At 41.9% G+C, this 106,976-nt stretch overlaps 2 protein-coding genes across 5 annotated transcripts; one reads left to right on the top strand and one right to left on the bottom strand.

Moving 5' to 3' along the window:
- Window positions 1-661: 661 nt before the first annotated feature.
- On the bottom strand, window positions 662-30,956 carry HERC4 (HECT and RLD domain containing E3 ubiquitin protein ligase 4). Of its 4 annotated transcripts, none has more exons than XM_030951181.1 (26): window positions 30,822-30,956; window positions 29,850-29,997; window positions 28,349-28,638; window positions 25,537-25,696; window positions 24,414-24,490; window positions 22,204-22,425; window positions 20,175-20,266; window positions 18,857-18,987; window positions 18,016-18,176; window positions 17,577-17,653; window positions 15,407-15,531; window positions 14,816-14,875; window positions 14,224-14,335; window positions 13,704-13,893; window positions 12,534-12,706; window positions 11,469-11,585; window positions 10,450-10,473; window positions 9,855-9,953; window positions 8,530-8,697; window positions 8,290-8,433; window positions 7,259-7,425; window positions 6,394-6,460; window positions 6,100-6,182; window positions 3,566-3,749; window positions 2,923-3,025; window positions 662-2,030 (listed from the first exon to the last, which is right to left on the bottom strand). In XM_030951181.1, the coding sequence occupies exons 3-26, from the start codon at window positions 28,572-28,574 to the stop codon at window positions 1,822-1,824; spliced, it is 3,171 nt and encodes a 1,056-aa protein (XP_030807041.1). In that variant the 5' UTR covers window positions 28,575-28,638; window positions 29,850-29,997; window positions 30,822-30,956; the 3' UTR covers window positions 662-1,821. The 4 variants fall into 4 exon arrangements, with proteins under 4 accessions (XP_030807041.1, XP_030807042.1, XP_030807043.1 ...); XM_030951182.1 differs by having other exon boundaries at window positions 29,900-29,997; XM_030951183.1 differs by having other exon boundaries at window positions 29,966-29,997.
- Window positions 30,957-52,074: 21,118 nt separating this feature from the next.
- Window positions 52,075-106,702, top strand: MYPN (myopalladin). Its single transcript, XM_030951106.1, has 20 exons — window positions 52,075-52,361; window positions 60,382-61,317; window positions 69,188-69,363; window positions 70,838-70,889; window positions 72,901-73,048; window positions 74,908-74,979; window positions 75,215-75,356; window positions 75,930-75,953; window positions 77,948-78,064; window positions 78,487-78,853; window positions 80,881-81,435; window positions 84,132-84,276; window positions 95,196-95,417; window positions 95,848-95,997; window positions 96,817-96,896; window positions 97,389-97,515; window positions 99,745-99,952; window positions 100,664-100,829; window positions 103,037-103,170; window positions 106,510-106,702. Exons 2-20 carry the CDS (start codon window positions 60,383-60,385, stop codon window positions 106,677-106,679), a joined length of 3,990 nt encoding a protein of 1,329 aa, XP_030806966.1. The 5' UTR covers window positions 52,075-52,361; window position 60,382; the 3' UTR covers window positions 106,680-106,702.
- Window positions 106,703-106,976: the final 274 nt, after the last annotated feature.

Here is a 106,976-nt window from a genome sequence, read left to right as displayed (position 1 = left end):
ACTTCATGTGCACAACTGCACATAAAGCCCTTCTTTCTGAGTAAACACCAACTCTGTGCATCACAGGAAACAAGACTCCCATGGGGAAAACCAGCACTTGGACATGCAATAATACACAGGGGAGACAGGAAGAAGATAATTTTACATTAGCCACTTCCTAGCTTTTGAATATCTACCCTTGCAATCTTGGTGTTTCACAATAAAAAATGGTGGTTTAGTGTTACCTGGTAAAATGACTGCATAATACCTTTTTTTCCTCTTTCTTTTCTCCTTTTCTTTTTCCATGCACAATAAGATTAAGCTGCTTTTGTTGGTTCCTTGTCTTTTGCAAGAGGGAGGATTTCCGAGCCAGGTAACAAATGTTGGAAAAGATGGAATATGGGCTGCATACAAAGAAATTACTAAGAGGTTACACTGTGTGAGAAAGCTGTAAAAAACACTGTTAAGGAAAATTTAACTGTACTGACCTTTTTTTTTGTATTATATCAATATATACTGCCAGCACAGAAACTGGATGTTATACAGTTTATTGCAATGACTGCATTTCCCTGCTTTTCCTAGTTGTACTCTCCAATTTAATGCACTGGAAGTTCCTCTCCAGCTGAAGAACTCTGCTTGCTGCAAGCATCCGTACACATCAACCAACAAAGGTTTTCATTCAAGTCTTTTATTATAGCTTGAATTTTTTCACTGCATTTAAAAATCTAAAAAAAATAAATATTTGTTTCACAGCTGCAAGTCACATATGCATTAACACCACAAAATCTGGAATTTAACCAGAGAAGGAAAAGTCAAATCCAAAAGTGTCCAGCTAAGCACAATCGTCTCAGGGCAATTATACTAAAAATAAAATCTTAAGAAAAAAGGGAGAGGGGTGTTAAAGGTTATTTCAAATGCATTTATCTGAAAAAAAGTGAAAATTCTATTAGAAACCATAAACTACGCTTTCAGCATTTAAAAATAAACGTTTTAACCTCTTGACAGCACCAACTGGCTGGTGCACCTTTTTCTTTTCAGCTGTATTCTCGACACACAACTGCAGAGGTTTCAAATCATAAATTAACCTCTTTTATAACTGTGTCCACTTAATTACAGAATCAGTCCTTAAAAAGAAAACAGTGTCTCAAGTCAGCTTGTCCATCCACATGTTAAAAGTGCCATTGGATGCGGTTTTGTATCGGCACTAAGTGACTGCTTCATGGATTGTACATTGTGAAGATGAATGTCTCTTGAACAATCACTTTCATTATTAAGGTTCTTAAAACAAACCAGAAAAATAGATATCTTCAGAAATCAGAGTAATCACTTTTTTTTTTTGTTAAAAGCCATAAAATAAGCTCATATTCAATTACAAGCAATAGAAACCATACTGGTATTGGAACAGAACTATTTTATCACAAAAATTTATTATTTACAAAATGAAAAGTTACCAAGTGAATTTATCAGGGAAGAAGTTAAATGTTCTTACTAAGTGATCTGAAAAACTGAAGCAAGTCTCTCATGCACTCACACGCCAAATTGTTTGCATAAGGTGAAATGTTAATTCTTGCTAGTGAAACTTGACTCCCATTCACAATACTCTCATTTTTATTGTAAGATGGCAAAATCCACATGGCTCTGTACAGGAAGGTATGTATTAAGACAGCTCCTCAGTTTTGGAAATGATTTTTTTGGCTCTCATGTATATCCATACCACTGAACATTTTTTGCAAATAATCAGTTATATTATCAACTGCATCACTTAATCCACTGAATTTACCACCACAAGAAAGACACGAAAACTCAATGATCCCACGGTACACGGAACTTTCATTTCTCAAGTTATACTAAACTGAAACCTTCATAGTGGTCTATAGCCTGGATCAACTTAGATTTCAGGGTTTCTTTATCAGTGTATTTTGGAAGATCAAGAAGATTAAAGCAAGTGTGAGCTACGGGCAGGTAATCTTCTCCCCCTCCCGTTGGCTGGATGACCAGTTTCAGACACTTCATCCCAAGGATTGGAATCCGATCGCTGCCTGTCAGAAACACTGCCAAGAAAAAACAGAGGCTTGTAATTGGAGCTAGCTGAAGACTCTCTGTGTCACATATGCTGCTCTAATCACTGCTGGCCTTCTGTAATCATTCCAGCAATGGCCAGCTTTTCACACCAACATTCTGTGAAGTCTGGAAAACAGGGAATAATGACTTCACCCTGTCTCTACTTTCTACATCTGAGCTCATAACTGTAATTCAACAAGTGATCCATAAAGGAAAGTATTTCATTTCAGCATACGAAACCAAACAGTCCTTAAAATACGATAAAGTTTTTCATGCAACAGAACCTTCTAACTTAAAATCTACTGGCTGTATCTTTACTGATAATTTCCAAGAATCTCGTAAACACAGAATGTGTTAGTTTGTTCAGTAAGTAATTTATCTGAATTGGAAACTAATCTGTGATCTATTCTAAGCAAATCCTCACTCACAGCAAGCTTTACTTTATCATCTGTACATTACCACTTACATCAGCACCCTGACAGATTTACAATCAGTTCCTACTCCAAATTTCCATCTCTGTGCAGTGAAAAACCTGGAGGATGGGGGCTATATGTCAAAGCACAGGAAAAGATATCCTAGTTACCAAATAAATGTCACCAGCAGATTAGATTGTTGGTGTTTTGGGGGGTTGGCTTTTCTTTTTTTAATGCTGCTCTGAGCCACTGTGATCTGTAACTACCCATCACCCAGAATGACTCGGGACACCCCCAAGAAAATGAGCGAAAAGCTCACAATCAATTTTTTCTATCATGATTTTTTCCCCAAATAGTTAATCACATTATTACAGACAAATACTTACAGCTGCCCTCTTACAGCAAGAGCCTGAAATCCCAGTGATCCTGTTCAGTTAGAAACTTCTGTGAAATGATTTCAAATACTTACACAAAAACTGTTTTTTCTTCTCCAAAGACAACTCGTGAAAAACCTCCCAGAATATTTTAATTGTAGGATGGTCTGCCCAGTATTCTCCTTTGTATTCTGTATTCTAAAATGAGCAGGAAATGAGGTTATTGCTTGCTCACAGAACAGTTGGACAAGCTGACACTGCAGCAGAATGAATGCAGTTTGTGTACAGGCACACAGCAAGTGACACACTACTGCTTTCCATTTTTCTTCAGCTGCTCAGTCTGAATTCAATACAGGGACAGATGCCTGTACTGCAAAGCATTTTCAATCCCAAAGAGACCAAGTCTCACTGAGCTCTGACAATCGAGAATATTTACTTTTAATAACTCTGTGCAATCACTTCACTTTCTCATGTCTAATATGAAAGACTGTATAGCTGCCTCAAGGTTCTGTGGATTTTTCTGCCTCTCCTCAAAGGCTGATCTCCTTCAGAAATTCGATGGAAAAAGTTAAAGCAGGAAGGTAAATAATATTTCAGGATCTCCATTCACTGATGTTTTAAGGTCTCAATAAATAACAGGAATCAAGTTAATTAAAACAGAGCTCAAGAGGACACCTAGCTGCCTTTGCACCCTGAAATTAGAATGATACAAAAGCAAAAGCTAACTATGGTTCTTACCTTCTCCAGCTCCTTCCAGTCATAATTTGTGTTCCCAATCACCATTGCCTGCAGCTCACTGGGCTGGAAGAGCTGAAGAACTTTACCTCCACACACTTTGTGGAAGCCTTCGTGGAATGCACTGTATAAGGAAGCCACAGATCTATTGAAGATGTAATCCACATATGCATCTACAAAATCTTGCCTGTACAAAGAGAAAGAAATAATTATGTTAAGGAAATAAAGAGGAATTAGTACAGGTCATCCTTCTACCAGTAAACCAGTGGCCATTTCTGTACAGAACAGAGCACAGACAATGAAGCAACAAGGAGCCCAATACATTGTATTGTCTGCTTTATGTTACAACCACAGTGAAGATAAAATGGCACATGAATGTATTTCCCCAGCACACCCCAGAGGCATTCTGCAACAGAAAAGCAGGAACATTTAATGTTATATACTTCAGGCACTACAAACACCTCCCTTATTTGTGTGCATTGCAGTGAACTGGACTCACTGGCAACAAGCTGAAAGGCCTGAATTCCAGGGAGTGTCTTGAAAGCTACTAATCAAACTCACTGCTCTATTTTTTTAAATTAAAAAGATTACCATATTTGCACTAAAAATGCAAATCAACTTCAAAAGGACATTTGAGTCTTGCACAGTAAAAAGACCAGTGCCAAGGAGCTGGGATACTGAGAAACAGATGGCCTGTTATCTGTGCTTGGTACAAGGAGTTCTCAGATCCTGCTGGAAACATCTCCAGCAGCACTTAAGGAAGATCTAAAACTTCTTGGTGTGATACAGCATTTATGGTAATTTCTGAAATCAATGCCAGTGCACACTGTTTAGTTTCTGCACTGGCAGTGACCTCAGCTGCACATTACAGCCATCCCACCAACACATGTTCATGTGCAAAGAGAGAATGCATTTCAACACCACCCCCAGTCCTTGAGTAATATCACCAGCAGTTTACAGAATCACAGAAACACATTTAGATGATGTGTTTATTGAAGCTGCTGCACTGAAAACGCTGGAGATGACCAAAGTGGTGATCCACACTCCTCCCCTTCAGCACTCCATGAGATCTCCTCGTTACCCATGCAGGGCAGGTAACTTGTGTAACACTAACAGTGCAAGGCTGCTCCAGGGAAAAGTCACAGTTTATAAAGTAATTTATGTTATAAAATTAACTGAAGCATCAGGGAACATTTAGAGCTTGGGAAAGAGGAATTCTTCATTACTGCAAGACAATGTGTGGTAACAATGCAGCAGGCATTCCATAGGCACCTTGAAGCCTTTCCCATAATTCAATTTTACAGTCACTCAGTGACAGAACATCAAACCTACACCAGAGGACTGCAAAGCTACAGTGTTTCCCATGTGCAGTCAGTTCTCATGGACTGTGCTCTTTCCATTCAATTCTCCCTTTAGCCTGGGAGAAGTACAAGCACAGAGAACTCACAAAGATTAAAGAACAGACTGGAAAATTCTGCAAAAAGGGGACAAAAGCACCAGCAGGTATGTTCTGCCTATCCTCCAGGAGCAGAAAGGGAACAAAGGGCAGGAAAGGCTGTTTTTATAAATAAAAGTTACAGAATCACTGACCAAGGAAAAAACCCCTCCTGTCACTCCTCTTCTGACAACAACACTGGATTAACTTATTTAAGGTTATCTGCTCTACAAAGAGAAGACTTCACTGCAATCATACTCATGTGTGAATGAGGAGTTGTAATAATGGCCCTTAAGTCAGAGTTCTCATCATTACTCACTGAATTTCAGTGATATTCAGCTTCCTGCAGTGGGGCCTAAAGAGTTCAGCTTTTTATTTTCTCACATCCTACACTGCATTAGTGCACAACTCTGAACTCCATACACACAGTGTTAGTTAACTCCCTTCACATTTATTTAGACAAAACAATCCCTCTGGGCCTGTGACCCAAAGACAGCCTCAGGCCCCAAAAAGCACAAACAGCAGTGAACTGCAGGGCAGCAAACTGGGGGAACATGACTTCATTACCTGAGGCTGGAACTGGAGCACTAACCCCTGATGTGCAAACAGACCAAACTGCTATCTGCCTGAAAAACTGGTGACCACTGTCCAGCTTGGCAGCCTCTGGAAGGCTTCTGGCCGTCCAGGGTGTAACTACTGAAGGCCTTCAATAAACAGCCACATCAGTAACTTTGTCTAGCCTCTGTCCTAGGCAGGCACTCCAAGGCATCAGCAGCACCTCAAACATTTTTAATCTTATAAAATGCCTATGACTGGGCTTGAAGGGGACCTCTAAAGATCTAGTCCAACCTCCTGCCATGGGCAGGGACCAGAATTGGCCCAAGCCCTGTCCAGCCCAGCCCTGAGCACCCCCAGGGATGGGGCACAGCCTGTCTGTGTCAATGCAGGACAGCTCTTGCAGCAGCACAGCAGAGAAGAGCTTGGGAAAACAGCCAAAGCAGGTTTGCCTCCAAGAGCAGTGTCAGAGCTCAGCAAAGGGAATTTACAGCAGCCCAGGAACCCTCCCAAGGCAGCCAGCAACACTGCAACCCACAGAACTCACCTATTTTGTTTGACTACAGGAATGTCAGCACCTTTAGGAACAAGCTCCTTAATTTCTGTTGTACCAAAATTTTCCACAGTGATCTATTTGAAACAAAGAAAAACAGTGCAAGTCTTATTTACTGCATAAATACTTCTTCCCACCACTTAGTTAAAGCAACATGAATGGCAGACACAGGAGCTAAACCTCATGGGAATCAGCTGCTGATGCTTTTGTTCAAACACTCCATCAGAGGCAATTAAAATAGATGGTGTGAGCTTGCAAGACATATTTCAAACACTACATAAAACTTACAGTAAAATTAAGACAAAATGCTTCTTCTATGTCATCCTCTGGATAGTCCAGTAGCTGTTGCATTCCCCTGCAAAATAAGTTACAAAATACTTGCACCAGGGGAAAGAAAAATGGATTTATTTTCCTGAAGTGTTCCTTATGCTTTGATAATTCAAATTTAAGGAGTATCTTTCTACTGTTATTTCATTCATTATCTTACTGACTTGCACCTTGTGTAGTGCTGGGAAATTCCAAGCAATCATTTCCTTCTGGTATCCCATGGGGTGAAGAGAGAACATTCCTGTCCTAAGACTTCAGCTAAGGGGTTCCCAAAGCAGAGGCAGTTGGGACTTAAAAACCCCTGACTGGCTCTTCCACTGACACCTCTGATTTCTCCTTGAATCTATGAAAACCTTGGCATCCACAACACAAAGGCAACCAAGCATCCTTCTCTGTTCATTTGAGCCTCCTACCTGCCAGTCAGTCCTATGCAAACCCCTGGTCAAAAGGAAATATTTAGCATGTATTTGTTCCTGAAATAAGCAAAAGTATTTTCTTGATGGATTTAATTTAGGACTGAAACTATGTTCACACTTAGGCTTATAAAATTAGTGGCTAAAGCTCAAGGGGTTTGAATTTCAAGGGGTTTTTTCCCCGCCCTAAAATTCCTGTAGGATCATAAAGCAGAAGAGACAATCACTAACACCAAGCACTGAGACACAGGTGTTTACAACAGCAGGTGTCACATGTACCAAATGACACAGTGGCTACAATTTACTCTGAGCTGTTTACCCAGTGACTGTGGAAAGGAAATGTAATGTTCTTAGAGGAAAATGCTGATTTCAAAATTAATTTCTACCAACACCTGTTCTTCTTTCTTGCTTACCTGCCAACATCTGGCATCAATTCTTTTAAGTCATCCAGGGATGGTTTCTTATTCAATAGCTTTTTGTACAAAGCCAGAGGGAAATGAAGGTCTACAATAGTAAAATTATATATTGCTAGCCCACAGACAACACCAATCAAATGAAACAAGTCACTGTCTTCAAAGGTCTAAGAACAGAAAACAGACAAAATGGTTTAAAATAAAGAAGTTATTTTAACCTTGCAGAGTGCAGGAAGAAACGTACAGTACAGTATAATCTGAGTGAATTTAATTCGTATTTTCTTTAAATATGTATGTATCTGTAAGTACCAAGGAAAACAGAATAAAGTTTAACCAGCTGAGACTGAAATCCAGGGGAACAGAATCCTTTCTACCTAAAATTAAAAAGGCTGAGCTGCAACATATCCTGTGTTACAGGGGACCCATACTGCACTAAGGTTCTGGCTTTGTCACTGAGTTCCTATTGCACCACTCAGTGGTTTAAGATGTCAATTTTTAAAAAAAATTATTTTGGGGGGCAAGAGGGAAGAGTTCACTATTGAAACCCTCAGAATTAATTACCAAGGCTTTAAACACACCTCTGGGAATGGAAATATTCAGGTATTTGGGATCCAGCCACCCCAGTCAGTGTCCTTTGAAAGATGACTCAAAAGTCAGGGATCAAACCTTCCAAGAAAGTACAACCCCACGAGCACCCATCACCCACAAATGCAACTGCACACAGGGAGCCCTGTTCAACAGGCCACCCCCAGAATTTGTCTCTGCACCTGGATTTCCTGATTCTGCCCTTGGAATCAGCTTGTTCTGGCTACTTCTTCCTAAAACCCTGGCAGGCTTGGGGACAACCACCAAGGAGTAAACAAGGAATGGGGGAAGTTTTGATCTAACAATGGCCAAAGAAATTAAACTTTTTTTGAGAACACTTGCTTCAGCTCCTACTCTTGGCATAAAACCACCACAAATTACAATGTTCATATATTATTAATATAAATCCTGTAAGTTAAAATGACTGAATATAGATCACAGCCTACCTTATCAGAGAACCAGATCAGCCTGGACTCCTCGTAATACCTGAACATTCCATATTTGGGATCTAGCAACTCCCTCATGATGAGCAAAAAAAATTCTTTGCGAACGCCGCCAGCATCGACAGCTTCCTCCCCTACAAAAATGACCTGAAACACACAACTCAGTGAGCACTGAACTGCACACAGAGTGTCCAAAGATGTGCAAACCCATCCTCCAGCACTCTGAGCAGTGTCCTGTGATACCTTGAGGGGTTTCTTGTAGTCCACGTTCTTTGTTTTCCTGAGCACCTCCACAGCGTCCCCCACAATGTTGTCCCTCCGCACCATCACTATCAGGCAGGGGTTGACAGACTCAAACACTGGCAGGAAGAGAGAAGACAAATTCTGCCTGTGGGCCTGATCCACAGCCATCTGCAGGAAAACAAAGTGAAAAACTCCTGTCAGTATCACCAGGCCAGCAGAAGTGCACATGGGAATAACTACTGAATTTGCCCAAGTTTTCTTTGCATTCCTTTTATCTCAGGAAATATTTGATTTCAGGAAATATTTTTCCTTTACCCATTGCTTTCAGGGAAGTGTAAGAACTCAGGTTTTAACATTCCAGTCAAAATACCTTGAATAACAAAAGGAAGCAAAAGGATCCTGCATTTCATCTAATGAAGAGTAAGCTGTTTAATATAAATCTGGCATGAAACCACACATACATTAAAAACTAATTCACAGCATGAAAAACAATTCACTTAACTTGCATGATAATTTCTGTATTAAAATTGTTTGAAAAAGAAAATGCTGTTGCAAATATTCTGAATATAATAGAGAACTCTTGAGAGTTTATGTGTTTTAATACTATTTAATATTGTTAATAGAAACATTTAATGTGAACATTTCCCTGAATCCATCAAATGTTGGTTACTGACTGTGCACATCCATTTTTAAAGGCACATAAAGGACATGTATTATTAATTAAGAGCAAGGTTGTATTTTCCTACACAAGCCCATTACTTGAGCATGATTTCCATCATCTGGTTATTTTCAGACTCAGATCAATGACCCAGGTAATATTCCAAGTCTGCTCATATGGGAGGTGGGGTTGTTCCCTGGTTGTGGGAGGTGCCTGGGGTTTTATGTTTGTTTGTTTGGGTTGTGGGTTTGGGGTTTTTCATTGCTGCTTGGGGGTTTTGTACCTATACTATGGGTTGATAACACATTAAAAAACCATCTCACTACTGAAAGGAAAAGAAGTTCCTTGGAAATGTATGGCAAGTACAAAACAGTCGAATTTCAATGTGATCCCAACCCCACTGCTCTCTATTGTGTGCGTACGCTGAGATTAAAACTAGATCCTTGATTTTTATAGGGGAGAAATTACACAGAGTTAAAAAACCCACCACAAAAAGCCAACAACAAAAAACACAAAAAAAACCCCAACAAAAACCCACAAACAAACAACCAAAAAACCCCAAAACAACACCACCAACCAGCCAAACCAAAAAAAACAACAGGAACCCCCAGGGTCCCCAACTCAGGGAAAAAATAATGAATCTGAACCATTAAAAACAGTCTCCTACCTGCATCTGTATGATTGCATCTGTTTGCAAGAGAGTTGTCTTTGCCTGGGCATCAAATACAAATGGGTATGTGCAAATTATAACAGGGATCTCTGTTAACTGCAATGAGAAGAACCATGTCATAGCTCAGCTTATTCAAAAGCCACAATCCTGGTTAAAAAAACCTTTACAGCAACACTCATTTAACAGATTTATTTTACTGGAAAGAGAACTCAACCCTGACTTAATATCAATGCAGAACCAAAGCATCTTAGGAGCATTAAGTAGATTTTAAATTGTTTAGTACTTCAGCCATAAACAAACAAAAAAACCCCAACAAAAGTCAGTCAAGCCAGGCACAAACGACACTCTCACTTAGCATTTTCATTTCAGAACTGTTATTGCAGCTAGTGGGTACAGGAGTAGCCCTTTTTTCCAACTGCTGTTCCAAATTTGCAATACATACAATTACATATTTTTGCATCACAAAGATTTTTTTCAGATTACAGCCATGGCTAATTTGAAGCTTTACTCCCAACAGAACACAGCAGACAATCCTTAACATTTCTGATTTCCTTACATTCTTCAAAAGAAATCAGATTGCATCCAATCTTACCTCAGTTAATCCATGGTTGACATCCTATGACAGCATTTGCACAAAGGTAGCAACAATTAAGATGAAAAAGCAGCATTAGTGTCTGCATTAATTACTCATCTCTGATGTAGAATTTAATAAATATTTATTTACTGCTTCCCCCCAAGAGAAGGTTTACTGAGAAATAAACATTAACCATAAACATTCTAATTTGTTTATTAAATACAAGCTTGTCTTTCAACACCCTGCTTATCAGTCTTTAAAACCAGGGCTGTTGACGTACTATGTTTGCTTGGATGCACAAAATTACACACCTAAAATGTTTACTTCCACACATTAATTTATGGCATCTGCTGGTACTGTTGCAAAATAATAAAATGTGGGTGGCTAGAGAAAACTTATTAAATTACTTACAATATTCTTTCAAAGCTAAAGTCAAGGAACCGTGCAAAAACCTATCCAAGTCACTAATTCTCTGCACAGTCATTAATTTGCTCCCACTTATCACTCTTCTGTTTACAGATGCAGGAATTAATTATCTCAGTTGTAGCTGCCAAGCTCAAAGTAGAAAATTCCATCAGTTATCTGCCCCTGCAGCTCCTGCTGCACTCATTACCCAAGACAGCTGCAGCTTGCTCACTGACTGGACCTGTCTAATATGGCAATTCAGATTATTCTGGATGTTTTCCTGCTGTGGATTCTTACATTCCCAACGTTTTTGACATAGCAAGTCTTCAGTGACAGCATTCTGAATCACTTTTTAACTGACAGGTTCAAATACTGAGCAGTGTCAGTCCTAAGAATGACACCCCAGGAGAAAAACACCTTCTTAACAATTCCTCCTTAGCCAGTACCTGATATGAATCTGCTCAGCACTGCTCATCTCTGAAGATATTAATATGAAAAAAAAATTTAAAAAAAATTAAGAAAAAAATCCCCAGGCTTAGAGAATCTACGGATTTCTTTAAAGGGATAAAACAAACACAAAACATGGGAGGAAAACACCCACAAAAACTCAAATAAAAATCAACACAACTTACCATTCCCAATACCTGCTGCTGGAACCAGTTGGCATAGTCATTTCTGATATCTATCAAATCTTGTATCTCATGAATGTAAAATCTGTCATACTGTATAACTTGTCCTCTTTCATTTACCTAAGGAAGTGCAAGTTATTTTTTTATTAGTTTTCAAAGGGATATTTTTCCATGTTTTTCAAGCATTTCATACATCAGCCACAGATACCCAGCTACCAAAAAAATTCTAGAAAAACAACAGTGCCTACAAGAAAGCAAAAAACAATGTTAAAAACATGGATACATGGACTATTCAAACTTCCACCAAAGAGTGAAGGAAAATACAATTAACTGCCCTACAGTTATTGCATCACAGGGCTGCCACTCTGAAACATCGTGTGACCTCAGAGGAACAGTGATAACGCACATATTCATGTGCACTAGGGAATAAATACCTGTTCCTGTATTCACACAGGTTTCAGAGCTATGATTCAATAACTCTAGTCTTAGTTATAGTATGGACACTATTACCTGTGAGCAGAGGAACAGTTTCCATCTAAAAACAATAAGCTTAAAAAAAGAGAGATGTGGGAAAAGTAACTTTATACGGAGGCTTGTCTCTACAGTACAATTTTAATCCAGAAGCATCCACATTTTCCTAATACACACGTCTTTTCCCAAGGACTGCTAACTGGCAAAGCAGCAAGATAGTTATAAAGATCCTGCCTTTATACTCAGATAATCTAAGCCTATTTTTCACAAAAAAATCCCCCTCCAAACCACCAGATACTCAATCTGCAAAACACCCCAGAGCTGTCACCCCTTCTCCCCCCCCCTCACTTTAATCCATACAGAAGCAAATGACTGGGTAACTCTGTGTTCCCAAAAAACAGTTAATTCCATCATCATGTCAGACTGGAACGCAGAATCCCAATGATTCATGGGTCCAGATGAAGAACTACAGATATTTCTGTGGATGCAATTCTGATCTTTCACACTGATCAGTAACTTAGCTTCTACCAACTGCCCAGCACAGAGATGCTGACAAAGCCAAGCAGCCCAGGCACTGTTCAGAAACACCAAACATACTCTGTGCAGTATTTCCAGGACTCTGAAGGCTGTGTGGAGGAAATTGGTGAGTATTCTTCTGTCAGAAGGGGGAAGGCCCATCTTGCACACCTTCAAAAGGTGCACTACGACATCCTTGTAGAGTTCCACTATCTTCAGGAACAAGGGAGGTTCAAGTACAGACCACCAATTTTCTGTCAACACATGGTGAATACATAAATTTAGTACTTGTCACTGCCACACTACGTTATGTTATCTTCTTAAGAAACATGTTTGGCTAGAAAGCATAAGCATCAGTTACTGCAGACTCTGAAAAAAAAAGTTGCGGCACAACAAATGTGCTATTGTTACACATCAAATCTAAGTCCCCTGAAGTCTGTTCATCCAGACAGTGCCACAGTGTAACATTTGGTAAGAAAAGATGGCTCAAAACCTGAAATCTTAAGGGAACAGTAGTGAGAGCAATAGAAAATTATGGAAAAGGATCTAGAGCTCAAAAAACTGTCAGTTTGCTTTTCTTTTCTCTCACACCAAAAACTACTGAAAAAACCAAACTGAGATTACATGGCAAAGCGTAACTGAGGAAAATGAAAGTACCCTCTCAAAAAGAAATCAATTAATAGCAAAATATTCTGAAAACAGTTCTTTAAGCTGAATTTCTTTAAGCTGAGTACAACAAGAAAGGGTAAAGAAGTAGAGTTAAAAAACAGAGTTATTCTCAGCTGCATATTTGGAGACCACATCTTGGCACCAGCAAGAGAAGATCAACTGCCTCAGAAGCTCAGAACAGGTGCTGTAGTCACAACCAAGACAATTTAACATCTGCTCTGCAACACTTCTGTAAATTGCTTAGAGCTTGTTAGCTGTCTGACCACATAATTTTCACTTTAAAGAGCAAAGACACATATCAATTACACTGAACTACATAGCTTAATTCCTCCCAAATGGCATCAGTCCAAAAACTACAATAGCAGATGAATTCACAGGGATGGCCTGTTAACTCACCCTGAAGCAACAGAATAAGTGTTTTCTTACACCAAGCAATGTTAAGCCTTAACTTTCTCACTGGGGAATTGTAGGGAACTGTAAATACACAGCAGGTGCTGCCAAGGCCAGGTCTTCACTGATGGGATTTCTGTACATTTTCATCTGCAGATCCTTAGTTTTAAGAGTAAAAATTCAGTTTCTTACCAAGAACTTTCAGAGGAGCCTTTTCTAGGTTCAGAAGAGCTGCTCCAAAAGGAATAGCTAACGTGGTGAAATTGTTTTCATCACTCATCAGTGGGCACTCTGGTAGAGTGAGATACAGCCTCAAAGCTTCAACATCTGGTAAGGAGCTGGTCAGTTTGGGAATAAGGTTCTTTTCCAAACTAGCTGCCACCTGCAGCACATCAGAAAATTCTGTTTATTTTAATACAATTGAGATTTTAAACAAGTCCCCATGTATATGAAAACTAATCTAGAAAACAATAATTAAGAGCTTCAGTGAAAACTATTATACATTTAGACAATGACAGTAAATATTCAAATAGAATATGCTGATGTATCACCTAATTGTCACAACAAAACACAGTTTCACACATTTGCAGTCAATACATTATTGAGTAAATAAATCTATTTACAGGGCTGGACCAAGCATAACAGTAATATTTCTGGAGAGCTGTAACCCAGAAAGATAACCCCAAATGTAAAGAAAACACACAGCACAAACCTGTTGTGATATCTGAGCGTGCTCAGGCTGGATGAGTTTGTGGAAGAGTAGTCTAGCAGCATTCATGTCAACCCCTGAGAATCTAGCGCTGGTTTTGTAATGATCGTCATTGCTGCACGAAGGGAAAAACCCAGAAAGACTCAATCCTGTGTTCTCAGCAACCCAAGACTTTAACCCCTTGACTTTTAGACCTACTGACTAAGGATTTAAAATGTATCAGACTTCCATGTTTTATATGACCTTAGAAACAACTAAGAAACAACCAGAAAAAAATCTCCTCTAACCACAAGAAAATCACACAAAAGGACTTGGATGTGAACCAGCCCACGCAAGGAACTGCCCTGGAATTACCAACAACCCAGGGGTGACAGATGTGATGAGCTCTGCTGGCTTACATGGCAGCAACCACGACAGCCTGGAGCCACTCTCACTACAAAACACAGGGCAGGAAAGCAGGAGCTTCCACGGAGGGTATCAGAGCACCAATGAGGCAGGAAACCCTGGAAAGGTGTCCCAGGGACACAAGGGACACCAGGATTTGCCAGCACTAATGCTGCCCACAGGAACACCAGGTAAAAACCCACGCACTTACCTCAGTGCCAAAAAGCTCCCATTCAGGCACCCAGCAGAGGAGAACGTTCCATCAATTTCACTGAAATTAGTCACATGAAATGTTACATTAGGTTTTCTTTTTAAAAATTAGCATTTGCAATAAATAAAAACCCCTGTATTTAATCCCTAATGAATTAGATTGTGTAAAGGATGGGACTCTGACTCAAATGTGACTAAACAATTCTAGATTAAACTTCCATTCAAGACTCAGCACTTAGGACAGCTCAAATCACAGCCAGTCTTGCATTCAATTGCTTTGCATACTCTTTTATTAAAATAGAAGCAATAATCTTTGAGTTGTTCTCATATTCCTTTAGATGTATTGCTATTTTTCAATGTGCAATTAGATACTTAATTTCATCTTGTATAATCATCTAAACTGGAGCAGAGATGACACAGTCTCAAGGATCTAAACTACTCAACAAGCACGACAAGGAAAGCACAGCAAGAGCTCTGCACGTCCCAAAATCAGTAGTTACAAACAGCTCTGCTCTGTATGCCCAAAGCCCCACTAATGCTCAGTTCAGAAGCAGAATCACCAAAGACCACTCCTGTCCCTTACATCACTTACTTAGCTATCTCTACAGGAAGTCTTCCAGATGGGAAACTCAGCAATCTTTGAATAAATGTTTCATTCACAGTCCAGATCTGCTTCCAAAGGTCAGGATTCCTAAAATCATCTGGTGGCACCATGTTCTAAATAAATTGTAAAGAAAGCATAAAGAATCAGGCACACAAAATTGATTTCCAGAAAAATCAGCTCTCTGGTTGAGCTGTCTTAGCTGACAATTTGCCTACCCAGCCTACTGCAGTGGAATACTCTGTGTTTAACAGCTCTGCACGCCCTGTGAAAGCAGAGCATGCCCTAAACCCATCTCCATTAGGTGTTAATTCACACACCTTGCTAAATGGCAACTCCCTACACATCACTTGTCTCAGGGATGAACACTAACTGAGCTTCAGATGTGAGCAGCAAGCATCTCCCCTGCAGCCACCAGGAGCCACTTAGCTCCCTGCCAAGCTGTGAGCACACAGGAAAGGAGCCATTCCATTTTCCAGACAGATGTTCTTCCACCCCACTTCCACCAGGCTCCTCTGAGAATGATCATGCTTCTGTGAACATGCCCTGCCTCATCAGAGGAGCTGCATTTGGAAGTGCTGCTCATAGTGGAATTCATTTTCTAACAGCTGTAATAGTAAAGAGGAGGAGAAGCAAGATCATTGTTTTCAGTAGGAGCACAGGTTCAAAAAGAGATGGCAAATAGCACCAAAACCAAGATAAAACTATCAAGAGAAAACATTCCTCCCGAGGATGCCATCTGACAACACTGAGCTGACTCAGTGTGACAGTGACTATCTGCTGCCAAAAATCAGCACTTCTGATCCCATCCCACAGCATCAGCTTGAGGAACACTTCTGCCATTTCCCTTCCACCCAGCCAAAGAAAACAACCTGGGGAACTGAGCAGCCCAAAAACTGACCTGAGGAAATGGATTTTGGCTGGGCCCCTTAACTGGCAGGGACACACAACCCCCAGGGGTGCAGCACACACAGAACTAAGGAAGGATTCAACACAAATTACCAAACCAAAGAGTACTAAAGGGATACTTCTGCAGCATCACAGTTCATCTATTGCTAATACCTTCTGTACAGAACAAGTCACAATAACTGCATTCATACAGTCTCCAGTTCACCTCAATTAGTCACTCAGAAACTACTCCAGTAATTATGCAAATTGCACATAAAGTTATTAAGGAAGCTTTAATAGACAAGTTTTGAATCTCTATTATAAGCAATTTTCCAGTTTACACCTGCTAAGCAAGTTTCTCTCAAATATAGCAATGGTTAAAACTCTATCAGAATTTAGACAGAGAGCCCAACAAGCCAATCCTAGAAAAACTGCTGATTCTGTACATCTAGAACAGGCTGTGAGCACAAAGCACTGCTGCAAGTCTGACCTGTACTCAGATTTTCTTCATAAACATGCTTCCCCACTAAAATCCATTTTCCCTTGTGTCCAAATTAGTTTTCACCCTACATACTCAACTCTTGATGCTTCAATAATCCCCATGGTCTAATATCTGCTGAGCTGTACTGGAAACAGTCCCATGAATCTTCACCTTGTTTTTATTTTATCTCCCAACTCATCCCCCGATAGCATTTTCCTTCCATCACACTTCCACTTTGCCACTTTTACTGTAGAGTCCTTCTAGACTCTTTTAGGTACTAGGATTTAAACAGATCAATGCTTGTTACTTTAAAATGTAAGCTTTAAGACTATGATAAAACTGACACAACAAACTATGTCACCAGCAGTAATTTTTAGCAAAAAGTTCCATTTGTTTCCTTACCACTGTGGTACTTTAAAATGGCTACAGACCAGAAGACACCAAAGCTGCTGCTGTGGAGGAGGCATGAGGAGGACAGGGCAAGGAGCAAAGAGCTCAAATATTCAATCAATTCTTCCCTTATGACATGAAAAGAAGTGCATTCATCCATCAAGAAAAAAGCTCATGCCAAAAAAGTCTCAATCTCACATGACTTCTGACAGCTAACACACACTAAGGGATCCAAGTCCTCCAGCTGCTACCATGACTTGGTGCCTTTTGCTTCCACACTGCTCCAACAAACTTTACAATACAGTCACATGCACCTTCAACATCAAAATAGTTTAAATGCACCCAAAAAACTAAAATCCAACTTTCACAAGATTTGGAACTAAATTACACTTAATTTGTTACCTGTGGATAAAAGAAGTGCGCAAAACTTTGGTCCCCACCAGAGAAAATTCTCTTTACACAGTAGCACTCCTCACTGTCTGCAATAGGAATAAAAAACAGGCCACTGTGAAAACGTGAAATTGAAAATGATTAAGATACTGCAATCAACACTGGGTTACAGAAAGGTTCCCTTGGGGTAGAGCCTTGATACAACACACTGACACACCAGTTAATGACACAATGGTCAAGACCATCTTTCTCTGAGGTAAGTTCTAGGACTAGTGCTACCAGAGGCCCCCCCACCAGCCACAGGCATGCAATTCCTACAGCAGGAACCCAGAGCACAATCAAACTGTTTGGGAAAAATTATTACAATCCATAATCAGTTTAAATCTCAAGAATTTTAAGCCACTACAAAGGAACAGGCAACCAAGCAGTAAATGCATCAGCTGGTGCTTACCTGTGCTCATTGGGCACTGAGTACTGAAGGGAATCCAGTTTCCTCTCACTGTGAAGGGACTTTTCCTGTTACTGGTGGTCCCTGTACCCAGCTGCCCATTGCCTCCCAGTCCAAAAGAGTAAATTCTTCCAGAGGAAGGGACAAACGCAGTGGTGTGCTGCCTAGGGCAAAGAGAATTCAGTAACACAAACCTAAGCACTGGAACAAGCTTTGTGCAGGCCTGGCCAGGACTTGTGCTAAGCAGTGTGTGAAAGGTCCTGTCCTGCCCAACACCCACTGCTCTCCTGCAATGCCATGCCACTGGCAATGTTCCATTTACCCTCCAACAGGCAATCCTCCTTTTTTATGGAAAGGTTCCCAGAATGGAGCTGCCAGTGCTTAGCCCCTGTCTGACCTTTAGAGCATATCAGAAATGAGTGTCTGGAGACTGCCTGCACCTCCCTTCCCTTCCCATCCTGCTCAACTCCAGATTCCCCCTCTCCTATCACAGGCCTGTAAAGAACCAGCTGGGAATTTGTGTAAACTATTTTGTACTTTCCCAAACACACTTGTTCCTCAACAGGAAATGAAGTGACAGTAACAAACTCTCACACCTCACACTACTGTTCACACTGCCAGTTTAGAAAATCACAGCCTCTCAAATAGACAACTTCCTTTAGCTCTTCTATGAATGCTTTTAGAATCCCCAAAACATCACTAAATATCTTTTGTCAGGGGTCATTTTGTCTTCCCTGACCACAAAGGCTAAGAAAACCCCCACTTCATATTGCAATAGATAAAAAGTTTTATACAAAACAGGTTATGAGTAAGAGTCACAGGGTTAGCACAGAATAGACCTTACCTGCCACAGGTGATTTGTGTGACAACACTTCCCATAAGCTCAAAAACTTTCCTGGGATTTATCTCATGGCCAGTAGAGTTATGACCCAGCTGACCATAGCCTCCAGCTCCAAATGTAAAAACCCCACCTTCCTAAACAAATAAATTTTTTACATTAATATGATCATGTACCTCAGAACAAGAAACTTCACAGAAACAGGGGTTTAATAAAACTTTTCTGGTGATTTTGGCATTGCAGGGAAAGGACAGAAAATACACAGGGCACAACAGGGTCCTGAGACACAGAAGAATTGCAAGTTAACTGGAGTTATTAAAACATGGCACAGCTATGAAATATTATCTTACTTGTGTTAAATCAGACTCATCTAATTAACTTATTATCATACAACAGTCCTACCATTAACTTGTGTCATTTACAGATCCTAATCCTCATTTTCCCTCTTTCCCAGTTTTCTTGATGAACTCTACCCGTGCACAAACTCCCTCTATTGAAAGTATACTTCAGCTTTGAAACTCTGAATACAAATGTTGAAATGATTAGCCAACAGGAAGCTGCCCTGCTCAGCAGATGATCCACAGTGTGGCTGAAACAGCCACAGTATCTGAAAGCATAAGAAACCAGAAATTTCAACATTGTTGTAAGGCAAGTAATTTTTTAAGAGTTTTTGATTAATCAAGAAATTACCAACACCTTTAATGTTTAAACCAAAAACATTTTCAGAAGTTGTACACCTTACCTCACAACAACTTTGAAACTTGCCATTTTCAGATGCTTTGAAATTGTGACTCTGTTTCTTTCACCTCTATCTGCATCAGCCAGGCCCTCAGCTGGAAACCATCACCAGAACTGCAGCACCCACTGAGGAAACCCAGCAGCCTGACACTGAGTCAGGACAGCAAACAGTGCCAGGCTCTTCTGAGCTTCAGGAGGACTTGGAGAATGCTCACACACACAAACACACACAGCACTGCCCACAAAAGGTGTGAGAGCCCCTGGCTCTGCAGGGACAGTGGAGCCATGTACATGGGTGGCAATCTCTACAAGCATTCACAGTACATTCAGTACCTCAACCCAGCCCATCAGCTTTAAAGTAAGTTTGGAGTTAACCTCTATGCATGAAAAAGGAAAATAATGCAAGATTTCTTGTATTTGGTAATTTTTTTCAAATATTTAACCATTCTTCCATTCTTTCCTCAACTTAACCCCATAAATTTACAAGAAAATTTATTTAGAATTTAGTTTATTATTTCCTGTTCAGGTAGCATCTTCTCCTGGAAATATTAAAAAATTGGAGCATAAACATATCTAAGTTCTGTACCTTTGTAAGGGCAGCTGTATGATCTTCTCCACAACATATATGAACAACCTTCTGACTTCTCAGGGACTTCAGCAGTGTAGGAACATACCTGTCTGAAAGTTTTAATAGAGAAAGGTCACTTATTTTGACAATAAAAAGCAAAAACCAAATAGTTTTTCTTGTTTATTCTAATTTGGTTCTAGCCAAGCAAGCAGGTCAAATTTGTTAACACAATCACCATGACTGAGTTTATGGATCCTGGAGATGGAAGTGTTATTACAGAATAAAACAGGGACTATGACACTGAGAAACTTTGTGGCCCATGCCCTCATTTTCACTAGCACAGGATCATGTGTCAATACACAGACAACTACATATGGAACATTACATTAGACCTGGCACTGGTCATGAGAAAAGAAGATAAATTATCATTGTTTCTGTGTTTAAATGAATTGTTTATGTATTTCATGTTTTTAAAATGTTCCTGTAAGTTGGTATTGATACCTTTTCCTTAGTCCTAAAAATGGAGAACCAGACCCAGCTAAGGGATAAGGGGTTTTTACCTCAGTGTTTAATTAGGGTCCTTACTGGTGCTCCACCTGGCCAAGGTGGGATGTGCTGCAATGCACACACATGACAGGCCCCCTATGCCATTTACAGACCTTACAAATGAGCATATCTACCAAGGATGCCCCAATGGGAGGCCTGGATGAATGCTGTGATATTGCCCCATCTGTGGAATTCTACCCTGCATGGGCCAAATCTCTATTTTGCAGGGCTTGTTTTAGAGGGGACCTTGGTTTCCCAAGACAGTGTGGGGTTTTCTGGCCTCCTGCTACAAGGCCTCCTGGCCTGATAGAATCCCAGGACTACGCCAAGTTATCAGGCCTAAGGAATGCTAAGAATACTGAGGACACATAGAAGGTAGATTAAAAAAAAAAAAAAAAATCATCTTGGCATCAGTGTCAGTCTGGCTTCTTTGGAAAGTGTATTTATACAGAGTTTAATGTTAGTGACTGCATGACAGAACGGGGCACTGAACAAACAGGAAGCAAACATAACTTCCCTCCATCACTAGGACAAGTCAACTTTGTCAACTTTGCACAAAGGCAATTCTTTAAAATGTCAGTGCTAATGTCTCAAAACCTGTCAGGCATGCTAACATGTCTGCAAGAAACCCTATGAAGCACTGAGAAGTGATGCTACATAAAAACCTAGGTTACACACATTCCAAGGACTATGTAGGAGCAACTGAAGTCTCCCATGATTTCTGAAAAGTAATTGTAATTTTCTTATTACATGAATGTGACAATTTTTAAGGCATTCAGATGAGTATTTTATTTACAACCCATTTTCCCCATTTTAAATGGTGTTGACAACAATGAATCAGTAAGAAAATGTGAATTCATGACACCATCTATAGATTATCCACTACTAAACTGTGTATTAGAGGACCCTGACAGCAAACTGCCATCTTGGAGCCCTGTGAGCACATACTGTGCATGTAACACAATTCAACCAAAAAAGAAATAATTTTTTGTCTAATCTAACCACTTGCTAAAAATGACTGAAGGTCATCCACTTAGCAGAGGAAATTTTGGAAATGGTTAGCCAAAAATTGTGAATGATTATCAAAAGTGGCCTGAGAAAGGAATGTAAAAGTAAATGGCAGTAAAATATGAAGATGGCCTAATTGTGACTACTAAGGACAGCCAATTAGTTGTGATAGATTACTGCTTTTGCCAAGCAGTTTCATCCACATACAATTCAGTTCAAACTGTAACTACTGCACAGTATTTCAGTTCAATCCCATTCAGGGACAGGCAAAGAATACAAGTGAAGCAGGCAAGAGCTCCAACATACCACTGTCAGCATTCCCCCGACACCGAGGAAACACCTCTGTGCCTGCTCTGTGCCATCCCACGTGGCACTGGCACACTCCAGCAGCACTGCCCAAGGTTTGCTGTGTCTGCTCCTCTCCAGGAACACTGCTCTCCTCAGATCCACCCAAACCCTTCAGCACAAACCCCCCGAGGCAATGCTTCCTTACCAGTATCATCATTAACACCCAGCTGCCCAAATTTGTTGCGTCCCCATCCAAAGATGGCTCCAGAAAGAGTCAGTACAAAACTGTGAGCTCCTCCTGCTGCAATCTGTGCAAAAGGGATTCCCAGCAGAGATTTAATCATTTGTGGTGAGGTCTGTTTGTTATACTCATAACCTAAGCCCAGCTGGCCATATTTGTTTTGTCCCCAGGAAAACACTTCACTTCCTGTTTGAAGGAAAAAATAAACAACCAAGAAATACAATTAATATAGTTTAATAATACAATGTTTATCCACTGTAAGAAAAGCTAAAAGTTAGACTGTCACTCTTCAAAAACTTTTGAGTTTGAAAATGCATACATATTACTGACTTCTGAAGCTGAGCATTCTTGAGTAATTTGCAGGCATTCAACTCAAGCACTTAATCAGACTGGAAGTATTCAAATCACATTCAAACCCCTCCAAACCGCTCTTAACATTCCTGTTCCAACAGCGCCAGATCTACTGAGCTTGGCTATTACAAAGCAAGGCGCTGCTCCATGGCAAGTTCCTCTCCTGCACAGATGTTTATGCAGACATCTGCTGAAGCTGCAGCCTGGACATGGAAAATTTTCCTACTTCCAATCAAAAACCTCATTTAAGGTTTTCTAAGGTAAGACACGTAAATTTTGACAGACAATTTAAGAGATGCACATTTTTAAATACTGTCTTCATTACATGATCACTGAAGCACAAGGTTTATAATGTCATTTGATAATTTACAAAGAAAAAAAAACATTTTAAAGAATGACAATCAAAGACCTATTGATGTTAAGATAAATAAAATATTCTCTTGAACAACCAATGTTTTGCCAAGGTATTTACTATCCTAAAGATCAACACCCAAACACAAAATAATTTACTTCTGCTGACGTGACATGTTTTCAAGAGCAATGTTACCTTCAAAATGCTTTCTATGTCTCTCCCATCTCCACCTTTCCAGTAAGAGTTTTATCAAGATGGGGAAACAATGGAACCCATCCCCTGGAGCAATGGTCTCAGATTTTATTTATTGATATTAACAACTAAACCCAAAACGCCCTACAGTGCACGTGAAGAACAGAAACAGAGCTGCAAACCCACGACCTGGCAATAAAACAGTGATGCTGTACTTGAAGCCTGTAACTATTTAAAACACTGAGCGAATTTCAAATCACAAATTCCTGTGGCATTCTTGCACCTTTGACCAACAGAACACTGGACAACACAACTCTGCTGCAGATCTTAACTCAGGCAAAGGGTTACTCCTAAAGCTCTGTCTGCCCTGAAACAAAGGCATTCCCCTGGGTTATAATGATAATTACACCTGGGAATACATAATGGCACAGGAAATGCTCAACATGAGCCCATGAAAAGTCACATACAGAACCCAGGCACATATAATTAGTATAAACTACTGGATTTGAAGAAAAAAAAAATCATTCAGAGTACAATGAACAGCTGCCTCCCCACAGTTATTTGGTTCATATTTTAAACACACATTGTGAAGAAACAATGACAAACTACAAACTTTCTGGAATTTTGTTCTGAGGTGGGAAGTTCCCATTAACCCTTTCCAGCAGCCGCTTCTTCCAAGTGGAAGTTTTGGCCACAACTCTCCTGTCTCATGATGAGCCAAGCAACAAGCAAATTTAAATTCATTTTTGTTTCTGGAGAGCTGCACTAACCAGACATGCAGTACAAGTGAGTGTGTGCTCACAGCCCCAGCAGGAATTTGAAGACAGGTATTCAAACTGTCAAAAGGTGGCCTGTATGTGACATGGCATTTTAACTATGGAAGCACCAAAAACCAGAGGCTTTGCCATAATAAAGCACACAAGGAAGTCAACTCCTGCCAGCCTCAGTAACTTGAGGTTACAGGTTAAAACAGACCAGTGTGAAAGACTTGGGACCAAGAAAAAGAAACAAAATAAAAAGGAAATCATGTGAAAGCCAGATGATGAGAAAAAACCAACACACACACCCCCTGAAGAAATAAAAGCACAACTCAACATCCATTTGTACATTTGTTTTTCAAATTCAAGCTTCCATCATTCAATTACACAGCCCCTACCAACCTGAAATCCCATCTGTGCTAAGTGGTAGCATGTTTAATAAAAAAAAATAAAATATATCTTGAAAACCTTTGAAGTCCCTGGTACAAAATTACACAAAACTCCAGGAGGATTTGGCTTACCTTTTGAGAGAGCTAGTGAGTGATAATAACCACAAGCAACTTGGACAATCTGGATCTCTGATAAACTTTTAATATTTCTATTGGAGTAAGAAAACAGAGAAATAATTAAGTTACAATTAAGCTTTATTTCACAGTATGAAATAAAGGGTAATATACAAAATGTGAATCCTTTTTAGTGAAGTATACTAAACATCCCAACTTTAATTAGACGCTAATTAGTAAAATCTGAAGACAAAACTGCTGTTCTTCTAAACCTTCTAAGGTCAGGTTCTGCCTTATTTTCAAATAGATCAAGTCTGTAAAAGTCCATAATGAAGAATTAGGGAGGTTCACCTGCTGGGAAGGTGATCTCACACAGGTGAATGGAGGAATGAATACAGAATACAAGAAGAACCTCATTCTTACTTTCCAGTTTCAAAAATTCAGTTTATAGACCTAATACATGCCGCACAATATTCTAAGGAAGTTGCAAATACATGCACATGTGCACTAAAACTAATAATGCTTTCCACTTGGGATGAGAAAAAAGTTTCTAAGGGCCTGTGGCTTTTAAATTGGATGAAGATAGAACAATTTTTAATATTATAGTCATGAATTACTAAGGTTCAAAGGAATTGTCACTTTTGTGTGTGGACTTCAGGTAGCTGGAATGCTTATGGCATTCTGAAAACAACCCTGGCCAACATGAATTGGTTTAACTAGAAGGTGTATTATTCAATCACAGCTGAACAGCTTTGGGGTGAAAACTGAAGTACAAAGATAGGACAGCAAATGCACCTTCTTCAAATTGAAAGTTTAACTACTTCTCTTTAACTTCTCTTAAATGGCATTCATACTCTTTAAAATACCCATCCTATGTGTCATCGTTAGGGGAGGACTACTAAAAAACCAACAAACAAAACACCCCAAAAAGCAACAAACCAAACCAAGCACACCTGTAACACATTTCTCACAGGACTTTCTGGGAAAGGAAACTGTCCACACACAGCTTTCAAGTGTCATAGCTAATATACATTTTCTATATTTATATGGCTTTACCTGTAACAACAGAATAGCTTAACCAATGTGATTTAAGCACATTATTTAAAAAAAAAAAGGCAACTTATTAAGTGCTATTTTTAACCTGGGCACTCTGACGCATTCCTCTGTTCCTGGCAAGCCAAGCTGTCCATCAGTAGCCAGACCCCAAGCGTATACCTGACCTTTGTCATTTAATGCAAGAGTGTGGGCTTCTCCACATGACACAGCTACAATATTTTGGGCATCCAGTGCACCAACATGCTCTAAAAAAAGGAATAAATAAAATTAGTTGGTTAAAAAAAAAGGCTAGTAACAAGCTAGGCTTGCTCCAAACAGTTTACACAGTACTAAGACATCAACTAAGCACATAAGTTCTGCTGCAACACCCTTTATTTAAAATTATAAACATGCAATTCCAGGAGAAATGAGTTAAATTTGACACCTTGAAGTAACCAAGTGATGACTGTTTCTGGAGCAATGCACAAAGTGCACAAAACCTGCACCTCGATCCTAACGGATCCTTCTAATCCTGCCATCTGAAAATGAGTGCAGGAACTCAATTAGCAGTAAGGTCAAATAGATTATTGTCAAATGACTACACATGTAGACATTAGGTAAGGGGAAAACATTCCACCACAGCAAATTAAATTCACCTATTCATTATTAAGAAAGAGCCTGCAAAACAAGGCAGGGCAAATTACAGACTAAAGCTACTGATTTTGCAATGAGCTACACAATGTCTTCTTTATAATGCAAAATACTGTAGAAACAGATCCTAAAGAGTAATTTTTCTAGACATACAGTGACACCTCTGAAAAGCACACACTAAAATATCTCTGATTTTTTTCCAGTAGCCTGCACCAATGCATTTGGAAACACTCAAAGCCTGGTTTTGGGTTTATGATTTGTGATCAGAATAACATTTCAATTCCAGCAATAAGCAGAGCAATATCATCAGGGCCTGTTGTTAAGGTTGGAATTTTTAATAGTTCCCTTAAATAAGGGACTGCTTGGACATTTTACTCCCAGTTTTCAAATACAAATTCTATTCCAGCCTAAGAATGGCACAGCACTGGAAAAGCCTGTGTATTGTCAATGTGATGGGCACTCTAAAGACAACCCAGCCCAAGTCAGCTTCACAACAGTAGCTCACATTATCTGCAGCACGACAGGCACTCAGCTTCCAAAATAAACTAACACGGGCAGCAGATATAAGTTCTTTCTTATTACATCCAGCTGGTCTGACTAAAGAGGTTACCAGCCCAATTCACCCATCAGAGCCTCCCACAGCTCTGCCAGTGGGAGAGGCCATGGAAGCACTCCCCAGCTCGGGCACCAGCACACAGATTAGCTCAGGCAATCTCCCCCAGCTGCTGAACCAGCCAGCCTGACTGCCTAAAATGGATTAGGGAACAGACATGCAGTGCCCATGGCAAGCAGAGCTCTAGAAGGAGGAAAGAAGAAAGGCAGTGGGACAAGGAGGTAGCAAAGACACACAGTCAGCGACAAAATTATCTTCAGTTAGCAGAAACACATTTAAAAGAGAGCATCCACCTATCTATAAAGATACCAAGCCTCTTTGGGCTGTGCAGCTGAAGTCATCCCAATGCTCTGACTTCATACAACACTCAGCAGAAATATCAGTAACCTCTGGGTGAAAGGAAGATTAGGGAGGACATTACAATCCTCATGTGTCTGAGCATGTTAAAAAAAAATAGAGTAGGTCCATTACATATGAAAGGTCATGCAAATTAAATGTCAGATATTTTCATTGTAACCTTTAGACTAAAAGACAATTCGGCAAAATTTTCAAAGTGGGCAAGAAGCATCAGAGTAAGTTTGACATGCTGAGCTTCTCTTCATGAAGCAGATGTGTGCACAGGATTAAAGTTTACCAGTTTTAATATCCACATACTGTTTCCCAATAGAAGTCCACATTAGTTAAAAAAAAAAATCAAGAAAATCTTTAATTGGCACGAAAACTGAAACTCTGTGTAAAGGAGAATTACTAAAATACCCCATGACACCTCATTTCCATTTGAAAAATTTGTGGCAAATATTGAGCCAAGCAAGTTGTGAAAGTGCTCTAGGAATGATCAGAACCAAGTCTCAGTAAACCTTTCCAGTCTGCTGTCTGTGAGCAGAGTGAGCAGCACTGTTCCTGGCTCTCAGCACCAGCTATGACTCACATGCAAGCTCTGAAGGGAGCCCATGTGCACACTCCTCTGCAGTCCCTGCAAGATGTTTACCCAGTTCTGCTCCAGAACTGCACTAGGAGGGAGCAGAAACACACACCAAACACAGGTGGGAAGAAAAAAAAAGCCCAAAGAAGTGTTACACAGCATCCTTTAGGCTTTTCCACATCCTCTCCCCGTAGTGCTGCTTATGCTGCTAAGTCTTTCATCAAAAGTTTTATTTTTAGTTCTTACAAAAAGAGAACATTGCTTCAATCAGACCTGCTGTACACCACGTATTAGACAATTAAAAACTGCATGTTTCTCTGCACTGATACGCCAAATACTCATTTTCACCATATTCCAACAGCCAAACCCATACACACAGACAACACCAACCCATGGATTGCAGCAGGTCAGCTCCCCTTGAGAGTAAAAACAGCCACTGAGTCTCCCACAGCCATGCTTGAAACCAAAACTAGTGGCAGTGTCCAGCTGCACAGCATGCAAAACCATGGGGGCACTGCCATGTTTCACAGCTGTTTGTTTCCAGCTGTCACAAGAACCCACCCCAGCAAAGCAATGCTTTCCCAGTCAAAAAGATGTTCATTCTTGGAAGAACTGCTGTGCATGAGTCTGCCCCATGCAGACACCGGCAATCTTGGCTTTGATGAAGCACAAAAACGAAAGCCACACCCACCACCCCACAGAATCCCCACAATTCACCACTTCTACACTTACCAGGTCTTTTCCTGGCTTTGTCATGCCCTAGTTGTCCCAGATCATTGCATCCACATGTATAAACTGTTCCATCATCCAGGACAAAAACAGTGTGTCTCAGTCCACATCCTACATCTCTGACCCTTTTATTTAGGAAAAAGTCACTTTTTCTGGGCTCTAAAACAATCTCTTCATCAATTCCACCCAATCCAAGCTGTCCAAAAGATGCATTGCCCCAGCACAACATGTTTACACTTCTTTTTATCAGAGATCTTCCAACTTCACTTTTCTAGAATATTCCTTCTGTGTAGCTGTTGAGAAAAAAGGAAAATGTACATTTTTCAGTATTGTCCCCAACATTTACATTACTTTCTACACAGCATGTAGTCCATGAGCTCACTTTCTCTATACCAATGTATTCAAACCCTGAATTTAAGAGTGTGATTTGCTTTCTTGGGACAAGATTTCCATTAACTCTGCAGTAAAATGCTTTCTTTCCCATTTCAGATACAACTTTTAAGACGTGCGTGCAGGTCACTGGTTTTGCATAACTTTGTTTCAAAAACTTAAAATATCATTCTTTGTAAAACTTTTTAAATCCCTAATCCAAATTTATACAAACTTGCAGTTGCAACCAATTCCAGCCAGTGAAAACGACTTCAAATGTCTTCCCAGGGGACAGTACAGGCTACTTTCTTTACTCGAGGAGTTGCATGACTCCAGCAAGGACTGTGTATGGCCTCAAGATCATCACCAAAAACAACACTTGACTCACAGCTTGGAAAAAAATGGTCAGCTCTGATCAATCCAGTTATGCAACACAAAGTACAATACGCTGTGTCAGTCATTGCATTTAAACAACTAGGAGCCAACCAAACTCACAATTTAAAAGAAAATAAATAGCTGAAACTCAAGTCCCCAGTCTTGCACTGCAATCAACACCAGCTACAGCTTCAGTTACTCAGCAGTAGCAGGAGGCCACGTGCACAGGCTCCCCCAAGCAAGTCCACACCCCTAATCCCTAAATTACAATTATCAGTATTTGTGCTGACAGACTCTGTACCTTTTTGGAAAGGATTCAAAGCTGCCCTTCTCTTTCGTTTGCAGTAGTGCATACAACAAAAAATCGGCGACAATGTTTTCACTACTACTTACACCACGTTTCCACAATAGCAAGTTTCCCTGCATTTTCAGAGCAATTTAAAAGTCAATGTAATCTAATGAGAAATTACTATAAATTTTCATCTGTGACCATTATTCAGAAGACATTCTGCAGGGTCATAACGTGTATAAACTACCTAAATCCCAAACTGCTTGGAGAAGCAAGCCAGCACTTAACATCTAAGCGTTACGTACACCAAAGGGCAGAATTCTTGCCAGCACAACAGGATAAACTATTTTTCTCTGCAAAAGACAAAATGCAATAAACAAGACACTTATTTTTGTGACCACATAAAAACCCCAAAAGCAATACCGAACGAAAAAAAGCCAAAGAGCTTAAAATATATTGCATTCTGTTTACCTATCTCAGGAGGTGAGGCATGATCAAATATTTCCCTAGCTATATCCTACCACATTCAGAAGGGGACATCGAAATGACGACGTCTTCAGTTAAGCCATAGCTACGCAACAGCACACCTCACACATCTGGAGCGGTGACTTGCTTCAACCTGCAACACAAGAAATCAGGAAAGATGTATCACTATAGTTCTTCGAGATTTCTATAGTCAAAATTCAGTATTGTCCCCAACATTTACATTCCTTTCTATATCTCCATCTTTTTATCTCCATCTCCGGCAGGGAAAAAAAATAAGAAAAGTTCTCCTTTCTGTTGAACTATATATGTATTTCCACGGAAGGCGGGGTTGTTTTGTTTTGCATCATTTAAGAGCCAGTAGCCAAAGTTCTGTACTTTGATCTCAAACCACGGCACTCTTCCACCCCTGTGCGTGGTCACCAGAGCCAACTGGCGCGGTCAGCGCCTGGGTACCCCCGCTCGTGGCGGCGCTGCCCGGCGCTGGCACCGGCCCGCCCGGGGCAGCCCCGCACTCGCCGCGGGCGGGCGGCCGGGAAGCGCCTGGACGCTTCGCGCGGGCTGCGGCGGCTGCCGGAGCGCTGGCGGGCGCTCAGGCCGTGCCCGTGAGGGGACCCCGCCCGGCCCGGCGCTCGCCGCGGCCCCGCGTTCCCCCGGCGGGGCTCGGCTCCCCGGGCCCGCCGCGCTGAGCCGCGGAGGGAGCGGCGGGCGCGGCCCGTCAGCGGAGAGGGGCGGCGGCCGGACCCCTCCGCGCCCCGCGGCCCGAACGCGGCGCCGCCCGGCCCGGTCCCAACCGCCCCGGGCCGCACCTGCCCCGCGGCGCCGCCGCCCGGCCCGCCCCGCTCCCGCGTCCCGCCGTGGGGCCCCGCGGCCCGAGCGCGGCCCCGGCCACTTTCCCGTCCGCCCCGCGGGGCCCGAGGGCGGCAGCGCCCGGCTCCGCCAAGGCCCGGCGGGACTCACCGGCGGTAGCGAAGCGCTCCGCTGCCCTCCGCAGCCCGCCCACCGCAGGCGCTCGCCGGCCACGGCCGGGGCGTGAGCAGCGTGAGCAGCCCCGGGCGCGGTGACAGGGCCCGGCCGCCGCTGCCGCGCAGGCGCCGGCTCGGCGGGCGGGACCGCAGCGCCCGCTCCACCGCCCGCCTCCCGCCGGCCCGGCCGCGTGGTCGGGGGCGGGGACGCGGCGCGGAGCCGTCACCGGGGCTCGGCCGGGCTCCGATAGGGACGTTGCGCTCGGAGGCACCGCGTGGTTCGGTTCCCGCCGTTGGGCTGTGAGGAGGCGGGGCGAGGAGCTGACAGCAGCAGTGAGGCGCGGAGCCCCGGAGGGACGCTCTCCTCCTGCCCGTGTGCTCGGGGAGCGCGGGGCTGGCGCGGAGCTCGGCTCTTCCCTCCGGTGGGGACCGAAGCTGTGCGCGTTCTTGGCACGGGAACACGTGTGAGCGCGAAAACACAGAGCCGCCGTTGTGTTACATCGCAGGTTTTAAACTGAGAATTAAAAAACTGGAGTGGGTTCTGGGGCAGATAGTTCCGTCAGGAGAGGTCTTCGTACGGCGGGTTTCGTCTGCCTTGCAGAATTCTTCAGACACATGGGCGCGTGTTGCTGTTCCTTATTCCTGATCTGCGGAAGCCTCTCCTTGATCTCTGAGGGCACGAAAGGAATGAGATCAGTGAGTGGGAAGGAACTGGATCCGCCGGGGGGATGCAGGAACAAACTGTTCTCCACACTCCAATTACGCGTCATTAACTGCGGGAGCGCGCAGCGGTTCCCGCGGGTGATCGGCGCTGGGAGCGCCGGCCCTGCCCGGCCTCCTGCTCTGCGCGGCTTTCGGGCTCTGCCCTGCCCCTCCCGCAGAAAGAAATGCCGCTTTCGCAGTTTGCCGGTCTGCTTACAAGCTTCTCTCAGCGTCCATGCCCAAGATGGGCACAGCAAAACGTTTTTTCTCAGTGAACGCCTATCTCTAGTGGAGCCGCTAAAGGAGAAGTTTACACGCCAGACACATTTCTTAACTTTTTATTTTATTGTTTTTTCCCCTGGTATTATGCTTGGTACTGGGAGGAAAATCCATTGCAATTTATGTAATTGGACCGGGTTGGTAATCCAAATGAGATTTCCTTATTTAGCAGCCTCTTTACAGAAGGATCCACCTTTATGTAGGTCGGGAAGTGAAAAAAGGCCAGGACCAGGCACATGTCACAGCAAGTGATTTTGCAAACTGTGTGTGAGGAAAGTTCTGTGCTTGGTGTCCTTCTGCCCTTTTGTAAAACGGAAATCATTTCACAAAATCCCAATCAATGGGATGTCTTGGTCCAGCCGTTAAACACTCTTGTATATGTAAATAGGTAAGATTGTACAGGACTCCTCAGGATTTGTGGTTGTAGATTTATCAGGAAAGAGCCAAACCAGAAATATGAAATTCATACCTAGGGAAAATGAGATTGCTGCATAGCTGACACAAGCTAAATGATGCAGCACTTTTCAGGGCAACAAATGCCCAGTTTTGCTATTTAAAGGAGAAATGTGAGTGATTTGCCATTCTGCATCGAAGACTGAAGGTTAGCAAGAGCTGTGACACAGCGCAAATGGAGGAAAACATTTCATTTGTTATCTTCTAAACTTTCTTTTTCCTTTATTTGTGAGCCCAACGGAGTAGTAACTGTGAATAACTACACTGTGAAATGGATTTTAAATATTGGCATTCATTGTGCAATGTGTCCTCTGACCAGCATGTGGGGATATGCCCAAGTACTTGAAGAGAACATTATATGCCCACTACAATTTTATACAAGGAAAAGTCACTTGGTAAAAATGGCTTAACACATTAAATAAAAATATATAAAGCACGAAACAACATACAGTGTTGCACAAATCCAACTTTCTTCTGCAATAGATATAGCTATTTTATTTTAAAGAATTATATTAATCCTAACATCAGATTACTGTAAATTGAATAATTCAGGTGTGTCTTCAAATAAAGTGCACGCCATATTTTTATTCCACTGATCATTTATCTTAGCAAATTTGCTTTTTTGTGCCCGAGAAGCCATATCCTAAGTACCATGCCTTAGTACCTGATGGGATGCCCTTCCTGGGGCTGAAGGCACCAGGCAGTGGGGGGAGAGGATGTGTGCTGTGCTGCCACAGCCCTGCCTGGGCTCCCTGGCACTCAGTACAAGGCTCCCTGGCACTCAGTACAAGGCTCCCTGCACCACCAGCACTGAACCTGCCCCTGTGGGGCTCTGCAGTGCTCAGGGGAGCTGCGGGGTGCTGGCACCGCAGAATTCCCACTGTCCCTTCTAGTACCTGCAAAAAACCCTCAGAGATGCAAAGTCCAGTGAAAGCAAGAAATGTAAATCTGCTTAACTCCAGGGAAGGAATTTATTTCCTTGTAACTGCCTTTGCCCTGAGGGTTTCCTATTACCATTGCACAGTCTTGTTATTGATGGTCACAACAAGCAGGAAACTATTTTCAGTTCCCCTGCCATTATTAAAATAGCAATGCTTGGCTACTGCCTGGTGATAGCTGTCAGCGCAATTGTGGTTTTTAAATTGTACCCCAGTTAATCCCCCACTGAGATAATACAAAAATGAGAAAAGAATCCTATCTAGGGTTAACTAATATGTCCTTTATGCTCAATTACTAGAAAACATCTTTCCGTTAATATACATGTTTTTGAAGGCTACAGTATTATGGCATAAAACTTTCTGTGTAGTTAGTAACAGAGACAGACTCTGCTCTCTGCCTCCATTTTCTCCTGGCAACAGCCAGGACATACTTTATAAACTTCAGTTTGGATTTCAAACCCCTTTGCTTTATACTTTGATGTGTCACAGACTACAGAAAATACAAATGGGTGTTCAGAACAGCTGATAACATGAAATTCGAGATGTCAGCATTTTGCTGTGAGAAATTACCCACCTTTGTGTGAAGCCTTTGTGTAGAATATTCTTGATTAAGACAAAGAAAAGGCTTTAAAATGCAAATAGGCTTACAAACAAGGGATGGTCAGACCCTTTTATGCCATTTCAGTTTTACATTTCATCCTTAGATTCTTCACAGTGTCCATGCAGAGAGCTCACATACACAGAGGATGTGTTTTATATGCTCTGCCACTTCATAGCTCAGTGTGTTGTAGTTCTCTCTCTGCCCACCCTGCTCACAAACAGTTCTGGTTAGCTCAAATGCAAATGTGCTTACCAGTAAGACCAATCATTTATTAATTGATGGCAACATGCTGAAACAAACAGAACAGTTTTTTACCTGTTTGTGAACATAAATCACTATAAAAACACTAAACTGGTGACATTGTAAGTTCTGTGGTTAACTCAAGGCAAATGATAAAGGGAGCTGGTTAAGGGAAAACTGAGGAGACACCTTCAAATTAAGCATAACCAAAAACCTTCAACCCCTCCACTCCCCTCAGGCCACAAACTATAGCTGAAATAGCCAAAGGAAAGCTATTCATAGGATCATGAATGCAAAGAAGATGAAAAAGCAGTGAAGGGTGAGGATGAGCCCTGGACATGAAGTCTATAATGAAGGAAACAAGCTGACCTTTGTGTTAGGGATGAAGCCCTTGCATTCACAAACCCTTGTGTGGATCCAGTGTCCCCAGGCCCACAGAAGCTGGCACTGAGTGACTCCCCTGTGCCCTGGCACTATGGCAGCAGCCACACAAGTGCTCAGGCACCTGCAGGCTGGGGCTGAAGATGCTGAACATTTTTGAGCATCCTACACAGAGTGTTGGAAGTGCAGCCCCTTCCCACATGTGGCATATTTTCTTCCTATTGCAGTGATGTTTCACACTATTACATGTATTTTTCTATAAAAAGATCAGCAGGCCAGGTGCTAACTGAGCACGAAAATTCCCATGTAATCTTTTGAGCTTTTTTGGTTTAAGAGATGGATGCTGAGACACCAGTTCCCATATCATTAAACTGGGTTTTGGTCAGGCCAAAAGTGACCTTTGATTTTTAAGATGCAATCCTTCAGGAACACAATATCAATAATTGAGCGGGCTGTGCCCTGCAGAGACCGATTTGGTAACAGGCTGAACCTCAGCTTATAAAATAGCTGCAAGTGGTGCCACATGCTGCTGGTTCTGACATGACACTGTGTCTTTGCAAGGCAGCATGATGAAGCACCCTAAAATTAGCCTTCTTACTATTTCGTAAAGAGCAGGCAGCAAGGTAGCAGCCTGCCCTGAGGAGAACAAAGAGCACAAGAGAGGACCAGAACTGAGGCTCACACACAGCCTGGTCACAACACTTCATGGTGAGCACCCTTGGCTTCTTTGCAAATTTCCATGTGAGATTGTTTGGGGTAATGTCTTATCCCAAGCACAGGCTGACCTGGTTGTGAAGAAAGAAAGGTGCTGGTGTAAACAGAGGTGGGGAGGAGGGACCTGTGCTCTCAGGGGGATTGGGATTCAGCAGAAGGGAAAACTAACTGTGAAAATTACATGGATGGTCTCTTTTAGGGGTGTGGTGGGAGCTGGCATTAAATTCACAAAACTAAGTTTGTTGTTGCTGGAATATAACTGGGAGTGGAAGAAAAAAATGGGCTGATATGAAAATCAGAAACAGCATGATAGAGTCCCTGTCTATTGAGCCAGACTGATTTTGTCCTGATACTCCTTTCTACCTCTACCCCACTTACTGCATGTTAAAGTCCTTCGCTTTACAAGGAGTAAGATTTGAGAGAAAAAAAAATCCACCTTCCAGGCAGTAGGAATATAGGGGTGTTGGAAGGAAGGGAAGTAGGAAGGTAGATGTGTTAGTGTACAGGAACAAAAACAGTGGAGGAAAAGATCCCAGACCAGATTAACGCTTGCCATGGGGAGAGAAAAGAAACATTTGAATATCAGAGGGCACAAGCACATGCCATGGCAGGGGTGTGAGCACTGGCTGCTGGCAGGGAAGGGGGCACAGCACACTCTCTGGGAAGCAGAGACCCCCCCAGCAGCTGGGTGGGACAGCCTGTGGCCCTGTGCCTCAACAATTGTCAGTGCATGCTGTTTTCTCTATTCCTGTGGTAGCACTCTGCAAAGAATAGCTGGGAAGAAAATAACACTGGGGCATAAACTGTGCCTGGTGCATCCAAACTCCATACAGCTGTTTCTGCTATTAGTTATCACTCAGAAATATGGGACTATTTTGCAACACAGGTATTTTTGTTCAGTAAAGATGATTGGACAGTACTCTGCAGCTTTTATAATTTAATTCAGGACTATATTTATGATTTCACATATATTACCAAAACCCAGAGAGGCATGATTCTATAATTTCTCTTTTGTGCTGTTAGCAACCAACAAATATTTGGTGAAGCAAGGACTGAAATGTGTCAAAGTGGGAGTGAATCTATGACATTTGTATCAAATACAGTATAGGATTTCTCTGTTCATAAAGGGGATTAAATATTCACAGTGGTCAAAGAGTCTTGGACAGATGGAGAACTAAATTCTCTTGCAGATGTTCTTAAGGAGCTCCACAGAAATTGTATGTGAGCAGAGTTTGGAGTCTTTGAAGGACTGTAACTCTTAATTTGCTACAATTTAAGTCTCAACCTTGGCATTAGAATAAAAACAATTTTGGAGATAGAAAGAGAGGTGTATGAGCTGAGCAAATCCTCATAACTGTCTGAAAAAATGGAAACACTGCTGCTTCCTACACACAATTCCTATGTAGAGAAACCCAGTGACTCCTCATGTTCCCAGAGGTCTCCTAAGTCAATATTTACTTTATTTAGGAAGAAAAATTGCCACAAATTAGTAATCTTTTGTTTCTGTTTACTGACACTGGAGTGGTGCAAAGCGCTGCCAATTTTGTGGTTGATTTTTAGTATGAGTGATTTGGATGCTCCTGTTTCACTGCAGAAGACTTTGGGTCAATGTTTTTGGGATAATGTTTCTTTGTTTATTTGGTCTACCAGCACAGAACAAACTGCTTCCATTTAGAACTTCAGGCTTGCAAGGAGAAGCCAAAGCAACTGAATATCTTTTGGAAGCAGAAACAGTAGAGCAGCCACTTGTGCCAAGCCTCCATTGCATTTAGCTGTGCCTTTTTCTTGGGCAGGGAAGGAGGTAGCAGTGATTCATCACCCATGTCTGCCTGATGAAGGCTTTCTTGTCATTCATGTCAGCAAGTCACCAGCACACCACTAAATATGATCACTGGTCCCAGTCAGGAATTATCATTTCAGGGCACTGGTTGCTCCCCATTTTACACATACATACTTACTTTCATAGAAAATAGTACAGAGATCTTTTCAGCTCCTGGGCAAGGTTCTAGAGCAGCAAAATTACTCCTAGAATACACAGAATGAATTTGAGAAGAGTCCTAGAGCTCAGGACCCTGGAGATGTAGGTGAGATTGTTCCTGAGACTGTCTCAGGAAAAGACAGAGTATCCAGCTGGCACAGCAGCTTCTGTTCACCCCGTGGCCCAGTGGAGACATCCAAAACCAGACAGATTTCAGGAGAGCCAGCTTGAACCACCAATCTCCTCAGAAAACAGTTACACATCATATTTTAGCCAATAGACTTGTAAAAAAATACTGTGTCCAAATGTGATATAACCTCTGCAAATACAAACAATTCTATACAAACACTATAAGGTTCTTTTAGCTTGTAGCAAACTCAGCCAGGCAAAATGGCTTTTTAACAGACAGTATCAATGTTACAAATTAAATTCCTTTGATTGTAATTTCTTTTATTTTTTTTATAAAATGAAGGAAAGGAATGCTTATTTCTCTCATGAACAAGTGGTTGCTTTGTAGCAAGCAGTGTTAAGATTAAAAATCACTTTTCTGAGAGGCAAATGATGTGGTCTTTATCATTTTCCCTGACCTCTTGTTCAAGTTTGAGTTTCTAAATAGTTCATCACCATTTTAAACCTGTTTGTGTTGTCTTCTGTGTTTATAATAACCATAAGCATTAAAATAGTCTGTTCATAACTATAATAGTCCTGCAGAATTATAATAGGCAGGAACCTAGAAATGTTCCATTTATAGCCATTACAAACACTTGTAATTTCCAGTGTGTTGTATCAGCAATGACCCCTCAAGAATCCTGTATTTGAGATTAAAGTGTCTGGACATTTTCAAATCAAATTTATGAACACTGTTATCTTTTGGCAAAGTTTTAGTTTAGGATAGTTAATAACAACACATATAGTTTTAAAATCTTCATTTTTGAAACTTCCCACACCAGTAGTTTTACAGCTAATTTTGACTGGATACAGAACTATTTGCCCAAGTAACAACAAAACAGATGCTGTTATTATAATGATTTCTGATGTTTTCTTAAAAACCCACAGCAAGTTAAAAGAAATACCATTTGACAAGTGGAATTAAATGGATTTTAAAATATAATTTAACTATACATATTTTGAAGTTAAATTTAAAAGCTCAAGGATTATCAAATAAATTTATGTTTTCAGCTGTATTTCAAGAAACTTAAAATTTTTTAAAATTAATTTTTGATAAAGATTCAAATAGCATGCTTGACATATATTGATCAACATAAAGAGAATAAAGCTAGAGACTAGTAATATATTCCTCATCAAATATTTTCTGATGGAAACCTTTGGCTTCCTCAAATCCTGCATCTTAGGATTTAGACCAGAGACATCTTCGCATCTCTGCAAAAGATCCCAAGGTTTTCTCTTGTGCCACAGAAAGAGACAGCAAGTATTTCAGGATCAGGAAGCATTCAGCATGTGTGGAGTTTCTTTCCTTGGTTTTCCAAGCCCAGGACACCATTCTCTTGGGAGCCCTGCTATCCCTCCTGAGTACTTCCAATGGCACAACTGCAAGGGTGGGAGCACACAAAGTCACTACAGCTGCTCTCAGAGTGCTCTTTTGGGAGTCAGATTGTCCATTGGCCCTTGGATTTTCAACTTTATTGTCTTGATTACAGCTGGGAAAACTCTGGAAGTTCTCCCTGGCGAGTCCCTTCTCTTCACGTGCCCCAGCCACTCAAAGCCATCCTTTCATTTTCCCTGCTTCCCTTTGCTCCAAGTCAAACCCTGAGACAGGTTTGTTATTTGTCTGTGGAAGTCAATGGTTAAAGTAGCTGAGTCTGGATGGTTTGATATCCCAGCTCAGAAGCTCAGAGCCCACAGCTGAGTGTGTCAGTGGAACGCCAGGTTTATGCTCCTTGCATGCCACATGAACTCTGTGCAGCACTGCAGGAGAGCAGCAGGTCTGCTCCCCTCCACTCCAGCCCCACTTGCACTTCCCCGTTCCCTCCAACACTTCAAATCCTATTCAGCAGCAAAATGCACAACAAATCCACTCCACACAGGAGGAATAGCTTTCATACCCACAGGTTATAAACATTGTGATTGAGACTTTCTGAACTCTGTGCCTTCAAAATGAGTATTGTCATTTTGAAAAAATGGTGAGTAAAGATTTAGGTGACTGCCTCCAGTCATTTTAACATCAAACTCTTGGCCAATATGAAGGTAAACACCTCAAATGGGAATATACAAGTAGATCTACACAGGCAAGTCCTTAGAATTTCAACAAAAATGTAATAAAATTTAAAGCTTACCTTTAAACTATTTAATGAAAATATAGTGTTGGTCTTCATGTCCTTTGACTTTCCAAAATAGTAAATATTTCTTCATAAAATAGAGGTTTTCTTGATTTACCATGTTGTTCTGATTCAACTTTAGGAGCATTACATCTAAAATCTAGTTCAAATGTTGAATTTCCACGCCCCACATCACCAATTAAGCATGGCAGAAAGGTTTTGTTGTGCTTTAAAAGGCGTTTGCTAATCAGATTAAATGAAAAGCACTTACCATATTTGCATTTTCTTTCTAAGTATCACAATTTGAAGTCTTCCAGTGTTCTTCCTTTACTAAAGCAAAACGTGAGACATTTAAAAAGGGATTTCCAAAGGCATCCTAGCCAGAAAGAGAATTCCTTTCTATAACTGGTGGCATAGCACAAGGCATTAATATATATCACTGATGTACCCGTTGATCTAAACTTGGCTTGTTATATGCATGGTTTATCAGATCACAATGTATTTTAAATCCTGTGATAGATCTTTTGACTCCTTCTGTTGAGTAAATAATGTCTTGACTTTTTGGTATGAAATTAGATGGTTCTGGAGACTCAACTGAGTAAGCAGAACCACTGGCCTGGGAACGTATTCAGTGATATTTCTGATTGCAAGGTGACTTACTTGAAATAAATTAGAGGTCTTATTTAAGGTCCTAAAAGAAAAGGCATAGCCTCCTTTCTTTTACTTATTCTCACTCTTTCTCTGTCTTACATATTTGTGAAGAAGTCACTTTTGGCACAGCCAACCATCTGCTTGGCTAGTTGGAATGGCCAGTACCTCACACTGTTGTTGCTCTGAGGGAATTTTCTGGGTCATGATCGTGTAAGAGAGCTTACCTTACCTGAATGCCATTTGTTCTTCAGCTAAACACAATGGTTCTCATACTGATGGTGTTTCCTAAGCTGGTACTAAGAATCCTTTAATTCTCCTCTCTGTTGCTTCTGAAAGTTTGCATGTGTTTTGACAAGAAAGATCTTTTTTTAAAATGAAATCTATCAAATCTGCCAGTAGAGTTGGATCCCTAAACCCCCCTGGTGTTCTGAAGCTTCATCAGTATCTGTGGATAACATTTTGCAATGCATCGTCATCCACATTTTTACAGTTTACGTTATAATGCGAGTCAGTTTAGTGCCCCAATGCGACATTTAAAGCGGGGAGGTGACTCAGTGGCCCGAGGGAAGGCGTTCCAGACAGAGGAGGCAGCGCAGGGCCAGAGCCAGAGCCACCGGGAGGGGCCGGGAACCGATCTGGGCTGGGCACAGAAAGGTGACACTGCAGCTCCAGCCGTGTAATGGGAGTCACTGTGGGGATGTTATAAATAAGAAGCTTGACTAGGCCAATATTCAAGCAGCAATCAATTTATTAATTAATATGGTAAAGTAAGAGCAATACAGCGCTGGGTACAGCGGGGGAAGTTTTCCCTCCAACTGCACACCGATAGTTGAGGCTTACAGGTATTTATAGGGGTACTCATCAGCTTTCCCAGCAGTTTCTATTCCAATTTTTACTCATCAGCAGTTTCTAGTCCTAATTTTTATGTCACAATTCTATACACTATTGTGATTTAGTTTTTCTCAGGATGTATCCCAAAAGGAGTATCCCCAGGTGGTGGTGGTCCGGTTTCTGAAAGAAGACAGACGAATCCCATCTGGTGCAGTCCAGCTCCCCAGATGTGGGTCCACCTTTTAATTGCAAGGACTATAAATCTCATAACAGTGATGTCCAGCTTCCCTTGGTCAAAACTATAAACCCTTGAGTTGATGTTCATCTTCCTTTCTCAAGCTGCTTTTCTCTGTTTTGTTGAGGTGTGAGATAAACATGTTTCCTTTTTATACATTCCAAAGCTATAGTTTCAAAGATGCAAGCAATATTCTAAAATTATACTTCAAAAGGTTATTATTGCAAAACTCTGTTATTGCAAACAAAGGATAGGTTCAGAGGCCTTCTTCCATGCTTTACTTGCCTCAGTTATTTATTAGAATTCGTGTTTATAACTGTCCCATGGTCAGTTTCCACACATATCACAATCACAAATACACATTGCCTGTACGCACCTGACACGAAACACAGCTTGGTATTTCACAGGGATCATACCCTGGCTGTGTTTTCCTGTCAAAATGACCCCGTTTTAATTCGAAGGAGGAACATTTTCGAAGCCCTAGGGGTCGTGCCAAGGCTTTCCCCTTGCCAGCGCGGGGAGAGCCGGCGGTGGCTGCGCCCGGAGCGCTCAGCAGCGCCAGCCCGGATTGCCCGGCACCACGGGCCGCTCCTGACTCCTGGGCTGGCACGGGGACTGCCACGCTTTCCTGCTGCCCCCGTGTGTCCGTGAGAGCGGATATAACCGGGCTTGCCCAGCTCTGTCCCCTTCCCTCAGCTCACCCTGCTGCACCTGTACTACCATACACCGCACACAGGCTCTCCTGTCCATGGAGTTTGCTCCTGTCCCCTTCCCTCAGCTCACCCTGCCCTACACCACACACTGGCTCTCCTGTCCATGGAGTTTGCTCCTGTCACATTTTAGCGAACTGGTATCACACCATGCTCTCCTGCCCCCTAAGCCACCCGTTTCTATGCAATCCACCTAACCAAGCTCTTCTCTCCAGCCAGCTCTTCTGGCCACCTCACTGAACAATCATGTTGCTGCTCTCCAGGCTGTTCATCTGAGGTCTGCCTAGCTGAGGTGATCCCATGAGCGCAGGTTCAGAGATGAGCTGGCTGTCATGCCGCTACTGATAAACACTGAAACTCTCATCTGAATGTGCCTGCAATGCAAGAGGTCTCAAGAAATTATTTTTAAAATGTAGACTGTCCATGAATGCTCTCTCCTTATTTTCATCTACCAACAATTTTTAACACGTTCTAATTAGGGGTGTATCTTGTGAAGTACAGTTGTGACAATTGAGTTATTGCAGGTTTTTTCCTATTAAACATCTGATAGAGCTGGTATTTTCTACAGTTTAGCTTGTCTATAACAGGTTGAAAACACCAGCCATTCTCATTCTAGGTTTGGGTTCTGCAAAATCCTGGGGGTCCTGATCTACAGTGCCACACTGGCAGCCTCAGCCTCCCGCCACCTGCCCGGCCCTCTGGGGTTAATTTGCTGTGGCCTCAGGGCTTCTATCACAGACCAAACAACACTGGAGAGACACTATGCCTAAGTAGAAAAGACACACTGAAGATACCTATATTTTATATATAGGGTTCTTAGTTCAGACAGAAGTCAAGATTCTTTGAGTTTCTTTGACTCATTACCATGCAACTCGCATTAATCAGGTTTCCACAAATAATTGCCACACTTTGTTTTGTTCTTTTATGTTAAAACCACTTGCAAATAGACTCTCAGTAGCCTCTCTGTTCTTTCAGGATTTGGGAATTTCTTTGCAAGGAGCCTGGGTTAAATTCTGCTCTCTTTTCTAGATGTATGGAGTAATTTAAGTGATAAGAATAAGCAGTGAACTGTAAATCTCTGTTTGACCAAATGTGTAATTGGAAATAGAGACTGTGGTTACAAAACATGCCTCCCTGGACTGACTCTTAATCCACTTTTAAAAATACAATTCACAACATGTTGTTGTGTTAATCTCAACCCCAAGTCAAAAGCATTCATGCTGCTGTCTCTGCACAAAGTAAGTGGTTAACAAAGGCAGACACTGCAGATGTCATATCTACTTAATATCAACTTAATATCAACCACAGAAACAGCTACCAGGAGAAAAAAAAATCAAAGTTTTCTACAAGTAGAAAGTAACACAAGAAGTCCAAATAATCAAAATATAAATATATAATGTGGCTTTCACTGTAGCAATATTGCTGTATTTCCTTTTCCTTTAGATTTAGTTAAGCAGGTACTGCCACTCTGTACCAGCCACTCTGACCATGTGTTCAGTTGGTATGAATTATGGATATGAATTTATTATTATTACATGTTTTGGAGATGTATGTTCTAAAGAAGGGGAAAACAAACAGAAACTGATGGGCCTGTGTTTGGCTTAGTGCCCTCTCTTACACTGAATCCCAGGGAAATCCCAAGTCCAGTGGTGTGTCAGCTCAGAGAGGTGTTCACACCTGTGCCAGCATCAGGCTGAGGCAGGGCCAGCTGGAGACCTGAAACAACACAGACTATGAGCCTTGTCTGCTACACCAGGGTCCCATCAAAAACAAGAGAAGGGAAGACATGCAAGATAAGAAATGAAGTGATGAAGTAAAAGAAGATAGGGAAGGAGAGGGGCCATAGGAGGAAGGCAAATCTCACACATTGCAAAGTGTCCCAAATGAGGTGAAGACACCAGAACTGGAATTATCAGATCCCTTCTCTGGACTCTTTGGTCTAATCATGCCTTGTAACAGGGACAGTGAAATCCTATAGTGTCAAAATGGATCCCACAGTCTCTGGCGATGCTGGGAGCAGTAGCCCTGACTGTAAATCTCACACTTCAATCAAGCTGGTGGTTTGGCACCAGTGTCAAATCCAGCTTCCTCCTGCTTCACTTGCCCAAAGAAAGTCATGGATGGAAGAGCACATACACAGTAATCAAACCCAGCTTCTGGTTATTAGTTTTAATCATTGTTTTCTATCTTGTGTTTCTCTCAATTACCAGACATTGAATCGTACAGATAGGAGCCCTCATTAGTTTTATCTCAATTTCTAACTTATTTTTAAAACCAATCTGATATGAGAGGTTGCATCCAGCTTTTGCCTTTTGGGCAACAGCCAGTCTCTGTATGCTGGTATTTGCTGAGTGCTCTATGAATCACTGAGGCCTGAGGGTGCTGACCGTGGGAGGAAGGCTGGTGTGAGCCAAACTCTGCACCCAGACCTGGTGCAGAGCCCTGCCAGGGGATCTGCTCAGCCACATGAGCCTGTCCAGGGAGAGAGCATGCATGATCTATTGGAACCATAAGGGAGAACTATCCACTTTAAAATCTGAATGCTAGCAGCTTGCCAAATGTTGGTTAAATTACCAACATTAAAACAAAAGTAATTTCCCTTAGAAAAGGAAGAATGTAGGAGAAGCTAAGGAAATATTAACTGTACAGGAACAGTGAAATGCCTGTGAACACTTTTTGCTAACTCTTTTGTATCCCAGGCATTTTTGAAAGGCTGATATTTATAACATAGCATTGTACAATGGCTAATAACAGACAAGAAAAAATATAATAATTTAAAATAAGGACATGGTGTTCTCCATGTTTTTATACAGGGAGTCTGCCTTAAAGAACCTGATGATCTTACAACTGAGTAGAAGCTTTTTACAAGAAAAGGGATATTACAAATCACCTTTTACAATTGCCACCCATAACATCAATTACTTCATGTTCTGGAGATTATCTATCTTTATAACATTTTCCAGCTGTACCTTGTCTACTGCAACAAAGCAAACTACTGGTATATTTTAACCTATTGAATAATTTTGCAAAGCAAATAGATGGAACATTGGGGTACAAGAGATTGTGGTTCTGTGTGGATGACTGCAGGATTGCTTTCATTACTGTAGTTATAACTTTCTGGAAAAGTCTGACTCCTCTCCTATTGATGACAATGACTGAACAAACTCTGATTTCATTGGAAACAGCGTCAGGCCCCATAAATCACAAATACATTTCATCTAAATAATGAATGACACTGAAAATTCTCTGGTAACACTTGGGCAATCCTCAGATGAGGTGAGGATTGAAGCTGCCCTGTGCAATGATAAAGTCTGGTTTGGGCTGGGTGCAAAAGAAATAGGCACTCAAGGAATTTCTAACATCATTATTTGTACTTTCCATACAAAAGAGGTACCATTTCTATCATCCTTCTAATATGTCTCCACTTCTAAAATTAGAATCCAAATTAGGATTACACAATACCTGGCAGACTCATGGTAAGAGATGTGCTGCATAGTGATATGAATAGAAAATACCCAACTCATCTTGCACAAGGTTTGTAAATCACTTGAAATAGCTCTTCCAGGAACATCCAGAAATTTGCCATTAACACTTTTCTTACCAAAGGAACAATGGCCTCATGATAGTTTATTAAAGTCTATAAAAGAGAAATAGGGTTTGCCACTGCTGTTCAGATTGCCCAGCCTCTAACTGTAGTTATTAAAGCAGCAACAGTCACTGCTGCTTCAAGAAAAGCCATGGCTGCTCTTGCCCAAAGCTGCACAGGTAGGGAGCAATTAATTCACTGCCCCTGGAACAACCTCTTCCAGCAAAAGGCCAAGTGAACATTCGTCCTTGCCCAGCAGAATGGTCACAGCCTAAGACCTGCCATTAACAGAATAGTATTCATTTCAGCCTAATATCTAGAAAATCAAGAATTTTCCATTCATAATAAATCCATAGGTTGACAAATACAGTTGGATAATCCTACTGGGGAATAACAGCCCACCAGCCATGTACAAAGTTCCATTTTAAATTCACTTCTTATGAGTCTTGTTCGAGCTTGTGAAGGTAGTTTGGGCTTTGACAGCCAAGATCTGGAGAGAAATAGTGCTCAGTAATTTATTGTAGGACACTATGCCTCATTCTTCTGCCAGCCAGCAAAGACAAAGGGACATAAAGCTGGAGGTCATCATACTTTAAAGTGCTTTTTTTAGTGCTCAGTAGGCAAAAGCCTGATTTCATTTTCATTCTATAAATGCAGACAGAGGAGCCACAGTATTTTCATGGGCTTTAGACTGTCACTTACAAACAAGTGAATCTGAAATTCTCTGGTGTTGCTCTATCAAAATGCCAGCTCTGCAAGACCTGGCACATTGTGTAGGCTCCAACTTTTTGTGGTTCCTGGAATTTTTGGCCTTGTACCATCTGCTGTTACAATGGTCTGTCTGCCACAGCAAAGGCTCATATCTTTTTGTGGTTTCTCAATGCTGTACTTTCTACATAACCCTAAGCTTATTTACTGCTCAGATTATTCAATGATTTTGCAATTCTAGCATCTTAAACTCTGTCTTGAAGTGGAAGTTTTTTGCTTTTTTTGGTCAGCTTGAATTATTTTGCTTATCATGCACAAACAGCACACCAACAGCAAGACTCCATGGTAAATAATTGCATCTCAGCAGAACTCCCCATAGATTTACAATTATTACCAGACACATCAAACTTCATTTTCAGGCTGCAGACTTTGTAGCCTAAACATCTACAGACACTGTCCAAACCACAGCAGCATGGGGTACAGTATCATCAGGCAGCTCCTGCAGCACTGTATGGCTCACATCTACTGTTACAGATACTATAAAGAATATCTTAGATCTCTATTTCAAATATAAAGTTACATCACACACCACCCAACCCATAAAATGCCTCACCTGTGCCCAAAAGGAGGGCTGGCTTCACTACACAACCTTTCCCTATCTTCACCACAAACTCATGCTCTAAGGTATTCTGCCAATAGAATTTGTGCTGGTTTCTGCTGGGGTACAGTTAAGGTGTGTTCCACAGTAGCTGTGCTTTGGATTTGTGCTGGAAGCAGTGCTGGTAGCACAGGGATGTGTTGGGTGTTGGTAGCACAGGGATGTTTTGGGTGCTGGTAGCACAGGGATGTGTTGGGTGTTGGTAGCACAGGATGTTTTGGGTTTTGGCAGCACAGGGATGTTTTGGGTGTTGGTAGCACAGGGATGTTTTGGGTGTTGGTAGCACAGGGATGTTTTGGGTGCTGGTAGCACAGGGATGTTTTGGGTGTTGGTAGCACAGGGATGTTTTGGGTGTTGGTAGCACAGGGATGTTTTGGGTGCTGGTAGCACAGGGATGTTTTGGGTGTTGGTAGCACAGGGATGTTTTGGGTGTTGGTAGCACAGGGATGTTTTGGGTGTTGGTAGCACAGGGATGTTTTGGGTGTTGGTAGCACAGGGATGTTTTGGGTGGTTTTTTGGGTTTGGCAGGGATGTTTTGGGTGTTGGTAGCACAGGATGTTTTGGGTGCTTAGCACAGGGATGTTTTGGGTGTTGGTAGCCCGGATGTTTTGGGTGTTGGTAGCACAGGGATGGGATGTTTTTTTTGGGTGTTGGTAGCACAGGGATGTTTTGGGTGTTGGTAGCACAGGGATGTTTTGGGTGTTGGTAGCACAGGGATGTTTTGGGTGGGATGTTTTGGGTGTTGGTAGCACAGGGATTTTTAGCAAGGGGTTTTTGTTGTAGCACAGGATGTTTTGGGTGTTGTGTGTTGGTACAAGGTAAAGGTGTTTGGGTTTGTAGCATTTTTGTGTTGAGCACAGATGTTTTGGGTGTTGGTAGCACAGGGATGTTTTGGGTGTTGGTAGCACAGGGATGTTTTGGGTGTTGGTAGCACAGGGATGTTTTTGTTCACACAGGATTTTTAGCACAGTTGTTGGGTGTTGGTAGCACAGGGATGTTTTTGGTGTTGGTAGAAGTGTTGGTTTAAAATCATCAGCACAGATGTTTTGGGTGTTGGCAGCACAGGGATGTGTTTGGGTGTTGGTAGCACAGGGATGTTTTGGGCATTGCTAAGCAGAGCTCACACAGAGCCAAGGCCTCCTCTGGCCCTCACCCAGCCCCACCAGAGAGGGGCTGGGAGGGGACAGAGCCAGGACAGCTGAGCCCAAGTGACCCAAGGGATTTCCCAGCCCATGTGGGGCCATGCTCAGCACACTGAGCTGGGGCAGGAGAAGAAGGAAGGAAAGGAGGACATTCAGGGTGATGGAGTTTGTCCTCCCCAGTCACTGTCACACGTGATGGGGCCCTGCTCTCCTGGGCATGGGTGAACACCTGCCCAGCCATGGGAAGTGGGGAATGAAATAGGAATAGGCAGATCCATCAGGCCAATGAATGGGTCTGAGGCTGGTCTCAGTGGAAAAGTTTGGGGGTTTTTGACCATGGGAAGATCTACTCAACAGCTGGTCTACTCTGACACCTGACTGGGTGCACCAGTCAGAGTGGGAAAGGTGCTCTAGCACAGGAGCTAGTGGGCTCATTGACAGAGCTTTCAACCAGCTAGGGAGAGGCAAAGGCACATACCCAGGCTCAGCAGCACTGAGGGATGGGATGCTGTGCCAAAAGTGGAGGAAATGAGCACTTGCAGATCCCTCAATCTGCTTCACAAGGTGTTGGCTACAAAGTACCACACCCAAGATGTTTCTACACTAATGCCCACAGTACCAGGAGCAAACAGGAGCAGCTCCAGGCTTTGGCCCAGTCCCAGAGCTTGACATCATTGTATGGGTGAAACCTGGTGTGATGAGTCTTGTGCCCGGAATTCCCTGTTGGATGGTTACAGCTCTTCAGGTGGGAGTGGCAGGGCAGAAGAGGCACTGTATGGAATAGAAGGGTCGGAATGCATGGAGCTCACAGCTGGCAAGGGCACAGCTGAGAGCCTCTGGATAAAACTGAGAGGCAAACAAGTAACAGAGATGTCATGGTGGGAGTCTCCTGTAGACCTCCTATGCAGGACAGTGACACTGACAAACTTTCCTTTGAGCATCTAAGGGACGCTTCCAAATCAACTGCCTGGGTCCTTACGGGGACTTCGACTTGCCAGAAATTAAGTGGTACAACCTGGGCCAGAAAATTCCTAAAAAATCCCGGATGACAACTTTATGGAACATGTCCTAAGGGAGCTGACTTGGAAAGATCCCCTCATTGACCTGCTGCTTGTCAACAGAGTGGATCTTGTGAGCAAAGTGGGGATTGGGGCTGTCTTGGCCACAGTGACCATGAAGTGATTGAGTTTAAAATCTCTGTTGACAGGAGGAAAAGTGCCAGCAGAACTCCAGCCCTAGGCATGAGGAGAGCAGATTCAGGCTGTTCGGGGAGTTAGAGAGCACGGTCCCCTGGGAATATATTTGTGCAGGCGCTGGGGTCGAGCAGTGCTGGTCGCTTTTCAAACATCCCCTCCAAAGTGCACAGGAGCAGCAGCTCCCAAATTCTGGAGGCTAGGCTGGTGAGGCAGAAGGCCAGCTTGGCTGAACAGGAATCATGTCTCAGAAATAAGGCAAAAAAGCAAAGTGTATGCCCAGTGGAAGCAAGGCCAGGAGACATGGGCAGAATACAGATATGTTGCTTGCAGCTGTAGGGATAAAATTCATGAGGCCAAAGCTCAACTAGAGATGAAGCTGACAGAACTCTAGGGGACAATAAAAAGGAATTTTTTTCAAATATAATAATGGCAGGAGGCAGTGTAGAAATAACACCAGCCATTCCAGGATGAGGATGGTCACCTCACAATCTGGGACACGGACAAGGCAGGGCTGTTTAACACATTCATTGCCTCTGTCTTCATCATGGATGATGGGCCAAGGGGGTCTCAGTGCCTTGAGCTGGAGGACCATGACTGAGAGAATGATCAATTCCCAGCTGACCCTGAAACTGTGCAGGATCTGCTGCTCCAGTTGGATCCCTACAAATCCATGGGACCTGATGGGCCCCATCCAAGAATCCACAAAGAACTGATGATGTCATCTCAAAGCCTCTCTCTCCGATTTATGAGCTGTGTTGGGAATCCCAGGTAACTGGAAGCTGGCAAATGTTGTCCCAGTTTTCAAGAAGGGCAAGAAAGAGGACCCTGGAAATTAAACCTGTCAGTGTCACTTTAGTGCCTGGCAGTGTCATGGAGAAGATATTCTGGGAGGCATTGAAAACACCTGAAAGAATGCAATCGTTGGTCACAGCCAGCACAGCTTCATGAGAGAGAAGTCCTGCTCATCAAATCTGATTTCCTTTTAGGACAAGGTAGCCCACCAAGCTGATCAAGGGAAGCCTGTTGATGTAATCTTTCTGGATTTCAATAAATCTGAATCTGAAATTTTGCTACTGTCTCTTCCAGGATCCTTCTGGACAAAACGTCCATCCTACAAACACATTATGGGATGGGTGAACAACCGGCTCATGGGTCTGGTGCAAAGGGTGACAGGGAATGGGGTGGACATCAGACTGGTGACCTGTCACTAGTGGGGTTCCATAGGGCTCCATCCTCAGCCCTTATGAAGATGTTCTTCAACATCTTCATAAATGACTTGGACACAGGACTGGAAGGGATACTGAGCAAGGCCACAGATGATACCAAGCTGGGAGAGGCTGCTGACTCTGTTGAAGGCAGGGAGACCTTGCAGAGAGACCTCGACAGATTAGAGGACTGTGCAATCATCAACCATATGGAGTTCAACAGGGAAAGTGCTGCATTCTGCACCTGGGACAGGACAACCATCTTTCCTCTGTGGTGGCCAGTGACAGGACCTGGGTGAATAGCCTGAAGCTGTGCCAGGGGAGGTTTAGGGTGGATTTTAGAAAAAGGTTCTTGTCCCAGAGGGTGGCTAGGCACTGGAACAGGATTCCCAGGGAAATGGGCAGAGCCTCAAGCCTGACAGACCTCAAGGAAGGTTTGGACAATGCTATCAGGCACATGACTCTTAGGGATGGTCCTGAGCAGGATCAGGAGTTGGACTTGATGATCTTTATGGGTCCCTTCCAACTCAGCTTACTTGGTGATTCTATGTGAAATCCTTGCTTTTATTTGCTTGTGTGCACAACTTTTGTTTCATTTATTAAACTGCCTTTATCTGAGTCCATAAGTTCCCTCACTTTAACTCTTCTGATTCTCTCCCCTCCTGCCAGGGGTTGGGGGTGAGCCCCTGTGTGGGCCTTTGTTACCAGCTGGGGTTAAACCACGACAGTGATTTACAAAAAGTAGAAAAATAGAAAAGTATCTGCAATGCATCAGGAAGTTTTACATGAAAGAAATGCCTTTCCCTCTGACTTTCCATACTGTTACAACTCATAAAATAACATTCTGAAGAACTACATTCCACAGGTGAACTCCTTTTGTAGCACAGGTGCTCACTTGATAATGTTTTGAGAGTTCTGGGAGAAGGTCAAGAAGCCAGTTCTTACATCATTAGCTATGAAAAGGCTTATATATCAAATCCCCATCATAAATGCATAATATTTTAGTAATCTTTTAAAATCAGAATTGCAAAAAGCATTTTTAATAAAATATCAACAATTGAGCAGCATGATGAACTGTTTAAAATTACTTTTTGTTGCTCATGTGTAGGAAGAGTAGAAATGAAAATCTCATCTCTGTGTTTGCCACGTGGTGTTGTAGGTTCTGGCCAGTCAAGGTTTTAAGCAATGAAATTCTCTATAGTAACAGGGTTTCTCTGTGTACTGCTTCAAGTGTGTTGAAGTTATCCCACCTATGTTTCTTTCTCAGTTTTATTTAGAGCTTAGTTTCAATTGCCTCTTTGAATTGCTTTCCCTCCAACAGCCCATTTCTGTGCATTCAGTAACAGATGTAGAAGTTCTAGCCCTTTGAGGATCTGTAGTTATGGGTCATCCTGAAGGATTTCTGCACTGTTCACTGTGTTTATTAAACTGAACACTCCACAGAAGTCAGGAATATTTTACTATTTAAATAACACGTTTGCTAAGTTTGCCTTTGGAGCTGCAAAATGTTTATGTTGTTACCAGCTGATGGGTTTCCCTGTGACTGAAACCTTCGAGTTCTGATGGAAACGTAACGAAAGAGCGATAACGAGTAATCTGAAAAGGCTCAAGTGTACAGCAGCTGCCAAGAGTGATCCAATGCCACTCCAGAGGCTCTTGGATGAATCAGCAAAACCCACATATGCATCTATAGGGCTGTTGTGTGAGTGAGGAGAAGGCAGTGGGTGCCCAAGGTGCTGTGGGAGCAGCGGATTCCCTGTCCAATGAGGTGGAATGCTCCGCGGGCACATGGTTCACGCTGCTCAAAATAACTTGGGACCTGCACACTGACAAATGCTGCTGCTCCGGTGGTGACAGGTTGTCCAGCTCCTCACAGCCATCCTCACAATAACCAAGGTTAACTTCCCTCGCTGGATGGACTCCTAACTCTTTCTGTTCCTGAGGACTTGGAGAATCCCCTCGCTTCCTTAACTTTACCCTCGCACTTCTGGATAACTCTCAGCGCAACTCACTGCCACGCTGGGCAGCAACATCTGGAGGAATTAAAAAAGGTAATCCCTCAATTTCAGATTGGTCTGCATTTTGATTTTGCAGAGTGCAGCAGAAGGGTTTGATAAGTATGTGTATTTGAATGCTAATTGCAGCTGGTAAGGCATATACAGGGAACAAATACGTTTTTAAACCGACGTAGATTATGCTGAGGTATGTGCATTGCAGGGAAAGAGAAACTGTGTTCTGCAGCATTGTAAAGGACCTGAATAGCATTGGTGGGGTTCTCAAAATCCCTCGGAGCCAGTCTGACTCCTCTGAGGAGTCAACAAGATTCTAATGACCTGAAAAGTTCCTTGCCGGGACTCTTTCCTCTTCCCGCTCATCTTCCCTTCGTGGAATAACGGAGGAGTGAAATATATCCATTCTTGTATTCAGCCTTAAACCAAGCTGCCATCATCTGGGAGTCCTTCTTAAGCAAAATCAAGCCTAATTTAATGTGACCCCCATAGTTAAATGCTTTCTATTTATTTAATTATTTGTTCTGTCATGTAAAATGACCCCCGTGGCTATATTTAGTGCAGGGAGATCTGCTCTCTGGATTAATGTACACAACAGCTGCAGAAACAGTCCTGCTAGAAGGGCATAGCTCTCACCCTTGAGCTCACTATCTCCTTTGCTCTCTTTCTCTCTCTCAGAAAAGTATTTGACTGTCAGTAGCAAATGTTTGGCCCAATATATTGCAACATTAAGCAGTAATCAGAAGCCCATGTTAAGTTACCAAATAATGCATCAACAATTGACAAGAGAACAGAGTAGCTCCTGAGCATAAGTTAACAGAACATTATAGAAATCAAGCTAAAGACACTGATTACTTCATCAGCAGTTTTGTTTTGGTTGTGAGGTTTACATTTATGAAGATGCTCTAGAATTTAAGAATGAAAACAAAATCAGCAAGTGTTAATGGAACAATTTCATAAACTTCAGCTCTGCTCTTCTCCCTCTCCTACACCTCCTGAAGGTTCCTAAGGTCAGGACATTTCTTTGGTTTTGTCTGTCTTTAATTTTTTTTACTTTCAGAAACAGCTAACAAAATTAAACAGCAATAGCGTGGTAGTTCCTGTAGCTGAGCAGAACAATATTTACATATCAAAGAATATTTATGGTCAATTCAGGAGATAGGTCTTGTACATGGCAGAGTACCCAGCACAAAGGGGAACTGTGATCTGTGCTGGTTTTTATTCCTGTGCATTCTTTAGAGATTTTACAGCAGATCTTGCTGTGGTAGGAATCTTTTTCTATCCACAGCTGATACCAATTAGTAGTCAAGACATATTTGCACATAAACACAACATTAAGATAATTTGTCAAAAATGTACACAGTACCATAAAGGTAATTGGGCAATGCAACCTCAATTGTAATCTAAACCACAGGGTGAGGGGGGAAAGAAAAAAAATCAGTTTACTTTTCTGTTTAAAACTTAACTGGATTCGTGCTTGTTTTCATAAACAAGAATGGGCAAATTATTCCTGTAGAATATAAACCTCATTTAAACATTGCAGTTTGAAAATATGATTAAAATATGAAGGCGTTTATGTTACAATGTTCTTAGAGGAGACTGTTGAAAAAATGTAAAAAGGAACAGTGGATAGAAAGAAACATAGTGAGACTGTGAGACAAGAAAGGCACAACTGAAAAACCTGAGGAGAAAAACACAATCCAGACTTCTTTTGTGTCTAATTTAACACTGAAGTTCCCTTTTCCACCGGGAACCTGTATTTGTAGGAATCTGAATCTCATTTTAAAACCAACCAGCCCATGGATTTGAAACGTCCAGCCAAAGAGATGTGCAAATGCCACGTGGTTCCACAGCCCTGCTTTTTCAGTGTGCACAGGCTGGCGGGGCTGCAGCCCCTGGCACTGGTGTCACTCACACCCAGGGGACAACAGAGACTTCTGCTCAGCCCTTTGGGTTGTGCAAATTCCCATGGCAGTGCCAGTGCAGGGCTGTGGTGTGCCAGTCCAGGCTGAGCCCGTGCAGTGCCTGTGAGCACTGGGGGCTAAGCTGGAGTTCAGTCCCGAGCTGAAATCCTCAGCCACGTGCAGGTGTGGAATTCTGCTCCCACACACTGCCAGCAGGACCACAGACATGGCTCAGTTTGGATCATTTGGCACACAATCCATGAAAATAGATTTGCAGTCTAGCAGAGTGGTGTGTGTGTGTTTGAACCAGGATAAATGAATATTTATCCTGTTATATTTTCATTGAGGACTTCCATATGTACATTCAGCATCAACTTGTGGATCTCTGCTGCAACTCTCTTGGCCTTGCATATAAACTTTCTGATATGGGCAATCCTTGAAGGAAAGAGGACTATACACATGACTTGAATCAATAAAACTTGTCCTACGTTGAGAGCACTTGAAGCTCCCTCAGAACTCATCCTGATATCTGAGGCCTGGCTGCACAGGGCATTGGGAGAGGAGGATGGAGAACCATCCCAGGCAGGCCTCAAAGACAGCCATCACCTGTCTTCCTGCTAAACTTTTAATTTAAAAATCAGCTGCACATGTAATAGTTTCAATGAGATGTTGTTTCTTCAAGATATTGTTTGCCTTGCAGTTCAAGGAGATTCACTGGGGAGGAAATGGGAACCTGGCACATGAGATAAAGGGTCTCAGTTCTCATTTTGAGAACTACTAAGGGACAATATTAATTATGAAATAAGGAAGATCTTTTGTGATCAGAGTGAAAAATTGAAGGTCTTTTCATTATATGAGAGTACAAAGGAAATGTTGACCAAGTTAGAGAGCTCTTAATGTGCTTTTCCCTTGAAGCAGAGTTGAGTATTTCCTGCTGCTCAGGGTGTCTAATGCTGTACAGTGAGGTCATGGGCCAGGGCATGACTCCAAGTGCACACAGGGCTCCTGCAGGGTCTGCTGCATAATTTGGAGAGAGGGTTTATCCCATCCCATTTCTGAGGGATTTTGTTTCCATGAGAAGTTGTTACACTCCTGAGCCTGGAGATTCCCATTTTCCATATTTAATTACATTATTGAAACTGGGAGTTTGGTTATGTGACTCAGTGCAGGGAATGGAAACCAAAGCCACTGAAGTGTCTGAAACAGAGAAGTAAAGCACCCTCTTGCACACAGCTTTCTAAACACCATTTAAAAATATCCCACACCCACGCCCCCAAACACACAACCTCAGTCCTCCACCCCAGCCCAAGCTTTCCTGTGTCTGGAGCCTCAGCCTGTCTTGCAGCAGCCACAGCTTGTCAACAGGCAGCACAGAAAGGGTGACAATGGCAACTGCTAAGTGAGAATTCCTGCAAGCCCAGAGAATGTGCCGGTGATCCTCCAGTGTCTGCAGGCACAGCACTTGTGTCAGCTCTTACCTTGTTTTTCACAGCTGCAGTCATACAGCTGCAACACCCCCAGAAATGTTAAGCTCTCTGTAGATAAATGCAATTTATGTGCAATTAAATTAACAATGAAGCAGACAGAGCCTCGAATATTTGCTAGATTTCCCCCTTTGCACACTGAGGGGCTGGGCATGCAGAGTGCTGCTGTGTGAAGGGCACAAAGGTGTCTCTGTGCAGAGCAGAAGCAGGAGCAGGAGTTTGTGTGCTTGCTGCTCTGCTGCTGGGCTTTCACACAAAGGCACTCCCAACAGAAGGAATGGAGCTTGAAAAGCTAAGACAGGAACAGCCAAAATTTCTCCTTTTAACTTCTGAAAGACCAAGAAGATGTTCCAATGCTTTTTGCATCAAATCTGCTAATTCATAACTTGTTTATTCTGATAGAGAGAAGGAGAGTTTGAAAAATTATCTTTAGGGCATCAAGCATTAGAAGCTGCTGTCACCAAATAAAATGGAGATATATCAGATATATCTGGGATTCCCTTAAGCTTGCTGAGATTTCACTAGTGCTATTTCTGTAGGAAAAACTCAGATTCTTTCAGTGGTGACTCAGGGATGAGTCTAAGAAAACTCAAACAAGAAGAAATGAAAGTATTTGGTGCCACACTATGCAAAACCCCTGTGGTACACATTTCCTCCCTTCCATGTCAGGATTTTCAGGTCAAGCCACTGCCAAAACAAACTGTGGAAACTTATTCTACCTTTGTGAATATTTAATCCTAAAGATCCCTTGGCTAATAAGAGAACATTGCCATAAGCAGAGGCTCCTGGAAACTCAAAGCTTGTTCAATTAGTTGCCTAATGGAAACTGAATTAGCAGAGTGAAGAAATCCCTGGAGTCAGTTTTGTTCATGGCATCCTCTGGTGCCTTTCAGGATAGCAGGAGCCCAAGGTCACTGCAGTTGGTGTCCCAGAAAGCCAAAGATGCCCTCGTGCTGTGCTTTGGTGCTGGAGCTAATGAGCCAGTCAAGAGTGGAGAACTGCAGGCTGCTGGTGGCAGTCACCCCATTCCCCTCTAAATAAAACCAGTTTAGGGACATTACTTGCAACCAGCAATGCAATTCCTGCCCTTGATACAGGTTCATGATGGCACTTTTCCAGTCAGCAGAATCACTGGTGCTTTCATTGCCACTACAGATTGCTGCCTACTGTGTTCTTGCTGGTTTGTCCTTCTTCCTGCCTGCTCCACACAGTTATGTGCACTTATCTGCTCAGCAGAGACATCTGCAATTACAATGCAGTTAGCACAGCTCTTTGAAAAAGCCCACAACAAACTGGACATCTCTCAAGGCACAAGCAAGACAGAATTAATAACCATACTGGGATTGCCCAGTTGCCTCACAGCAACACTCACTGGAACTTAACATTTTCCATTCAATTAAAAATATAAAATAATTCCACAGATTTTAAAACTTCAGTAGACAAGCACTGCCTCAAAGTGCTACATTTGACTAGAACCCAACGACTTCATTACTAAAAATAGAATAAAAAGTCATCTTCTACAAAAGCTGAAAATAGAGAAGAGTTAGATATAAAATTCTGACCCTGGATGCGCTCTAAAGAAAAGTGATGGCCCTCTAAGTAATAAGAATTTGGCATTAGGTTCATTCTCATTAATATCTTGCTTCCCAACTCTAGAAGGAGAACTCTGCTCCCTTCTGCCTCTTCTGCTCCAATGGGCAGAAGGAAGGAAGTTGTGGCAGGTCCTTTGCTGGGGAACTGTTTGTTTTCTTCCCTTTGCTATCAGACAGTGGTTTCCTCACTGGGGTTTTCCAAGCTAGAATTATAAAATTATTTTGCCTAAATACATCTAAGCACATCTTTGAGAGTACCTCCTTGCGTTGCAGTAATACTCCTTAAGCAAATTAGCAGAAATCATCTTTCAATTCATATTTCAATGCTTTTGATTCATCAAAAGATGAAGAGAAGACTTGCAAGAACAAAGTGTCAAATATTCCCAGAATGAAGTCTCACATAACCATACTGAACACACAGGTGCTTTACTGTGGTTTCCTGCAGAAAAGCTACACTGTGATTAACAGCCTCTGTTGAAACAGACACAGCACTATGCAGCAGCACTTATGTCTGTGCAACAGGGGCAAAGGAAACCCTGAACACTCTCAGTCAGACAATTTTCATATACTCTTTAGACAAAACCATTAAAGGAGCTCTTCAAGTTCATTTGACTCCAGGTTTTGATCGCACTATTCCTTCCCTCCTTAGAGCATCCAGTGTCCACTAAAGAGCTGCATCCTCTTTTTTCATCTCTGATGACCTTTACAGGCACTGAGATGAAGATGTGCCCTTCTGAAATGCTGCAGAAAGAGTGGCCAAGAAATGCAGCAAGCTAAATTTTGCCACCTTGTAAACTACACCCTTCTCCAGCCACATAACACAGCCTCCCACTGTGTCCTGTAGAGCCCCAAAGATCTGGATGTTCTAATTCAGCCAGAGCCACACGTGGAGAGGTTCTGGGCTGCAGTTCATTCATGGGACTGGTCTGTCCTGCAGGCTGTGAACTAACTCCCCATGTGAGAATGTATTTCAACTCTTGGGAGCTGAAACTGTAGCTTTAGCAGTGACCTTTAGAGCACACAGTGTGTGATCAGCACATAAACAAGCAAAGAGAGCCCCTCAAACATGTTCAGCTGCACTAAGGGGGCACAGCTGCCCAACAAGTGAAAGCTGAGCAAGCAAAAGCAGTTTCCACTGAGCAGGAACTTTAGGCCTCGTGGAGAACTCTTTGTACTCTTAAGAGGTTAAATTATCAACTCTGTCCAGTCATGAAACAGCTCATGATATTATCTCGTGTGGGCTTCCCAAATCAGTGTTCTCCATGTGCCACAGCTCCACTGAAACACTGCAGCAGATAATGGAATGCCAAGTGTTCAGTGGGCATCCCAGAGCCTGGCTCAGGGCAGGGACTCCATGGTGTGCTGAAAAGCCTGCAATTTATATGGCATTGTATTTCCAGCTACAAACTTAGCAATATTTTGATTGGGTGCCTCTGTAGTCTTAGCGATTTTCTGTGTTTAATATTATAAAAATAAAGCAAAATCAACAAATATAAAATGCCCAATATTTACGTAAGGAAGAGGATTTCAGTATAAAGAAACCTGCCTCAAGCAGAGGGATTAAGGTCTCAAAATGCACATCAGATTGTGATAGCTGTGTGTTCATTCATTGAAGAAGAATAGAAACAGTTTAAATTGAAACCTTCCTTTTTGTAAACAAGGAATAAGGGCTGGCACTCACATTCCAGGAAGAAATACTGCAGCAGTATCAGACATTACCACTTCATTTGTTTTTAAGCATCCCTTTTCCAGGGACACTAGAAAAGCCCAAAGCCTTTCACAGCAGAAATACCTTTTAAACTTTCCCTTCCCTGACACCTTCAGCTGCTACACAGGGCTGTGAACGGAGATGGCCAACGCTGGGGCATGGATGTTCTTTTCTCTTGATGACAGTAACAGACCTTCTGCAGGGTGACAAACCAGACAGCTCGGAGCAGGAACACCTGAAACCACTGCAGCAAGGTTTCCCACACCATAAATGAAGCAGGAGGGAGATAATGAGCACTGCATAGCCTGAGAGACAGGTCCAGGGAACAGTCCTGCACTTGTTTCAGTACCTGGGAGGAATCAGCTCTCTCAGTGGGGTAAAGAGCCCTCATTTGTATTCCAGTTTAGGGCAGCAGAAGAGGAGGGTGTTGTCAGGGTGCCTGAATCCCTCTGCACTCATCATGGCTCATGTAAATAAAGGGAGAACCCCACACAGTTACACTTGTTCAAGCATCAAAGGGGATGCTTTAGCTTTGCTTATCAGGCATGCAGGTTAAGTATGGGCTTCCCGATGCTCTCATCTCATGTGGTACATTTTGTCAGAATCAGGATGACCCAAGAACATGATTCTGAAAGCCCTGTAGTACAAATTATGTTTGCATCAAATAGTGACACAATTCTCCACTTACTTTCAATAAAAAATGACATAGTTCCCTACTTACTTTAAATAGCTTATTAGAAATAATGCTGGATTTAAGAAGCTGTGGAACATCTAGCACCATTATAGCTTCCTATAATGCATGAAAATTTGTCATTATAGAGTATTTTAGTTCTTTTTCCTTCCTCCTCACATCCCTCTTATGATTTTGAGGGTTCATTTTCTTACTACTTCAGTGCTTTTCAAGCTAAATTTACTTCACTCTAAAGTACTGTTATTCTCAACAACTTTCAGTCCCTGAAATATCCAACACTTAATCTAATCTGGTGAGATTTTTTCTTAGCTAAGAAACACACGTCAGCAATGATGAAGATTTGACATTGAAACTCAGTTAATAGCTCTGTAGCTGAAGTTTTGCCTTGAACAGAGTAGAAAACACCACACTCCCAGTTATTTTGTGTGAGGCCCCTGACAGTAGAAAGTGATGAAGGATGAACTTGACTGGCTAAAGGCAGCAGTGTCTGGCAGGATGTGCAGAAGGAAGCCTTGAACACGAGGCCATCCTTATGCTTCAAGTACTACAAGTACTTCCAAGTATTCAGCACGCAGATGCAGTTTGGAAATGTTGTGTTCTGCTTTCCAGAAGCCTGTCATTGTGTTCAATCAAAATAATTGCTATTGATAAGGCGTGGTCCTGTTTGTCCTTTTTGTTGGCAGCATGCAAGACGACAGTTTAGAAACCTCAACTTCAATATCTCAGCTTCTGAGAGAGAGCTATTTAGCAGAAACTAAGCACCAAGGGAAGAGTGAAAGAAGCAGATCAGAGCCAGTTTCTCATAATTTCCACTATGGCAATGCTTCTGGTGATTCAGATGAGGTAGCTGTCCAAGATGACCTCCCAGATCTGTCTGCCTTTTTGAGCCAAGAAGAGCTTGATGAAAGTGTAAACCTGGCAAGACAAGCTATTGATCAGAACCCACTGGAAACGAAACAGGATGAGCTTCAGGCACATTCACAGCGCCCCCCAGAGCAGCTGAACACGGGGAAACACAAACAAATGGCCCAGTCCACAGCTCTGAGAACAGCAGACAACGGCCTGCACTCCAACTTTTGTCAGGAACACGTCAGAAACACAAAGGGGTCCAAAGGGAGCTCTCAAGATCTAAAGAAACACCACCTCCCTTCTGAATCAGAATCCAAAAAGGAATTCCTAAACAAGGCAGCAGATTTCATTGAGGAGCTCTCGTCGCTTTTCAAAGCTCACAACTCGGAAAGAATACGACCCCGAACGTGCAAAAACTACAAGAGCAAAATTGATTCTAAGAACAAGTCTGCCCAAAAAGGCAGCTCTAACCTGTCTCTCACATCAGAAAACAGAGAAAGGCTTTCCATTCCAACACCTCAAGACTTGGAAAACAAAGCAGAGAAAACTTTTGAACAAACAGATGATCAACAGGCAGCAAACCTGGAATCTATCAGTCAATTAACAAGTGCAGAGCTGAAAGCAGAGTCAGAATCTGCATCTGTATATTCTGATGAGCCCCTTGGACAGCCACCACGCTTTACTCAAAAACTGAAGAGCAGGGAAGTTCCTGAAGGATCCAAAGTGCAATTGGACTGCATTGTGGTAGGAATCCCAGCACCTGAAGTCAGGTAAACGCATTCTGCACTTGTCATTTTGTATTTCTGTAATGGTAGGTGTGTGCAACTGGGAAATACCTTGCTTGGGAAGAATATTATTTCTACCATGTTTCAGTGTAAACTCATTGCTCTAATTAACAGTTTTGAGGCATTCCCTTGGTGGAGCCATTAGAAATGTTGTATTGTGTTCAGCCCATAAACTCATAGAGGAGTCTGACTAAAAGAGAAAACAGTGCCAGAAATTAAGGGCTTTTTAAACAGAAAACAAACAGGAAATATCATCCCCTAGGTATTAGCAACACTCTCTGCTTATAAAGCAAGACTTTGAACACTTGCTTTGCTTATTTGTCCAGGCACTTGCCTTGATAAATCCTTTTGATAATAAAAATGTCAGTGGGATCCCTGGAAGTCAAAAATTATTTTTCCCTCTTTTATCATTCATAGCTTATAATGCAAAGACAACAAGTGAAATCATCTTCTCTTATGGATCTGAACCTGTACACAAACTCAGTCTGGCTTTCTTTGTACTCAGAACAGGTGAACACTGAATTGCTTGCCCATAGACTTGTCCTAATTGCTTGTCCAACACACAATATTCAATTCAGGTGTTTTTCCAGAAGGCCACAGCGCGGTCCTTATCCCAGCAGTCATGTTTGTGCTGTTGACATACATAAAAGTGACAAGGTGCTCATGTCATCCAAGTTCAGGTGTTCCACAACCCCCAGAATTAGAAGGTGACACTGTGGAGTCACTGAAGGCTCACAAGGGCAGATTGGAGAACCCAGGAGCGATGGTTCATCCTGCAGATACCCAGGGCTGAGCAGAATGCCTGCACACCCAATTCAGGAACCACTGATTCCACAGAAATGGATGATGGATATCTTTGTAACTTGGATCCACTTGTGGCCCAACAAACCTGAAGCTTTTTAGTTGAAATTCCTATTTCAACATTTGATTTTGTTAATTTTGATTAATTAAATAAGCTACTTATGTGAATGCTATTCAGTACAGGAGCTACTACACCTCTGTAGAAGAAGCATCCATCAGATATAGGAAATTAGGGACAAGGGGAAAGAAATCCCCTAGGGAAAGTTAGTCCCAGGCAGTTATAGCTCAAGAAAAAGATCAGGCTCAGCTTTCAGTTTCATAAATTTAACTAAACAAATAAAAGATAAGTCACAAGGGGGGAAACTCTGAACTCTCCCTTGTGTTTGTGTGTCTATGCACGTGCTGTATTAAGGAGAAAGCTGGGAATGTTAGCTCCTTGAAGAGTTTCCTGATCATAATTATTTATTAACAACACTTTGTCATGTTCATCCAAGATTCTTCCACCTCCACCACTGTGCAGAAGTAACACTGAGAGAGGGTGCAAAAATTGTCACTAGACTGAGTGATAAATATTCACATGCTTCCATGTGTGGTGGCCTTGTTAGTCACTGCTACAGCACAAGGAAACCAGAAACCAGAATGTACTTTGGGGGTTGTGTACCATTCATCATGGGGACCAGAAGAATGCAGCATTTTCCCCCTAAAAGTAGTGCTTCTCTTTGGTCTGCTGTGCAGAGCTCCTGAGAGAGTGAAGGAGGCATCTTGCTGGCCATAGCTGTGGGACTGTGAGCAGAACTGTGCTCAGAATTGCCAAATGTCTTGCTTGGAGGGTAAGAGTTTTCCAAGGTTTATGGTGAGTGAGTTCAGTGTCTGTGGAGCTGGGCAAGGACAGAAAGGTTCTAATAGCTAAAGGAAATTAAAAAATCAGCAGTCCCAGGAAAGGAGCAACTGGCAAGGTAGCAACTGCTGAAAGAAAGCTTAATGACCTTTGATTTGAAATGGACTTCTGAACCACAGAAAGGGATCCCAAGTGACTTTAAATGCAAATATTAGACACAATGACAAAGTGGAAGTCACTGTGGGAACCCAGAGCACTGTGAAACAAGGACAGGATTCAGCAAGCTCTGCGATGCAGTTAATCAGTCAACACCAGGAGCAGTCTGATGGTTAGACTGATGTAGTGGGGATTACAAGAGAGAAATTAGAGACAGGATATTTAGAAAGAAGCTGATCACAGGGATAGAAAGGACTGGAAAATATGAAGGGCAGATACCGTGTTCGAAAGCAAGATAGTACTAAACCAAATTGATATAAAAGATGGTGTAAATTACATGTGTGATGGATCAGGGTCAAAATACCATTTTGGTTATTTATCAAATTACCAAACCATGGCAATGATAAAGCATTACAGGTGTGGTACATAACTATCCAGCACAAGAGCTCACTGAGGGAAAGAAAACTGGGTGGTGGAGCAGGGGAAGAACTGGGGAACTGATCTGAAACACCAGGACATGGAAAGCCAAGTCCTCTTGGCTGAATTCAGAAAGACCTGCCCAAATGTTTTTAAAGGTAACTCAGCCTCAATGTAACAAGCCCACAATTCAGAGGAAGCTCATTTGGCCAAGCTATCTAGAAATTTGTGTGAGAAGTGACTCATTTTTCAGTGTGACACCACAGGAGGTGTGCCTCCAGCTAGTTCAAGCCTTAGCTGGCAATTACAGAGCACTGCTGCAATTCCTGCTGATCGCTTTGCTCTGGCTGCACTGTGGCTTAGAAGCAAGCCTTTGAGAGAAATGCAGGGTGTATTCCCAAAGTGTTTGATGATCTCCTTCTCATGCTCCCTTCTATGAGTAATGGTAGGTGTGACATTTACTCCCCTCTGTGAGGAGAGCACTCCTTTTCTCCTCAAGTTCAGAGGTGCCTACATTTTTCCAAACTGTTTGGCAAATCACTCTCAGGTTAATTTTACTGATGAATCACATCGCATGGTTTGGCATACACAGCTATGCTGGAAGTGTCATGAGGATTTAATGTTCTAAAAACAGGCTGTATGTCATAAGGTTTCCATGAAAACATTCTTTAACATAAGCACACAAAGCCTAAAAGCTGCATTTTATGGTGCTTTGTTTGAGGAGACCAGACCTGCAACTAATCACAGATTTTTAGAACCTCTGGAACCCTGCAAGATAATTAAGATTTTTCTCCCTGGCTGCCAAATGAAAGCATTTCTCTGTTTTAGTGCTCAGTCTACAGCCAAACTTCTCTTACATTCAGCTCCAGTCAAGCCAGTGGATTAAGATCTAGGATGAATTTGGCACGGGGGATGACAGTGCCTGTGCTGAATGTGAGCCTCCCTCGCATGAGGAAGCTCTCTCTGCAATCCATGGCAGGGATGAAATGTCAGCGCAGAGCTCTGCTGCTCCAGCCATGGCACGTACCTCAGGGCAGAGCTGCTGGCGCTGACATTTCATTGCCACCATGTACAGTGTTTCCATGGGAAGTGTAAAACCAAATGTGAGCAAGGAAGGAGTAGGTACACCACACCAAAGCTTTCCATGAAGCTTAACTTCACAGGAGACCACTGGTTTTGATTTATCGGCATTACAACCAGACAACATTCACACAACATGCTCCTTTTTGCAACTTAATCTCAAAATACTTGAACATTATGCTGAAAAGAGTCACTACAGAACACACTGCATGGAGAACTTAACACAGGTCTGAAACAGGAGTTTATTCCTGAAGTTTTAAATTACTGATGCTGCAAATCTGGGACTAACCAAAGGAAAAAAAAATGCAAAAAACCCAATTAACTCAGTCCTGCTTCATCATTTGAGTCTATAATACCTGTATACTAATAAAAGAAGGGTAAAAATTAGCTTGTGTTTTAAAATTTGCTTATAGGAAAATTAAATTGTGCCTCACAAAAGTATGATACAGACTTTGCACAAACACAACAGGTTAATTGGAAAAGCTGATCAGTAACACAGTGAGTTCTACCTTAATGGCAATTATATCCCAGCATTTTGTGTAATGTGTTTTGCCCAATGTGCCACTTCAGTAAGGAGACACATTTAAGTGGACACAAAAATATAATATCACTGTACTATGCAAGTTATCTGAATGTTCTGAAAAGGTGCTGCTGGAAATGAAATCAAATTGTGGAGCATGGGTATTCTCCTGAATGCTTATTGATCTCTGCCAAGGCTCACACACTCAAACAAGGCTACAATATAAGGAAGAGGCATGGGGTGGGAATATAAAAAGACATGAGTAAGTGCCATGACTCATGTCCCAAAGTACACAGTTGCCTACATGAATTACACACCTAAAAGGCAACTTGTACATTCATATACCAAATTTGTGCCTGTAGTCACACAACGGCATGAACCTTCCCTCCTGATAATGTGACCATTTTCAGTGATCACCAACTGCAGCTCTTGAGAACAACAGTAGAATAAACCATAATGTAAACAGAATTTTAAAAAATTCTCCCTTCAGTACCACAGGTATCCTATGTAATTCCCAAGTCTGGAACTTGGAAAGGCACTAATAATTGTCACAGGCTGTTTTCAATCGACCCTGTAATGGGCATTACCATAGTTCTCCCTTGGGGCTGTAAACATTTCCTCTGCTTGCTCCTGTAGAGTTGTTCATCTATTCCAGGCAGGAGAGCTTTGTGCTCTGGATACCAGCTAAGAGCTATGGTGTCCGTACCTGTGTGAGGACAGCACTGAACAGAAAAGAAAATGTGATCCTCACTTCTGGGGAACCAGTCAAAAACCTCCCTTTGTATCCAAGTATTAGCGGTAAAAATTCCAGATATGGGCAAGCCATGATGGGCAAAGTTTAAAGTAGGTGTAGCTGTTCCTTCTGTTTGAAGAGTTTGGTTTTAGAGGATCTGACAGGACTGTGACAGAGTATGACCACTAAAAGCTGATCAGAAGAAGGTAGAAAGATAATTATTTTTAAAAGAAATGTATTTTGAATGGAAAGGTAAACCAAGAGTTTCAAAATAAAGATAACATAAATAAAGATTAGTATTTTCAAAATAAATGTTAGCAAGGAATCATACAGTCTAATCTATTGGAAAATAATGATAATGGTACTGTGACCATGAAATCCTTAAAGGGAGAGGTAGTTCATAAATTATGATTTTAACACCAGTGATTTCACATTTTTAGAACTATTTTTAAGTGCTGCTTCCCACCTTGGGGAAGAAGTTAAAGAGACTGGTTACACACTCCATGGCAATGAGTGAATGTACACACAGGTATAGAATATGCACACAGGTATAGAATGTACACACAGGTATAGAATATACACACAGGTATAGAATGTGCACACACGGTATAGAATATACACACAGGTATAGAATATACACACAGGTATAGAATATACACACATGTATAGAATGTACACACAGGTACAGAATATACACACATGTATAGAATACACACACATGTATAGAATGTACACACAGGTATAGAATGTGCACACATGTATAGAATATACACACATGTATAGAATGTGCACACATGTATAGAATACACACACATGTATAGAATGTACACACAGGTACAGAATATACACACATGTATAGATATACACACATGTATAGAATGTGCACACATGTATAGAATGTGCACATATACAGAATACACACACATGTATAGAATATGCACACATGTACAGAACATGCACACATGTATAGAATATACACACATGTATAGAATATACACACATGTATAGAATATGCACACAGGTATAGAATATACACACAGGTATAGAATATGCACACATGTATAGAATAGACACACATGTATGCAATATACACACATGTATAGAATATTCTATACACACATGTATAGAATATACACACAGGTAGAGAATATACACACATGTATAGAATGTACATACATGTATACAATATACACACATGTATAGAATATTGTATACATACATGTATACAATATACACACATGTATACAATATACACACGTTTACAGATGTCATATATGTATACATTTACACACAGTGTCACAATATTGGCTACATACATGTATACAGTATACACACATGTGTACGTGGTTCACACTGTACAGTTCATTTAGCCACAACACCCAGGGTGTCTTCCTCTCTTGGCCACTGTCAGGAGAGCTTGCTGGGTAGGTGGGTCTGTAATCTGAGCCACAACACCCAGGGGCTTCTTCCTCCCCTTCTGTGGGAGCACAGCTGGCTCTGCAGCCTCCAGAGGTGCTCCATGGTTTGGTTGGTGGCAGAACACTCTCTGCAGCTTCAACAAGCTCCACTGGGGTTTGGGAAGCAGCATGAACAGCAGTAAAGTGCCTGGAGTAAAGTGCAGTCCTAGGAAGTGTCCATGGGCAGGAGGCAGCTCAGGGCAGCTCTGGGGTGAATGAAATGCAGGAATTCCCTGTGTGCTGTGAGAAAGCTGAGCTGGATGGCTCAGACCCATGGGCACAAACAGGGCCTGCTCTTCTGCTCAGCTACACAATCAGCACTTAAGTGCTACATCTGTGCTCCTCCATACCTCAGAGACCCCTTGAGGCTCCTTCCTCAGTTCTGTCTTATACTTCAGTTATATTCTGGGTTTCTGCTGGTATGGACTGCTAAGAGATTTTTTTTTCAATATATTAATTTGGGGTTTTCTTCATGCTTAATTTGTAGCACAAACTTGTTAAAAACTTCTGCAACTGAGTGATCAAAAAAATTTATTTTTTCATGTTTTCCTAAAATATCTGAGATGGAAGTGCATTGAAGTACCTTATAGTGTAAGACAGGATATATTAATTATTACAACTTCTTACTTTAAAACCTATCCTTATCCTTTCCACAACAATCTTATTTTCTGTAGTACCACTCAAATATTGACAGGTTCTTTTACCAAGTTACCATAAAAGTTGGATGAAATTATTATTAATTTTTTTAAGTCAATTGAATAAAAAATATTGCCAGTATGACAGCTCCCACCCTCACATGCAGAAGATGCAGTAGCTAATCACATGTGATGAAGGAAGTCACAGTAACAAAATACAAATACTTTAGTGGTATTTTATATCTATTTATTCATCTATCAATCTTGAGAAAAGTTACAGTGAAGATGAATGCACTCAAGTTTGGCTTTTCAAATTTAGTTAGTTACCTATAATTACAGGTATTTCTGAGTATTATCTCAAACATTGAACTCTGGATCTTGATACACAGCACTACATCTTCTTTAGAAAGCCTAGATTTCATTTCTGCAGACCCACCTGCTTTGTGTGCTTCTGTTGTGCCTTGTAACCAGCATCCATCAGTCCTGCTCTCCCTCCTGGTGGTTTCTGCCAGTGACATATCCTAGAGAGCTCTGTGGGAAGGTGCTGCTTCCCTTTTGTGTGCATTCCTGCACTTTCCACTGAAACAACCCTTCTGAACACTGAGGGACTTAGGAATGCCTGAGATGAGAGTGGGACAGCTCTAGAGGGCCCAACAGATTCTTGGATGTGTAGCGGTGTTTAAAGAGGAGCACAGCAATATTGTGCAGAAAAGCACTCCAGGTGCAGCTGTGTCCCTGGCTGTTTCTGTGTGGAAGAACCTCTACTGCAATAGATCAGCTCTCTTACCTGGTGATACACTTCTGCCATCTTTTATAAAAAGCAGATTGTGTTAAATATATGACCAAACAAAGGCAAAATTCAGTCACATTCTGAATTAACATGAACTTAAGAAACACAAGTTTGAGGGATATTTGTTAACTTAGAGTTGGGTGATTTTTGCTGCACATTAAGCCCCTACACAGATCTGATTGTACCCCAAGAGAAATTCAGAGCTGGATGGACAGTGTTCCAAATTCAGAGCTCTTTTACTCTTTATAGAATATTATGAAAATCATCCATATTTTATTCCTATGACTGTTGATTCAATACTTACCTGCAGTACTCTGTCAGAATCTTCAGGCTAAACCTACCAATTTTACCATCAGAAAGACTTCAAACATTATCATTCTAGTCACCGACTTGTTTGCATTGAAAAACAATTGCTTTTTGCCTTGCAGGTGGTACTGTGAAGGGAAGGAGCTTGAAAACTCACCAGACATCCAAATTATCCAGGCAGGTGACCGACACTCTCTGGTCATTGTTGAGGCTTTTGAGGAGGACACAGGGCGTTACTCGTGCTTTGCTTCCAACATCTATGGAACTGATTCCACCTCTGCAGAGATTTACATAGAAGGTAATCCTACAGCTGTTGCAGAAACTGATGGTTGAAAGTGGTCACAGGATAAAGATTCAATTATGTATCTTGTTTGCTAACTGTGAGTTTTGTCATTTAAAAAACATAGCAGGAGTCAACACTTCCCATCGTTACTAAAATCATTATTATTTTCCTGTAAAACACTCTTCAGACAAGGGACCTGCCCTTACATTTTATTCTGTTACTTCTCAGAGGTTTTATATATCTCACTGCAAGAACCAAGGCTAAAAATACTCAGATTCTGAAACTATCTTGTATTTTTTGTCTGTAGAACTCTACAGAAGTGCAAGAAACTAAACTTTGTGTCTAATTCTTATTAATGCCTTTTCCCTACAGTCATTATTGCCAATTGAATGTAGGACAGCTTTCTCTTAACTCTTTCTTGGGACCTTGTAACCAAAATAATTATGCAATCAATTTTATATTGGCCTTGCCCAGCAGATGCTGTAAATCAAACAGAATATGTATTTGCAGATTTAGGTGTCCTTTCTTTCTCCTTATGCTTTTTACTGTACCTAGTAGGCCTAAGAGTGGTCTATTTATTATATTTCTTTTTTACACTTTCTTGGGTAAGATCTGAGATTGAATCCATTATTGTGCTAGCATGCCTATAAACTTAAAATAAACCCATAGGATTTTTTTCTTTTTCTCTCAGAGAAGCATACTATGGGCACCATCACTGAGCACAGTGGGGCCATTCATAGATTAAAGCAGTGCCCAAAAGATGAATTTAGTTCTGCTGTTTTTCTCCTTCCACGACTCTAAGTTGAGAGCGGAAGGACAAATCCTTTTTCAGCATCTGCCCTGCCCCTGATCAAAGGGAGATGTCTGTGCTTGGCAGGGATTTACAAGCTCTCAAGGCAGGGCCCAAGGTGGGTGCTGGATGGGAGCCGTGGCTGATGGAGATGCTCACTGGCAGCAACTGCAGAGAAAATGCAAATTCCAGCACAGTGAAGGCAGAATCAGAAGTGCAAAATGTCTCAGTAAGTGACAGCAGTCAGTAAACAGAGCGAGGATCTCCTTCACATCGTGTACAAGGCACCAGCTGGAGAATAACAGCCACAGTTCCAGGTCTCTCTTTTTCCTTTTAATCCGATAGCATCAGGTATCTGGGAGAAGAAACTTGTACTCAATTCATAATAAATATGGATTAAATCACAGTGGCATTTGAAAGAGAGCCCAAGGAACACCCAGGTATTCATTCCCTCTTGGATATTCCTCTCCTTACTTCAGCTGCACCTCCTCCCAAAGGTGCCTTATCCCAACAGCAGTTCTGCACCTTGCACAGCGTGGAACCTGTTCACTTCTCCTGCAATGGGACCTTTTGTCTGGGCACAGCTTTATAATACATGCCCATGGAGTGGGCTGCAGGAAAGCTGAATAAAGGTTTGTATCATTCAGAGAGAAACTCAAAACCCCTCTGCTAAATGATTTTTTTAAAATTTTTTCACAGGCATCTCTTCTTCTGACTCTGAAGGTGAAATCATCAAGGACGAAATGGATCAGTAAGTAAAATCAATTACACCTCCCAAATTTCTTACAGTAAAACCCCACAACTGCAGATATTTTAGCTTGCAGCTTCCAAGACATTATCATTCTGTTTAGGATTAGTTTGGATTGGTTGGGTTGGATTTTGTTTGTGCACTTGTTTGCTTTACAAATAGTATGGAACAAACATTAGTTTGCTTTTGTGTCCTCAACTTTGGATTAAGAATTGAAATTTTGTATTAAATATTAATATAAAAGGAAAGGTGTTATCATAAATATTGAAATTCTAAAATTAATTTACTAAAACAAAAGCCATTTGACTAGATCCCGCTTAAATGCTGATTTAAGTGTCTGATTTAGACAAAGACTGCAGTACAGTTTCTCACATGAAAATACACAAGGTTTTTGGCAGAATATAGGTAGATTGATTATTTAGATTTAAGATTAAGAAATTAATAGACATGCACTAGACTGAACTCAAAGGATGGTATAAAAACTACTTAATTATAAAAAGAAAATATGTCAGATGTAATCTAAAATCTGGGAAATACTTATGTATTCATTTCTTTATTTTTCCTAAATGAAATCCATCCCTTGATGATTTAGAACCTGATCCAATGCTGTTAAAAATCTTCCAGAATCAAAGTCCTTCTATTAACTAGAAAGGGAGTCAGACTGGTTGAAAACTAAAATAATCAGTCTTTTATTTTGAACTCCTTTGTATACACAGATTCAACATCAAAAGCAACCAGCCCTTGATAAAAGAGGCCCTAATCAGATAGATTTATGGACCCTCTTGGTTTTTTCCATCACTAAGGAGAATTACACTCATTACAAATGCCAGTTTTTAAAATGCAAAGAGAAGACATGTGCAGTGCATTTGACTGAAGACCTCAGGCTGACAGCAAATCCTGTTGTATGCAATTTAAACCTCAAGATCATAAAGCACTCCAGATGGAATTGGTTCATGGACTTTGATAAATGTTAGGGGTTTATAAAACCTAAGGTTAAGAAAGTCTCAGACTTGGGATGTACTGCTAATCAGTTTGGGATGAATTGAGAAGTTTTCCATTCCAGCTCAGCCCTGTCCAAATGTCACAGGCAGGTTTTTTTTCACATTCACCTCATCAGGTGTCAATGTAGGGTTGACCATGATCCTGATCACTTGATGGTATCTCTGAATCACTTACCTCATCAAATTGTGGGGTAATTTTTTTCTCAGAATGCTGCTCTGACATCATAGTAGGATGTCCTCAAATGATCACGTTATGAAAGGCCAGGTTTGGGTGTAATAACAATGTCTTCATTTCTGCTCAGCTTCCAGCTGTCATCACACCAATCTGAACACCTGTAACCAAAGGGAGTTAATATGAGAACAGGTGCTAAAAGAAGTTCCAAAGAGAAATCAGTGATCACAACAGTTGTACCTTCACTCTGAGTAAACCACCCTCTGATTTGAAGTCTAGCTTTCCTGGGGGGACCTCAAACTGGATAAAAAGACCAGCTGTTCACTGCCAGCATTATTTCACCTAGCAATCAAATCAAAAAGGGTCAGCTCTTGTATTTCCATATATAAACAACCACAAAGTGAAGAGGTGTCAATCTGTACACTAGCAAAACTGATGATATGTTGGTCAGAAAGCATGTCTCTGTTTTATTTTCCAGCAATTAATTACTGAATCTGTATCCAAGCAATCCATTGTATTTGTATGACCTTAGAGGCCCAGCTTGTCCCCAAATGGAAAGCAGCAGTGTCCTCTGTGAAAGCAGCATTGCTTTCTCATGCTGCCCTGAGCTGGTAAAGCCACAGCTGGGTTAATCCAGACCATTACTGTACCAAGTGTGAGATCTTGGAGTGGCCAGGTGTGCAGGCTGACTGACCAAATGCAGCTTACAGAGCACAGATCAGCTTGGATCAAGGGGAATTCAGTCCCAGCAGTGAGGCTGTAACTGAGACAGATGTGACTGAGGGACACACACAGCTCTGGCCTCCAGTTAGAGAACTTGTTCTTGGTTAATATTTCACAGCAAACCAAAGCCAGCCAACACCTCTGTGAATGCAGCATCTCCTGCTGTCAGAACCGCAGCCAAGCATCAAGAAACCTCCAAGGCACCATCAGCTGAGGTCCAGCCTGTGTCTGTCCTTGTCCAGACTGTGCCAACACCAGTTAACCAGGTAGGGGGGACACCACGGTGCATTTCAAGGACTAAAAGTGAGCTCTTAATAAAGTCTTTCTTCTACAGTTTGTGAATGAGAACCCCAAATTTTCTAGCACTTGCTTTGCTGTTGAACTCCAGCTTTGAGCCTGGGGAGCCATCCAGTCCACAGAGGAGAGGCCTTGCCTCCAAGGGAACCTGGCTGGGGAGAGGGCACCTTCCTGCCCAGAGGACAGGGCACCTTCCTGCCATGAGAACAGGGCACCTTCCTGCCCAGGGAACAGGGCACCTTCCTGCCATGAGAACAAGGCACCTTCCTGCCCAGGGGACAGGGCACCTTCCTGCCCTGGGAACAGGGCACCTTCCTGCCATGAGAACAGGGCACCTTCCTGCCCTGAGAACAGGGCACCTTCCTGCCCAGGGGACAGGGAACCTTCCTGCCCAGGGGACAGGGCACCTTCCTGCCCCGGTGCAGGAGGGGCTGGAGGAGCAGGAGGCTCGGCCAGCACAGGGAATCTGGGTGCAGTCACACAGCCCCGGGGCTGCACGGGATCCAGGGGCATTCCTGCAGCTCAGGCACTGCACAGGATCCAGGTGCATTCATTGCACTGCACAGGATCCAGGTGTTTTCCCGCAGCCCCGAGGCTGGAAGGGCACCGGGCTGTGTGAGCCACCTTCTCCCATCCCAGACTGCCTCATCCACCTTCCAGCCCAGCAGGATTCCCTCTCCCTGATACAGAGCTCACTTGGAATCTTTTCCTTTCAATGAAACTTATTTTAAGTGGAATCGTTTCACCGCTATGTTTACTTTATCTGTAAATAAACTTGTTTGCCACATAACATTTTACTTTCCACATCAAAGGAAATTACCATTACCATGTTCTAATTAACATTACCATGCTCTAAATACCGTTACCATGTTCCAATTAACGCTGCCATGTTCTAATTGACATTGCCGTGCTTTTCCTTGCAAACTGACAGCATATCCACAGCTGTGAATTCTTACCAGGTAGGAAAGAGGAGCCATACTTACTTAAAACTGAAAAGTTCACGAGTTTCTCACTTTCCAGAGCCTTTTCAAAGCTTACAGACCAGGATTAGGTGGCAACCAATGAACAAATACTGAACAGGTGAACTAATGCACGTTTGCTTTTGATTACAATGAGAATAGAACTAAGAACTAGTAGAACAAACCATTTTGAAAGAAGATGCTTAAGGGTAATAGTTACTTCAAAAATCACTACTGTTAAATTCTGTTGGCTGATAAGGTGTGAAATGTTGGCTATTTCCTGAGATACTGAATCATCAATGCTGCTGCTCTGAGGCAACTCCTGTTGCACTAAAATAAAAAACGATATTAAATACTCAACCTATATAACAAAGTTTCCCAGGAGGAAAACAATTCCATTCTGTTTTACTGAGTAGGATGAACAGGTTGATATCCCAACTCTGTAAAAGGTTTGGGTTTGGCAAAGGAGAAGAATTATGGTAGCAGTCACACACATGACTTAACATTTCCTTATTAACATCAATAACTATTTTGTAGGTTAAGGATTTTTAAAAGAAGACTATGATCAAGCAGACAACATATATTTGCCTTATTGAAGTCTGAAGAAAAGATGTTACAATACACTGTGCTAAAGCTTTTCTTGCCATGATTAAGGCAATAAAGTAATAACATTTTTGCTGTTATCCCATGCAGGAAGATCACCAGCAGCTGTCCACAACAGAATTTCTGTTCATTGCATTAGGTATTTTGCTTTGGACTTCATCCACCAAAATCTCTTTTATGTCATTCCAAAAGCACATTTCTCTTGTATATCAAAAAATAATGTCTGCACACCTGAACATCATCTTGTGATGTTTTGCCATCTACAGGCTCAAAGCCCCACTAACTATTTGCAAGGACTGGATGGAAGACCTATAATTGCTGCTCCTGTATTTACAAAGGTAATTTCTTCTATGACATATTTGAAAAGTAGAGGTCAGATAACTGTAAAGAGAGATAACTAAAAATGAGCTCTCTCAAAAAAAAAAAAAAAAGGAAAGGAAAAAAGAAAAAGAAAAAAAATTGTTTTCCTAAGCCATTCAAGGGTTTATGTGGCTTTATTAAATCTTACTGAAATCAGTATTACATCCAGACCATTAAGACATTTACTGACTGTCTATTCATTTTCTCTAATAGATGTTACAGGATATTTCAGCTTCTGAGGGGCAGCTTGTTGTTTTTGAATGTCGGGTGAAAGGAGCTCCTTCCCCAAAGGTTGAATGGTATAGAGAAGGAACACTGATAGAAGACTCTCCAGATTTTAGGATATTACAGAAAAGTATGTTTCTTGTGTGAAAATATTGTGTCTAATAAAATACAGGCAAGCAACAAAATTGCTAACGTGGCAACACTGTGAATTTCTTATTACAACTGTAATTTTAATTTTCAAATGCAGTCAGAACATCTGCAATTTTCTCTAAGTCACTGAAATGCTAAAATTGTGAAAATTCAACAGGAATTCCTTAAATACCACACTAAACTAAACCTAAGTGAACCAATGGTTCATCCTATCTTGATTTCATGTGGGTCAGAGTTTCAGAAATTGTCTTCAAGACAAAATAAAATTGTGCCAATACTGAAAAAAACCCCACCCAGCTACTTGGAGAATTTATTTCCTATTCCCAAGTTCCCAACAGTGTTCATAAGTGTTCACATTGTTCAATTGTGCCTTTGACATACCATTGAGTAAAAGGCCTGGCTGTCTGCACCTCCCCTTAAACAGAAAATTGGATCAAAAAGAGTATTCCATCTTATTTAGAAGATCAAACTTTATATTTAGTCCTTAAGGAAAAAGAAATATTGGCAAAAATAACTATATTCAATCTAATAATTCTGCTCTTCTTCCCTTTAGAACCACGCTCTATGGCTGAGCCAGGTGAGGATCATCAAACACTCATAATTTTTAATTACATAGGTGTGGTGGTTTAACCTCATAAAATATTAAATATTAAAACTTCATTATTTAATTGACATAATTTCTTCTTTTCCTCATGTTCTATAGCTACTAGTGGCGCACATTTCATTGTAGACTGTTCCACAAACGTGTAACGTGAATTAATTCAGTCTCTTTTGCAGAAAATGTTTCCACTTTGCTTAGACCCAGTTTTACCTCAGGATTTAAATGAGCTAAAGATTAATTTATTAATGTATGAGGGTCCCCTGTGCATCTGAGGTCCTGAAGTATAGGAGATGAGGTAGAGCTGAGCTATTTTTATCCAGTTTACCAGTTAGGGAACATTGCATCAGATGTTCAGCCATGTCAGCCATTCCCTGTGCTCCCGAGCAGCGAAATGTGAGAGCAGCACATCAGGTGTTCCACCCCTGGTATCAGCAAATCCTATAAATGTGCCTGGATCTGCTGATACCAAGGATCAGGGCAGAATGTGGACTACTCCACAGGACTGGAGCAGAGGAGCCCTATAGCTTTGGTTATTTCTCCATGAGAGATTCGCTCTCCTCATTGCTTTTTGCCATTAAAAATATGAAGCCGCTCCTGTCAAGATGGAAAATTATCAAAGACAAAAAATTATCAAATCAATATTAATTCTTATGGAATATAAACTTCTGTATTCTCCTTGCCCTGTTTGAAATGTTTTTGCCCCAAAAAGAGTTTTGAAAGAAACTGCCTCTGTCTGAGACTGAGGAACATAAAATGGAGTTTGTGCCAGAAGGCAGTGCCACTGTTCTGTTACTGTGCAGTGGCATCACTGCTGAGTAATGTGAAGCAGTTTTTAGGGGATAATCAGTTGGGTGCAGTTGTCACAGCCTCATCACCTGCTGCTCATTCAGAAGGAATCTGGATTTCCATGCATGCAGTGGTTGGCAGATCCCAGCATGATAAACTAGATACTATAATGCCTTAAAACTAGTTCTGTTATCATACTGCTATAATAAACTATTATTCTCCCGTAGTTGATAGGAAACAATCTCTTTATTGCTGTTGGGTTTTCCTTGGTGATGACATGAAACAATCAAGCTTAAGTGTGCAAAAGCACCCATAGAATATTTATCCTGTAGGGTTTTAGGAAACTCTATTGCAAAATTGTAGAAAAATAGTCACTGAGTAGGTGAAGGAATTTTATCAGCCCACATTTAAATTCACTTTAGATGTTATTGTCCCTCCTCCTCCCAGCCACTCGGCCAAACCAAAAGACTTCAAATCCCATCATGACAGGTATTTATTAGCTGGCACTGCTGCCCAGACTGGTCAGACAGGAATGTCACAAACCCAGACTGACTTTTCTAGATGGAATATAGTTTTTCCTAGTACAATTTTGCTAGCATATTTTTGGTGCCCTTTAGTCACCTTCACAAAGAAGCCAAAAGTTAACTTTGTGTAAGCACAGTTAGCACTATCCCCTCTATCTGCAAATCTGCACTGTATTTTTGAAAACAACAGTCTATATGTATGTGGTTTATATTTCTACCCACTACAGAGTGACTCCACTTGAATTGCTCCCAGTCAATTCTAATTAATCTTTCAATCATCAGAGATAAAAAATACCTATATTTTAGTGAGCTGAGAGTGTGGAGTACACTATATATTTTTCCAAATTAAATTTTAAGTTCTTTTAAGTCTGTACTTCATGTGTTAGGAAAACATTTTCTAATGTTTTCCACACACTGCTGACACCTGTTCTTTGCTTCCATTGGGCGTGCTGGAGCACAGAGGGTACCAGTTGCTGCAGACAATGCTGATAACAGCTGCTGCACACAAAGGCTGCCAAAACTGATAATTCTGATGGAACTAGAAACAATCTGAGCAAGGTGGAAGTCCTTAAGGGAATCTCCCCAAAGGCAGTCAGGGTTCTGTGTGTTTGGTCACTGCATGCTCACTTCCAGTGCTAACCCTGCTCTGGTGCTTTGCAGAGGAGATTTGTACTCTCGTTATTGCTGAAGTATTTTCAGAAGATTCTGGCAGTTTCACCTGTACTGCAAGCAACAAGTACGGCACAGTGTCCAGTATAGCTCGTCTGACTGTCAAAGGTAAGAGCCAGCTGAGTCCTTTAGAGCTCCTGGTAAATCCAGCAGAGCAGGCTGGCAGTTGTGCTGCGTGCTCTTGGCTCCAATGCAGCTCAAGTTCTGGCAATGTTCCCCATAACTAAAACGTGTGGGAATTCTCTGGGAAAAAACCAACGTTTGTATTTCAAAGGTGCAGGGGAATAATTCACTGGGGACATGGCTGAAGACCACTGACTGATTTTCCAAACTGGAGCAGTGTCCCTTTTCCCTCTGCCTTTACAATATTCCTTTTCCAAGGGAATTTGCTCTTAAACAAACAAGGTCAAACAAGTCAGTGCAACAGCTGGAAGGACAGAGTGAGTTTTTTGGACTGTAACTTTGTGCTTTCATTTCACTGTGATTTCTGGCATTTCCATGTCCCAAAGGTTTGACCTTTCCTCTTGCAGCACCCGAGGAGAGCAGTAGCACTGCTGCCCTTCACACGACGAGCTCCATTGACTTTGTGGCTACTGAGCACCAGGCTCCCCCCCAGACTCCTTCCAGCCACCAAAGGCAAGCCCCCAGACCCAAACTGGAAGGTGTCCTTGTGAACCACAACGAGCCCAGGTCCAGCTCCAAGGCAGGGCTCCGCGTGCACTTCAAGCTGCCCGAAGATGAAAAAGGGAGCGAATCCTCCTCAGAGGATGGACCTGGCAGCACCAACCAAACCAGACCCAACCACTTCCCAGAGAAGATAAATGGACAGCCAGTGAAAATACCAGAGCCAACATCACCATCCAAGGAACCTCCTCCAGTACTGGCTAAACCAAAGCTGTGAGTAAATAGAAGTCTAATGCTCAGGAGCATCACTGATATTATTTAGTATTTATTGACCACAACACTATTGTACTGGAGCAAAAACTCAAATGCAGAATAAAAAGATTACATGGCATTGGCCTAACTAACCATAATCTTAGAAAACAAATTTTCCAGCAGTATTATTTTTTCTGCATATCCCTGTCAGGAAAAGTGACCTCCAACTTAAAAAGGAAAATGCTTTCCCTTTGAAATGTTATTAATGCCACAATGCTTTCTGCTGCAATCAAGAGGTGAAGAACACTGATCTTATGCAGGCAAAATAAAAGCAGGTTCTTCAAACACATCTCGCTCAGTTCTGGGTATGAAACATTGCCCAAAGCAGACACATTCTTACACACAGTACAGACTGGCAACCAGCAAGCAGCTGTCATCCCAAAGGCCTCATGGCTTGTATGTCCCACAAACGTCATCTCCCCTAAAACAGATAAAACACTTGGAAATGCTTGATAATGGGAAACCCCTTGAGCTAAACAGTGATTGGTGCACTGAGAGCTCAAGGGGACATTTGAAGAAGTGATATAGTTTTCTTAGAGGACAATTCATGGAATTCACACTGCAGTTTATTATGAAAAGTATTTTCAGCATTTTTTCAACCTCCCATACATAATTTAACAACAAGCATGCAAACATCTTAATTTAATTTCTTAAATAGGCAGAGGCTTTTCCCGAGGGCTCAGGAAGGACTCTATAAAGTAATTCACTGGTTCTCTCAAGCCAGGATGTAATTTCACAGCATAAACATCACAAGGAGAAGGCAGAACTTACATTCCTTGTGGCAGAGGAAGCACTCAGAGCACAGGGTGTGAATTTGTGAAGCCCACATTCACAGCCCTACACGCTTTCTGAGCTATAGTGAGTTTTGGGAGGGCAGAACCAGTATTTAAGTACCCAATACTTACATAGAGCAGAATTTCTCTCAGCTCCCCATCCCAAAAAATCTGTGTTACAAAGAATTGCTTTATTATGCAGATGTATACATGAAGGGCACAAAGTCAGGCCCACAGAACTACTAACTCTAACATTCTAGTTTATGAAAGCTTGAAATTGCTATCTTTATCTGCCTTAAATGTGATTTTTGTTTGGTACATTGTATAAACAGAGTCTTTTAATTAAAATTAATTATGTTGAGTATGTATTTGCTTTGTCAGGAGCTGTTGTGCTTGGTCTCTGCATCCACATTTTCCACTTTTTCTCAGTAGATATTTAATATTCCATAGTTTATTACACAATCATTTTCCATATCTTCTATGTCTTTTCTGGTTTTGGAAGGGAAAAAGCTCTCCTGTTTCCATGTGCTGTATTTCCATATACGTAATAACTAAATAAACCTCTTGACAAGGCAAAATTATTTTCCTTAACTGCAAAGTAAGAAAGCCCTGAAAAACTATTGAGTAGATGGCATCTAGAAAAATAAGAACTGCATGGAATGCAAGTCCTCTCTGAATTATCCACTCCTGCCGGTCACTGAGTGCCAACTCCACCTAAACTCCATTGGTAGCATATCCTGTGGTGGATTATTACAAAGTGCTGGTTTCAGAAACCACTTCAGCAGGAGGTAAATAATGCAACCCGGCTTACAAACACTCCTTTAAATGATGATACACCAAATCTCACTCTTAGTTACACAAGCAAAGAGGTACTAAGGTGACCTCGACAATGATATCCCTTGAATATCTTTGAGTAAGAGTTATATTTATATTTCATATAGTAAAATGTAAGAATTATCTTCAGTCAAATAATTTGTGGACAAAAAGCTTTGTGCCTCTGGCAAAGAAGGGAACATGAAGGAAAAGGTTATTTTAGTAGAAAACTAATATTATACTCCTCTCATAATGTTAGAGAATATGCCATGTAGCAGTTTCCTGTCTCTTACTGTATCACAGGACATTGAATTTTTCTCTCTGAATTCATACAGAGAAAAGCAGCCAACTGGCTCATCTGGGGCTCGTAACCAATTCTGTTCATCTTTATTTTCTGTGCAGTGACCAGAGCCAGCTAAAACAGCTCCACAACCAGGTCCTGCTTGAACAACAGCAGGTGCACCAGGCATCCCTGAGGGAGCTGTCCTTCAACACCACGCTGGTGAATTCTGCCACTTCCCTCTACCAGCAGTCCAGCTCAGTCCTGTACAAGCAGAGCTCAGCCTGTGCCCCTCAAGCCTTGGGCTACGGCCGCGCCAAGCAGCTGCTGGCGCCCCAAACCCCGCCAGGCAGCCCCTCTGCCAGCTCCTCGGGCGCCTTCAGCAGCGTCCCCCAGGCAGCCCCGAGGACCAACCACATGGAGAACTTCCCAGCGAGGTCCTCAGGAGGCTTTACAGGCAAAAGTGACCCGTGTCTGCCCAGCCCCAGGGAGCCCGTGGTGCCCCCACTGACGCTGCCTCCCGTGAAACAGTTCCAGCCCCAGACCGTGGCTCCTGCTCCCCTCTCCCCAACTGCACGCATCCAGAACCCTGTGGCTTTCCTTAGCGCTGTTCTGCCTTCCCTGCCTGCTGCACCATCCACCAACGCCATGGGACTGCCCAGAAGCACCCCAGCCACGTAAGTAGCACAAACCACAGGCACAGAAGCAGGGACAAATACTCAAAGGAAAGCAGGATGTATTTCTGTCCAGCTGTTCAGTGGGGGAGTGTCCTGGTTCAGGGCAAATTTTGGACAGAACTCACAGACTGGAGATAAAAGCATCATATAGTCAACCCAGGACAGGGAGTCACTGACATGCAAGTCTTCTCTAAAATAGAAAAGTGAGTTATTCAGATATTCTGGGCATTTAATCCAACCTTTACATCCAGTAAAGAAAAGAAGGGATAATACCTGCTGCAATATGACACGAAATGAACGACACTCACACACTGAGATGTCCAAGGCAAAAAAGGGGCAGTTTATTTCCAGACCTCGATATTTATAGAATTCCAAAAGTGACCATGGATTAGAGGATGAAATTGCCACCTCTCCAACTACACTGGTCAAACCAACAGTCCATCAATTCTCTCTCCTCCAGAAAGGAATGCAAACCAATCATTATTTACATGAAAAGTGTGCGAGAAACCCCATTACAGAAATGTAAACATCAGAAGGCTTAGAAGAACTTTAGAAGAACAGGGTGACAAATACCTTCTGTAGAAAGAGAGAATTGAAGATGGAGAAATGTGAGCGTACAAAGAGATATACAAGAATGTGGGGGCTCAGAGGTTCATAAGACTGTACTAGTGTGAGAAAAGAGGTTTCATGAGCTTGCAGGATAAGTCACTCCAAGGCTCTTTGCTTACACCAGGTATAAAAACATTCATGCTATTGTAAGCAAGAAGTAAAGTTTTAAAGGTACCTTATACTGCAAGGGTTTTTCTAGTCCAGGTGAATCTAAGAAATAACTTCCATAAAGGTATTTTTCTGGTTGCAGTACTTTCAGCATTTGAGGTCCCCCAGAAAATCTCAGGAGAGTTAGTGGTTTGCACATAAATACTTTCATTAAGAGCCAGAATGATTTCTATGACAAAACAGCTACCATGATACAAGCAAATAAGGATGATGGACTGGCAAGGTGGGGGCATTAAGAGTCTCTTCTTTACTGGTGGAGTTGAAGCAAAGTTCCCTTTTGTGGACTATGTGAACTCTGTGTTAGCATGGCTAGCACCTGTACATTGGTACCCATCGAACTCCAAACCCTGCACAAAGTGAGGAATATTTCCCCCTTTTATCAATGGTACAGCTCAAGGTGGTGGTAACCATCAGCAAGTCACAATCTCCTGGCCACCAATAGATCAATGAATCTGCTATTGCAGCAGAACGATGTGTCCCTGTGTCTGTACCAATCAACACTCTGTGTGCCAAGAATCCTGCCCTCAAACCTGCACTGCACTGCTGCTCCCAGGCCTCCCAGCGGCCCAGCTCAGCCACAGAATTGCCACCACCCCATGGCACGTGCCTGGAGCCCTTCCCAGCCCTGGCACCCTGACCAGGCACACGGCATGAAGCCCTAAGGTCACAGGGAAGGTTTCCACTTGGGCCACTCAAGCCTTTGGTTCCACAATGCTGCAGGGCAGGGCAAACCCAGCTGCAGCTGTCACAGTGCCCTGCACCCCTTCAGAGTGGGGACAATGCTCAGGGGTTGCTCTCTCTGCATTAATGGCACCTCACCCCTGCCATGTGCTTTCCTCTCCTTCACTGCTGCACAGGCATGGCCACACAAGTCAGCACAATATGCCTGCCAGGCAGAGGACTGTTAAATATGTTAAATATTGGTAAATATGACTGTTAAATATGTTTTCTGCATTTCAGCTCTCCTGGGTGCCAGCCCAGAGCTGAATTTCCACACAGCTAGGGCTCCTTTTGCTGGGATTCAAATCTTGACCTCTGCATGGGACAGCCTTAGCAGGGCACAACGGTCAGGCAGGAACCTGAGCAGTATCTGGGATAATCTGTAAATACCTATTGAAACTCCAACTTTTTGGCATCATCAATGACAGTAATTCTGGCTACACAAGGACTGAGAGCTCAGTGTCTGCACAACCACACAGGGACGATGCCTTGCAAAGCAATCACCACTTATGCCTTTACCTAGAGCCTGTTATCAAGATCCCAACACCTGTTCCAGTAAAATATCAGAATATTGCACAATTCCCAGTAGTGTCCTGCTACTGTGCTCCAGCACAGCACTCTCACAGCCTCCTAAATCTTATTTAAGAATTTAACTATTTTCAAACCTTACTAAAATTAAACACACCGCATCTATAAAATGAAAACAAGAAATAACTGTTGATGTTGGGTGCCATAAAAGGGTGAGAGAAATTAAAGAAGTAAAAGTTCATGGAAACAGTAAATCATCTATGAAGATGTGAGATGAAGATCAATGAGAAATTGTATTAACTTTTAAATTATTGCCTGATAGCAGACAAATGTACACATTGTACACCTAAGGTAACACCTACACTCATTTCTTTAGCATTTACTGTGACATCATTATTGCAGGGTAAATATAAATGGAACTTAGATGTTTATTGTAGCATTACAACCCTTACTTTCTTTAAGATGTGTGTTTTTAATTTCTACTGCATGGGAATGGGATGCCCCATTAAGATAGTACCAAAAAAAAAAATCATATCCTGTATGGTGCTTTGGCTCCTAAGTAAATAAATAATAGGTTCCACCATAATGTATCATAGCATACAGGTGACAATATATATAAAATATATATATACTGGTTGCTGCATGTTAGTATCAGAATTTTCTTTTAATAGCCCAACCCAGGGGTTAAAGAAAAACCTGAAGCCTCTGCCACTGGCAACAGAAGATTCCATTCGGGAAAACAAAGTCGCACTCGTAAAGGACCTGGAAAGAAAACTGCATTTCAGAGAGGATGCTAACCAACAAAGTGGTCAGCAGGTAAGAAAATCAAGCGTTATTGAAGTAAATTTCACTCATGAACAAGACATATATGATGATGTGGGAAAAAAGGTGTTGGTGTGGGTGAGCTGCTACATGGCTTTGCAGGGGGAGCTTTTGTGTGAGTACTGGTTTGGAATAGCAAACTGGAACTTTAAACAGAAAGCATGAGGGATGCAGCTGTAGAAAATTCACTTTCTGACTGAGCAGCATTTTTTATTTCTGATCATCTCAAAGGCTGGTATGAATGTAAAACTTCTTTATTTTCATGGAAGCTTCTGGACATTGGCTTTTACTTTTTTGCTTTACAAGTTGCTCAATTCATTGCACACACACATTCACACAGTCTGTTTTAAAACGAAGAGTATTGTAACAAAACAGTTTAGGATAAGGTTTTTGGTTTTCTTTCGGTTGAACTAAAATGGGCTTTCAATTTCCAAATGTATTTCCAAGTTTCCAAACTTATATGAATTGACAGGGACTCCTTGGAGAACTTTATTATAAGAATTTAGCAAAATAAAAAACCTTTTACAAAGTTCAAGGAACAAAATATCAGTTCACTCTTAATTGGAATCAATAAATGCACTGGATCTGTGCACTGTCTATGAAACTAAAGAAGAAATAAGAAATGAAATAGTGTTTAGGGGTTGAGATGAGTAAATCAGGTTCAAGCCCCCTGAACAAACAGGCTGAGGACTGTCAGACAGCTGCCCTGCCTGCAGGTGATTGTTCCTGTCCCACCTTGGCCATGGAGCCCTCCACAGCCGTCCCAGCAGCTCAGGCCTAACGCAGAAATCAGGGTTTGCCCCATCTGTTGTCATCCAAAGAACCTTTCCCAACATCCATCAGCCCTTGTGACAGAGAACCTGCAGAGAGAAGCGAAACTGCCCCGAGGCTCTGGAGCAAAGTCCCCTCTGAGGACAACTGCAGCGCAATCCCCGGGGTTTCATCCTGCTGCTGACCTTTCCTTCTGGCACAGCACTCTGCCAAAGCACTTTGAGTAAAACAATTGGCAAGCAGCAGGTTTTGCAGATGAATCACAAGCGTCACAATTTGTACTCGCTATGCTGGTAAGACAAATTATTGAGAGAGCTCCTGTGAGGCAGCAGTCAGGCTCTGGAGTTAACTGCACAATGACCCCTTCAGAAACAACGATCCCTACCAGTGTCACAGTTATCTGCTGACACCAAAAGATATTTATACTCATACTTATTTGCTATTCTATGTGAGACCAAACCTAAATCTTGATTCCCAAATTCCTCAAACACTGGAAAAGTTCAAAGGTGGCACCTCTCTAATTGTTACAGTAATTAGAATGCCAATGGCAATGAACTAAAATCAATAAAGGTTTCTTCATTTTCCACTCAATTCCCAACTTTAATCCCTTCTGATTTTACTCTTCTCATCTGAGGAGAGCCTACTCCAGCAAATTCAAGCCTGAGTTTTCTCCTCAATGAAGGCAGTGACTATTTCAACAGATGCCAGGATGAAAAGTATTTTCCAAAATTCCTATTGCTTTACACTATACAGAACAATCAACATCATGAGAATAATATGCTGGAGTGCTGCATTCACACCCATATATTTTGTCCTGTTTTTAGCTCTCACAGTTAACACAGAATTAAAAAAGGAGACATTTTCATTCCATGCATAGAATATCTGTGTTAAATCAGTTCTTGTAATGGTAGGGCAGGGCTTACTTTGTCATGAATACAAATGCAAGTCTCCCCTGTGTGAGAGATCACTGCACAATGGAGTATAGCATCCAGTTAGAATCTCAAATGTTGGTTTCCTTGTATTGTCTACATACTATTTTAAAAATTCCTTCTCAGAAAATGTGTCCTCTGGTGTATTTTTATTTAGAGCATTGTACTGGGACCCCACATTTCAATAACAGAGTTCATTCTCATTTACAATACCTGCAGACCATGCAAGGATCATCCAGAACAAATGCTGCAGATGACAAGCCTGTGCCTTAAAGTCCTGGTATTGTCTTGTACTGCTACATAAAGGCAGTAATGAACAGGAGGGATTTGCATTCTGGTGCTCTATTTATTATCTAAAATTGACTTCCATATGAAAAATGTTCAGCTCACAAGATGAGATTTTCCTAAGTGTCAGCATTATGCACTCAGCATGATATCTGATAATCCAGATGTACTCCTTCTGTTTCATCCAGTACATCATTCATCACCAGCAATAAAGAAATCCAGCATCAGAACAGAGCTGGGAATTTTGCTGATGCTGCATGAGACAGAACAGATTCGTCTCTGGGCTTCCACAGCCATGATGGCCAGGAGGTGCTGACAGAAATACAAATATGACTTTGCCAAGATTCTAACTGCAACTTTGATCAAGTACATGCAACAACAAGCTGTCATTTTTACCAGAAAAAAATGGTCATGCCCCTCATTTCTGCAGATGGTGGCAAGTTCTAGTGCCAGGTGAAATTTTGTCACAAGCAGGAGTGCTGAAAAAAAGGTGATTCAGTTACACCCAAACATCTTCAGGCAGATTTGCTCAGTTCTTTCAAACAAAAGGGGCACTGATGGCTTTATGCAATCCCAGGAAGGTGTTAGGACAAATCCCAGGACAGAGCAGACCTGACTCAGTGTCTTCCTTGGCTCAAAGACAATTGAATTCCTGACTCTGCACTCCCACAAGGACAGGCGTCACTCCTTGCCAGTGGGTGTTGTGTTGGTGCTGAACCAGGCTGCTCAAATCATTCAGCATTCTTTAACAGCAGCAGAAAAATCTGGAAATTCTGGAAATTCCCCTTTCAGAACAGGTTCTGTAACAGGGAAGCTAGGAAGACAGCTAGGTGGTGGAAAACCACCTCCTCCAGCTCCAAGAATAAAACTTCAGACTTCAGGCACCAAGAACAGGCCCCCAGTTAGCAGGACATTTCAAAGAGCATTTCAGCTCAATGATTAGGGTCCTCTGAGGAAGCTGTTAGCATTTTTTCTTCCAGATTGTGATGGAGGAAAGGAACAGAGACAGACTGAGACAGAGAAATAAGATAATCACTCTACTGCCCAGAAACTAGGACAAAAATCTCCTGCATTCTTGTCCCTGCTGTAGTGGGTATTTCAGCATTTCTGCAAAGTGAAAGAGGACAAGAAGGACAAGGAAGATCCCATCCACTCCTCTCCAGCCCCAGATGTTTTATTGGCACAAAGCTGGGAGTTTTCTCTTGGAGAGTGACACTGAAGTGCTGAGAGACCAAGCATCCCAGTCTCATAGCCTCAGTGAGGGTCAGGGAACTGCAGCACCCGAGGAAAGGAGAGCACAGGCAGCCTTAGCCCACTCCCCAAATTCTGCCTCTCCAGTCCATTGGGCCTTTCATCTGCCCTACAGGTAAAATATCTCAGCAATGTTCAGTTGGAATGAGCCATGCAGAAACAAAAAGATGTGTGGGGAGAAAAGGAAAGAAGGACACTTTGGGGAGATTTTGGCAAATGGAAAAAATATAAATGTCTAATGGAAACTAATTCTTTTCCCCTGGTATTTGAAAGCATTCACAGGCTTCACCAACATAAATAAGTCTATAAATATTTCCTCTGTTAACAGAGGAAATTCAGCTTTACAGGCAAAACTTTAGAAATTAATGCTATTATCTCCTCAACATATTGTTATACAAATAATATAAAATAGAAAAATGATGTCATTAAACCTCAAAATCCTGTACAGTAATAAAACTAAATTAATTACCCATGCAATAATAAAGGAAAGCAGAGTTAAATACCAGGGCCTGGTTTATACATTTTGGCTAAAAGAGCTACAAACCATGCTCACACATCTGTGTCATTTACTATGAAGAACACCATGTGGCAATGCTGATTGGTTGTGTCCTACCTAAGACTCAGACTTTTATTATTTTTAGGACATAGAAAAAACCTCCAGCTGTTTAGAAAATGATGCCCAGCCCTCACATGAATATCCTTTACCTCTGCTAGAGAATACTTGGTGAGAAATTTCAGAGCAGAAGAGAAGCAGGGTTTGTCCAAAAGCTTTTCGGTCACTAAAAGCCAAAGCCACCTGCAGATGCCAGCTCACCACACAGGCCCTGACACCAGTAACTCCTCAGCACTGATCACACAGAGCCAGCTCCTGGCAGCTCCCTCAGCCTCAGAAAGGCCCACAAATCACCCAGAACTCTGCTCCCAGGCCACAGAAATTACACTTCATTCAATCACTCCAAAAATTTGCCTCAAAATCAAGCTTCACACAATCTCTCAAAGGGCAGCAAGTGTAGGCAATTTTAGACTGAGGATGGGAATTTGACCACAAAGACTCCCCATGGAAGCTTCTCTCTCTGTAAATGAAGAGAGATTTAAGAAATCTGACCCAGACAAATTTATATTAATATGTATAAACTCCCTGTGGCAATGAACATGGAACAACCACTTGTGGCTGTCTTCTCAAGACGTAGATGTGATCAACACCAAAGTGCAGACAGGTTTTCATGGCAGGGATCCTGGCTGGCAGAGCTGCCCAGGCTGGGGAGGGAAGCTGAGCTCCTCATGGGGCACACACTCCCTGCAGCTGCACTTCTGTGGGATTGGACAAGGCAGCTCCGTGGGCTTGCTCCTCCATTCCTCCCTGCTCAGTGACTCTGAACTGTGCTGTGAATATTGTCTGGCTAGACTATGACTTGTTAGGCACCCCATGGGTTTGTGTTTGGGGAAGCACGAGGTTCATGCCCATATAATTCATCTGCAGGACATCCATCACCCCAGCGGCACCTCCTCATGGACAGGACAAGGGGAGCAAAGCCTGCACGTTGGATCTGCTGCTTTTGATTCTCTCTGCTGAGGGGGAACAGGGAGAGCAGAGAGAACCCAAAGTGATCAGGAGATTTCAGGCAGAGTAGATTAGAGTAGATTAGACTGTGAAGTTAAGGAATGGTACAGCTTGGAAACAGATGCTGAGATGCAATATATGCCACTTTCTTAGATAAACTGTTACATGGATTTAGAATAATTCTGCCAAAAAGGCAATCTAGTAAAAGTTACAAAACTGGGATTAAATTGGGAAATTTGTCTAGTGTTGGCATTAAGCTGGCAACAGAATTGTTTTTACATAGTCTATGATAATCAACATTGGAGCAGAGCTCCCCTAGCCTTCCTGTTTGTGTAATTTCCATGAGTTACTATCCTAACATCAGATTATTTTGACTCTACAAGCTCCTACTAACTGTTAGTATGTATATTCACTGAATATATATACTAAATGTCTGTATATTCAGTGAATCCTGCTAAAGATAAATGAAAATCCTGCTAAAGATCCTGCTCAAGATAAATTTGAACTACAACAGATGCAGGATTTTAGAACTCATATTCATATACAAAGGAATCTAATGGGAATTACTACACTCTGTGCAATTCCCCTTTTTTGCCAAAAATGTTCCCAGGTAGCAGAAAGGCCCAGGAGTTCAATTACTTGACAAGACCTAGGAGAGCATGATCCAGCTCTGCTCTGTCACAGATTTTTGTGTTACCTTAACAGGTCCCTCAGCTTCTTTAGGTCTCAGTTTCCCACAGGTGAAAGGCAGGTGACAGCCCTGCCCTGAAGGGTGCTGTGCCCTCAGATTGTCAGGAATGATGGTGATGGGGCCAAACAGATCCATCACAGAGACAAAATGCTGTGAACCTGTACCTCCAGCAAGGCTGGCAGGGAGAGGAGATTTTGTTTGTTGTGCAGGACAAATACAGCTACAGCAACATTGCCAAGGCAGAGCAAAGGCAAGCAGGAGGAAAGCTGCATTTCACTTCTCTATCTGCCACACAGTTCCACCAGAACAGTACCAAACCACCTCAGATGCAGATTCAGCACATTTCCTGGCTTTGCTTTGGCCAGTTTTAAGTCTTTTACCCTTCAGACTACACTGTGACAATATTAATACAGGCACCACTGCCTTCTCCCCTTTTGCACACCATGCACACTAAACGATGTGCATTAGATGCAGGAGAAGTAGCCAGGTTTCCAAAGCTGCAATCCACTCAGCCTACAGAAATATATACAATTATAGATGCATTATATGCATTATACTTTGTACTGAGCATTACACCACTGAAGAGGAGCTTGAATTTTTAGCTGGTAGCTATAATAATTTTAAATATCTGGCTACTGTACTGAACAAGTGTGTGAATTACTGCCTGTAAAAGTTTCATGTTCTAGGAAAGCTGCCAAAAAAGGAGCTGCAATGCTACACTTCTGACTCCAAACCAGGGCCTGAACCTTTGTACCCTTTCCCTCAGACTCCTCAGTATGCTGAACTGCAGCCTGGTTTTAACATTGGCTTCTTCTTTGTGTGACACTGTATGAAATATTTGTCTGAACCACAACAACAACTCTTTGCCCTACACCACTGTTGTAATCACCTTCAGAAATAGGCTTATGGCCTCTGTGATAAACACAGTTCTTCAGAAAGCCATATTAACAACTCCTTTCTGTTCTTGCTAATCCTTAAAGAAAACCTACCAAACAAGCAAAAACCTCCAAGGTTATTCTCTACATACAGAGGTGTATTCTCACTTATTTCAGATATTTCTGTTCTTTATGAGAAGTTTGGTGTAACACCTTCAGCCTCTGAATGTTGGTGTTCAGATTTTCACAGCAAAGTTAACTTGGTCTTGTTGGCTTGGTTGTAAATTGCAATAAGCATAAATATGCACACAGAACAGGTTTAGAAAAGCAAAGGCTGAAGTGTGAGGGCAACACACAGGAAACAGGGGCTGTGGAACCCTGACTTCAATGTCTTTAATTAAAAATGTGCTTTTGACTAGAACTCCTTCAGCTGAGCAGTCAAAGTCCTGCAGCCAGCGTGCACAGCTCCCTGCAGAGCCCTGCATTTGTACAAGGACACCCAGGGCTGCCACGGGCACGGAGCAGCTGCCACCAACGACAGCCCTGTGCTGATGGCACAGCAAAATGCTTCTGTTTTCACAAAGTGCTGCTTTCATGCCTCTTTCTATACACCCAGGGTCACATGCAAAGAAATGTGGGAGAAAACCTGTCCATTATTAACTTCAAAGGGTCCCATGAAAAGCATTCCTTGCTCTGTTGTATTTTCTTCTGCAAGCAGACATTTGAAAAGGAGGAAGTGCCCATATTTCTTAATGAAGTAGTCTGTAAGAAGTTAATATCCTCAGCACATCAGCCAGGAAAAAAGTCATACCCTGCATTCACAGAAAACTTTTTAGGGTCTAAAGCAGACACAAGGTTGATTTGGTTATGTAAAACTTGAAAATGATTGCTCTAAGTTTTATTTATGTTAGTTGTTTAGATCACTTAAGACAGATCTGCACTTTTGGAGTAGAGGAGGAAAAAGATGTAATTGTCTCTATCAGCATTATTTGGTTTTAGGCCATCATGGCTACAGCAACCATACACTATTAATTTCTCAGAACATACCATAACTTCTTCTGGACAGCAATGATTCTAGGAAAAAATCCATATGAAAACCTGCTGACTAAACTCAGCTGTCTATAAACAACACTGGACTGTGCCATCAGCTTGCAATATTTCAAAATTTAACTCTGTTCTGCAGCATTTTGTTCTGCACATCAACATGATGCCTTCAAAGTGTAATGGCAATGCCTTTCTAGCCCCATTTCTTCCCTCTGCCACAGCAGCCACTCCCTGATTCTTCCATGATTCTGCCTGCCTAAAAAGATACAGGGCTGTTCTCAGTGTCAAGGGTAAAACACCAATGGCTTAACTTTCCCTTGGAACACTGGAACCAGCTCTTGCCACCTACATGGGGAAATGATCCACTTGGTTGGTGAGGAATCAGAGAAACTCCAGTTTTACACTGGCTTTAATGAGATGGGAATTTGATCTATAAAGCAATTTGCTGGGAGCTGCTGCCTGAGAGCAGAAAAGCTGAGGAGATGAAACTCTATCAGGCTGTGTGGTGCTCCCAGCTGCTCCAGGAGGGGCTGCTCCAGGTTGTGCCTGGCTGCCAGCCCCTGGCACGGCCCACACGGGCACAGAGCAGCCAGCTCAGGGCTCTGCTGGGCACAGCTGGGCACAGCTGGGCTCCCAGGACAGCCAGGGAGCAGAGAGGCTCAAGGCAAGGAGGTATTACATTTAATATTTATGTGTCCTGTGGGTCAGTGCCGGTCCCACCAGGGACCCCACACCACATGCCAGCTCCATGTGACAAACAGGCTGCAGTTTGCTCCTCCTGCTCCTTCTACAGGCGCTCCAATTACTCACGAGCTTGCTTGGTCTGACCCCACGCAGCTCCCTGGGCAGTGGCACAGCTCAATGAGAACTGCATGGGACTGCCTGAGGGGCCCTGTGCACACTGAATCCAACTTTTCTTCGCTACCCCGGGGACTCCAATGGCCCAAGGAAGGGACCCTGGAGCATCCTCAGCTCCCTGAAATGCTCCTGGAACCTTGCAGCTCTCCTCGCTGCTCTGAAGCTCAGCCCTGCAGCATCACAGAACAAGGGCCCAGTGCAGGGAGGAGCAGCTCCATTCACCACATTCCTTCCCTACCTTCTCCAAGCTGGCTGCCTTTTCCTGCCATAGCTAACCCTGAGGCACCCTCCCCAGCACAGACATTTTAGATGGAAACACACAACATCTACCACTACAGTCCCAAAATCAGGCATTACCAAGGAGTTTATTCAACCATAGCAACTTCCAACTTTTTCTGCTTTGTGGCTGCCACATCTTCACCCCCAAGCCTTACAAACTCCTGTCTCCTCAAAACTCCACTGTAATGTCTAAATTTGGGTCACTTCTGTCTCCTTGGTCTCCTGAAGAAAGCAGAAGAGTTTGTCAGCTAAAATTTTTTGCTGCCTCCATCTTTCCTCCCTGCTCTCTGGAAACTGTTGGTCAAGAGCATAATCAGCAGTAAGATGGAATGGCCAAATGATCAGGGGTGTAATTGCCAGTGTTTTGGGATAACTGCTGCTTCTTTAATTAACTTTCTATAGGATTTCAGACAAGATGCATTTTTCTGAACCTTGTTTTTTCAGCAAAGTGAATATATCTAAGGATTGCCTTCCAATAGTAAATAGAAATTTACTAAATAGTAAATTAAATTTACTACATTTTCAATAGAAGCAGGAAAACTCTGGGCTTAAAACCTGCACAAATCCAGGGCTGAGCAAACTGATTTGTCTTCTACAGGTAATAGAAGATTTCCCCCAGAAAGGCAGTTGGAAATGCCTTGAGCAAGGGGCTCCTGCAGGTGTGAGGGGCAGTGCAGGGGGCTCAGGGTGCTACCTGACAAATCCAGCAGGTGCAGCTGCAGGGCTCCACCCTGCCCAGGACAAACTCTGGCTTGGAGGCACAGACTGAAGTTGGCTCCTGCTCTCAGGCTTCACAAGTTCCCAGCAAGAGAAATTTGGTCAAATGCCTCCTGGTCTAGACAGGAGATTTCCTCATGCAAAACAGCTAAGTGATAAGACATTTCTAATTGAATTCAGGGGATCAGGAGAAAGTTCATAATCACATCAAACTATCTGGAAATGTTCATTTATGTAGGGATGTGCTGGGTTTACTGCATAATCTGTTTAATCTTCTAAGAATTTTGATGTAATATATTTTGCATTCTCAGTTACACCAGCTAGAAATCTGTCCAAGTTTAATCTGATGTTAATTACTCTGAAAATATTTCCCTTTCTTCCTAATTTTCTCTTCTAATTGGTATAGTTTTCTTTATTTAATAATGAACTAAAATATACAGCATTCATTTCTATAATTAGCAGGTGACTAATATTTGAATGCAAAATTCTCAAAAAATTGGTATGTTTTAATGGTTTCTTTTGATCAACAGTGTGCAGGAGTATCATTTTTTTGATAGGGACTTAAAAGGAATTACATGTTTGATTTCTTTTGCTGCCTGGGAAAAAACTCAGTGTCATTACACTGTGCAGACTCACACTGCAGTATTTGTGCCTGCAAACCAAATTCAGTTTCATGATGTCCTAGCTTTACTGAGGCTTTTTTATTTTCACTTGTAGAATTAGTCTAAAAGTGCCAATGGCTGCAAATACGCCAGTGTACAATACTTTTTTCTTGACCTAGAGATGGGGTAACTGAGAGGAGTTTTAAAAACTTCTATTTCTATTTTCAGTTTCGTGAGAAGGGTGAGACAATAGAGATGTTATAATTCACACCATCACAATCAGAAGCCAACTATTTCCTAATTACATTAGAAATGTTTTTTGGCCTATCAGCTTTTACCACACCATGCTGTAAATGCCTTCAAGGCAATAATCTAAAATTAACACTTGTAGGTCCTACTACAATGCATCTTTTACAGTTCTATTGCTCCAAAGTATTTAACCTTATTTGTAAGGCCATCTTTTGAGACTTGTTTCTAGCTCCACTTGTCTCTCAACAACATCTCTGTCACAGACACATTTTATGAAAAATCCTTTCCTTAGGATTTTTCCTCCTGAGAAGCTGAGAGGCCTCAGGAACAAACTGTAAACGATGATTATCTGCTGCTGTGGAATGCAACAGGTGCATCTGTGATTGGTCTCGTGGTTGTTTCTAATTAATGGCCAATCACAGCCCAGCTGGCTCGGACTCTCTGAGAGTCACAAACTTTTGTTATCATTCCTTTTCTATTCTTTGCAAGCCTTCTGATGAAATCCCTTTCTTCTATTCTTTTAGTATAAAATAATAGAAGTTTTAATATAATATATATATATAATAAAATAATAAATCAGCCTCCTTAAACATGGAGTCAGATCCTGGTCTCTTCCCTCTTCCTGGCACCCCTGTGACCACCATCACAGATCTCTGCTATCCCACAGCATTTCTAGGTCAGCATTTTTTCTCTCCAAGTTTGCACACTGTGCGAGCCTCCTGTCAGGCCCTGGAGTCTCTGCAGCTGCATTTGCAGGCCAGGCCATGGCAGTGGGGCTCAGAGCCGTGCCTGTCCCTGCAGGAGTACCGAATCTCCAGCTTTGAGCAGAGGCTGATGAACGAGATCGAATTCCGCCTGGAGCGGACGCCGGTGGACGAGTCAGACGATGAAATCCAGCACGAGGAAATCCCCACGGGCAAATACATTGCTCCCATCTTTGATAAGAGACTCAAGCATTTTCGGGTAATGGAAGGATTCCCTATTACCTTCACCTGCAAAATAGTTGGAATTCCTGTTCCCAAGGTACGTCATTCTCACTGGAACTGCTAAGGAACAAAACCCAACTCCCCAGCAGTTTCTGTTCGTCCCTCCTAGGCACGTGGCTCCGTGGAGAGAGCTCCCAAATGAATCATTTCCCCCACCTTCCTAAAATCACAGTATCTGCTCCTGAGCATGCATCAGGCCTTGAGGTCCAACCACCCGACTCCAGGAGACACAGAACTGCTCAGCCCCCAGAACTTCCAGAGAGATGAGAGCTGATCTATCCAGTCACATGCCTAGAGCCAAGGAAAGAGAACCCGGCAGGCCCAGCTGTGATATGCAGCTTCCTGAGCTCAGCCTGGAATCATTGTTTCACATTATCACTGACCTGCAAAGTTCACAATATTCTAAAATTGCTTCTGTTATTTTTCTAGTTCCTGTTAAGTCACAGGGGTGTGTCTGATCACTACAGGTCTACTGGTTCAAGGATGGCAAGCAGATTTCAAAGAAGAACACACATTTCAAAATGAACAGAGAAGAAGATGGAACGTGTTCTTTACACATTGAAGCTGCTACTAATGATGATGATGGCAACTATACGATTATGGCTGCAAACCCACAAGTAAGGTGTTTTATTCTCTTTTACAAAAATGCTTTTTTCATCTTTTTCTAATATACATTAATAGGAACACAAATCAGGCCACGTGCTTTGACATCAAGTGGTGACTGAATCACAAATCGGGTGCTTCAGAGCATAGGAGAGGAAACCATGTAAAGATGACTGATGAAACTACTCCTCTGTTACACAGACAGTCAAAAGCACTGAGGACTTTTTCCCATGTTAGTAATTCCTGCCCTGTCCCCTTCCCACTCTCTGTTGCTGATAGGTACCTTTGGAGAAGGGCTGACAAGACTGACATGATGTTTCAGGCAGAAAGAATAGAGCAGGAACCAACAATAGTTACATTGAATTTGAAACTGTTACTAAACACAATTACATTCTTTATCCAGGATGCAAAGATATAGATCTGCAGACAGTCTCATTCCCTTACACCATTCTCTTTGACCCCATTTAGAAGTACATTCATCAGGCAACTTTTTACAGTTTAAAAGTTTCTTTTTTGAAATTCTTTTTCTGTTCAGTTTCCATATGGCTGCATTTTGAAGCAGGCCAGTACAAAGGTACCAGCAGACAGTACCTGTGGGGTGAATAAATAAGCAGGGACAGGCACCACTGCCAAATGCATTGCCACAGCCTGGAAGAGTTTGGGAAACCCCTGCCTCAACTGCAGGCCAACAGCATTTGCTTTGGGGAAGTGGTGTTCTCACTACAGCTACTTTATAAAATAAGTCCTAATGCACTGTAAGGTTCAATATTTACACTTAAAAATGAAATAAGCCATTAACCAACTATTAATTCTGTTTCCATTGTGAATTGCAGGGGAGGATCAGTTGTTCAGGACACCTGATGGTTCAGAGTGTCCCTTTTCGGGGACGAATATCCACAACTCAGCCTCACAGGTGAAAGAAAAAAGTCCTGCAGACCTTCTTTATGCTTTTTACTGAAGGCATCCAAAATAACCACTGCATTCATTGAACTTCAGTTCTCAATCATAAAGTGGAAATAACAGCAGCAGTTCCCTCCCAACAGGTCACTTCTATGTTTTTGAAGGGCATCCTCAAATACAGGGAAGTCTAAGTACGATTTCATTTACTTGTTGTAGTGGAGCTAAAGGCAAGGCATGGATTAGCAAAATGAAATTCAGCCAAAAAAAAGCAAAAATAAGCGAGGGCTGGCTTGGGAATCTAAGGCTACTACATGATATAGTTAACTGGATAATCGTTCTAACTGGAAAATATGCAAGAATTAAATTACAATCAGTCCATTTCTTTCTGCCCTTTTCTGTAACTCAAGCTATCTCTCCATCTTTTTTTGGAACTGTTAGTAAACACAATTATATCCTTTCCATTTCCTCCTTTTGACTTCCAAACACCCATGTGATTTTGCTTTGCAGAACGCGCCCGGGTGCCGGAGGGAGACAGAGAGGCCGTCCAAGAACGCTTCTTCAGGCCATACTTCCTGCAGGCTCCAGGGGACATGGTGGCACATGAAGGGCGACTCTGCAGGTTGGATTGTAAGGTATTAGCTGGTTCTTCTCTTCACTCTCACCTCCCACACCTCTGTACATGCAGTGCTATGTGTTTTCCTGTTCTTTAATGCATGCATGAACGTTCTCCGTTCAAAGTTTTAATGCTTCATTTTCAAAACTATTTCTTTATGCCATTGTCTCGGAGCTGATTCCAGGGATTTCTTTTGAACAAATATTCTGTGGGATGAAGAACACAGAAAACACAACCCAGAAACAGAAGGCTCACTTACAAGGTTGTCCAAATTACTAGATGTGTTCACTGTGTCCTTTACCAGTATGAACTCCAGAACTTGTGCTCTATTACCAGACTCTTGAACATAATCCAGAATAGCACAAAACCGTGAGAAAGAGAGGATGCACACGTTGCTTTGTGTTCAAGCAAATGTTCCCATTGTACTGGACTGAATTACTGAAGGTTAATACTCCCTGAGAAGAGGGAACTGTGCCTAGTTCATTTTATGCTTCCCTAGCATGCACAGAGGCAGAAACATCCCAATTTACTGACTGAAATCCTGGCATGAAAGAGTTGTCAGAGGTTAGAGTGCACAGAGTGAGTACTGAACACCTTTAGGAGAGTCATGTGCTCCAACCTCTTCTGGAACCCCTCTATGTCCCTGCAGTGCAGCAAAGGTGGCCGTGCTGACACTGACCCTGAAGAGGGGAGAGGCTCTGAGGCACAAGTTAATGCCCTGAAGATGAACAAGACTCATTATACTTAATTTAAGATGTAAAGTTTACAAGGAGCATGCCAAAGAATTTGGTTATTCCTAGCTCTGCTTGTGAAGCCTTAAAGCATGTCTGGCACTGCACAGACCTGGGAGAGAGCAGTCCTCACTCAGACAAGTTCCTCTTCCCTCTTTCTCTGCTCTGTAAAATGTTGTTTGGAAAGCAGTATTTTAGACATGAGTAAGTACTGCTCCCTATTGAAAAGGTTTTTAATACTACAAAACAGTCTAATCTTTCCAAAAATACTTAATTTGTTGTGCTCTAAAGCATGCAAGTTCAACAGCTATGAAGTATTATATCATTCTTCATCAAATTTGACAAAATACAAAGTAATTTGTATAGAACTTTATTCATCTCTGTTAAACTCTGTAGTATTTTACATCAAGGAATTTGATTTCTATTCAGCACCAAAAAAGGAAAACTAGCAGATTATTAAGAGTCTTTTGTGAATCTCATATTGCAATTTCATATTTCAAACTAAGTTTCTTCCCTTCTGACTAAGAAAAATGTAGTTATTGAATGTATTTTAAAATCTTTTTACTTTTTTGTTTTCTGTGTTTCTCCCTTTTGGAAACAGTCAGCAGAGAAACAAAAACAGCAATAATTTTAGGAGAATATAGAGTCTTTTGTGAACCTCATATTCTAATTTTGTATTTCAAACTAAGTTTCTTCCCTTCTGACTAAGAAAAATGTAGTTATTTAATGTATTTTAAAATCTTTTTACCTTTTTTGTTTTCTGTGTTTCTCCCTTTCAGAAGCAGTCAGCAGAGAAACAAAAAACAGAAATAATTTTAGGAGAATATAAAGAGTCTTTTGTGAACCTCATATTCTAATTTCATATTTCAAACTAAGTTTCTTCTTTTTGACTAAGAAAAACGTAGTTATTGAATGTATTTTTAAATTCTTTTTACTAATGTTTTTTGTTTTTTTTGTTTTCTGGGTTTCTCCCTTTCGGAAGCAGTCAGCAGAGAAACAAAAAACAGAAATAATTTTAGGAGAATATAAAGAGTCTTTTGTGAACCTCATATTGCAATTTCATATTTCAAACTAAGTTTCTTCCTTTCTGACTAAGAAAAACGTAGTTATTGAATGTATTTTTAAATCTTTTTACTTGTTTGTTTTCTGGGTTTCTCCCTTTCGGAAGCAGTCAGCAGAGAAACAAAAACAGAAATAATTTTAGGAGAATATAAAGAGTCTTTTGTGAATCTCATATTCTAATTTCATATTTCAAACCAAGCTTCTTCTTTTCTGACTAAGAAAAATGTAGATATTTAACGTATTTTTAAATCTTTTTACCTTTTTTGTTTTCCGGGTTTCTCCCTTTCGGAAGCAGTTAGCAGAGAAACAAAAACTGAGAAATAATTAAAAAAAACCTCTTTCTGGTCTAGATTTTGCCATGATTCAGCTGGTATTTGTAAAAAGGCCTGGCTCTGAATTTCCTAAGCTGTGTGTGCCAGTTGGGCCCAGTGTGGAGCTGTTTCCCTGTCTCCCAGGTGAGCGGGCTGCCCACGCCGGAGCTGACGTGGCTGCTGAACGGCAAAGCGGTGCTCCCGGACAGCCGGCACAAGATGCTGGTCAGGGAGACGGGCGTGCACTCCCTGCTCATCGACCCCCTCTCCCAGAGTGATGCTGGAACCTACACCTGCCTTGCCACCAACAGAACAGGACAGAACTCATTCAGCCTGGAGCTCACCGTTGTAGGTAAGAAGCACTGAAAAAGTCACCTCAGTGATGACGTTATGGGCATGCGTTTCTTCAAACTTACCTTACGTAGGTTCCCTACAGACAATTAATAGTTAGTAAATAGTTAATGCACAAAGAGTAGGAAAATCCCACAGCTGTAGATACAGACATGTGATTTTTACACATATATTTCCCTCCCCAGCTGATGGAGGGAAATGTACCTGGTGTTCAGATGAGTGCACTCCTGTTACTAAGAGAGTGTCATAAGAATTCTGCCTCATTATCACCCATCCTCACTTTCTCCCCAGAAAATGCTTAGGGTTTGAATTCATAATATATATCTTGAGGTATTCCAGATTTCAGCCCAAATTTTATTGGTTTAAAAATGTTTTTAAATAGAAAAAAATAATCTGAATATTGCTCTTTAATAAAGCCTTAAAACATGTGAGATATTGAAATTTATAGATCTGGCATTAATTTTCTGCAATGGTAGTATGTTTAGACCCATTAGTCATGCATATATTCTTTTATGAACTTCAGTTCTGCCTATTATTTACTTTATGTTCCCTTACAGAGGCAATATCATGGCATTTCACTTCCCTTCCAACATTCCACTAAAAATTCACAACCTATCTTGGTATCACAAGAACAATTTTTCTCGTGTTCTCCCATACGATTCAAAGAGAAAGGAAGAATAAAATATCTGTTGTGGAATAATTCTTTTTCCAGCAAAAGAAGTCAAGAGAGCCCCCATGTTTCTGGAGAAGCTTCAGAACTGTGGAGTTCCAGAAGGCTACCCTGTCAGATTAGAGTGCAGAGTTGTGGGAATGCCACCTCCCGTATTCTACTGGAAGAAGGACAATGAGACCATCCCATCCAACAGAGAGAGGATGAGGTACTGTGACACCCATGCCTGAATTTCCTGTGCCTGGAGCAATTGCTTCCATGAAAAGTCTGTGCTGAGGACAGATGCTGGTGCTTGGTAACAACTCCTTTCACCCACAGAAAGCTGTAGAGATCTTGCTTCCCTGTGGCAGGCACAGTGGCTGTTTCCTTGGTTCAGAACAAAGCACGAGGCACCCCTGTCTCAGAGAGTGGGGACAGAGCCTGCAGGCCTGACAGAGTGTATGGACCTCCTTATCAAACCCACCCTGATATGGTACTTCAGGGCATTTCAGCACCTTATTTTCTCTAAGCTATGTTTTCCCAGTTTAGTTCCAACTAGGTATGAATTCAAATTCAGAACAGTTTCAGCACCCCAGAGCATGGGATAATAGAGAATTTATCATGTCAAATAGAGAAAGTTGGTCACAAACAAAGGTAAAGCCTTTGACCTATGCTTACAAAATACAACAAAGTTCAGGTTCACCTCTTGCAGTCAAATGCAGCACTATTTTTTAATTTTTGCAAAAGAAAAGCTGATAAAATAACGCGCCTGGCTGTAATTAATGATAAATGAAGTGCTTTCTTTTTTTAAAGATTTCTACTTCAGCATCTATTTGATTTTTAGTATTTTATTTCACTTGGTTCCAGGTGACAACTTGATGCAGTCACTGGATCTTTGAGATCAGCTTCAAGAAGTCCCCACCCCTTCCCACACACAGCTGCAGGCTCTGAGTGCTACAGCACACCTGCTAGGGATGGACACCAAGCACAAGGAAAGCATCTTAGAAAACTCTTTTAGTGGTCACCCTGTCCCCACCCAGAGACTGCTTCCCCTCTGCAAAAACCCAACCCAACCTCACCTTCTGCAGCCTACAGTCTGTATGGTTTGGGCCCAGTCCTGTTTAATATTGATATCTTCAGAATCTGGAGGAGGGAATTGAGTCTGCCATTAGCAAATTCATGGATTACACCATGTAGATGTTCCCATTTCACAGGGATTGTGGTTTTACACACACACACACACACACACACATTGTAGTTACTGGAAAATCAACAATTCTCCTAAAATGCCACGTTTCCAGTTGTTTCACAAAAGGTTAGAAAACAAATTTTGCTTCAGCTCAGCAGAGGAAGGGCTAAGGCAAACCTCCCACAGCCCACAGGAGCAAGGATAAAAGGTTGTGACAGCTCTGCTATTCCAGCCAGGTGAGAGCAGAAACCCCAAAGGGCTCCAGTGGCTCTGCACAGACCCAGGGCAGCATGGTCCCTCTTGTCCCTATCCCACGCCACTGATTCCTGCCTGAAGCCAAGAGAGGCTTTTGTAGCACAACAAGGACACACAGCAGCTCCTGCACCCCAGCATAAGGCAAATTGTGTAGTGCAGGGAACAAAGGGTGAAATGTTCCCTTTTTTATTAGAGCACACAACGTCCTCTTGTCCTGCAAGCCCGTGGTTTCATTCCAGCTCTTACGGAAACAAAATCTCAAATTTCAGAACATCCTAGAACTTCAAGTGTTCTGAAGTGCTCATCTCACTCCTTTTCCTTTATAATGAGAGAAACATTTGGGTTGATAGAAAGGACCAGGTTCAGCCTAGAGAGCAGAGGAGTCTCAGTTCTGTTATATCCTGCTGAAAAGTTTTCCTGGAAATTGCAGCCACAAAGTCTTAGATCGCTGGAGAGCAAAGGAAGTGGAGGGAACAATGAAGCAGATTTCTTTCAGAGTGTTGGCCAAACAAATCTTTCTGATTTTCCCACTTGGTCATTTTCTCATGGAAAAGGGTGCTCCAAGAAAGTTTCTGACTGGCTCTGGTTGCTGTTGTGAAAAATATCACAACTTTGTACAAGTGCTCTTGGTATTTTATGTTCTTGTTCCAGCTTCTGACCTAGGAAGAATACAGTATGACTGTGCAGCAGCTTTGCACGGGTTTAGCTCATAAGTATTCAATAAATAATGCTAATATTAACATATACAGAGTAACAACTCAGCTCCCACAGTCACACCGTGGCTGTGCACAGCTGAGAGGAGCCAGAACAGATCTGAGATTTCCTGATCATTGTTTGAGGCCATACTGAAAGCAAATCTATTGACTATAGACTGCTGCCTCTTTGGGAGTAGAGACGACAATGTACCTGTTTCATATTTAATATACATACTTTAAAATCTGAAAGCTGATGTGCCCTTGAGAAATACTAATTCCCAAACACTTGTTTTCCAGCATGCATCAAGATACAACAGGGTATGTGTGCCTCCTGATCCAGCCTGCCAAGAAAGCAGATGCTGGCTGGTACACCTTGTCTGCGAAGAACGAAGCTGGCATTGTCTCCTGCACTGCTCGCCTGGACATCTATGGTAGGTATGGGCTGGGAAAGAAGGAAACAACACAGGGCCCAGCTGCTCTTGGTCTGGCTTTGGCATGGGTAGGAGTCAGTGTCACAGCATGGCCACAGCTTCATAAGGCCCCAGAAGAGATCCAGTGATATGGCTGTAAAGGAGGGTAAGGACAAAAGCCAAAGCAGGGGATTTGCACAATGTTCTCTACTCCCATTTTCACCTCCCAGAATCCCTAGACACATGAGCATATATTTTCAAGCTGAACTCGAACTCTACTGCCTCTAACAAGTCTGTGCTACAGCTCTGACCTGGCAGGCAATGAGTTGCACACAAGAAAGCAGATCCCTTCTTCCACAGAGCACGGGGGTGCACACCAAGCCTGACTGAGGGGGGCTTCTTCACATCCAATACATTTGTCCAGGACTCAGAAGGTCCCAGCCCACCTCAAGAACAGCACATCATTAATCTGTTATCTCTGCGAGATGGAATAGAAAAAGCAGAGTATTTTGATCACTTAACCAGCATAATAAAACTGAGAGCATGTTCCACAAACTGGATTTTACATATATATATATATATATATATATATATAATAGATAAAATATAGAAATATAGAAGTATAGAAATACAGAAATATATATATATATATATATTTCCACAAACTAGTTGAACTGGTTGGATTAGAACAGACCCTTAAAAAAAACCCAAAAAAAAAAAGACCCCCTGTTTTCAAACTCGTATTTCCATTTTGGTTTTTAAACCCCAGCTAATTATCACAAGTGAGGCACCGGTGCATCTCTGTCAGCCTCCTGCCACCTTGTGGTGGTATGGGCAATAGGGAAGGCTCAAGAGAAGACTAGAGAGAGGCTGATTTAAGAAAGGTGAAACAAAATTTAAAATTTCCTTAGGTATCTAAATGCTGAAAGACATAAGTTTTCAAATGAAGGACTCAAGGCACAAACAGGAAAAATCCAGAAATCAAGAAATGCTTCCCAATTCCAGCCACATTTTCTAAGATATGCAACACACACCCCAAAGCAAGTGATGGAAGTAATTTTTCTTTGTGCTATTTTGAATGGGTGGGGTTGAGAGACTGAAGGTGTGGTCTGATATTTGCAATTCTGCATGCAAAGAAAAATAATAATGAGTAAATAATGAGCTCAAGTAGAAACAAATTTGGCACTGCAAGAAAAAAGGAGGCTCTTTTTAAAATATTTCCAGATAGGCTCAAAATTCAGCATGGAAAGATATTTCCTATCAATGCTTAACATGTAGATTGTTGTCTCCCACACTAAAAACCTCAGAGCATTGGAGCCTGAACTTGACTTCCATGTTCATACCCTTTCATTTGAACTGCTGATTTGGGTGCAGACCCATATGGATAAACATTGGCAAAGATAATATAATTTTCCCTTGTCTGAAGTGTTTTAGGGATAAGAACTACTAGGTATTATGTAATATAATATTTTAAAAAATTTTAGCAGTATTTGTTCATATGGGAGCATGTAGAATGGTGTTTTTAAATTACTGAATATATGTCTTTGGAATACATTTCTTTCAGTATTTTAAAAAAAATTCCAGAAAACATATTAGTACTTGTAACTACTACATGGCAATAAAAATTGCAATCACTTCCTTGAAGAAAAGCCATCCAGAGGATGAAGCAGAACAGAAGCAGAGCCCTGGCCACTTTGTTCATCTCTGTTCATGCTATGTATGTTTTTAGTTCTGATTGCAGGGGCTTTGGAGAAGGCTCCAAAGATTCAATCATTAAATTCTGGGCTTTGTAAAATCCGTGCAAACACTGCCATTGAATTGAACGGGGATGAAATCTGATCTGTAGACTTCACCAGAATTGCTGAACATACAAACAATGCCAATGATAACATTTGAAAGAACAGACCCTAACCCAGAGAGCTCAATGCTGTGCTCTCCTCAGGGATGTTGGGAGCAACTTCCCAGGTGTGAAAAGCACCAATCACTTGTTTTTAAATTTTTAAAAGTTTAATAGTAATACAATGTTTATAAAATAGTAATACAATTAGAGTAGTAATAATTTGGACAATTTGAATTAGGACAATATGAGACAATAGAGACAAAGAGTTATGGACGTCCAGGTACCTCTTTCTGGGCAGTACAAGCCCAGAAAAGGCCCCACGGTAACAGAGGATTAACCCTTAAAACCAACAGCCTGTTGCATATTCCTACACCTCATACATGATGCAGAAATTCCATTCAAACACAGGATTCTGTCTGGACAGTGTCAGCTTCTTCCTCCTAATCCTAAGGCACCTTCGATCCTTAGCCAGGCAGGAAGAAGTCAGTTTCTTCTGATAAGGGAGCAATAAATTCTCTTTTCTGAAAGATTTAGGTGTCCTATGGCTGCTATCTGGTGCAAGTACCTCACTCCTTTCTTAAAAAAAGATATCCCACATACATATTTTAACTACAAAAGTTATCTTTTAACTTCAAAACGACATTTATTAAATGTATGTATTATATATCTATTAAATATATATTTATTTAATATTTTATATATTTATAGATAATTATATATTATACCTCTATTAAAATGTTAATACAGCACTACTGATCAATACAACAAAATACATATAGTGAATGTGAGAAATGCATGTATTTTATGATTGGCTTTTTGCAAATATTAAAATGAATATTATATGTGTTGTGTTAGCAAGTAATGCTGTATTAATTCTCTTAAGTACTGTATAGTTTTAGGTTATAAAAAATTGCTAAAATAGAAACTATGCTATATCAGATGCTTTGTTTAAAAGAGAGGACTTGCAGCGAGATAACAGCCACAGGACACCTAAATCTTTCAGAAGAGAAGAATTTATTGCTTTCCTATCAGAAGAAACAAACTGCTTCCCACCTCGAAGGCGCCATGGGTGTTAGAAAGGAGAAGTTGACACTGACCAGACAAAAATCCTGTGTTTGAATAGGAATTTATGCATCATGTATGAAGTGTATGAATATGCCATAGGCTACTGCTCTTAAAGATTACTCCTTTTGTTAGAGGGTGTCCTTTTTCCTGGGCCAGTGCTGCCTGGAAAAAGGTACCCGGACGTCCATAACTCTTTGTCTTTATTGTCTCATATTGTCTTAAATCCTGATTGTCCAAATTATTATTACTCTGATTGTATTACTATTTTTATAACCATTTTTATTACTATTAAACTTTTAAAATTTTGAAAACAAGTGATTGGCGTTTTTCACAGTGAATACCTGCGTAGAGCCATATAATTTGCACTTTTGCCACGGGTGTGTGGATGGATGTCCATTGCTCTCTGTGGGCCAAGCCAGGCGTCCCTCGAGCCCGTTGTGTTTGTGTTGCTGCAGCTCAGTGGCACCGGCAGATCCCGCAGGCTCTGAAGCTGCGGCCCGGGGGCGGCCGCTACCCCAACCTCAGCAGCCAAGGACTCGACACCTTCCCTGCCTTCCCTGCTCCCGAGAGCCCCGCGCTGTTCTCAGCCCCCAGCCAAAAGCTGGTGGAGAGCGAAGAACTTTGAAAAACACACACTCGTTCCAGTTGCACCTGCGGAGATACTCAGAACTGTGAAAAACTAAATAATAAAAACAAAGGAGGTACAACTCACCACGCTCAAGGTTTACAAGCAACTTGTTTGTAATGAAGTGTTCTGCTGCTGCAAATGCTGCGAGTAACATATGGTACAAGACTTTTGCGTATGATTTTCATGCAGGATAATTGTGGTATGGAGTGTTGTGCAATAAATTCAGTGCTGTGTAGTTTGCTAAGAATTACACAGTAAACATAGTTTTCAGCACCTAAAAGCCAATACCACTTT

The sequence above is a fragment of the Camarhynchus parvulus genome, chromosome 6 (assembly GCF_901933205.1).
Source record: "Camarhynchus parvulus chromosome 6, STF_HiC, whole genome shotgun sequence".
NCBI classification, from domain to species: Eukaryota; Metazoa; Chordata; class Aves; order Passeriformes; family Thraupidae; genus Camarhynchus; species Camarhynchus parvulus.
The sequence above is the reverse complement of the archived record's forward strand: the minus strand, read 5'-3'. Positions and strand labels throughout refer to the sequence as shown.

Bases quoted from the DNA above. Each gene is read 5' to 3' on its own strand.
- HERC4 (XM_030951181.1), bottom strand. From the start codon at position 28,574: ATGTTGTGCTGGGGCAATGCATCTTTTGGACAGCTTGGATTGGGTGGA. The intron at 12,707-13,703 runs GTAAGAAACTGA...ATGTGTTGACAG, and splicing joins GGCTCCTCTGAAAGTTCTTG to AAAATTGGTGGTCTGTACTT. The intron at 9,954-10,449 runs GTAAGATTGGAT...TTCTCATTGCAG, and splicing joins TCAACCATGGATTAACTGAG to TTAACAGAGATCCCTGTTAT.
- MYPN (XM_030951106.1), top strand. From the start codon at position 60,383: ATGCAAGACGACAGTTTAGAAACCTCAACTTCAATATCTCAGCTTCTG. The intron at 75,954-77,947 runs GTGAGGATCATC...GGTGCTTTGCAG, and splicing joins ACGCTCTATGGCTGAGCCAG to AGGAGATTTGTACTCTCGTT. The intron at 95,998-96,816 runs GTAAGGTGTTTT...TGTGAATTGCAG, and splicing joins TTATGGCTGCAAACCCACAA to GGGAGGATCAGTTGTTCAGG.